Here is a 141663-nt window from a genome sequence, read left to right as displayed (position 1 = left end):
CCTGGGGGTTCCTGTTTCTCTTCAGACCTCATCCCCAGCCTCCTGCCCTTTGTCCTGGTGCCCCCACCTCGCTGGTTTCTGGCTTAACTTCTCCCACCAGGACCCAATGACTGTTCCTTCTGGTTTGCCTGGGTCGCCCCCAGATCCTCCCAGGAGGAACTCCCTGTGGCTGCTGCCTGAGCACCTCGGACTTCCTGTGTACGGTGGTCTGAGTGATAATTGCTTTTGTCAGAGCTGCACACATGTGAGCTCTGGGGCGCAGACTGTCCAGGGTCGGACTCGGTACTTCCTCTGGGGAAACCTCAGGTAATGCTGGTCACACAGGGGCTCCTGTTGTAGCACGCACCTGTTGACCAGATATTGGGGCTTTTCTTGATTGTTAACTTGCATCACTGTCTAGGCATTGGAGACTACCCTGGGTCAGAAGCTGACATTTCGTCTTATCCCCTCTCCAGTGTAGCACAAGAGATGGAACCCCTGGTATCCCCCATCTCTTGGGAGAGCACCCCACCTTTCAGCATGCCCAGAGCCTCTCATTCTCAGGTCCACACCTGAGACAGTCAGGGCCTGCTTCTGGGTTCTGCAGCGCTGCTCAGGTCTCTTTGTCTCTACCCCACGCCCACTGCCTCTCTGTGGTCCACATGGTGGAATCAGCGTGCCCCACCCCTCCAGTGCCTCCTCCCGTGGCACTCCCCAGTCGCTGTGCCTGATACTTGCAGTGCCGTGCGGCTTGTCAGCCACCATATACGGCGCCTTCCTGTCCCTAGTGATGCCCTTTTTGCCCTTTATAGCACCAAACCGTCCATGGCTGCCTGGTTTTCTTTAAAGACACCATCTCCCTTGAAGATCGTGAAGTCTGAGGATGCCTTGAAAGGGCCCCTTCCTTCTGCTGACGCAGCCCTGGGTCCCGATGGCTGCAGGCTATGCTGACTTGAGCTTGTACAGCCACCAGCTATTGCCTGGTGTACTCCCAAGAGCATGTGCTCCTGTGTGTTAGTGGCCAGCTGTTACCCTTTCCCTGCTGGCCCCCAGTTAGTGCTGGCATTCCACCTTGTTGCTCCGTGCAGGGTCAATCTCCTCCTGTGACGCCTTCCTCAACGTCTTCCAGTCCAGAGGTCTGAGGCCAGAGGTCATCTGTCCTTGTGCCAGTTCTCCTGAGGCGCTCACTGTCGCCATCCGCAGGTAACCTCATTCCTTGCTTGTGTCTTGTGAGCACTGAGTTGAGTCTTCCGTGTACAACAGAGTTATTCTGGAGCTGTGCCTGTTAGGATCCAGGCCCATTTGTGCAGCAGCACCTTGGTGCCTGGCCTGCTGCTTTTTGCCAGCTTGGGCTTGCATGGGGAATTGAGTAGCAGCTTCCTGGGCCATATTCTGGATTCTTGCCGAATGCCGGCTTGTGATTTTTCTGAAGTGCTTGCCAAATTAGAAAGGCCTTGTCATCTCGTCTGTAGCCGTAGTAATCATTACAACCTAGGAACTCGTCCTTACTCGGAGGCAGATGCCTGTCAGCCATGGAGTCTGTGGGAACCATTGACCTGCCTGGAGACGCGCCCAGCCTGGTGCTTAGCATCCAGCCACCCATCTCCTGGGAGGCCCATGCTACCCTCGTGGCTGTTTTCCTCATGTCACCTCTCTCAGCCTGGAGGGCATGTTGGGCCTACAGACTGTCCTGAGCATCCTTGTGTGTGGGTGCGGGGCTGCTGGCCCTTCCTGTGCTCCTCACCCTGCTCCGGAGGTTTCCTTTCCCCTCCTCTTACCACTCCAACCCCAGTTCCATCCTGGGGGTAGAATGCAGTGTACTCACAGCTGAGGGTGTCTTAGCCTCAGTTGTGGTCTTGTATTATAGTCACATATTCATAAATTGTGTGTGTTTCCATTTATGTAAGTAACCCCAAGTTTCTAAAAGTAACCCTAACTTTTTAAACACTTAACATTAAAAAACACTATTGTCATCTGCAAACTATAAATTGTTCTTCATTCTTTTGTTCTATGATGATTTGTTTTGCGCAACGGTTTAATTTTTTTCTTATTGGAGGAAACACTAACCTTTGTTGCTTAGTGTTCAGTTACTATTGTTGTATCACAAACAACAACAGTCATTTTATTATCTCTCAGGCTTTCTGTGGGCCAGGAGTTTGGGAAAACCTCTGCCAGGTGCTTTTGGCTTGCAGGAGATGGTGTTTGGACAGGAGCCGTGAGGGGCTGAGACCATCTCTGGGCCCCCACCTGGCCTCTCAGAGTGGGCTGCTCTGGGCTTCCTTGCAGCGCAGTGGCCTCAACACAGTCATTCTGTTTGCCTGGCTTCCCAGGGCTCCAGGCGAGTGTCCCAGCACAACCAGGTAGAAGCTGAATTGACATTTATGGCCTGCACTGGAAGTCACATAGCATCACCCCCACTGTAGTCACAGGCCCTTCTCCCACTGAATGGCGTGTCGAGGTCACATTGCAGAGGGACATGTGGTGTGGAGACATTGCAGCATCTTTGGGACATGTTGTGTGGAGACATTGCAGCATCTTTAGAACATGTGTTTCTCACAAGTCTGTAGCATGGAGCAGTGGCTTTGGTGCAGAATCATGCTGCAGGCAAGGTGGGCTCACCTCCCTGGAATTTTATCCCCCTCATCAATTAACTCCATTGTGGTTTTGTTTTCTAGGCCACCTGATCTGGGAGGACCACCTCCAAGAAAAGCGGTTCTGTCGATGAATGGTCTAAGTTACGGTGTTATCAGAGTGGATACTGAAGAAAAATTGTCAGTCCTTACTGTTCAGGACGTTGGTCAGGTGATGCCTGGAGGTAAGGGACTTAACCAGAGTGGGTCTTTGTCCGCGACTGATTGATGTAACAAAAAGGGTTATAAATGTTCCAGGCTTTGTCGTAGTGCTCTAGAAGCAAGCATGCAAGTAAAACGATTCTCAAGAAGGTTTTCAAGGTAAATTGGAATTTTAGTTTGTCAAATATTTGCTCAGTTTTTTCCCTGTCTTTGTGTTAAGTTTAAAGATGAGCTAAAATACAAAGATGTGTATGTGGGCTGTGCAGCTCACTTACAGTTCTCTGATGTTTGGGGAGATGGTGACAATAGCTCACTGCATTCCAGTCACAGGTTTTATACTTCACATGTGTTGAAGCACTTAACCCCACAGCAACCATGTGAAGTGGGCAACTCTGAGGAATATGGTAATGTTTATGAATAACTTGACAATTAGGTTATCTAAATAAGTTGAAGCAACCATGTGTTATGGTTGAAGCCTCATGGAAGCTTCCCAGAAATTCTTATGTGTCAGAAAGGCCTATGTGATCTCTTGTGCAGAAGTCAGCTCTGTGGGCCTGACTGTCATGTTACATGTTGGAGGTTTTTCTTGCCAGCCTGAGGCAGAACCTGGCCTGGGAGGCCCTGGTGACAGCCGAGTAGGGTCACTGTCACATGGTCTGAGGCTGCCCTGCTTGTAGCCACCCCACAGCTACTTCAATTTTCCTGCCTCAGGCTCTTTTGGGGTTCATGGGCAGCTGTCTTGGCCCCTTTTGGTGACTTCTAGAGGCAGGCCCCATCTCTCAGTGCAGTCTCACCCTTTCCTGTGAGGCCCTGACTGTGTTAGGGGTTGCAGGCACCGCGTGCTTCTCAGCATTCTGGCCCTTGTGCCCGCAGCTCTGCCTTCTGCAGGTGGCTGTGCTGCTCAGGTGCAGACCCTGTGGGTGGTGCTGGCAGCTCAGCCATCCCTAACCTGGAGCTCGGGGCCAGGTGGTGCCTGATCCCTGTGTGTACACAGACACTGGGTCCTCACTGAAGACTGGAGGATTTCAGCTTGTGTTTCTAGCTCTACTTTTTATTCATATGAATGACATCCTTTTCTTCCTGTATTTCTACTTGGAAATGGACCTGTCCGTCTTGTACAGTGCTTGAACCTGTGGCCAAAACATTTTCACATACATCAATCATTGGGGTCTCACTTATTTATGTGATGGGGAAAATATAGGTAGCTGTTTAAACTTTACTGGAAAATCATGTTGAGGTCATGATTCTGAATGAATCTAAGGAACATCTGTAGTTGTGCGCATTTTATTTGTAAAATGTGGATTAGGACATGACATGCATGTGTAGTGCTCTCTAGGTGTATGCACAGCGCTCTCCCAGGCGGACCTGTTTCCCATGATGCTTCACAGCCCCCTGGCTATGCCCCTTGTTGTGGGACTGAGCCACATGGTGAATCCGACGGGTGATTTGTCTTCAGCAGTTTTTCAGTCTGCCCTGTGTAAGCCTGCGGTGTTTGTGTTCACTACGGCATCAAGGGTATACGTAGTGCTTTGTGTCTTTTTGTGACCTTGCCCCATCTCTGCATGTGCCTGTGAGTGTTATGTGGCACTGACGGCTGCCTGGAGTGCAGACAAGCACCACCTTCCATATCAGCCAAGCATGGCTGCATTCTCTCTGCTAAGTCTTTTATGATGATGGGGCTGTGGGAGGAGTCACGCTGAGGCCTGCACCATCAGGCTCCGTGAAAAGGAGCATATGTGCAGATTGGGCCCCCAAAGCAGAAAGAGCTGAGAAACTGAAGAAGGAGGCAGACAGATCCAGTTTATCAGTAAAGGGCGATCTATTGGGGAACTTACCGATGAAATCATGATCTTGAATCGCTGCAAGACAGGCAGATCTCTGCGCTGCAACCCTCCAGACCCAGGGCCTATGTCTTGGGGAAAAACATCTGTGCTCTGGAAGGAACGTACACATGGCCGAGGGAGTGCTCTGGGCCTCGTAGCTTATGGCGTTTACAGCAGCATCAAAGGTTGTTTTGGAGGTTAGGCAAAACTTAAGATGAATAGATGTTTCTCCATGAAGACATCTTAGAGGCACTCCTGGACTTAGATTAGTCTGGAGTCACATGGCAGATCAGCATTTAAAATAAAGTTACTAGAAAGGGAGCAGGCATGGGGCAGAGTTCTGTCAGGCTGTGGTGTAGGAGCCAGTGTGGTGGTGATAGTCAGGAGCACCCCACATGGCCCCAAGAGGACAATGGGATAGGAGGCGGCACAGGGTTTGTTTATCATAGAGGACATATTTTGTCAGCCGGGGCTTATTATATGAAGGATGTGTTGTACTTTCTAGTCACCTTACAGTGGTTATAAGAATACTACATATGCAGTGTAAGACTTACAACTGGGTAGCGTGTGTATCATAAAACTCCTTATAAGAAGATGCTGTGTGTATAACATCCTGTTTCCATTACTGCACAAACAGCAGCAAGGAGATCTTTGTGAATGATCCATTTAAACATATCCTTTATTATTTTGAGGTTTTTTTTCTCATTTTAGCTAATGTATGTGTTGTGAAGTTAGAAGGTACCCCTTATCTTTGTAAAACTGATGAAGTGGGAGAAATATGCGTCAATTCCAGCGCAACTGGCACAGCCTACTATGGATTGCTTGGAATCACGAAGAATGTGTTTGAGGTTTGTCCCTTTTCCTGACTTTCCTGTTTAAGTTAAGTTCTGTGACCACTCAGGGGGCCCCAGGTGTGCGGGGTGCTGGGGGATTGCAGTGGTGTTGGGGATGGTCTCCCTCCACACAGGCCCTCCTAGGGCTGTTGGCACATGGCCTACACACCTCTGTGTGTCCTCCCAGAGTGAGGGTGGGGCCGGGACCAGGACCAGACATGCTGTGAGAAGCTGGGAGTCAGTGTGCTTCCCACGGTCCTGCATGGGAGAAGGGCATGTGGGTGCTGCCTGGTGGCCGATAGGAAGGCACTCACTCTGGCCCCAGGGAAACCAGCCCTCTGCCACATTTGCATTGTTGTAATGTGAGTTGTTCAGGACAAGTCTACTGAGGCCAGGGGAGGCCACACATCCAGAGCAGAGGTAAAAGGCATGCTTGTGTCCTGCCTCAGGAGGCCTGCCCAGGAGATGGAGTAGCCAGGCCACGGAAACTGGGCCTATGCAGTACCAGCCTCTTTTTTCCCCTGGTTGGCAGGCGTGGCAGGCATGCACGTGGTACTGAGTCTCCTGCCACCTGCTGGGTCTTTTTGGCCAGTTAGTTGGTTGTCCACAGCCTGATTGTGCCCCTCTCCACTCTGTGCAGACAGTTCCAGTCACTGCAGGAGGGTCACCCGTCTTTGACAGGCCTTTCACCAGGACGGGCCTGCTGGGCTTCATTGGGCCTGTGAGTATGTCCTCCCATATCAGGACTGGCAGTCAGGGAAGGTAGGGGGCGTGGCTAAGGGACACCTTGCTGCAGTCCTGCTCTTGTCCTGGCTGTTCCTGACCTTCCATGTGGCCTTGGTTGGTCACGCTGACCTCCCCGCCCATCACCGCACCTGTGTGCAGGGCCGTCCACACCTCCGAGATCAGTGTGCAGTCCTGCACACAGGCCCGAGTCGGGGGTCCCAGGGATGGATGAGGGTGTTTTGCTTTTTATATGGAGTGGCTGGTCCGTGAATATTCATTATACCACTATGGATGTCTAAACTATTTAAAAATAAATACTTCTATTTGTAACATCTTGACCCAGTGTTTCTCTCAGCTGGGCAGTTTTGCCTCCTCCTTCCCAGGGGAGTTCTGGCAACCTCTTTTTTTTTTTTTTTTTTTTTTGAGTTAGAGTTTTGCTCTTGTTGCCCAGGCTGGAGTGCAGTGGCGCGATCTCGGCTCACGGCAAACTCCGCCTCCTGGGTTCAAGTGATTCTCCTGCCTCAGCCTCCTGAATAGCTGGGATTACAGGTGTGTGCCACCACGCCCAGCTAATTTTGTATTTTTAGTAGAGACGGGGTTTCTCCATGTTGGTCAGGCTGGTCTCGAACTCCTGACTTCAGGTGATCTGCCCGCCATGGCCTCACAAAGTATTGGGATTACAGGCGCGAACCACTGCACCTGGCCTTCTGGCAACTTTTGAAGACATTTTTGCTTGTCACAACTCAGGGTAGGGGAGTGTTCCTGGCATATAGTGAGTACCTAGAGGCCAGGGATGCTGCTTGGTGGCCAGCATTGCCCAGGACAGCACCTGCAACGATATTGTCAACCCAGAAGGTCACTGGTGCCGGGTTTGGGACCCCAACCCTTAGTGCAGCAGTTTTCAGTCCTTCACAGACTCCACCCACAACTTGTTTCCCACTTGTGAGCGTTTCCCATGCTCCCTTCCTAACACTGCCCCACAGGCCTGCTTCCTTCCACACAGCCTGCCCCTTTTCCGAGCCTGGCTTGTCATAGGGCCTGCATTGCACATTGAGTCTGTGGGGCATTGACCCAATTGCGAGGCGCCCGAGGCTCCTGTGCTGTCGGCCCCTTCTTGGGGGGCCTGACCATGGTCCTGGCGCATCCAGCTTCTGCCCATGGGTGGAATCCTGACCCACACCATTTCCCTCAGGACAACCTGGTCTTCATCGTGGGCAAATTGGACGGGCTGATGGTCACTGGAGTTCGCAGACACAATGCGGATGATGTTGTGGCCACTGCACTGGCCGTGGAACCCATGAAGTTTGTCTACAGAGGCAGGTGATGCGCTGCGGACCCCTGTGCCGGGAGTAGATTCCTTCCTTTTACAGCTGGGGAAGTCTGTCCGTAGTAGATGGAAAGCCCAGCAAATTTGAATTCATAAAATCTAAACATTGTTGTACATCAGAAAGCTCCTAAATAAAAAGGAAAATATTTGCAGCAGTGATACCAGAGTTAATATCCTAACTGTCCAAAGAGTTCATTGAATTCCTCAAGAAAATAAGGAATTTGATGTAAAATTTTGGACAAAGGCTCAAGGGGACAAATCAGAGAGGGAAAAATTGAGTAAAGCAAAGGAGAAATGTGTCCAAGTTCCTAATAGCCTTAGAATGTGAATTAAAACAGAAAAGTACCATTTTCTCTGTGAGCCACACAATACCCTACATTGCTTCTGGAATGAAAATCAACTCAACTTTTCTACATGTGTAAAGCAAGGACCTTAGAGATTCTCTTGAGCAAAGAAATAGACGTCTGGGCCTACACCTCTGGGCATAGGGGCCACAGGAAGGGAATTTTGCTCCTTCTTTTTTTTTTTTTTTTTTTTTTTTTTGAGATGGAGTTTCAGTCTTGTTACCCAGGCTGGAGTGCAATGGCACGATCTCGGCTCACCGCAACCTCTGCCTCCTGGGTTCAGGCTATTCTCCTGCCTCAGCCTCCTGAGTAGCTGGGATTACAGGCACGCGCCACCATGCCCAGCTAATGTTTTGTATTTTTAGTAGAGACGGGGTTTCACCATGTTGACCAGGATGGTCTCGATCTCTTGACCTTGTGATCCACCCGCCTCGGCCTCCCAAAGTGCTGGGATTACAGGCTTGAGCCACCGCACCCAGCCTAGAATTTTGCTCCTTCTACTCCCAAGCTCTCTGTCTGGGAGGAAGCTCTCCCCCTAATTGGTCCACTCAGCCACCTTTTTAAATTTTATTTTTCTCAAGTGGGTGCCTTTTTTTTTTCTTTTTTTTTTAAAAGAAAGGGTCTTGCTCTATCGCCCACCCAGGTTGGAGTGCAGTAGCCTGATCATAACTCACTGCAGCCTCAACCTCCTGGGCTTCAAGCGTTCCTCTCACCTCAGCCTCCTGAGTAGCTGGGACTATAGGCATACACCCCACACTTGGCTAATTTTTAAAATTTTTTGTAGAGATAGGGTCTCACTATGTTGCTCAGGATGGTCTTGAACTCTCCTGGGCTCAAGCAGTTCTCCTTCGTTGGCCTCCCAAAGTGCTGGGATTACAGGTGTCAGCCAATGTGCCTGGCCAAGGGCATGCCTTTTGTTACTCAAACTAAGGTACCTGGGTGCCAGGCCAGGCCCTGCCTTTGAGTAGCCCTCAAAGCAATCATGAGGGGATTCTGCAAAGTGATGTGTCGTCATGGTCAGTCTTGAGGAAGAAGCCCAAAAGATGGACAACAGGGAAGGTGGGAGATTGCTCAGGGGGCCTGGCCAAGCAGGCTATGTGTGTGCATGTGCACGAGGAGGGTAACACAGCCAGGGTCATGACCTGCCCCCCACAGCAGAAATGGGGGACACTTTGGGCAGGGGTCCTTAGGGATAACATCAAGGTAGCCCAAACCCTGATTTGAGGTGAAGTGGGGAGACCCCCCACCCAGGGCCACCTATACCTGATTGTACCTGGAGGTGAAAGAAGCCTCCACCTCCCAAGCAGGATCCTGAAGAGGTGAGGCAAGCCTGAGTGAATAATGGGGTCTGGGTAACTGCATCTGCAGGCAGGATAGCCTACCTGGACCCATTAGGAAGAGCTGAGGAATACAGGAACTGGAAATGGAACCCCAACCAATTGAAAGTATGTGTTATTGGAAGAAAAGCAATAGAAGATTTGCAACATGAAATAAGATCGAGAAATGCTAGCAAAGTAATTGTTCAAAGAACACAATAGATGAAATACATAGAATGGATACAGCTAGAGAACAAGTTGAAAAGGTGGAAAGTCAGACTAAGGAACTACTCTGGAAGTAAAATAGGAACTTTAAAGGAACTATTAACAGAGATGGGAGAGAATAAGGGCTGGTGTCCACATAGCAGACTCAGGGAGAAGGGATACATGGAGTGGAGCAGGGATTGTCTGAGGAAGCAGGTGGTTGGAGTTCTCTGGACTGGGAAATGGTCCACAGAGAGCCCTATGGCATGTTGAGTTTATCTGTGTTCTCATAGTGGACCACAAAAAAGCCAAGCAGAACACATCAGACTTCCCCACAGTGCAACTGGCACAAGATAACAGTGCACCCAATTTGCCCAAATTGTCAATTGTGCAGTTGTAGTAAAAAATACTTTTAAGCATGTAAATTTCAGAAGTTTTGACATACAAAGGTCCATATTGAAAACAGTTTTGGTCAACATACTAAGAGAAATAAATTCAGTAAGTGCTATAAGATATGAGAGTAAGGAGAACTCAATATTAGGTAAGGTCTGTTGTATAAAAGTGTGTGTGTGTGTTTGTGTGTACACACACCAGTCAAGTCATAGGAAAGGACAAGAGAAGGTATATCCATAATGTCCCAGAGTCAGAATGGTAGACATCCTAAAATGATGGGTTTGATGGGGAGATCATCATCTTAATTTATAATGATCATCTTCTTATTTTATATTTTATCTCTGTCTTATAAAGACAGAAATATTAACTCAAAATCTGAAAGAAGAAAAAGGCAACACAGAAAAAAGGAGGACATGTTGAAATTCTTAAGATACTAAAAACAGGTCTAACTATACTAATCACAATAAATGTGAATAGATTAACTCTAGTAAAAGAGAGGTGCAATCTGTTGTATTAAAAAACATAATTAATAGAACTTTTAGATAGATTTGTGCACAAGGAAATTAACATCAGATTAAGGAAATTTTTCTTGTAAAAATATGTATCTTTCTGGCTGTTTTGCTTTGCCCTGAAGTCCTCTCTGTTTTTTGTGACTTGAGACACATTTCAATCGTCATTGAGATTAGAATGATGAGTTACTTTACAAATTTGCAGCAGGTAGCACCATTTCATAGACTGCATTTTAAATATAAGGACAGCCTGCCTCTTCCATTATGTGGTGAGAATGCATCTGTGCCTTGTTCGGCCTCTTGCCATGTGGCCATTTCCATGTCTCATCCCTCAGGATCGCTGTGTTCTCTGTGACTGTGCTGCATGATGACCGGATCGTCCTGGTAGCTGAGCAGCGGCCGGATGCCTCGGAGGAGGACAGCTTCCAGTGGATGAGCCGCGTGCTGCAGGTGGGCACCCTGCACAGCCTGTGGTTCGGTGAATCTCCCAAGCTGTCCCCTCCGACTCCACTCTGAGCGCCAAGTGGTTGGTTTGTTCCGCCCTGTCCTCTCTGTCTCCAGCTTGTTTATCTGTATTTTTCATTGCAAATTGACAAATTATAGCTGTCACCTCAATATTTATTTTTTTATGTGAGAACATTTGAAATTCACTCTCATTGTGATTTTGAAATGTACAATACGTTATCTGTGATGTTCACCAGTCTGAATATATCTCAAAGAAAAAACTTTCCTTGTCCTGTCTAATTGAGGCTTTGTGCCCTTTCACCACCATCTCCTCATTGCCCCATCCCTCAGCCTCTGGTCACAGATTTATGGACATGGGTAAACAAATACTGTGTGTGTGTTTCCCCTTTCTGACTTAAATGGTAGAAAACTGTACACACTCCTCTTCATCTTCTTTCCTCATCTAACATAATGTCCAGAGCTCCATTTCCTGGCCTGGAAAAGAGGTCCATGTAGGGGATGTTCCTGTCCCCCACCCAACATCTCCCCAGCCTCAAGTTGGGGGCCTGGGCCAAGCAGGGTCCTTCCCTTTCAGGCCATCGACAGCATCCACCAGGTGGGCGTGTACTGTCTGGCCCTGGTTCCTGCCAACACCTTGCCCAAGGCTCCTCTTGGAGGGATTCACATTTCTGAAACCAAACAGCGCTTTCTGGAAGGGACACTGCACCCGTGTAACGTGCTGATGTGCCCTCACACCTGTGTTACCAACCTCCCCAAACCTCGTCAGAAACAACCAGGTTAGTTGTACCTAACAACAGGATGCTCTCTAGTCAACATTGATAGCAACTGCGCTTGTGGTTAGGGTGCAGCCCAGCTAGACCCTCCAGTGCCAACTGCCCATGTCTTTGAGGCTAGAGTCAAGAGCCAGAGCAAGGGTGCACCCCAGAATGGTGCCACCTTCTGCCTTCCTGGAACTAGCTACGCATGGGGGAACTTAACCACATGCCCTATATGGTGGTTTGCATCTGCCTGTTAGGAACCAGTTGTAATGATAAACTCCAAGATGGTCTCTTAGCTTTGCATGGCTAGGAGATGGCTCCTTAGGGCTAGAAATGATGCCCAGGATCATACTGGAGCTTAAAGTCAAAAGTGCCTCTGTGGCCACGCTGTGCTATGGGGCACGAGCCATACCTGTCCGCAGGAGCCAGCTGCCTGCCTCTGCCCTGGGACCTGCCGCAGACACTGGGTTGATGGGACCTTGGAAATTTCTCAGCAAGTGGTCAGCTTTCCTTCCCTCATTTTACACATTTAAAAGCTAATTTTAAAGACTGGCTTAACCTTAATGCAGTTTTTCATTTCTTTGATCATGTTGATTTTTAGTACGTTGCAAAGTTTTTTTTGTTAATTACTGAACACATAAAATATCACTAAATACATTTCATCAGGAAGATTTAATTTCCTGGTTTATTCATAAAGTACAGTAAAACAAAATATGTTAAGAATTTTGCTGTGACTCAGGCCAAATCATATCCTCTGAGATATGTCATGTAGTAAACTTCTATATTTAAGAGAGAAGTTCTGTTTGTCACTTAGCATAAACATTGTAGCTGGCTTTCTGAATATTTGTATCTCAATAGAAGAGTTAAGTGCCTCATTCAAGTATGTTTTCAAAATAAAAAATATAATGAAAAAAAGTCACATGACTTTTTTCTTCTCATTCTAAATGAGAAGTTACTAGCATCTCATTCAGAATTTCCCTATTTCTAGAGGTTGGACCAGCCTCAATGATCGTGGGGAACCTGGTTGCTGGGAAGAGAATTGCACAGGCTTCTGGGAGAGAGCTCGCCCACCTGGAGGACAGTGACCAGGCACGGAAGGTAACAGGCCAGTTTTTGGGGGAGGGGTGGTGGACAGGTGTCCATACCCCGGAGGCTGCCGGTAACCAAATCACCCTCTCATGCAGTTCCTGTTCCTGGCTGATGTGCTGCAGTGGCGTGCCCACACCACTCCTGACCATCCGCTGTTCTTGCTGCTGAACGCCAAGGTGAGGCGGCGTCGGGGCTGGTAGAGCCCGTTGCTTGTCTAGTTGGTGATGCCAGCGCCCTGGTGGTTTTCCCATGTAGAGAACAGTGTGCCTGTGGGCTCAGCCCCCTTGTCCGGTGTGGTTCTCTCGGCCTGCCCCTTCCTTTGTAGGTTCCTTGTTTTCCACACAATTCACACAATAGTATTTCTACTGATTTTGTGTTTAGCAGGAAAAGTCTTATCAGCTCCAGTTTTTAAAATTAAAAACTGCATACATGTAAATACTTCTAAGTTTGTGAGCTAAAATGAAATGTTTTTTAATAAAAAATTAGGCATTTAGAATTTCTACATTTGTTTACAGCTTTTAAATGACAAATGTTGCTTCTGACCCTGTTCCTGCTGCTCATTTGGAAATTCTCATGTGTTTCAAGTTCCTGTTGTGTGCATTCCAGTATGCTAGGAGCATTCGGGATGCCAAGGAGAAACTATAATCTTCATGTTCAGGTTGTGGGCAGGAATGCAAAATGTGGAAACAAAGTTAAATAATTTAAAAACCCTCCTGCCCCATGCGCCATACAAGCTGTAAGAATTCTTAAGCTTTGGTGTGGTAAAGAGTAGCTCACTGTGGCTTAGAAGATGCTGGTCTAGCTTTTGGTATTGCTCATTCATTCAAAAAATACTTACTGATGCCTGCAATGTACACAGTGTTAAATAAAAAGGACCCCTATTCTTAACAGGTTTGAAATCAGTCTTCCCTGCTAGAAAACAAGTTCTGTAAGAGAGAGATTTTGTTTTTCTGGTTTATTGGAAGCATCTAGAACCATGCCCAGTAAACATTTATTTTATGATTGTTTGAGTTCTAAAGCCTACAGCCAGCCAATGATTTACCATTGACCATGGTAAAATCAGCTTAGGTGAGAACCTCGACATCAGTACAGTGGAGGGATGTGACCTGGAGTGCTGGGGAGGGGGCTTTGGATGGAGCCAGGGTAGCAGGGGCTATGAAGCAGTGATGGACAGTGGCTCAAGGCAGGAGAGGAGGCCAGTGTGGTGGGGGCCAGGTGGAACCATGAAGGGACGCAGATAAGGCTGGGGGTCGCTGGGTTTCCCCCGAGGGTGCGGCGGGATCCAGGGCCTTGGGGGCTTTGAGTCCTGGTCCAGTTCTCAGGTTCAGTCTGACAGGGCCCTGACTTATGTGGACTGGTAAGACTCTCAGGATTTGGACTGTCAGAATCTGCCCAGCCCTTGTGCCTAGGCATGGCACACAAGTGCTTCCACTGGTCTCTCTTTTTCCCTGCTTCCTGTCAGTAGAAGCCACCACTTGAGAAGTAGGGAGTTTTAATGTTACACTGGTCTGCTCTGGAGTTTTATATTTGTTAGACTGAATTGCACTTTTTATCTTCTTAAGGACTAAAAAAGCTGTGAGGCCTCGCATGGGATCAGGGAGGATGAGTTTCCTGAGCAGAGGGGTAGGGTTACAAGGTGTTTCTGTTTGTACTGAACTGGTCACATAGCCCAACACCCATCAGCAGAGAGACAGGGTGAAGGAATGAGCGGGTGCAGTCCGCTGTGGAGGAGGCGCACAGACGCCTCTGAGAATCCAGCTGCAGATGACACAGGCCCAGGCTCAGTAAGGCAGCCTGTGGGCATGCACGGTAATACAATTGAGGGATGCTTGCCCGCCGCTTACTATTTATTTATAATGGTGCTGTATGGAATATTTTATTGAAAAGGCCAGAAAGGTCTTTAGCCATGTGTTTGTGGCTCTGCCCTGGGTGAATGGAGTGGCCGCATCTCCCTTTCAGCTGGGACCATGCAGGAGATGCTTGCGTGCCTGTCCCTTCACTGCTGGCAAGAGTACACAGATGGTGAGAAGAGACACTAGTCGTGGGCCAGGTGCAGTGGCTCATGCCTGTAATCCCAGCACTTTGAGAGGCTGAGGCAGGCAGATCACCTGCGGTCAGGAGATTGAGACCAGCCTGGCCAACATGGTGAAACCCTATCTCTACCAAAAAGAAAAAGACACCAGCGTGGTGAGGACGCATAGGACTGACACAATGTCATGATCACGGATAATCACAAGGCATCGTGTGCAGTGGCGTGCATGCGGTAAACACGCACATCTGCGAACAGCCCATCTGCAGGCACCAGCACGCAATGAGCTCAGTGATCGCTTTCCTAGGGCACCGTCACAAGCACTGCAACCTGTATCCAGCTGCACAAAAGGGCTGAGAGAGTGGCCGCGGCTCTGATGGAGAAGGGAAGACTGAGTGTTGGGGACCATGTGGCTCTGGTCTACCCACCAGGTAGGCTCACTGTGGGGCTGTCCACCTGCAGTTCTTTGTAAGCAGTCACCTGCCCTAAGCAGCCCCCCAGATATTCCCTCCCCGAAGCAGCTTCCAAAACCAAGCTCATCTCCTCCTCTCTGCATCTGTCTGCCTCCTCAGCTCAGCTTCCCCTTTGGAAACCCGAAAGTCACCCCCATCCTCCCTAGCACGGCCTCCCTCCTTTCTTGCAGGAATAGTGGACAGAGGCTGGTGGGAGCCTCTTGTGGCTGTCCTCCTCATGGCTAGTCCTTGTCTCCACAGGGGTGGACCTCATCGCCGCATTCTATGGCTGCCTGTACTGCGGCTGCGTACCTGTCACTGTGCGGCCCCCGCACCCTCAGAACCTAGGCACCACGCTGCCCACCGTCAAGATGATCGTGGAGGTGCTCCCACCTGGCCCTCGGGACAGGGTCTGTGGGTGGGAGGCTGCCAGGCTGCCCTCCGCTGCCCCCCTTTCTGGGCAGCTCGAGTGGCCCCACTCACCCACCCTTGACCCCTCGCCATGCAGGTCAGCAAGTCTGCATGCGTCCTCACCACACAGGCCGTCACACGGCTGCTCAGGTCCAAGGAGGCTGCTGCCGCTGTGGACATCAGGACCTGGCCCACCATCCTAGACACAGGTAAGTGCCCTCACACTGCCCAGGACTAGTCCCTTTTCCCATGTTGTAGGTGTGGCCTGGCTCCCATCCAAAAACATGTGAGGCGAGAGCAGTCCTGGCAGGAGCCTGGCTGACGGCAGGGGTGGCCCCTGGGCCCTGGTGAGGAGTAGGGGTCCCTGTCCCGTGTGCGAATCCGTTCTCCACTGAGCCCATGGCAGCCATAGCCATTTCCAAGTGGTGCAGAGCACAGCCTTGCCCCTCTCACCCACCTCCTGCTGGCATGGGGGCTGGCAGCTCTTTTCTGTGAACCCTTTGGGGACACAGCTCCCACCACATGCCACCACACCAGCATCCCTTTCCCCATCATTGGTGAATGCCACTGTGCCCCCTGAAATGCTGAGGGCCAATGGGGCGGGGGTCTGAAAACCCCCTGGCTCCCGTCTGCTGTGGACCTGTCTCAGCCTGGGCTGGATGGGGCTGGGCCAGGGCAGCTGGTGCAGGGGAGGGCAGGCTCAGAGCAGAACAGCTGGCCAGGGCCCCAGAGCCTCACAGGATTGCCTCAAGGGAAGCAGTGCCTGCCCTGGTGAGCCTGTGCCCAGTTGCACCCAGGCAGGCAGTGGTGTCTGGCTCATGGGGCCATGAGAACTTGATGAAGCATGCAGAACTCAGAGCCTGTCCATGGCTATTCTTGCTGTGGTTGGAACTCTGGGCCCTGCCACAGACTCGGAGACCTTCGGCAAGTCCTCAGTCCTCTAGCCTTTCCTAGTGGTCAGTAATGTGATATCTCTCCTCCTTGCCTGCCTCGTCCCACATCCCCACGGGCTCAGTGTGGTTTTGGTGGGGCTGGGTAGCATTTCCATGAAGAATGAAATACGCTTTTCTGAGCACACACAGCCTGCATCCTCGTGACCTTACACCTGTCCGAGCTCACTCTCTGCAGGACTCCCAAGGACAAATCATGTGTCACCTCTTGCCTGTGAAAGCTCAGAGCACTCAGAATAAATGCAGAAACACACTGATATTGCTGGTGTCTCCTGTTTAACAGATGACATCCCTAAAAAGAAGGTAGCGAGCATTTTCAGGCCCCCCTCCCCCGACGTCCTCGCATACTTGGACTTCAGCGTGTCGACCACTGGTATATTAGCGGGAGTGAAGGTAGGTCCTCTGAAATCCTGTTGGCTTCAGCTCCTAGAAATCAGGGTGGGTGGACAGAAAGGACGTCAGACGAAGGTTTAGGCAGTTCCTTCGTATGCAAAGCACAAAGCAACAATACTGCTGCTTAAGATTTGTGTTAAATACCAGTAATCCCCTAAAATGTGATTAGCCTGAGAGTAATGCATATTTTGATGCTTTGTGGTCATGTCTAAACTTTTTGATTTATGACTGTCCGGCTTCCAGGAACTGGTGGCTTCGATGAATCTGTTTCCTTGCTGGGAGCCAATAGCTCAATTAAAAATTTTCAGTATCCAGGCTGGGCATGGTGGCCCACACCTGTAATCCCAACACTTTGGGAGGCCAAGGCAGGTGGGTCACGAGGTCAGGAGTTCGAGACCAGCCTGACCAACATGGTGAAACCCTGTTTCTACTAAAAATACAAAACTTAGCGGAGCATGGTGGCACACACCTGTAATCCCAGCTACCCAAGAGGCTGAGGCAGGAGAATTGCTTGAACCTGGGAGGCAGAGGTTGCAGTGAGCTGAGATTGCCCCTATTGCACTTCAACCTGGGCGACAGAGCAAGAATCCATCTCAAAAAAAAAAAAAAAGGAAATTCAGTACTTTGAAATTTTGTTTCAAAGATTTTGAGTGTATCGTTTCTTGGGTATTACTTAGGTTATATTGGGGATTTGAACCAACCATCTTTTAAGGAAATAAATATGAGTTTGGAAGTTTGGCGCTATGGTCTAGCCATGTGGAGAGCAGTTGCTGCCATCAACCCTCTCTCCCCCTGCACATCACTGAATTTCATTTCACTTTTTTTTTTAACCTTATTTTACTCCTAAGATGTCGCACGCGGCCACAAGCGCCTTGTGCCGCTCCATAAAGCTGCAGTGTGAGCTGTACCCCTCGCGGCAAATTGCCATCTGCCTCGACCCCTACTGTGGTCTTGGCTTTGCCCTGTGGTGTCTGTGCAGGTGAGTGCAGGGTCCCTACCACCTGCTAGGTGGCAGCAGCTCGTGTGGCTCGTAGGAATCGTGGCCTTCTAAGTAAGGCACCTTTCTGAGGGCTCAGCAAGCTGAGACGTGTGTGAGTGGGTTTGTTTGGGGATGAAGTGGGTTGGAGTCTGAGTCTGAAATTGAGTGAAAATACATTTTTCATTTAATACACTGTCCATTATTAGTACTTGGGAAGAATCTGCTTGATTCCTTCAAACACTGCAAAGTGGTGATCTGTCTCTAGAAGCGAGTGCCTCTGGAACGGTGTCCCTGGATACTCTCCAAGTGTTTGGAGCAGAGATCAGGACCCCGTGCCTGCCACCTCCCCAACCTCTCCCCCTGTGGCATGTTTTCCACCCACACCCCACTTGGCATCAGAGCAGAATTGTGCCCCGTCATGGCGGTAAAAGAAGTGTCCTGAGGAAGGGAAGAGCGGAGTGCCCAGGTGCTGGGTGGGTGGGCGGAACCTCACGAGCCTTCCCTCTCACAGCGTCTACTCGGGACACCAGTCAGTGCTAGTGCCACCACTGGAGCTGGAGAGCAACGTGTCCCTGTGGCTGTCAGCTGTCAGCCAGTACAAGGCCCGCGTCACCTTCTGCTCCTACTCTGTGATGGAGATGTGCACCAAGGGCCTTGGCGCGCAGACAGGTGTCCTCAGGGTGAGTGCCCAGACCTGGGTGTCCGAGTGTGCTGCAGACCACAGCCCTGGGAGGTTTAAAAACAAAACAAAACAAGACTCCCAAGGCCCCTCCCTGCAGTTTATGGAAGTAGAGAAAACCCTTTCCCCCTGCGGGCCCTGTGTACACATTCCTCCTCCCATGGCCCACCTGCCTCTGCAGCTTCACACCCCACAGGAGAGGAAGGTGTGGGGTAGGGCAGCGTCCCTGTGGAATAGCAGGGTAGAGGTCTGGCCATGTGGCAGGGCAGGTGTAGGATGCAGGTCAGATGGGAATCCTCTAGTACATCCACACTTAGGATTCTGTGGGATAGACGCAGCCTTAGGAGAGGAGGTTGGTGTCCAGCTCCACCTTTGTGTACCCACCCAGAGACTTCCCTAGATAGTGCCCAGGGCTGTGGCACCTTGCTGGGCTGTGGCTGTGGCCTGACTGCTCACCCCTCCCGCAGATGAAGGGGGTGAACCTGTCATGTGTGCGCACATGCATGGTGGTTGCCGAGGAGCGGCCCAGGATTGCGCTGACCCAGTCCTTCTCCAAGCTCTTCAAGGACCTGGGCCTGCCGGCCCGCGCCGTCAGCACCACATTCGGGTGCAGGGTCAACGTGGCCATCTGCCTCCAGGTAAGGTGCTTGGGGCCTGCGCTTCTCCAAAGCTGGCTGTTGGCAGTGTGCAGACTGAGAGTTTCTCAGTTAATGTCAGTTTTGTACCTGCCTGGTCTATTTCTCCTTCCCTGAGACTTTGATGTTTCATTTCCATGTAACATTTTAGCTTCAAGGATTTTATTTTTAAAAATATTCTAGTTGAACAAAGGCTTATTTGGGAAAAAATACAAATTGTTTCTTAACAGTGACTAATACCTTACCTGTAAGACTCTCTTAGATATAATACATAGCTAAGTTCTTAAAGCAAGATTGAACTTACTGTTTTAGGAAATCTAGCAATATTAAATTGAAACATTAATAAATGTGGTAATTTGTATTGACCCAAATTCATTTTTGAAGCTATGAAATGTCTTATTAAAAGGAAGCACCAAGTTTCAGGCCGGGAGTGGTGGCTCATGCCTGTAATCCCAGCACTTTGGGAGGCCAAGACAGGCGGATCTTCTGAGGTCAGGAATTCAAGACCAGCCTGGCCAACATGATGAGACCCTGTCTCTACTAAAAATACAAAAATAAGCTGGCTGGTGGTGCACGCCTGTGGTCCTGGCTACTTGGGAGGTTGAGGCACGAGAATTGCTTGCACCTGGGAAGAGGAGGTTACAGTGAGCCAGGATCTCACCACTGTACTCCAGCCTGGGGAATAGAGCAAGACCCTGTCTCAATAAATAAATAAATAAATAAATAATAAACAAACAAACCAAGTTTCAGGGACTGAAGAGTCCACGGCACTGCTGTTCACCACTTCCTCAGATAGCTACAGCTGTTTCCCAGATTTTGTGCTAATATCTCAGTTTCATTTCTTTCTAATAACATTTTAAAGCCAAATAGCTTTTTAGATACCCTACCTATTGAGTGCCCTATTCACCCACATAGTGCAAGAATAGCTGTAAGGAGATGGCATGTGCCCATGCCAGAGCTGTGCTGAGTGCAGGTCTGTCTCTGTTTCCAAAGTGTTTGCTTGGCCTTGTGCCTCCCCCTCGTGGCAGTGCACGCAAGGCAGGGCAGTGGCTCAGCTCATGCCCTCTTCACCATGACAGGACCCCTGGCCACTCGAGCCTCTGCCCCTTGTCACACAGCAGAGGAGGCCGGGTGGGAGTCTTCTGTGAGCTCGCTGCCTGCTGTGGGCTGTGGCTGAGCGTGGGTGCCAGCCTGTGTGTTAGTGGCTCTGCATCTGCAAGCCCCGGCCCTCCTTGCTGGACATCGGAAGGGTGTGGGTACCACACATGATTGCAGAAATGATGTTATGGGATGTTCACTTTTGCTCTTTGAGATACAGAGGTGGGTTTTGCTCTTTCTTTCCCTGTGTTTCTCATGTGGCTGCTGCTTCTGTGTGTGTTTCCTGTGGCTGTCTCCTCCCTGTCTCACTCTGCTGGCCTCCTTGGCCTCTGTCAGCCCAACAGGCTGGGAAAGCTGGCTGAGCAGGTATGACCTTGACCTTGTTGGTGCCTCTTTGCTTCCCCCTCCCATGAGTTCATGTGACTTTCTCGTGAATTCTAGACAGACGTGTTTCTTTTGCTGTCTTACTTTGTTCACAGTGGATATTCCTTGACATATTACAAAAGCTCCCTTGTAACCAAATTTAAAAGTAAAACTGTTTTCAAAAATTGTTAATCCTCGTAACATTACCTTGGGAGGAATGGGTGTGTTTAATTCCAGTGCAGACACAGGTTATGTTGTCTGGATCTTTAAGGGTTTTGTTGATCAGAGTACTCATTTAATTTGATGTTCCTTATCTAATAAAATGACACATAGTGTTCTTTAGTCGGGATTAATGCTAACTGTAAGATTCAGAAGTCAGGAAGGGAGGAGAAAGGTGAAGGCTGCCATCCGTCTCACCTGAGTGAGTCTCGCTGCGAGCCGTGCCCAGTAGAATTAGGCTGGTTGGTGAGAGGCTGGGCCCTGCCTGGCAGCATGGTGGAAATGCCCCTCAGATCCTAATGGTGTTTTCATCACAAGAGACCAGTGGGAATAGAAAGATGTTAGAACTGAAATGTAAAGTGGCATGATTTGGTGTTTTCAGAGTCATTGAGTGGTTCACTCAGTATTAGCAAGCTGTGTGGATGTTTGGATGGAAGGCGTCAGTCTGCCCTGGGGACCTTGAGCCCCTAGGCAGACCGGCTGCAGGGAGCACACGTGCTACCTTCTTGGGTGTCCCCGGGGGCCCGGGAGGAGCTGCCATGCAGCTGTGCCTGTGGAAACAAGATGAAAGTGAGGCCCCCAACAGAAGTTCCTCTGCCACTCTCCTTCCAGGGCACAGCTGGGCCAGACCCCACAACCGTCTACGTGGACATGCGGGCACTGCGCCATGACAGGTAATGTTTTCAGCCTGCCTGGGCCCCATTCATACCCGGTGGCATCCCCGGGGACCCAGGCATAAGAGGACAGATGGGCCAAGTCAGGCCTACCTGGGAACTCGGATAGGCACATGTTCGGACAGCTGGCTGCATTGGGCCATTTGCACCAAGAGGAAGAGGAGAGCTGTGGGCCCCACTCCAGGTGTGCTTCCCAGGGGAGCTCGATGTCCGTCTCTGTGCGCCCATGTCCCCAGGGCTGCAGTGAACATCCCTCTGTCTGCCGCACAAGCAGGAAGAATAAGAGTGACCCATGTGACATTCGGTTTTTTATAGGATAGGGATAGGTAGAAGACAAGTCATCTGCTGGCAAGAGCGTTTCTTACCTGATGCCGTCAGAGAATCTGTTTTCATCTTGATAAACAATGGTGATGCACACAGTGTGTTCTTGCTGGTCTGTGGTCAGATGTGCATCAGGGCCTCTCCCAGCTTTGAAGCTCAGATCCCAGACCTGGATATGTCCACACTGGAGCTTGATGTAAACACTAGGTTTAGCTTACTGGGTGCCAGGGGCCTGCTGGATTCAGGGATGACCTAAAAGAAATGTAGAGTGAGCTTCTGTGAGCACATGGGTTGGGTAGCGAGTACATGCGGGCAGCGGCACTTGGGACCAAGCATTGTTGGGGTGTCCCTGCCGTGGCCTGGAGTCACCACCCAGGTTGCTCATGGCGGGTGTGCTATGGAAAGGCTGACACCCTGACTGTTGTCAACAGACCCTCAGAGTGATCATTTCCAGCCTCATGATCTGCCCTTTTAGACATTACTGCCTGTGCAGCAAATTTTATGCTGAAATCGTTCCCTTATTTTTTAGGGTACGTTTGGTAGAACGGGGTTCTCCGCACAGCCTGCCATTGATGGAGTCTGGAAAGGTAGTGGAAGCCAAGACGCTGCATTCTGAGTCGTGTGAGACCTTTGTCTGAAGCACCGCCCTGTGGGGGCCGCTAGGGGCTACGATTCTGATGAACACGGGTCAACTTCTGGTTGGGGTGGGCTCGGCTGCTACTCCCTCCCTTCTTTGCAGCTGGCATATAGAATTACTTAGTTATGTCTTTAAACACATCTGAGCTCAGCACCAGAAAGGGAGAACTTCAGGTGCAGGAATAAAGAACTCCCATTGGGCAGGTGAGGGGCCTTAGGCCTCTGGGGTCAGGCACGTGGAGCGAGGGGTCTGGCCCACCTACACATGTAGAGTTAAATGGAATGGCCCTGGCCCTAAACTGGAGATGGCAAAATCTTATGCCCTGGTTTAGGGTGTCGGCAGGGAAGAGGCCCTCAGAGCCTTGGGGAATCTGGGGGATCCTGAGACAGCCTGACTCCCAGGAAAAAACTGAGGTTCTGCAAGGGGTCAGCAGATGTAGGCACAGAATAGCATCCTGTGAACCAGGAAAGGTTCAAAGGAAGGAGGAAAAGCCACACAGCCCAGGAAGGCAGCATGAAGAGTAAGCCAAGCTTGGTGTGAGTGGGCGCTGCTGTGCCTCCAGTGGGGGCTGTGGGGGACCTGGTACCTTCACAACACCAGAGGCAAGAGAAGGAGCCTGGTCATCCTTACTCTGTTCACTCACTGCCATGACCACAGCCACCTGTGGGGAGTCAGGGAGGGGCCCAGAGAGGGACTCAGGCAAGCCATAGGATGTCCAGCACACAGACTCCTGCAGGGCAGCAGGGGTGAGTCTGGGGTTAGAAGGCACAGCTGCTGTGAGGGTCTTGAGGTGGGAGCTACAAGGAGGCCAGTGGGACTGGGCTGAGTGGGGAGCAGGAGGAGTGAGTGAGTGAACTCATGCAGGTGCAGGGACTTGAATAGCTCCCTTCCTGCGTGCCCTGTTAAAGTCACTCTAGGAAGTAGACGAGCTGAGAGTGCAGTCAGTGAGTTTAGCGGATAGCACAGCTGTGGGAGCCCTGGGCTGCTGCATATCCTCCTTTCTCTGAGACATTGTGAGCTGCTGTCACACACAGCTCTGCATTGTCCTTGGTGTAAACTCAGCGGGTTTCCCTGGGTCATTGGGCCAGTAGGTAGCTCTTTTCTGTGGCTGCTCCTGCCCTGCCATGTACAGCTGCACTGTAATTGTTTAACTCACCCCCTTTTATTGGACGTTCTTTCCTATTTTGCTGTTAGAATCACTTGGGCCTGATAGGTTTGTGTCTTGGAAAGAGAGCTCTGGTTTTGGGGCTCAGCTGGGACATGCAAGGAGAGGGTGGAGGCTCCAACAGCATCTGGGGAAACAGAAAAGTCCTACCCCACAGGGAAGGGTCTGGTGCTAACCATGGCCCCCACCCCCCTGTAGCCCCTTCTCCCCTCCTCTTGCCCACCCTGAGTCTGCAATGTCATTGCCTCCGTTTCATACGTGAAGAAACTGAGGACACAGAACAAGCAGCCAGGCCTTGTGCATTCAGGTGGTCTGACTTGAGCCCAGTGAGGGACCACTGGGACTGGGTCTGGGGAGACCAGGTAAGAGATGGTGGTCTCTCACCATCCTGAATTGGCACAGAGCCAGTGCTCAGTGGTTGGACTGACTTGGAGTCACAGGCAGGAAAAACTTCCTCATGGTCAGGTTCCTAGCCAAGAACCTGGACACTCGATGAAGTTCACAGGCATGTGCCTCCTGTGGGGCTGGGCACAGCAGGGCCACTGCACCCCTTGGATGGGTCCTCATTAGCGTCACCTGGCCGATTGTCTTCATAGCCTTAGTGACCCTCTGCCCCTCCTGACACCCAAAGATGGGGTTCATTCTTAGGAACTGGAGTAATTTTGCTAAGATTCACAATTTATTTCTGTTAACATCTCTTATTTCTTTCAAAATTCAAAGTCAAATTTGGAGTGGCCTCTAAACTTCCTGACCTGACATAAGCACATCAGTCCTGCAAGCCAGTTTCCAAAGGACGTTATTTTAATTTTATTGTCACTGAATCAAGAGCGTCTTGTGTCATGTTTTCTTTAACAAGGGACATATCTCTTCTCCTTCCAGATCCTCCCTGGCGTGAAGGTCATCATCGCACACACTGAGACCAAAGGGCCCTTGGGAGACTCACACCTGGGAGAGGTGAGTTGAGGGCAGGGGCCGGTGGGAGGGGGTGTGAGCTCTCAAGCCTCACCAGCTTCACTTTCCCTTCCTTTTTGCTTCAGATTTGGGAAATTCTAAACTGTAGGATCACACACGCCTTTGGGAATCTACCAGAAACCATTTGGCCCTTCCCCTGTGTACCTCCCAGACCCAGTTCCTATGTAAGATTTTGGGGTGCTATGGGACAAACTGCCTCATCCCTAGGTTGACCTAACTGAGGAAAACTTAAAGGTTTGAGGCACTGGCAGGTGGGAGGAGCTGCGTGAAGCCAGTGGCAGTGCAGAAAATAGCTACCTTGGGAAGGACCCAGCAGCTGCTACTTAAAAGTGGTCCCTGGCACCCAGCCAAGAGCACAGACCCAGGGAAACTGGCAATAGAGAACTCTGCACCAGAAGAGTTCAGGGCCTCCACCTGCAGCTGGGAAGTTGGGGGGAGCTCAGAGTTCTTGTCCTGAGGATACAGGGTGGATGGTGTGGGTCTCCCTGAGGACACACAGGCTACATAGGAATTCGTTGGGTTGAAATGTCTACATGTATTGCACGTTCGTCTCCCTGTGATTTGGGACAGGCATGACCCATTAATTATAGGCAGTGGTGGCAGGTTGAAGTGCAGTCATGTCCCAAATGTGCAGGTTGATCTGTTATCATGGAAGCTTAGGACTCACGTTCCTAGTCCTACCCTCTTGGGGAATGTGCTGTCAAATTGATGTATTCAAACCAGGTGGGCACAGGCATCATCTGTGGACTCTGCTGTGAAGCCAGACTGGGGCTTCCATCGAGCCATGCCCAGAGGGAAATCACTCAGCCTCAGCCTGCTTCTTCTGACTGGGACAAGGGTGTGAGCATGTGGCCCCTCAGGTAGTCTTACCGTGTCCTGATGGGAAGGTGTCCTGGGCCCCAATCTTGAGTGTGGATGGAGTGAGGGACCCTCCTCTCAACCATCCCATTTCCTGGACAGCCAAACCCAGGTCTGACTGAACAGAGCGAGGGTGGCCACGCTGCTTCTCCTTCCCCAAGAGCTGGAGAGTCTGAGCCAGGAATGGGGACCCACCCCTTGTGGCAGCTGCTCAAGGGAAACGCCCCTACTGGCCACCCCCTCCTCCTCTTTCAGATGCTGCCATGCAGGGGCGCCTTAGAGGCAGTTGAACTGACTGTGGGTTCTAGACGGGCTGTGTGTCTAGAAGGGCCCCATGACGCTTGGTCCTGCAGGCGCAGGCCTCCATGGATGCACACAGATGCTTACATGTGTGTAGATATGTGGGTGCACACCGACACTTGAACAGACAGGTGGACGCACACAGACATGCATGGGGCTGACGTTAACTCTGGGACGTGCTGTTGTCAGAGCCTCTGTCTTAGTGTGAGTCTGAGCAGTCGCACACTCTCCACTCTGTAGGGACCCTCATTCCTTCAGCATGTCCCTGTTGTGGAGTTTAGGTTGCTCCCAGCCCTCTCTTAATTGTTTGACTTGAGGAAGGTGGAATTACCTCTCTCTACTTACGGAGGATAGAGTCCTACAGATATCATTCCTGGGTCAAAGGAGGAAACACATTAAGGAGAGAAAAGTGATGTTTGCTTCCTGTGCCTGTAATTTAACTTAGTTAATAAAATAGGTGACAGTGGGTATTATCCGCTCCCACTAGGTTCAGTGTTTTCTGTAGCATTATTCTTGGCCAGTGGATGTCTTGTGACAGAATCTGAACTCAGTAGCTGGTAATGCGTCACATGCTTGTCCTCTGGGCCCTACCAGATCTGGGTGAGCAGCCCCCACAACGCCACCGGCTACTATACAGTCTACGGTGAGGAGGCGCTTCATGCTGACCACTTCAGTGCCCGGCTGAGTTTTGGAGACACACAGACCATCTGGGCAAGGACTGGCTACCTTGGCTTTCTTCGACGAACAGAGCTCACTGATGCCAGTGGAGGTGAGGGATTGTGGCGAAGTCCCACGTGAGTGCTGTTGGGGAGGACTTGGACTTCCCAAGAGCTTGGTCACCTGCTGGCACACCTCACTTCTTGCTGTGGTCTGGTATTGTTCGGTGTGGGGGAAAAATATTCTGACAGCCATTTTCTCTGAAAATACTGTTTTCCCTCCATGACTGCCCCTCACTGTGCTTGGGCCCTTGGCCTCTGCTGAGGGGATGGGGGACAGTGTTGGTGATAAGACTGCCAGGCTCCTCCCCAAGGCCAGGCCGGCCTCTCAGCCATTGTCGTTACCAGTGGCTTCCCACGCACAACTGCTAAAGATTGTGGCCAATGTCCAGAGGACCCTGCACAGCCACGACAAACTGGCCAGACAAGGCAGAACTTTTGGTAGCTCCTACAGATGCTGTCGCATCCCAGAGATAAAAGTTATTTTTAGTAATATGCTCACACTTGCTGTAACTTTCCTGAGGTGGTTCGGTGCTGCCAGTACCTCCATCACCCTCTCTGCATGTGGTGTGGGACCTCATGATATTTAAGTTGAGACCTCCCTGTGCCCGAGAGTCCTGGTTGTCATCAGAGGACACGCATGTCCAGACTCTGCGTGCCTCGCTTTACAGGCACGTGTAAACATACACTGTTCACAGGACGGCATGATGCACTGTATGTGGTTGGGTCTCTGGATGAAACTCTGGAGCTCCGGGGCATGCGGTACCACCCCATCGACATCGAGACCTCTGTGATCCGAGCACACAGGAGCATCGCTGAATGGTAAGAGCCCAGGCAGAGGGCAGCTCCACATGGTCCATCCAGCCTTCCTCTGGGCATGAGTGCTGTGCATCAGTTGGAGCAGAGCCAAGGACTGCTGGGCCCTGGGCACAGGCCTCCTGCATTGTCACCCTGGGCTGCAGTGGAGCTGGGTGCCACGTAGACGAGCTCTGTCTGCCTTGGGCATTGCCAGAGAGGGCTGAGGACTTCTTGTGTGTTCTCCCCCTGGATGGCCTCTGCAAACATGGTGCCAGAGCACACCTTGCTGCCTTTTGTTTGGGTTTTGCGTGTTTTCTTCTTTTCCTTATAAGTTTCAAGCCAAGAGATTGTCCCCAAATGCACAGGCAAAATGAAAGATTTCCACAGTTCTCATCCTGAAGTGTTTCTACTTTTTTTTTTTTTTTTTTTTTTTGAGATGGAGTCTTGCTCTGTCACCAGGCTGGAGTGCAGTGGCGTGATCTTGATGCACTGCAACCTCCACCTCCCACGTTCAAGCAATTCTCCTGCCTCAGCCTCCCAAGTAGCTGGGATTACAGGTGTGTACCAACGTGCCCAGCTAATTTTTGTATTTTTAGTAGAGACGGGGTTTCACCATGTTGGCCAGGATGGTCTGATCTGACCTCGTGATCCTCCTGCCTCAGCCTCGCAAAGTGCTGGGATTATAGACATGAGCCACTGCGTGTGGCCGTGTTTCCACTTTTAATGTGAGTTTCTCACATGATTGTGATTCATGATTCCTTCACCTGTAGGGAACTCATGTTGGGACAGGTACAGCTTTCAGCATCAGATAATGCTTCTGATAAAAGCTTTAGTTGGAATAGACATTCCTGTAAAATGGATCTGGCTTGATCTTTAGATTGTGAATGGCCTTAACCAGCCATGTGACATTAGTTTTCTTCACTCTTTGTACTACCCTTTCCCAAGCATTTATTGGCCCCTGTGGCCTGTGCCTGTATCCGTTTGACCCAGTCTCTCTTCCCTCTGCAGTGCTGTATTCACCTGGACCAACCTGCTGGTGGTGGTGGTGGAGCTGGATGGGCTAGAGCAGGATGCCCTGGACCTGGTGGCCCTGGTGACCAACGTGGTGCTGGAGGAGCACTACCTGGTCGTGGGCGTGGTGGTCATTGTGGACCCAGGGGTGATCCCTATCAACTCTCGGGGTGAGAAGCAGCGCATGCACCTGCGAGATGGCTTCCTGGCAGACCAGCTGGACCCCATCTATGTGGCCTACAACATGTGAGCACAGTGCACCAGCCCAGGTGCCAGAGATGAATGAGCCCTAGCAGTCCAAGGTGTGATGTGGGAAGACACTGCAGAGCCTACCCACCGGGACTCACCCCTTCCTGTGCTTTTACAGATTCCTCTCAGCAGTTCCCCGCAGCTCATTTTAGAAACTACTTCCTGAATTATTTAAAGAAATATTTTGAATCTGCCAAGTACATTTACAAAAACACGGATGCTGATATTTTAACAGATGGAGTGACAAGGAAAGGAAAGGCCTGGCGTGGGCATCGTGAGGAATCACAGGCACCGCGGTTGTTCTCTGCTGTACTGCAAGTTTGCACTTTCTTTAGGCTAAAAATATAGCTCCTGATTTTTAAAATTCAGTTATTTATTCCCATTTCAAATGACAAGTTCATACATAGAATTTATGCTGGAGAGAAACTTGAGGCCATGAATACAGCTGCCTCACTTCTGTTTCACAAGGATGATGGAAAGGAAGCAAGCCGGACCCATCCTTTGTACTCACAGAGGGCACTGTGGTCACACGCAGTGCTTCCTCTGCCAGTTTCTTTATTGAAACAGACGTGCTGGTTGTCAGCATATCTTGTCACTGACACTCAATAAGTGCCATTTTGGACTGTCAAGTTAGATGCTTTGTTTCAGAAAGATAAGCCAGCATTTAGTTTTAAATCATTTTCCTGGTTTTTAACTTTATGCTGTTAAATTGCTAGTTTTCATAACACTACAATACTAATTCTTCTCGTGGAAGTGTACTGATTTATTGTTTTTATTCCAAGCCATCAGACTTAGAAGCATTGGTGGTAAAGTCTAAGGTTTTCATATCTATCGTACTGTTTGGTGAGTACCGGCAGTACAGTTGAGGGGTCGCAGGAAACACCATTGCCCCATATTGAAGGTGGAGATGGTTACATTCTTTACTGCCTTTCGCATTTTGAGTTGTGTGCCTATAAAATTTGGCCAAATCATTTTATTATTTTGTTCAAACTTGACTAAGCTGAGTGATCTAAAATACAGAACCTAAGTCAAAAGAAGAGAATGTAAAATCCTTCAGTTACTTCTAAGAATTTGAAGTCAAGCACGAATCTAAAACATAGATTATTTTTATATAGCTAATTAAGAGTATGTTATGAAATTGTTGGGTTTTGGGGTATTGAGGGCGGAAAATTTTGTGAATCATGCATGCTTCACAGAAACAACCAGGTTTTTCCAGAATTAGTCTGGATCAGTGCCTAACAAAGCTGTTATTAATTCTCCACACGTGAGTCTGGCTAACTGGCCCAGCCCTCATATTTTACTCCTGTCTGGCTACAAATAGCATTGTGCATAGTAGCCCTGTTTGCCCATGGTGTTGGATTGTGGTAAAGTATGCTGTGACATACTGGAATCCTAATAATCCTCTTGTAATTATGTACAGAATCTATGTAACTTATTGTTGACATATAGAGGTTTGGGCAGTGGTCTAACGGAGGACATTCCTTACAACAGAATGGCTGGGAAGGGAAAGGGAAAAACTACCTAACTCCAATCTTAATGTCGTAGTTTTATAGCAAACAAAAATTGTAAACTTTTTGTATTGAAAGGTCAGTAGTGGTAAGACAAGGTGTCTTGTAAATTAAGATTTTAAGAAGTGCATTAAAATGTTTTAGAATTACTCTGGGAATTCTGTATATCACACTAAAATTTTTATATCATTATGTTAATAAAAGTTATTGACTTTGTAATTCTGCATTTTGAAATGTATGAAAAGGGTTTTAAAGTTACCCTGAACAGGATGTATTTTATTTTGCATTTTTTTCTGACTATAAAAGCAATTATGCTTACAGCATAAAATCTAGAAAGCACATTAAAGTATTAAAAAAATTTAAATTTCTTATAATTCTACCTCCAAGTAAATAGCAGCATTAGTATGTGACATAAACCCTCTCAGGGATTTATTTTTTCCATTTTAAAAATTTTTTACAAAATGAGGATCAAGTGCTTTTTTAAATAATCTGCTTTTGTACTTAATAAATTATATAGACTTTTAAATCTATTACATATATTCTTCTACATGTTTCAATGGTGTATTTTACAAGTGTGCCATGACTAAATGTGGTATTTGCTGTACTGCTGTACATCACTGTTGTGGCGTCCTTTTAGATGCACTTTGACACTGCCATTACAACTGCTGCCTTGGGCTCAGTTACAGGTAGAGAGTATAGGTCAGAGTTCATGCCAGGTGTGAAGCTTTGGGTACCTGCTGCCCTCCAGAAGGGCAGGACGACAGCATGGAAAAGGCCTCTTTGCAGTTGCCAAGCAGTGTTGGCAATGGACATGCTCAAGATTAAAATAAATCTTTGACAATTTGATAGACAGTAAGTGTTGTGTCTGGTCATGTTAAATATGTCCTCATGTATTCATGGCCATTTTTAGTTCTTATCTGGTGTATTTTGTTCAGATTTGGCAGTTATTATGGTCAAGTTTTTTTCTTACTGACTTGTAGGAATCTTTTTCTATTAAGAATTATAACCTCCATATACTTGTTACTTTTTCTGGTGGGTTATTTCTATTTTGATTCTATTTGTTTAAATGTTGTATTTGCTTTATGCAAACTATGGTTATTGTGTTTAATTTCAGATTATGAATATAGCTGATTTATTTCAAAGTGGTTCTTCTGGAATGGTCAGCATAAACCAGTTGGGGGGTACATGGCAGAGAAGTAACTAACCTCCAGTGTTTGCCTGGTTCCTGCCACAGTGCTGGACTTCAGGTCTTCCAAACTGTTCTAAAGAAAGGTCAAGGGACCTGCTGGTGCCACTGTGTCTTTCTGTCAGTAAATATCCTCAGTAAATCATGTGCACGTTATTTGCCATGTAAAAAAAAAGAACAGGAAGAGGAAGCATTCCCTTCCTACCTGAGATCATGTTACATAAATTTTGGGTCTGAAAGGGTTAGGAAAGGCATACTCTGTTTAAATTGGATATAGTAACAGTGTTGTAACACTGTGCATGGCATTCATCCTCTTGTTTGATGTTCAGTTTCAGTAATGGAGAATTAAAAGGAAACTACACGTAAAATTTCAAAATTAATGGTTTTTACATTTTTGCTTATTAGTTAAAAATTTGTGTTGAAGAGGAATGACTTTAAAATGTCTAAGCAGGTGCCTGGACTATCCTCCCTCCTCCCTCTTGCTGGTCTGAAAGCCTGAGTCACCCTAATCCTCACCCAGGTCTTCCTGAATTCTGCTTTGCTTTTCAGGATTTAATGCAAGAACCTTTTCACATGAATCCATGAGATATTTCTGAAGGATCATTGTGGAGTTTGCTGAGGGCAGTACAGATTGAGAGATTGAGAGTTTATTACTTTTAAGTGCCTGCTAAGTGTGGGGTTCATTATTCCCCAGATTCCCAAAGGAACTGAAAAGTCCAGATATGAACATTCATTTCAGATGCCACTTTAAAAAAATCAAAAGCTGAAAAAGGAGCATGAAGGACCAAATGAAGCTTTGAGGGGAAAAGGGAGCACAGAGGCCTTGCCACCGACCATCACTGCTAGGTAGGCATGCCCAGATGCTGCAGGAGGCACCAGAGGGAGGTCAGTGGAGTGAAGGCCATCCACAGGCTTTTATGCTCAAATGGAATGGAAGGTAAGTCAAAGACAAGCATTTTTAGCATTTACGTTATTATTCAATGAAGGGGAAGATTCTGGGAAGACAGCAGAGTACCAACCACCAGGAACATCTTCCGACCTAGACAGTAATTGCACTGGCAGAATCTGATGTGACTATTTAGATCTCTGGAGTCTGCTGATGCCTTGTAACTTCCAGAGCAAGGCTTAGATGGTAAATTAGGTTTAATTTTAGCTCCTGGCATGGTAACAGCTACCCTACCCCCAGCAGGCAAGTGTGCACATGTTCCAGGAGCAGCTTGCACATGGACCCAGATCCTTGATTGCTGTTTCTAATTTTAGAGGGGCAGATGAGTCCAGAGGCCATTGTTGCACCTCTGCCCATTTTTGCAAACCCCTCTCCATCCAGCTTAAATTACTTCCATTGCTGGAATTTAAAGGGCCAGCACCCTTCTCCCCACCCTTCATTTTTCTCATTTTCTCCTTTTGGGAGCCAGACACTAAAGACTAGAACATTCAAAAGTACCTGCATGTATAGGGAGAAGTAGAAAGTGATTGTCCATGCCCAGGGAAAGGTACAGGATCAGAAAAAACCCAAGAAGACCTTAAAATAAGACCTCAGGCTGATCCTTGGCATAGAGACAGCTAAGGATCAATAAAAATAAATAAGGCCAGGCACAGTGGCTCATGCCTGTAATCCCAACACTTGGGAAGGCTGAGGCAGGTGGATCTTGAGGTCAGGAGATTGAGACCATCCTGGCTAACATGATGAAACCCTGTCTATACTAAAAATACAAAAAATTAGCCAGGCATGGTGGCAGGCACCTGTAGTCCCAGCTATTTGGGAGGCTGAAGCAGGAGAATCACTTGAACCTGGGTGCAGTGAGTCAAGATCACACCACTGGACTCCAGCCTGGGTGACAGAGTGAGACTCTGTCTCTAAGTAAATAAGTAAATTAACTAACAAAACCCCCCAGGAGACGATGGGGAAGAAGAATCTGATTTCCAGAGTAGCAACATTATTTGATTTTAATGTCAGTTTTTCAACAAAAAGATCATGAGACACGCAAAGAAAAATATGCTTCATTCCAAAGAAAAGTCAATAGAAACTGTCCCTGAAGAAGACCTGTTGGTAAATCTACTGACAAAGACTTTAAAACAACTGTCTTAAAGATGCTCAGAGAAGTAAAGGAAGATGTGGAGAATGTTAAAAATCAATGTATTGGGAAAATGGAAATATCAATAAAGAGGAAGAGAACCTAAAAAGGAAGACCAGAGCTAAAAAGTACAATAACTAAAATGAAAAATTCCCTAGAAGAATCCAAGGGCAGAAGAAGAATCAATGAGCTTGAAGATAGGACAGTAGAAATTAATAAGTCTGAAGAAAATAAAAAGATTGAAGAAAAATGAACAGTCTAAGGGATCTGTGGGACACCATTAAGCTGACCAACATATGCATATGTTTGCAGTTCCAGAAGCAGGGTGGAGGGAGAAAGAGAATACTTCAAGAAATAATGACTGAAGTCTTCCTAAATTTGATGAAAGACATGAATATAAGCATCCGAGCAGCTCAACAAATTCTAAGATGAATGTAAAGAGACCACACAAATATCAAAATTTCAAAAGCCAAAGCCAAAGAATCTTGAAAGCAACAAGAGAGAAGCTGCTTGTCACATACAAAGGTTCATCAGTAATGGGTTCCCAACCCCTAGGCCACAGATTGTTACCAGTCTGTGGCCTGTTAGGTATTGAGCCACACAGCATGAGGTGAGTGGCGCTGGTGAGTGAGGATGACCACTTGAGCTCTGCCTCCTGTCAGATCAGTGGTGACATTAGGTTTTCATAGGCATACAAGCCCTCTTGTGAGCTAACTGTACACGCCAGGGATCAAGGTTGCACACTCCTTATAAGAATAGAATATTTTAATGTCTCCTTCACTTTTGATGAACCGCTTTGCCAGGTATAGGATTCTTGGTGGACTTTTTTTTTTTTCTCATAGCATTATTACTATATTGGCCCACTATCTTCTGGCATCTAATTTCTAATGAGAAATCTGCTGGTAATCTTATTGAGCAGCAGTTCCCAATCCTTTTGGCACCAGGGATTGGTTTGTGGAAGACAATTATTCCACAGACAGGGAGATGGTTTTGGAATGAAACTGCTCCATCTCATGATACTGGAGCCAGTCAAAGACACTACAAAACAGAAAACTACAGACCAAGATCCCTTCTGAACACTGATGCAAAAAAATTCTCAATAAAATACTAGCAAACTGACTTCAGCAGCATATTGAAAGTACTATACAGCATAACAAAGTGGAGTTTACTTCTGGACTATAAGGATGGTTCAATATATGAAAAGCAATCAATGTAATACACCATATTAACAGAATGGTGGGAGAAAACATGATCATCTCGATGCTGAAAACACATTTGACAAAATTCAGTACGCTTTCATAATTAAAGAAAAAAACAACTAGGAATAAAAGGAAAATAATTTTAACATAATGAATTCCATATATGAAAATCCACAAGAAACATCATACTCAGTAGTGAAAATCTGCAAAAGCTTTTTCTGCTAAGATCAGAAACACAGCAAGGAAGACTGCATCACTTCTATTCAACACAGACCTGGAAGCTCTTAGAGCAATTAGGCAAGAAAAAATAAAAGATACTAAATTGGAAAGAAAGAATTAAAATTATCTCTGCCAATATTATTTTGTATGTAGAAAGCCCTAAAGATTCCACAAAAAAAGGAACATTAATAAATTTAGCAATGTAGCAGGACACAAGGTCAACACACAAAAGTAGGTTGCATTTCCATACACTAACAATGAACAATTTAAAATTAGAAAAACAATTCCATTTGCAACAGTATCAAAAAAATATTTAGGAATTAACCAAGCAGATGAAAGACTTGTAAAATAAAAAATACAAAACATTGCTGAAAGAAATTAAACAAACAAACAATAAATAAATAAATGGAAAGATATCCTATGTTCATGGATTGGAAGTCTTAATATTGTTAAGATGTCAGTACCACTGAACGCCATCTACAGACTCAAGGCAATCCCTATCCAAATCCTAATTATGGTTTTTGCAAAAAGACTAACATCCTAAAATTCATATACAATCTAAAGAAACTCTGAATAAACAAAGCAATCCTGAAAAAAAAGCTAGAAGTTTCTCCAGATAAGATATACAAAAGGTATACACCTTTGAAAAATGAAAGCAAAATAAGGCATTCTTAGATAAGCAAACTTTGTTGCTGGCTGACGTTACCAGAAATACTAAAGAAAGTCCATCAGACTGAAAGCAATTGACCCCTGATAGTAATTTTTAAAATTTGTTAAGTTCTGGGGTACATGTGCAGGATGTGCAGATTTGTTACATAGGTAAAGATGTTCCATGGTGATTTGCTGCACCTATCAACCCATCACCTAGGTATTAAGCCCAGCGTGCATTAGCTATTTTTCCCGATGCTCTCCCTCCCCCCGTGTCCCTCCAACAGGCCCCGGTATGTGTTGTTTCCCTCTGTGTGTCTGTATGTTCACATTGTTCAGCTCCTATTTGTGAGAACATGCAGTGTTTGGTTTTCTGTTCCTGTGTTAGTTTACTGAGGATAATGGCTTTCATCCATTGTCCCTGCAAAGAACATGATCTAATTCCTTTGTATGGTTGAATAGTGTTCCATAGTGTAAATGTACCACATTTTCTTTAGCCTGCCATTGACAGGCACTTGAGTTGATTCCATGTCTTTGCTATTGTGAATAATGCTGCAATGAACATACATGTGCATGTATCTTTATAACAGAATGATTTATATTCTTTTGGGTATATACTCAGTAATGGGATTGCTGGGTCAAATAGTATTTCTGGGTCTAGGTCTTTGAGGAATCACCACACTGTCTTCCACAATGGTTGGACTAATTTGTATTCCATCAATAATGTAAATGCATTCCTTATTTCTCTGCAGCCTTGCCAGCATCTGTTGTTTTTTGACTTTTTAATAGTTGCCACTCTGACTGGTGTGAGATAGTATCTCATTGTGGTTTTGATGTGTTTCTCTAATGATCAGTGATATTGAGCTTTTTTAAAATATATTTGTTGACTGCATAAATGTCTTTGAGAGCCATTTTTTCATGTCCTTTGCCCACTTTTTAATGAGTTTGTTTTTTTCTTGTTAATTTGTTTAAGCTCCTTGTAGATTCTGGATGTTGGCCCTTTGTCAGATGGATAGATTGCAAAAATTTTCTCCCATGCTATAAGTTGTCTGTTCACTCTGATGATAGTTTCTTTCACTATGCTGAAGCTCTTCAGTTTAATTAGATCCCATTTGTCAATTTTTTTTTTTTTTTTTTTTTGCTTTTGTTGCAATTTCTTTTGATGTTTTGGTTATGAAACCTTTGCTCGTGCCTATGTCCTGAATGGTATTGCCTAGATTTTCTTCTAGGGTTTTTACAGTTTTGGGTTCTACATTTAAGTCTTTAATCCATCATGAGTTAATTTTTGCATAAGGTGTAAGGAAGCGGTCCACTTTCAGTTTTCTGCATATGGCTAGCCAGTTCTCCCAGCACCATTTATTAAATAGGGAATCCTTTTTTCATTGCTTGTTTTTTGTCATGTTTGTCAAAGATCAGATGGTTGTAGATGTGTGGTCTTATTTCTGCATTCTCTATCCTATTCCATTGTTCTATGTGTCTGTTTTTGTACCAGTACCATGCTGTTTTAGTTACTGTAGCCTTGTTGTATAGCTTGAAGTCAGGTAGCATGATGCCTCCAACTTTGTTCTTTTTGTTTAGAATTGTCTTGGCTATATGGGATTTTTTTGGCTCCATATCAATTTTAAAATACTTTTTTTTCTGATTTTGTTAATGTCAATGGTAGTCTAATGGTAATAGTACTGAATCTATAAACTACTTTGGGGGAGTATGGCCATTTTCATGATATTGATTCTTCCTATCCATGAGCATGGAATGTTTTTCCATTTGTTTGAGTCCTCTTTGATTTCCTTGAGCAGTGGTTTGTAGTTCTCCTCAAAGAAGTCCTTCACTTCCCTTGTTAGCTGTATTCCTAGGCATTTTATTCTGTTTTTAGCAATTGTGAATGGGAGTTCACTTATGATTTGGCTCCCTACCTTGTCTGTTGGTATACAGGAATTCTTGTAACTTTTACGCATTGGTTTTGTATCCTGAGACTTTGCTGAATTTGCTTATCAGTTTAAGAAACTTTTGGGCTGAGACAATGAGGTTTTCTAGATGTAAGAGCATGTCATCTGCAAAGAGAGACGATTTGACTTCCTTTCTTCCTATTTGAATACCCATTACTTCTTTCTCTTGCCTGATTCCTTGCCCAGAATTTCCAATATTATGTTGAATAGGAGGGGTGAGAGGGGGGATCCTTGTCTTGTGCTGGTTTTCAAGGGGAATGCTTCCAGATTTTGCCCATTTAGTATGATATTGGCCGTGGATCTGTCACAAATGGCTCTTATTATTTTGAGGTATGTTTCTTCAATACCCAGTTTATTGAGAGTTTTAACATGAAGGGATGTTGAATTTTATTGAAGGCCTTTTCTGTGTCTATTGATTTAATCATGTGGTTTTTGTCTTTAGTTATGTTTATGTGATGAATTAAGTTTATTGATTTGCATATGTTGAACGAGCCTTGCATCCCAGCTGACTTGATCATGGTGGATAAGCTTGTTGATGTGCTGCTGGATTTGGTTTGCGAGTCTTCTGTTGAGGATTTTTGCATGAATGTTCATCAGTCATATTGGCCTGAAGTTTTTTTTCTTTTTTTTTTTTTTTTAATCTCTGCCATGTTTTGGTATCAGGATGATGCTAGCCTCATAAAATGAGTTAGGAAGTAGTCCCTCCTTTTCAATTGTTTGGAATAGTTTCAGAAGAAATGGTACCTGCTCCTCTTTGTACCTCTGGTAGAATTCAGCTGTAAATCCTTCTGGTCCTGGGCTTTTGGTTGCTGTTGTTGTTGTTGATAGGCTATTACTGCATCAATATCAGAACTCATTATTGGTTTATTCAGGGATTCAACTGCTTTGTGGTTCAGACTTGGAAGGGTCTATGTATCCAGGAATTTATCAGTTTCTCATAGATTTTCCAGTTTATGTGCATAGAGATGTGTATAGTGTTCTCTGTTGGTTGTTTGTATTTCTTTTTCTTGTTGTTGTTGAGATGGAGTCTCTGTTGCCAGACTGGAGTGCACTGGCGCAGTCTCGGCTCACTGCAACCTCCACCTTCTGGGTTCAAGTGATTCTCCTGCCTCTTGAATAGCTGGGATTACAGGCACTCATCACCATGCCTGGCTAATTTTTGTATTTTTAGTAGAGACAGGGTTTCACCATGTTGACCAGGATTGTTTTGATCTCCTGACCTCATGATCCTCCCGCTTCGGCCTCCCAAAATGCTGTGATTACAGGACTTTGTGAGCCACTGTGCCTGGCCTGCCCTTAACATTTTTTCCTTAATTTTGACCTTGGAGAATATGATGATTATATGTCTTGGGGTTGGTCTCATGAAGTATATTTTGCTGGGGTTCTCTGGATTTCCTTAATTTGAATGTTGGCCTGTCTCGCTAGTTTGGGGAAGTTCTGGATGATACCCTGAACTATGCTTTCCAACTTGGTTCCGTTCTCCCCATCTCTTCCAGGTACCCCAATCAGTTGTAGGTTCAGTCTTTTTACATAATCCCATAGTTCTCAGAAGTTTTGTTCACTCCTTTTCATTTTTTTTTTCTTTAATCTTGTCTGCCTGTCTTATTTCAGCAAGACAGTCTTCAAGCTGTACAATTCTTTCCTCCACTTAGTCTATTTGGCTATTGATATTTGTGGTTGCATTATGAAGTTCTTATGATGTGTTTTTCAGCTCCATCAGATCATTATGTTCTTCTGTAAACTGGTTATTCTTGTTAACAGCTCCTGTAATGTTTTATCATGGTTCTTAGCTTATTTGCACGGGGTTAAAACATAACTCCTTTAGCGTAGCTCAGCAAAGTTCATTATCACCCACCTTCTGAAGCCTACTTCTGTCAGTTCATCCATTTCAGCCTCAGCCCAGTTTTGTGCCCTCACTGGAAACATGCTGCAATCATTTGGAGGAGAAGAGGCTTTTTGAGTTTTCAACGTTTTTGCATTGATTTTTTTCTCATCTTTGTGAGCTTATCTACCTTTGATTTTTGAGGCTGCTGACCTTTGGAGGGGTTTTATGGGGTCTTTTTGTTGATGTTGTTTTCTGTTTTTGACAGCCTCTTCTGTAGGGTTGCTACAGTTTGCTGCGGGTCTACTCCAGACTGTATTCACCTGGGTCCCTCCTGCACCTGGAGGTGTCACCAGTGGAAGTTGTAGAACAGCAAAGATGGCTGCCTGATCCTTCCTCTGGAAACTCCATCCCAAAGGGACACAAACCTGATGCTGGTGGGAACGCTCCTATATAATGTGCCTGGCAACACATGTTGGGGGAAGCTCACCCAGTCAGGAGGCATGAAATCTGGGTCCTGCTTAAAGAAGCGGTTTGGCTGCCTCTTGGTGGTGTGGGTGTGCTGCACTGGGGGGACTCCTCCTTGTTCAGACTGCCCCACCTCTTCAGAACCGGCAAGCAGGAAAGACTAAGTCTGCTGAGTTGTGGAGATCACAGCTGCCCCTCCCACTAGGGACTCCATCCCAGGGAGATCAGAGTTCTGTTCATAAACCTCTTACTGGAGTTGCTGAAATTCCCACAGGGAGGCCCAGCCCAGTGATGGGGAATGGATCTGGGTCCCACCTAAAGCGGCAGTCTGGCAATTCATTAATTGGATCTGCCACAGTTGCTGTGCTGTGCTGTGGGAAATTCCTCCTCGTTCAAACCACCCAGTCTTTCCGGCACCAGCAGGGGAAAACAGCAAAACCAGAGCTGCGGTGATGGTGGCCGCCCCTCCCCCTAAGTACTCGGTTGTGGTTGGCAGTCTCCAGCAAGCTGCCACTGGCTGCAACCTGACCATCTGCACAGCTCTGTGCTTGGGACCAAAGGCCCTGGTGATTTGGGATCACGAAGGGATTTCCTGATCTGTGAGTTGCACAGATCTGTGGAAAAAGCATGGTTTCCCAGGCAGGTAGCACAATCACTCACCGCCTCCTTTCGCTGGGGATGGGAGCTTCCCTTCCCCCGTGGGGCTCCTGGGTGGGCCATTGCTCCACTCTGCTTTTCCTTGCTTTCCATGGGTTGCACCAACCACCCAGTCAGTCTCAATGAGAGAACGTGGGTACCTCAGTGAAGGTGCAGAATTCACTCACCATTTTCATTCTTCTCAGTGGGAGCTATCAATGGGAGCTGCTTCTAGTAGGCCATTTTTCAATTTATCTGGTAATTTCTTTTTTAAGAACCAAGTGAATATGCCAGATGGTAACTTGGATCCACAGAAAAAGCAAAGAGCACCAGTAAAGGTAAAGATAATTATATAATTATAAGACTATAAATGCATTTTCCTTAACTGATTTACAAAACAGTGGTGTAAGAGAGTATGTATATAATATGTTGGTATAATGTAATATTTCTATAACATATAGGAATATAGAGTGTGTTCATTTTGTATTTTTAGTAGAGATGGGGTTTCATCATGTTGGCCAGGCTGGTCTTGAACTCCTGACCTCAGGTGATCCACCCGCCTCAACCTCCCAGGGTGCTGGGATTACTCTGCACTCTGTTGAGTATGTGTTAATAACAACAACACAAGAAAAATGAGTGGGAGCAAAGATGTACTGGACTGCTGTATAGATGCCAAAGTAATGATTACAACAATGTACTATTGGGTTTATAACAGCAAAAGATGCAATATATATAATTAAAAGGAGGGAAATGGAATAGAGATACATGAATTACATTTCTTTATCTCATTGGAATTAATATAGCTCTAGAGTGGACTCTGATAAGTTAAAACATACGATAAGTTGTAGAGCAACCATTAGAAAAAAAAAAGCTAAAAAACATAGAGACTCATTAAAGATCTTTTAAATGCTGAATTAGAAAATATTCGCTTAGCACAATTCCTCGCGCTCTTCCTTTCCACCTCGGACCCGGCAGAATGGCTCCTGCAAAGAAGGGTGGCGAGAAGAAAAAGGGCCGTTCTGCCATCAACATTCACAAGCGCATCCATGGAGTGGGCTTCAAGAAGTGTGCCCCTCGGGCACTCAAAGAGATTCGGAAATTTGCTATGAAGGAGATGGGAACTCCAGATGTGCGCATTGATACCAGGCTCAACAAAGCTGTCTGGGCCAAAGGAATAAGAAATGTCCCATACTGAATCCGTGTGCGGTTGTCCAGAAAACGTAATGAGGATGAAGATTCACCAAATAAGCTCTATACTTTGGTTACCTATGTACCCGTTACCACTTTCAAAAATCTACAGACAGTCAATGTGGATGAGAACTAATCGCTGATCGTCAAATATATCAAATAAACTTAAAAAAATTAATAAAAAAAAAGAATACATTCGCTTAATGTAAAAGAAAGACTAAGACCGAAGAGAGGAATAAAAAGACATGAGACACATAGAAAACAGAAAGTAAATTGGCAGAAGTAAGTCAAACTATATAATAATATTATTAAACATGAATGAATTAAACAATTCATTAAAAAGGCAGAGATTGTCAGAAAAACTGTATAAAAACAAGCAAACAAACAAATAAAAAATAAGACCCAACCATATGCTGTCCACAGGAGACAACCTTTTACTCAAAATTAACAGTAAAAGGATGAGAAAAGGTACACATGCAAACAGCAGCCACAAGAAAGCTGAAGTGGCTATACTAGTCTCATACAAAATAGACTTATAACCAAAAATTGCTAGAGGCATTTTATAACTATGAAAAGGTAAATTTATAAGGAAAACCTAACAATTACAAATATATATTCACCAACAACAAAACATTAAAATATGCAAAGCACAACTGACAGAAAAAAGAGTTGGAAACTTCAATATTTCACTTGCTATAATGAATAGAATAAGCAGAATATCAACCAGTAAATAAAAGATTTAACACTATAAACAGCTAGATCTAACAGACATCTGTAAAACTCCACCCAACAAGAAAGTACACATTCTTCTCAATTGCTCATAGAACATTCTCTAGGATACACCACCATATGCTAGGCTATAAAGCAAACCTCACTAAATTTAAATGGATATAATATATAAATTATTTTCTCCAACACAATAGAATGAAATTACTAATTGATACAGTTTGAATGTTTGTTCACTCCAAAACTCATGCTAAAAGTTAACTGCCATTTTGAAGGTATTGGGAGGTGGGAACTTTAAGAGGTGTTTAGGTCATTTGAGTTGTGTGCTCATTAATGGATTAATGCCATTATAACAGAAATATGTTCATTATCACAGGAGGAGTACTGTTATGAAAGGGCAGGTTTGGCCTCTTGCTCTGTCTTGCCTTTCTACCTCCTACCATGGGATAATGCAGCACAAAAGGGTTCTGCCAGATGCTGTCCCCTTATTCTTTAATTTCCCAGCCCTGGTCTAGACCTATGCTAAATAAATTTCTGTTTGTTATGAAATACCCAGTCTCAAGTATTTTGTTATGGCAGCACAAATTGGACTAAGATGGTAATCAACAGGAAAAAATCTGGAAAACTCACAAGCGTATGGACATTGAGCAGCAAACAACTAAATAACCAATGGATCAAAGAGTAAATCAAAAGGGAAATTAAAAAATACCTTGACATAAATGAAAATGAAGACATATCAAAATTTATGAATAAAGCTGAAGCAGTGTTTAGTGGTAAATGTCTAGCTGCACATGTATATAGTAAGGAAGAAAAATTTCAAATCAATAACCTAGTTTTATGTTAGAAAAAGAGTAAACTAAACCTAAAGAAATCAGAAGAAAATAATAAATATTAGAATGGAAATTAATGAAACAAATATTGAAAAGCACAATAGAAAAGCAATAGAACCAAAAACTAAAAAGATTTTTTAAAATTGACAAAACTGTAGCAAGGCTAGGAAAAAGAGAGAAGACTCAAATTACTAGAATCAGAAATTTAAAAAAAATTAGTAGAGATCTTACAGAAATAACAAAGGATTATAAAGAAATAGTATGAAAAATTGCATGTCAATACATTAGGTAACTTAGATGAAATGGACACATTCCTAGAAAGACACAAACTACCAAACCCCACTTAAGATCAGGCAATCTGAACAGACCTTTAACAAGCAAAGCAAAAATATTAAATAAGCAGTAAAACATCATACGCCCCAGGTGGCTCACTACTAAATTTTACTAAATATTTGAAGAAAAAATAACAAACATCACAAGAAAACTACAGACCAATATCACATGAATATGAACAGACAAATCCAACAAAATATTAAAATGAAATCCAACAACATATAAAAATAATTGGACACTAAGACCAAGTGGAATTTATTCCAGGAATCCAAGATTGGCTTAATATATGAACATTAATATAGTATGCCATATCAATAGAATTTTAAAAACCCACATGATAATCTTGATAGTGGCAGGAGGCAGGTAGAGGCAGGTCCCTGGTGTAACCTGACCTTCAAACCAAAGACAGTTTAAAGCCTGAATGCTGAATTGAGAGGGATCACGGTGGACAGGAGATAAGACTAGACTGCAACTCTGACTCGGACAGACAGAGCAACATGTGGAGGCTTGAATCATGGATTTTTGCTCCAGAACAAATAAAGAAACCTGAGAAGACCCACAAACCCCGTGAAGGAAGCAATTGCTCCTGCAGGACATGGGATACAACCCAAATACTCAGCCGCAGCAAGACCCACCCAAGGAGTCTGAGCTCAGACACGCCTAGTCCCCACCCAATAGTCCTTCCCTACCCACCCTGGTAACTGAAGACAAAGAGCATATACTCTTGGGAGTTCTAGGGCCCCACCCACTGCCTGTTCTTCCCTATACTACCACAGTTGATGCTCACTGGAAACTGCAATCTCTTGGCAGGAGGCTAATCAGCACAAAATAGTGCATTAAGCCACCAAATCTAAGAACCCTCACAGTCCGTTGTCCATTTCACCCTCCTACCACCTCCACCAGAACAGGTGCTGATATACATGGCTAAGAGACCCACAGATGGTTCACATCACAGGACTCTGTGCAGATGAATGCCAATACCAATCCAAAGCCTGACTGACTTGCTGGGTAGCTAGATCCAGAAGAAAGATAATACTACAGCTTGGCTCTCAGGAAGCTACCTCATTAGGAAAAGGGGGAGAGTACTACAACAAGGGAACACCCCATGGGATAAAAGAATCTGAACAGCCTTCAGCCCTAGACATTCCTTCTGACAGAGCCTACCCAAGTAAGAAGGAACCAGAAAAGCAACTCTTAATATGACAAAACAAAGTTCTTTAACACCCCTAAAATCACACTAGCTCACCAGCAATGAATCCAAACTAAGGAAATCCCTGGTTTACCTGAAAAAGAATTCAGGAGGTTAGTTATAAAGCTAATCAGGGAGCCACCCAAGAAAGGCAAAGCCCAATGTAAGGAAATAAAAAAAAAGATACAAGATGTGAAACAGGAAATGTTCAAGGAAATAGATAGCATAATTCAAAATCAAAACTACAGGAAACAATGGACACATTTGTAGAGACACAAAATGCTCTGGAAAGTCTCAGCAATAGAATTGAACAAGTAGAAGAAAGAATTTCAGAGCTCAAAGACAAGGTCTTTGAATTAACACAATCCAACAAAGACAAAAAAGAATAAGAAAATATGAACAAAGCCTCCAAGAAGTGTATGCAGATAATCTCTATGTCTGCTTCCCCTTCACAGGACTCCAGGGTCCATAGGGCTCCATAGCTTGGGGGAAGAGAACCCAGAAGCCTGACATGCTGCCAAAAGGGTAGAAGTTTTTTCCAGTCAGACTTCTGGCTTCTCTCTCTCTGTGAAAACTGGTTATAGAAATGGTAAAACACACTGTATTCTCTGCCAGTCCATGAGTTGAAAAGCCAGATGTATTGGCTATTTGGCATGGCTAATACTGGGTGGTATGCGATTTAAAAGGACATTTTAATATCAGCTTAATTAAAAGTAGATATGCAGGCTACCAGTATATTTAAAAGGTCTTGATGTCTTTTCATGGATCTTGTTTTTCTGGAAAAGGGTACTTTCTTCTCTGCTAAATGATTTTTCTCAATTTTCTCTTGCCACTCTTAGTGCACACATGAGAGGCCCTAAGACAACTTCTGATAGTCTGGGACTCCTTGGGAAAAACAGAGGAGGTGCCACAGACTCGCTTTGGGAAAAAACCTGTTTTCTTGATGGAAGCCCAGGAATTCAGAGCAGATAGATCCGTCTCAAAATCTAAGGCTTTGTTCTGTTTTACGTTGTGTTATCTGACAATTTTGAGTTATAGGAGATAGTTGGAAATTACTTGGAAGACTCCTACGGGAGATGGGCTGACTCCCTCTTTTTGGGATCTAGGATTTGGTATGTAATGGGACCCTTACATTGTGGGATCTGTTTTTGTCTTCCAGCTATGCATGCTTATTAAGCCATAGAAACTGCAGGCTGTCCTAGCTCTGTTTCTTGAAGGGTTCCACCCTGAGGCCAATAATCCAATTAAGAAATTTACAAAGCTCTAATTAATTGGCTTTAAGAAAAATGAGTGCTTAAATATTTTGAAAGAAAAATAACTGTAGTGTATTTAGTTCACATGACTTGAGTCTTTGACAAATAAAAACAGTTTTAAAGATTGTTGATAAAATAAATATGTCTTTGAAATGTAGACATGTGGTCTAAATTATGCAGGTCAGGTATTGGGCTTGCTAAATGCTTTACGGTCATACACTGACTCTTTGGCTTCTAAAAATTGTTTGACTTGCCTGCTTTACAGTTGGGTAAGGCATGGGGACATATGAAGTTAACCAACCACCATGCTGGAAAGAGTCAGACTTTATCTGCACCTAATACATAATTAAAATAGCCAGGTTTTACATCAAAATTAAAAATTGCTAAATATTACCATTATAGCATGTTATTGAAATGACCGAAAATAGATTTACCTGCAAGGTGTGTAAGGAAAGTTAAATGTGTTTTTAACAAAATATTATAAGAAGGCATGGGATTGTAAATTTTTGCCTAGTTTAGAGGGTTAAAGGATTGCTTTAAATTAGATAAGATAAAGCTAAAGGTTTAAACAAGTTGTGGAAGGTTTGCAAAAATTAATCTTGTAAAAGAATTTCTGTGTATGAACATATTGAATAAATTCAAAAGCGTATTTGGTTTTTCCATAAATTGAATAAAAGCGTAATAAGGTTTTCTTAAAGCAATGATCTGCTCTTCAACAAAAATTTGCAAGGGGTCTATAAAAATCTCACCTCACAGTCAAATTGATTAAAACTGGACAGATTTGTTTATAATGTTTCATTTTTTAAATTGGGGTTGACATTAATAGTAGACTAATGCAGGGGTGAAACTTGGCTTTCTCTCTCTTGAACAAGATTTTTATTTAACAGAAATAATGAAAGACTTTTGTCTGCCTTGGGAATGTACTACTGGAAAAAAAAAGGAAAGGACAAGAGACAGATTGGGAAGCTAAGTGTTTCCTCTTACTGAGTAAAAATTTTTGAGTCATCATTTTGGCTAAATAATTGACTATGGTAACCTGGAATTTGATTTCATAATATCAAGTGCGTTGAAGCTTTATCATATTTGATACACTTCCCAAAATCAAATTTCAGCTTCAAAACTGTCTTTTCTAACCCTAACTTTTGGACACTACAGAGGGCCCCTGGAGCATTCAAAAGAGAGAGCTAACCAGGATTATTTGACATGTTTATTTACATGGGATTGTCAGAATAAAAATGTCTAATCTTCTTCAGGTTAAATTTTAGTGAATATTATTTTCCAAAATTGTATGGAATTTCTAAAATTCTAATGTCTGAGTATATGGTATCAATCATAATTAGGGTTATTAAGTTATTGTAAACCATAGAAATAACCAAATTTCTTTATGAATCATGTTTTTTTTTTGTTTTTGTTTTTTTTGAGACAGAGTTTTGCTCTTGTTACCCAGGCTGGAGTGCAATGGCGCGATCTCGGCTCACCGCAACCTCCGCCTCCCAGGTTCAAGCAATTCTCCTGCCTCAGCCTCCCAAGTAGCTGGGACTACAGGCATGCGCCACCATGCCCAGCTAATTTTTGTATTTTTAGTAGAGACGGGGTTTCACTATGTTGACCAGGATGGTCTCGATCTCTTGACCTCATGATCCACCCGCCTCAGCCTCCCAAAGTGCTGGGATTACAAGCGTGAGCCACCACGCCTGGCCTATGAATCATGTTTTTAACTGTGACTATCCTGAGACATTTTATCATTCATAGACAACTGTTGGCTTGTTTTGATCCTCTTCAAAAGATGATTTATAATCAGCTATAGGACTTTCAAAGGTACTCTCAAATGCAGGTTTCCGATAACTGAAAATTGTGACATTAGAATAGAGGAAAATCATTCAGGACTCATGTATGTCAAGCCGAACAAGAGTTAACTGAGTGGACTGAACTAATAAAAGGCTAAAGTAATCTTTTTTAACTTTTTGCTTAAAACACTGCTGATCTTGCTTTTCAGAGTCAGGAAAACATTTATTTTAAGCTATTTACAGCTTTTAACAACTGAGTAAAGTATACTCCTGTGAACAAAATTTGTGGCATACTTCTCTCTGCTTGGTTTCTCCAGAATTTGGAAACTGTGAGTATTCTTAACTTATAGCAATGTAGTTATTTGCATAAGTGCAGTAAGAATCTATGTTCTTTTGCAACAGGATGCAGTTGGAGAATCTGCTTGTTTTACTAAGGCTTTGAATGGAGGGGTGTGCTTCCCTTTAAGGAATCAAATTTTACCTCTAGAGCCAATAAAATGGCTTTGGGAAAACTGGCCTCATTCCTTGTCACACAACCCTTGTACAGGGGTCCTAACCTATAGTGAGTAAAAAAAAGTCACCTTTTAACAGGCCCAGGAGCCCCAAGATAACTTAGGACCTCAAGAAAAGAGGAATTTACCCAATTCATAGGTATTTGAGGGTATAAACTAATGGCTGGGCTCGTATTTAAAAAATCTTATCTAATATTTCTTATGCAACAGAGTTCCATCAAAACCAATTTAATTGGTGACAACCCATATTAGAAAAAAAAAACAATTTAAAAAGTCTATGTGAAAATAATTATTCTTGCTGCACTTTATGCAAATAATCAGGCCAAATATAAAACTAAAGTTTATTTTGCAAACAACTCAGTCCTATCATGACTTTTTTTTAAACAACAACAAAAAGAAGGGGAGAGAGAAAAGTTATATTTCAAAACTTATCCAGTTGTTATTAAATTCTAGTAGCATTAGTTGTTTTTAAGGTTTTGGACTAACACTGCTTATTCCTGTGAACCAACTAGTGATCTCTGGCTACAGCTCAGAAGAAACAAAAGGGATGGGTAATATAAAAATCTGGATCAGTATTCTAATTCTGGGCAATTATCCCACAAATCCTGGCAGCTGATGGAAGTAAATGGAGTGCCCATAACTCAAAAGATTTATTTTTTGGGAAAATAAGACCAAGGGAGCTAATCCAAGATCAGTGCACCCAAGTCTTAGCAGGCATAACTATGGCCACCAGTTATCTGGGCATTTCAGAAGTCTCAGGATTTTTTAGCTGTCCTTTCCTTCTTGCTTCATTTTTCTTTCCTTTTTTTTTTTTTTTTTGAGACAGAGTCTCGCTCTGTTGACCAGGCCGAAGTACAGTGGTGTGATCTCAGCTCACTGCAACCTCTGACTCTTGGGTTCAAGCAATTCTGCCTCAGTCTCCCGAGTAGCTGGGATTACAGGCTTGCACCACTATGCCCAGCTAATTTTTTGTATTTTCAGTAGAGACAGGGTTTTTGCCACGTTGGCCAGGCTGACCTCAAGCGATGTGTACACCTCAGCCTCCCAAAGAGGCCCCTTGCTTCATTTTGATCCATGTCTTCTAATAAATTGGTTTGCCTCTTCTCACCTTCAGCCCATCAAATTCTACATGGTCACGCAAATGGAGCCTTGGACCATGGCTCCCTTTTACTGGGGACCCTTAGATAGGCCTCTGGGAAAGATATGACTGCCATTTTTCCAAAACAGCACCCCTGTCAGCATAAAGCAGTTAAGAGCAGTCATTGTCCCTATTTTTTAAATTTATTTTTATTGTATTTATTTCTGATACAGAGTTTCACTTTTGTCACCCAGGCTGGAGTGCAATGGTGTGATATCAGCTTACTGTAACTTCTGCCTCCTGGGTTCAAGTGATTCTCCTGCCTCAGCCTCCCAAGTAGCTGGGATTATAGGCACCCACCACCATGCCCGGCTAATTTTTGTTTTTCTGTAGAGACAGGGTTTTACCATGTTGGCCAGGCTGGTTTCGAACTCCTGACCCCAGGTGATCCACCCACCTTGGCCTCCCAAAGTGTTGGAATTACAGGTGTAAGCCACCGCACCTGGCCTGTTGTCCTTATTCTAACGGCAGTTAGATGTACCTCTCTGGATGGGAGAACTCATAGTGGCAGGAGGCAGACAAATCCCTAGGCAGATAAGGGAAGCTCCCTGGTGAAACATAACCTTCAAAGCAAAGGCAGTTTTAAGCCTGAAAGCCAAGCTACAAGTGTCGAATAAGTCTATGGACCAGACTGAGTACCTCTCTCCCCATTTGGCATGCTTTCCTCTCATTGATCCCCACTCTTCACCTATTTTACATATACCTACCTTTCTCTAATTGTTTTTTTTTTTTTTTGAGACGGAGTTTCACTCATGTTACCCAGGCTGGAGTGCAATGGCGCGATCTCGGCTCACCACAACCTCCGCCTCCTGGGTTCAGGCAATTCTCCTGCCTCAGCCTCCTGAGTAGCTGGGATTACAGGCACGCGCCACCATGCCCAGCTAATTTTTTGTAGTTTTTAGTAGAGACGGGGTTTCACCGTGTTGACCAGGATGGTCTCGATCTGTTGACCTCGTGATCCACCCGCCTCGGCCTCCCAAAGTGCTGGGATTACAGGCGTGAGCCACCGCGCCCGGCCCCCTAATTGTTTTTTAACATTGTTGTGTTCCACCTTTGAGTGGTGCCTTTGTTTTAGCCTTTTTTTTTTTTTTTTAACATATGTTCAAACTAATCAGCATGCACTCCCCCATTCTGAGCCCATAAAAGCCCCAGATTCAGCCACACTTGGGGGACTGCCTGCTTTCAGGCAGGGGACAACTACCTGACTGGGTAAGGGTAGTGTACCCAACTCCTGTCCCCCTCTCTGCTGAGAGCTGTTTTGTCACTCAATAAAACTCTCTGCCCTGCTCACTCTCTGGTTATCTGCATAACCTCATTCTTCTTGGATGTGGGACAAGAACTGGGACCCACTGAACAGTGGGTACAAAAGAAGCTGTAATACTGGCCCTTTCCTCGTGCCAGGTGGCCCACATGATGGGAAGTGTTGGTGGGGCCAGGCAAGCTGGGAGCCATGGGCCAGAGTGGATAGGAACAAATGAGCAGAGATCCTGCTGGCCAAAGAAGCATCCAGCTGGTAAAGCAGCAAGAAAAAAAATCCTGTATCATCCTCAATAAACACAGAAAAAAGCTTTTAAAAAAATCCAAAACCCTATGAATATAAGGGAAATTTACCTGATAAATGACATCTACAAAAATCCCACAGTTAACATACTCAATGGATACTTAATGGATGCTTCCCCCAACCAACTGAGATCAGGAATACCCAGGGGATGGAGATTTCACAAGATGTGAAGACTAGGAGGAGAGGGTGGGGTGCACTTTAATGCACTATGTGTATACCACCCAACACTCCTATTTTCTTGAATGAGGAAATTGCAGTCCAGAAGGGCTTGACTGCTGTGGGCCTGGGCAAAGAGAGTGATGTCCCTGCTCAGGGTTCCTCAGGTATTAGAGAAGCTGAGGCCTTTTCCACTCTGTGCCTTGCAGAGTCAACTCTCCAGTGAGGGGCCTGGTACACTGGCAGGGTGGTCACAATTCCTCTTGAGGTATAATCTAGGCAGACAGTGCTATCTTGCTAACCTGGTGTTACTAACTTCTCTGAGGATAAACATCAAACCCATGAGTTCTTGTTTGATCAGTTTCACAGCTAAAAACCCCAGGGAGTCATGGCCCCACTTCAGACCTGGGGGGCCTGGTCCTTGGGATATGTAGTACGATCCCAGCAGAGTGTTGTACAGTGAGCTGTAGGGGGCATTGGGACCCAGTAGGTCCTCTGTAGTGTCCCCCACCCCCTCACAGAATAGGAAAAGTTCAGGAGTGGCCTCTCAAATTCCTGAGATGCACTTCAGGGATCTGTATTTTAATTAGGGGTGCTGGGGCAAGAAGACATCAGAAAAGCTCCATCTAGTCCAGCCAAGTATGGCCTCCTTCCTGCAAGGTTTAGATCCTGGGGGCTTTGGATTATTTTCCTGAGGAGAGTGCCAGCCTCACCCTCAGCTCTCTGCTCAACATCCAGCCCTGTATGAAAGTTCCAGGCTTGCCTCATGCTAACCGGCTTGAATAATGTGTATTTTCTGCACTCCTTCAGAGAGAGGCCTGCCCTTTCCTCCCTAAATGCAGTGAAAGGAGGTTGTGCCAGAGTCTTGCCTACCAGGTTGCGGGTGGACATGGCTGTGAGGGTCATAATTAAGGGTGCCTCAGGATGGAGAGGCCAGGCAGTCCTTGTCCTCGCCTTCATGCTCCCCAAGGCAGCCCAGTTCTTAGCAAAGAAATAGCGCCAGGCAGTATCTGCGCTCTTGCAGGACAAGGCTAGTGGAGCCTACTTGTGTGTCTCCATTGTGGGCAGAAAGTAGTATCTGTGTGTAGAAGGTCCCACTGGATGAAGGGCCAGTGGAACCTTCCTCTGATGCCCAAACACTTCCATCTATCTGCAATTAGAATAATCCGATTTTGTCTGCAAAAGATAAGGGTGAAATCCCTAAATTTGAGAACCCTGGAACAGAAGCAAACAAACCCAGGTGTCTCCCACAACTTCCTAAGAAGAGTTGCCAAACCCTCTTCAGGGTCTTGACTGGGGGCTTGCGGGCTCAAGGGTCCCTGTTTTGCCTTGGAGACCAGGATGGGGCCTCACAGGACAGAGCTGCAGGGAACAGCAATGGGCTCATGGGGCTCACAGGGTGTCATGCTGTGGAGACAAACTGCCCACAGTGGAGATACCTAAGTAGGGCCCCAGCCAGCTTGGGGGAAATTTGATTCCTCTGCTGGTTGCAAAAGGAGCAGGGTCTGGCTGAACAGGCCTGGGGTCCCACAGAGGTGGGGATCTGGAACAATGGGCAAGAGACAGCCAGAGCTTGACAGAGGGCCAGGGGAGCCCAGGATCACCCACTCTTCAATTCCCTCCTCACTGCTCCATTTCCCCAGGCAGAGACATGGGGTCAGGAGGGCACATACCCCAGGGCTTGGGATCCCAATAGCCTTCCTGCTGTCTCTGTCCCTGCTGGTGGGTACAGATGAGGTATGGTCAGATACCGCCTGGGGGCCCAAGGCCTTACCCCCTGCAATCCAGTTATTAGATGATGATTCCTCCTCTTGGTGGCAGGAAAGTCTGGCAATTGTGTTGCTTGTACTTCCGGCAGAGAGAGGAGCACCTGTAGAGGATGGTCCATAGGGTCCAGAGAGGCTGGGTTCTTGCAGCCCGACTTCTCAACAGCACGTTCTCACTGCAAGTCAACAAATGGGGTCTTTGGCTTGGCCCCAGGGTCTCCAACCTTGAGAGACCAACACTGCAGGGACAGATTTGTGAGGTGACTAGCCTAAGTCTTGTGAATTAAAGACAAACTGATCGAGCACAGAAAATTTTCTGTGGCTGAACTGGGCCATGGAAATGGCAGCCTGGGCAACAAGTTATGAAAACAGACTTCTCACACCTGGTCCTGCCCTCCAGGCCTAAGTGACCTCCATGTGTTCCTGTTCAAATCTGGGAGCGGGTTTCCCCCAACCCCTTGCCCGGGACCATCCCCTGTCCACCTGGGGTTGCCGGAAGCAGCCTTTGGGGTAGGCCAGGGCTGTGCTGGCCAGCGGGCTGTGGGGCTACCATCACCCACTCATGGAACTGGAAGGTGCCTCTGGGTGAGGGTGGGCCACACTCAGCTATGGATGGCCAGTGGAAGACCGATGACATTTACAACCTGGAGCTAATGGCAGTTGATTGGAGGAGACCCCCCAGACTCCTTCTGAATGGTGGAGGAGCCCCCATGTGCTCAGAAGCTGCCTGAGGAATGGGGCTGGAGCCTGGCTCCTTGCAGGGCCAATGTTCTCCCTGTCTGGTTTGGAGGCAGAGCAGGCTTCTGGGGACTGAGTCGCCGTGGGATTCTTGGATCAATGTGGGCAGAGGAGGCTCTGGGAGGACTAATAACTTCCTGCCGAGGCGGCGGAGCATCCTTTGGGGAGGAATGCAGGTGGGAGGCGCAGACCTGCGCCAAGGGCAGCACCGCCCCTCCTGCCCCCCAACTCACGGTCGCGCCCTGGGCCTCCCAAGCGTGGCTTCCTGCTCCCCGGCCCGCAGCACGGGCCAGGACCAGCCCCGGAATCTGCAGGGCGCAGTGCAAAATGAAAACATTGCCCCTTGGCCAAAAGGAACCAAAGATTTCCAGATGGTGAGAGCCGAGCAAGAAGCGAGCATGGGGCACTGGGAACCCGCCAGGTGGCCTCACTGGGTTCCCCGCCCCGCTCCCAGGTCCCTCTGACCACCCATCTCTAGGGCGCCACAGCGGCAGTTCCTGCCTCTGCCGCACCCAGCCTCGGTCACTGAGTGCCTCTGGCCTCCCACACTGCCTGGTACAGGCAGGGCTGCGTTCTACCTGCGCCTGTTCAGAAGGCACAGAGGGGCCCTGAGGAACGCAAGGTTTCCAAGATGGAGGCCACAGACCGCCCGGAAAGAGGCTGGTGGCCCAGCGTGCATTGCGGCAGGCATGTGACTGCCCTGGACCACTCGCGGCTGGTGATTGGCTTAGGGAAGAGCACGTGACCCAAGCGGGCCGGAAGTCCGTGGTGGCGTGGCCCCGTGCCCCCGGGGAAGCCTCCGCCTCGTGGGGACTGTGGGGAAGCCGCGTTGGGTGCCCGCGTTCCCTTTTGATGGCGCTGGGGCGCTGCTGCTGCGCTCTTTGATTGAACTCAGGCCGTCGCAGCGGCTCAGGGTCCCCGGTGGTGCCCTCGGAAGCCGTGCGGGCTGTCGGCGCCTTGGAGGCCAGGATCCTGCAGCTGCGACTCGAATCACGTGGGGCGCAGAGGCTGCGCCGGAACCCCCGTAACCGGCCGGCATTCCGAGTTCTGACCGAGTTTCCTTTTCCGAGAGCGCTGGCAGCACCGGGTGTTTGCCCGGGAGGCAGGCTGCGGCCACCACGCCCTTGCAGGGCCACGCTGGCCAAGCACGCGTTAGCTGCACGCAGGAGGACCACACTTAAAGAACAGCAGTGTTTTCAAATGATGTTGGATAAGGCTTTGTTTTTTAAAGGTAGCGGAAGGCTCAAGGGTGCCCCAGAACAATTTTTGTAGTCAGGGTTCCCTCCAGGGTAGGGTCTACACGGCCACGGTGGGGTACACGGTGCGCGCTTTATCACTGCGAACTGACTCCTAAGTGACTGTTAACAAGAGTCCATGGGGCCAGTCAGCTTACACACAGGCCTAATATGGCAGAAAGAATGATGCAGGCTGTTAAAACAGCCTTTGGAAAGAGGTTTTCAATTTTTCATTCACAAAGCAAATCAAGCTTCCTAATTAGCTACAACGCGGCTGGAAAGCTCAGCTCCTAGAGGCTGCAAACCCTTGCTGTCTGCTTTCTTGTGTGACCATCTCTGTTACAGGAACGGCTTGGCTGCTTTCTAATCTCACTCATGTTCAAAGAACTCGTGACAAGCAGTGGTAACCATGGCAACAAAGGCCATAAATTCCTGGAAGTCACATTCGCCGTCTCCATCATTGTCCAGAGTTTCCATAACTTTGTCCACAACCTCCTGCTCTTTGATTTCCTACGAGAGATAAAAGAAGTTGCCAACCTTGTTTTTAAATGGAATTTTGGATCATCAAAACATGATTAAAAGTTGAGTGACTCTGATGTTTTGTGTCCAAAATAACCTAAGAATATGTGATGCAAAATATCAGGAAAGATGTCTCGTGCGACCGGGGGCTGTTGTCCAAGGAGGAGTCTCTGGGGGTCAGTGCCTGGCCCTGGGCTACTGGAAAAGGCTGAATGGAATAGCCAAGAGGTGAAAAACTGAAGATTATCATACTTAAAAAAAAAAAAAAAAAAAAGAAGGCAGTCTAGATCAGCCTGAGCAAATGTCATGAAATAAAAATAAACTTACGGCCCTCCTAAACTTTTCATGTGTTCTGTGTATGGAAAAGGCTTCCAGTAGAATTTAATGTTTTGAAAGTCGTCTTTGTTGCCAAAGTAACTCTTGGGAGCATGTCCTACATTTGTTAATCCTATATTCTTTTTCACACTCGAATTGCTTTCTAGGTGTCATGACACTTTTTCCTGACGGTTCTGCCTGACATTGAATGGTGTGGCTATTAAGTGATGAACAAACCCTCAGAGGAACAACCACAGAGCAGGGCTACAAACGTGGTGGGGAAAATTGGGGCCCTGAACACTGATGATGAGCATAAATGCAGAGTAACAATTCCCCAGGACTGGAGGGCTTGGCCTGAAGAAGTCAGGTGTAATGTACAATGGCTGCCTTGGATATAAAACAAACAGGAGTCAGGTACGGTGGCTCGCACCTATAATCCTAGCACTTTGGGAGGCTGAGGCAGGAGGATCACTTGAGCCCAGGAGTTTGAGACCAGCCTGGGCAGTAAAGGGAGACTCCATCTCTACAAAGAAAAAATAAAACAATTAGCTGGACATGGTCCTTGTGCCCATATTCCCAGCTACTCAGGATTGCTTAAGCCTGGGAGGTTGAGGCTGCAGTGAGCCAAGGTTGCACCACTGCACTCCAGCCTGGGTGATCGAGCAAGACCTTGTCTCAAAAACTAAATAAATAAGAAAAACATACATAAGATTGTAACTCTACAGGGGTAGGGGTGGGGAGGCACCTGTGGATGGGCAGGAGTAGGGCATTAACTTCAATTATATTATAGATCTGCTTCCGAACTGAAATTACCTTGACAAAACCAGGCCAATAAATGTTCTTGGTGTCTTGATATGCTTACCATGAATTATTTATCATTTATAAATTGAAATTCCCACATGCTAAGCTTTTTCTATGTATAAAAATAATGATAGTAGTTATTATTAGTTGAGCTTTCACTATATGTTAAGCACTTAAGCACTATCCATTTCATTCTCATAACAGCCCTTGTTCAGAAGAAGAACCTGGGACTTTTAGATCACGTCAGAAGGCAGGACTGGTGGAACTAGAAAACTGCATGTGTGAGTGGGGCTGCTGTCCCTCTGTGGGCTTGAATGCCTGAGAAAACCAGTCCTGGAATCAGATGTGGGGATGGCCCCTGCAAGCTTGCAGGCCTGTCTCCACCACTCTGACCCATTCGCAGTGGTGCGGTGTTTGGTGGGAGTGCGGACAGGAGAACCAGCCAGCGCCCCCTCCCCTGCCCTGACAACATGATTGCCATGCTGCTGGAACCCAGGGCTTGCTGTCTTGCACTCAGAGGCTCGGACAGCTCAGGAGGGCAGCTCCCGTCCCCATGCAACAAGCCCAACCCTGGTGTTTATCCTGGAATCGGCTTGGTGAGACATTGTTGTGCTGGCTCATCATCTGGTGTTTTCTCCTGTTTGTGATTGCTTCTATCAGTGACCCAGGAAACCCTTTATCACATCTCACATGGTGCACACCTTCGCTCTGGCTCTGTGTGTGCCTTGAGCCAGCCTTGGTGCTAAGAGAGCATCGGGCACCAGGTGGATCACAGTTCACTTCCATGAGGGCACATGAGGTGAGCAGTAAAGACAGGTGGGTCTGATCCAAGGACAGTGGAGATGGTGGCAGGAAAATGAGTCCTTAATGCAAGTGTTCTACCACAAGCCAGAGTGGGAACTGTCTGAAGAACAGGGCTCCCAGGAGCCCTCATGCAGGTTCCTAAAGTAGGGTCCCAACTAAAGACAGTTCCTCACCAATATCCGTCACTCCACGGAGACTTCTGCAAAGCCCCGGGCTTCCAAAGGATGTGTGCAGACTCCTCTCATGCCCTCAGGCAAGTAAGTCCTGATCATCCATCCATATGCCAGGCTGGGTGCCCAAGAGCAGAACCACATCTGTTGTGCCTGCATACCTCACAGTTTTTAATTAGTGCTTCGGCAGTGTTTACTGAGTGAAAGTCTAGCATATCTTATCTCCATAGTAAATAATAAATGTCTAGCTAAAGCCAAAAATATATCCCTTTCCTAAAAACATTCCCAAAGCTTATTTTGAACAATTTCCTTTTATGTTCCCTTTAGCCCATGTAAGTAACGAGTCTAGCATTATTTGGGAACCTTTTGCCTTTGGGACAGCGGATTTCCCTTGATGCACCTGCTGTACACAAGACGGTTGATAAGGAAATGAAAACAAGGGGCCCATCTGAGCCAGCCCCCCCATTGAGGGTTCTGTTACTCAAGCAAGTTTCCAGAAGCAACCCAGGAGTCCTGGAACAGAACTGGAATCAGCTTCAGGGCAGCTGAGAAGATAAAGCCAGTGTACAGTGGCTTTGTAAGAGGAGATGGAGAAAGTGTCAAGTTTAAAAAGCAAGACTCACCTCTAGGAAATGGGAAAGCTCATTGTTGATGAGCTCCTTCAGTTCGGATTTCTTCAGCTTATGCTTGTCTCCCTCCCTTCCGGAATACTGGTGGAAGACATCGATGAGGGCCACCATGGCCTTCTCCAGCTCAGACATTCTAGGGGCTCACAAAGGAAAGATGTCTTCTCATCTATACCTCATCATAAAGCATTTCACGTGTTATCGACACAGACCTCAACCCAGACAAGGGGGATGGGCTGGTCCTGGGGTTCTTTTCAAGCTCAGAGCAGCAGGCACGGCCTGGAAGGGCATTCAGGGAGTTTGCACTTTTATCACAGTCCTCCCACCTGCCTCTTAGACGGATGTGGGCCTGCCTTCTCTGTCCCTCTGAGCCACAGGGATATATTCCCATGACCTCTGGCTTCTGGTTGGGTCGGGCCTATGGGGAAACTTCAGCAAAAATACAGAGGCAGAGCAGCAAGGGAATTCAGGGATTTATTTCTGCTTCCTCCCTGCAGGGTCCCTCTCTGTCCTTGTAAAGCTACAAGACGAGGTGGTAGAGTGCAGGTGAGCAACGCATGAACTGCAAGCTGGTAGAAACAGTCCAAAAGTGAGATGGTGACTAGGAGCAAAATAAGAAGACAAAAATCAATAGCATTCCTCTTTTCTATCAATAAAGAAGTAGAGGCCGGGCGCGGTGGCTCAAGCCTGTAATCCCAGCACTTTGGGAGGCCGAGGCGGGTGGATCACGAGGTCAAGAGATTGAGACCATCCTGGTCGACATGGTGAAACTCCGTCTCTACTAAAAATACAAAACATTAGCTGGGCATGGTGGCGCGTGCCTGTAATCCCAGCTACTCAGGAGGCTGAGGCAGGAGAATTGCCTGAACCCAGGAGGCGGAGGTTGCGGTGAGCCAAGATCGCGCCATTGCACTCCAGCCTGGGTAACATGAGTGAAACTCCGTCTCAAAATAAATAAATAAATAAATAAAGAAGTAGAGAATACAGTGCAAGATGTCATCTTCATATAGCAATAATATGTGCTCTAAGACTAAGTTTAGGAGGAAAAATGCAGGTCCTTCCAAGAGATTCTGAGGAACATAAAATGTAGGAACTTTTTCCTTTAAATTCACATGTAAATTTAAATCATTTTTAACAAAAATATTGGAATTTTTTGGGTGAACAACATGACAAAAACAGCTGTAAAATTCATCAGGAAAAATAAATGTGGTAGAATTGCCACAATCTTTTTGAAGAATAACAATAAAATGTATTTGACCTACCAGGAAAAAAAAAATGTATCCTAAGTTTAACTGATTAAATGGGTGTGGTTCTGTCGCAGGGAAGGAGACTCCAGCAGAAAGCTGAGCTGCTGAGCAAGCATTCCACCTCCCGTGCAGGGAGACAGTGGCTCACTCACTGCGGTAACTGGGACGGGCACAGGAATAGGTGTTTCTCTGCAGCTACCAAAGTAAGAGCCCTTCTACTCCCTCACAGCAAGTACCTTACGTCACAGCCTACAAACCAAGGAAATACCTGGTCAGTCTGGGAATGAGGCGCATTTTACAAAGGATGCCTTGTCAGTTGTTTCACAGAACAGACACGCAGGCAGAGAAATTTACCAGCTTTTGGCCTCGGATTCTAATCATTAAATAAGAACATTTGCACTGTCATAATTAAAAATAAATTAATAAATCAAATATTATTGAAAAATCATTCCTATATTGAATATATCACTTACATCTGAAAAATAATTTGAATCAGATGTTAAAAATTTTATTTATTTCTGATCCTGCAAAGGAAACAGGACTGGAGATTTGTTTATACTGGCCAGATCTTTGCTAAAGCTATTGTATTAATAATCAGTGTACTTTGTTTTGCTCTTAAGTTCCTAAAAATTTGACGCTTTACAAATAGAACAATTAAGATGGATTAAAATTTTTTAGCATTTCATGTTTTCTTATTCTTTGCACTCAAGTGTTCAGTTATTGATGTGTGTGTGTGTTTATTTTTAAAAAACCACACAAAACAAAAGACACTTTTGCATCATTCTGATGCTCCTCAAAGTCGGTGATGATTTAGGGAAAAGGAGGTTAAATTGTTTTTCTATGAATTATGACTAATGGGATTTTTACAAAGGAAAGGCATAAAACATCTGTTCCATATATTAGAACCCTAATAGAAACCACTAGAAAATTTGGTTTTCTTCATAACCACACTACAAATCTATTACAAAAATTTTGTTAAGTTTTTCCCCTTTGACTTAAGAAATAGTTGATGGTTTATAGTTTATCTTGTAAGATAAATGGAAATAAATATCCATTTCTTTCTCACATTCTGTGAATGTTCTACATTAATCTTTTAATATTGAGAACAAGAGAATATTTGAACTTTAACTCCTTAGACACATTAGCTAGTGCGTGAGGATCCCTCTGAAGAAGGGGTTTGACCTCCCTGAGAAACTGTGAGACTGAAGAAAGTTAAAACTCACCAAAACTCCACTTTCTTTGACCCAATTTATTTGCAATTGTTATGTAATTTCTGAGTGGGGGGCTGCGAGGACCCTGGCTTTTTAAACTGAGGGAAACTGGAAAACTGAAGTTACTTACCCAGGGCAGTGGAAGAAGTAAGAAGGAGAAAAGGAAAGCATTTATTTATCATATAGGACTAAACTAGCATTAGGTTCTCTATCATTTTCAGCCCCAGTGGGAAGCAAAAACCTTACTCTTCAAATCGTTACAGAAGAGGCCGTATTTGTAGTATCGCTGGGAATATGTCAACAATCACTTCTGGACCACGAGAGCTGAGGTTTCTCTGATTTATGGCAAAACACAGGCAGACACACCTCTGGCAGTCTAGGGCAGATGCAGTCAGGTGTCCACAAAGCAGCAATAAAGTGGAGATTAAAGCACATCGTGCTACTGACACTTCTGAATTGCTGCCAGTTATCCTAAAGGGGCCTTTTAAGCTAACAGTTAGTTTCTACCCCTCCTCCTCCACCCTGTTCCACCCAAAACAAAAGAACCGTTTCTTCCTGAGCGTCCTCTTGGCCTGGCTCTTTCTCACCTCCTTGTCTCACCCTTCCTTGTGTCCTTGCTGCAGGCCTCGTCTCTGCGGCAGGTCCTGGGCGGCAGGACTGGTGCGCGGGTGCAACCTCTTATTCCCTCTGCCCAGGGAGGACGGATGAACCCAGGTGCAGCCCACTGCAGGCTGTGGCAGCCAATGGGGGCTGAGGGTGGGGGTGGCAGGACTGCCAGGCTGGCACACAGGGCTGCATTGACCAAGCGGCCCAGGGACTTGCCAGGAGCCAGGATTGCACACGGGCTGAGGAAGAAAAAGGGCCTGTGGGGCAGGAAGTGGGGAGTCAGCTTTTTGTGCTATTTATTTGTTCCATGAATATTGATGTTCCGCTAAAGGCAAGGTTGGGGGTGGGGAGAGAGACTTGGGTTAATTGATTCAAACAAAGCAAATGTGCAGCCAAGAACAAGAAGCCTCCAAGGACAGGCTGAGCGTAGGAGAGTAAGTGGCCTGCGATCTGCTTCTAATGGAGAGACCACTAGAGCGTCTCTCCTCTGCCAGCCTCCATGGCTGGCCCCACTGGGCGTGGGCTTCTGCAGACAGTAGTGCTTGTCCATGGTCAGCCCTGGGTTCATCAGGGCTGCCTCAGAGAAGCTGCTGAGCCCTGTGTCTGCAGGGACTAAAACGTGTGGTACTTTGAGGGGAAAGTCCTTGCTTAGCGTGATGTGTGGATTGTATCCCAAGTCCTTACCCTCCACCCCAGGGTGGAAGGTCACAGACTGGCAGAGTTGGACAATGCCTTAGAGATGCCCTATCCGAACGCTGTTTTACAGAGGTGTGCAGATGGTGTGCCCCTTGCCGAAGCCTTGTAGGAGAAATCCAGAAGTCCCCTCAATGTGCCCTACGTGAGTCAGCGCAGGGGCCAGTTTGTGGGTTCTTCACAAGAGGGAAGAAGTGGGTGTTCCTTCTGACAAATTACACAAAAGCATTGGCCCAAACTCTCCACACATGTCCATGGTCCCCAAAGGATGCCTGACCCAGCGTCAGGTCCTCCTCCCAACCCAGTTTCAAAGTGGTTGTGGAAGGGTTTCCCACAAGATACCTGTGTACATGGCTGTTTTGCTGTCACCTGTTTTATCTAGAAAATTCTCCGTCATTCAGCATCCGTAAGTGTGCCCTGGAAATAGCACAGGGCTGAGAGCTGTAGTGTTGCATGGCTGAGCCTGCCCCAGCCTCCTGTGAGGAAGGGCCTGAGCAGTGTGGTTGGGCTGCTCATCAGCTTCACCATTACTGGCTGCGGTCTCTGCTGCAAAATCTGACACAGGCTTGCTCTGTGAAGCACGGAGCTTGCCCAGGCCTGAGGAAGGCACAGCTGTGCTCTGTGCCCCTTCCTTGCTCAGACGTTGGAGGGACCATTCCTGAAAGCCTTGACCACTTCCCCAGAGTGGCAACTTGAACTCTGGATTCACCCTTCAGAATCCATAGGAAAAGCTTTAGCCTGCTCCTGCAGGGATTAAAAATAGTTTGAAATCCACTCATGCAATGACTGTACTCCTGTGCCTAGGGCATTGTGTTCACGGAAAGACCCAGGCAGACCTGCCCTCTGCACACTGCAGCTTCCTGGGAAGGCAAGTGCGGTGCAGTGGGTCCACCCTGCTCCAAGTGCCTTGGTCCACAGAGATTTTGGCCAATTGCTCACAGTGTTCCTCAGCATCAAGAGATGGACAGCTGCTACAGTAGCCTTTAATCCACACAACAGGAAAACCTCTAGGTCTGGTCACTAAAATCTTACCTGAATCACCACAGTGGAGATCATGGGCTCTCTCTAAGTTCCCAGACCTAAGTTGGGTCAGACCTAGAGCATCTTGATAGAAAGGAAAAGCCAAGGCCCTAAGAAAGAATCTGCACTGGCACCAGGAGTATATACCACAAATCCTCCTCCACACCTTTTCTGACGTGTCCTGCAGCCATCAAGTCATGAAAAGGAAATAACCTAGATGTCTCAGGGATTGCCTCAATTGACATGAATTCCTGGGAACCAGAAATGTGGCTCAGCAGCCAAAGTAGGAGCTTGCAATGGTCAGGTCTTCACCTGGTAGAGGCTCTAACTCAAGACCAACTCGCAGGGACCCACTTGGTGCCCTGTTCTCTCTGTGGTTCGTTTTTCAGTTCCTGGTTGTATAATAGAAACAAGCACATGCTGGCTAAGTCCCCTCACTGGCTCTCTCATGTATGAGATGAGGATCATGATGGTAGGAGAAGTTGGGTGACAGTTCTCAGAACCACTCCTTCTTATCTGGAAATACTGAATCCCTGAGAGACCTTTGGAGATAAACGCCACTGAAGAGCTGAAATAAGCAGGGGCTGTGACACTTCCTACAAACCCATTAACTGGCCACTTTGGCCCGTGCAAAACTCAAATTGTTACCAGAAAAAGAAGTCTCCATCCAGACCCAAAGAGAGGGTTCTTGGATCTCAGGCAGGAAGGAATTCAAGGTAAGCTGCAGAGTAAAGTGAGAAGAGATAGTTTATTGAACTCTCTTGCATTCCATTACAGAATAGGGCATCCTCAGAAAGCAAGCAGAGGAATGGGCCGTCTTTTAAGTTTTTATTATATAGGGGTTTTGTCTATGTAAAGATTAAACTAAGCTGTGACTATATGCGGGTGAGCAGACAGCATGGCAAAATTTATTATTCTGTTGGTTTAAAGAAAACTGTCCTTAAGATTTTAGTGTGTCCGTACATTAAAGCATAACTCTTATTATCTGGAAAGCATATACTGTTTGGGCATTGGGACATCTGCACTCTGGTGTTGTAGCAGTGAATCCTTGCAGGTATCGTTCAGCTGTTTCCTCAACTATCAACATCTTGGATCTGTGGGTTGCAACTGGCAAGGAATGTGCCTCGTTAGTCTCAAGATGCAGCAGAATTTAAAGTGGATTACTCCGACTCCCCAAGGCTCCTGCTTCCCTAACAATATGGATTATGAAGAATGTGGACTATTGCAAATGTAATCAGCTGGTGACTTCAATCACAGCTGCTATGCCAGATGAGAAATCTCTACCGGAGAAAACGAACATATTCTCTGGCATTTTGTATGCGGCTACTGATCTACTAATGCTTTCTTCTCAAACCAATTTGCAAGGACCACTAGAAGCAGTTTACTTTTACCTGGCAGGGGCAACAGTGTACACTCACAGTGTTGCCTGAAGCACATGTGAGTTCTGCTGTATGCAATACTACTGTCTGCAGAGATCCAGTCACCTTGTCAATTCACGAAACATTACACTAGTCCACTAATGATGTTGTCATGCTTATTCAATCTGATAGAAAGCAGCAAAAGTGGGAGAAAATCCCCACAAAATTTAGGGGCCCTCCACCTCAGTGAAGTTTCTAGCCGGTTCAGAGGTGTGGAATATGTTGAAATATCCCCTCCAAGTGAAAGACAAGTTGATGTATTTTGCAACACCTATTGTGAAAAGGAAGCACAATATTTAGTTGGGCTTTGGGGACTTTAGATACACACATATTATATTTGCATGTGCTACTTTCAGCCTATAACTTTGGCAGTTTTGAATGGGGGTCAGAGAAAGCTTAGGCTGTAATGCAAGCTGCCTTACCACTTTGCCCATAGGAGTCGGTAGATCCAGTGATATTTGAAGTATCTGTGGTACATTGAAATGCAGTGTGGACCCTCTACGAGCACACACAGGCGAACTGCCGCACAGGCATCTGGGATTCTGATTAAGTCTTGTCCTCTTTGGCAGCTAACTGATCCTTTTTGAGAATCAGCATCTGGCTTGCCATTGGGCCATAACCACGGGCTGTCAGGAGACCACGTAGCCTAAGTGCTCTCTGATCCCGCTGGCCGTAACGCTGGGTGTGTGTCACAGCAATATGCCATCACATGGAAATGATGTGTGAAGCTGATCTCAGGCAAGTCTGAAGGTGCAGTAAGTGGCCTGAGTAAGTGACTCAGATTCCTCTGGCACCAACTCCTGTTACATCGCCCCCCCTCTCTCAGTCCATGTCTGTGGTCTCGTGGGGTGCACCGTACAGCAGGTGACCATGGAAGAAAAACGCTTGAGAGTGGTTTACACGTGGGCATGGTATGTTTGTTCCACCCTGGAGTGGACAGCCACAGCCGCGGATGATCTCGAAGGACAGTGGTGAAGGGAAATCCTCTCAGAGGCCAGAACTTTGAGCAGTACAGTCAGTTGCCCACTATGTTTGGAGTGAGAAGTGGTTGAAAGTACGTATCAGTATTTATTCATCGGCAGTTGATAATGGTTTACTTGGTTGGCAATGTCAAAGGAACACGATTGGAAAACTGATGACACGGAAGGCTCCGAGACAGGCAGATGGATGGACCTCCCTGCATGAGCTTCTAGTGGGACACGCTTGGCTTTGTCTTGCTCTACTTCACAGCCCATCAGTGGTGCTTGTGCATGTGCATGTCTGGTGGTGCTCTGTTCCAGCCACATGCACAGAGAGGGCAGTCCTGGGTGACCTTGCAGCCTGGCCCGGGCTTGTAGCTGACACTGCACACTCTAGAACTTCAGCTCCCAAGCTTCTTCTGTATGTCCACCCACCAGCCTCACCTTGCCTGTGCCCTGAAGTGTTGTTTCTTGCTGCACTGTCCAGGCTCACATCCACAGTTGGACCCCGACACCTTTAGTGCACCCAACCACCAGCCTTGGCTCACCTGTGCTCCACAGGGGTGTTTGAAGAACTGCAGATGCTCTGAGATTTTACGCTGCTCACAAGCCAACAATTTAGAACATTATAGATGCTGGCAGAAGACATGAGGTTTGTGGCAAAATGAGTAGCCAGAGTTTCATGTTCATGTTGGTTCCCCGTTGCTCCCATTTTGTCCTTTGTCCCCCCACTGTGATGCAGATGAGCCTAGATAAAGGCGTGTCCGTGCCGTGAGTTGTGCAGCAGTGGGCAACACTGAGCTTAGGGATTTGTGGATTTCATAGAGTGGTGATGAGACTTCTCTTTGTCCTCATTTCTTGATATTTCTCATCTGACTGCAAAAAGGATTTACTATCATTTATTCATTCGCTGGTACTCTTCCTTTCTTCATTTAGACCTTAGTTTCTTTTTAAAAAAATAAGTTTAAATTCACAGGTATACGTAAAGGTTTATTATATAGGTAAACTTGTGTCATGGGGGTTTGCTGTACAGATTATTTTATCACCCAGGTATTAAGCCTAGTAACCATTCATTATTTTTCTTGATTCTCTCCCTCCTTTCAACTTCCACCCTCCGGTAGACCCAGTGTCTGTTGTTCTCTATGTGTACATGTGTTCTCATCATTTAGCCCCCACTTGTAAGTGAGAATATGTGGTATTTGGTTTTCTGTTCCTGCATTAGTTTGCTTAAGATAGTTTGCCTATGTTCCTGCAAAGGACATGATCTTGTTCTTTTTCATGCTTGCATGATATTTCATGGTGTATACGTACCACATTTTCTTTATCCTGTCTACCACTGATGGGCATTTAGGTTGACTCCATGCCTCTGCTATTATGAATAGTGCTGCAATGAACATACATATGCATGTATCATTATGATAGAATGATATATATTCATTTGGGTATATACCCAGTGACAGGATTGCTGGGTCGAATGGCAATTCTGTTTTTATGTCTTTAAGGAATCACTACACTGTTTTCCACAATGGTTGAACTAATTTACATTCCCACCAACAGCGTACAAGCATTCCTTTTCCTCTGCAAACTTGGCAGCACCTGTTATTTTTAAACTATTTTTTGTTGGTGTTTTTTTGAGAGGGAGTCTCATCTGTTGCCCAGGCTGGAGTGCAGTGACTTGATCTCAGCTCACTGCAACCTCCACCTCTCAGGTTCAAGCAATTCTCCTGCCTCAGCCTCCTGAGTAGCTGGGATTACAGGCATGTGCCACCACAGCTGGCTAATTTTTTATTTGTTTAGTAGAGATCAAGTTTCATTATGTTGGCCAGGCTGGTCTTGATCTAACCTCAGGTGATCCACCCACCTTGGTCTCCTAAAGTGCTGGGATTACAGGTGTAAGCCACTGCGCCTGGCCATTTTTTGGCTTTTTAATATTAGCCATTCTGAGTATGGGAGAAGATATCTCACTGTGGTTTTGATTTGCATTTCTCCAACAATCAATGATGTTGAGGTTTTTTTTATATGCTTGTTGGCCACATGTATGTCTTCTTTTGAAACATGTCTGTTCTTCATGTCCTTTGCCCACTTCTTAATGGGATTGGTTTTTTGGGTTTTTTTGTTTGTTTTTTTGTGCGGTTTTTTTTTGTAGATTTAAGTTCCTTATAGATGCTGGATATTAGATATTTGTCAGACGCATGGTTTGCCAAAATTTTGTCCCATTTTGTCTGTTTACTTTGTTGATAGTTCCTTTTTCTGTGTAGAAGCTCTTTAATTAAATAGATCACATTTGTCAAGTTTTGCTTTTGTTGCAATTGCTTCTGGTGTCTTTATTATGAAATATTTGCCCAGTCCTATGTCCTGAATGATATTACTTAGGTTATCTTCCAGGGCTTTTATAGTTTTGGGTTTTACATTTGCGTATTTGACCCATCTTGAGTAGATTTTTGTACACGGTGTAAGGAAGGGGTCCAGTTTCAATCTTCTGCCTATGGCTAGCCAGTTATTCCAGCACCATTTATTGAACAGGGAGTCCTTTCCCTATTGCTTGTTTTTATCAGCCTTGTTGAAGATCAGATGGTTTTAAGTGTGTGGCCTTATTTCTGGTTTCTCTGTTCTGCATTGCTGTGTCTGTTTTTGTACGAGTACCATGCTGGTATGGTTATAGTAGCCCAGTAGCACAGTTTGAGTTGGGCAGCATGATGCCTCCAGCTTTGTTCTTTTCACTTAGGATTCTTTTGGCTATTTAGGCTCTTTTTTGATTCCATATAAATTTTAAAATAGTTTTTTCTAGTTCTGTGATGAATGTCATTGATAATTTGATAGAAATAGTACTGAATCCATAAATTGCTTTGGGCAGTATGGTCATTTTAATGATATTGATTCTTCCTATCCATGAACATGGAATGTTTTCCCATTTGTTTTTGTCATCTCTGATTTCTTTGAGCAGTGTTTTGTAGTTCTCTTTGCAGAGATCTTTTACCTCCTTGGTTAGCTGTTTCCTAAATATTTTATTCTTTTTGTGGCAATTATGAATGGGATTGCCTTCCTCATTTGGCTTTTAGCTTGATGGTTGTTGATGTATAAGAACACTAGTGATTTTTGTGTGTTGATTTTGTATCTTGAGGCTTTGCTGAAGTTGTTTATCAGCTTAAGGAGATTTTAGGCCAAGACTATGGGGTTTTCTAGATATAGAATCATGTTGTTCACAAACAGGGTTAATCTGATTTCTTCTCTTTCTATTTAGATGGCTTTTCTTTCTTTTGCCTGATTGCTCTGGTCAGGACTTCCAATGCTATTTTGAATAGGAGTGGTGAAAAAGGGCATTCTTGTCTTGTGCCAGTTTTTGAGAGTGCTTCCAGCTTTTGCCCATTTAGTATGTTGGCTGTGATTTTGTCATAAATGTCTTTTATTATTTTGAGATATGTTCCTTCAATACCTAGTTTATTGAGATTCCTGGTTTGATAATTTCAACAACCTGCCACATCTGACACTGCTCCTGATGCTTTTTTAGTCTCTTCAAACTAGTTTTTGTCTTTTGGCATGCCTTTTAATTTTTTCTTTGAAGGCTGGAAATAAAGTATGGTGAGAAGGAACTGCTGTAAAAAGGCCTTTAGTGATGTGGTGGCTGGTGCAGGGGAGGGAAAGCATTTGACAATCCTTTGAACAGGTCTAGGCCTGTGGTGACCCTGCACCCCTAAATTGTGACCTTCACAAGTGCTCCCCCATCCTGTGGGTGGGACAGGATGGCTGTAGGGGGCTGGAATTGTGTATTTCCCTTCACCTGCATGGAAGTCCAGAGCCACATGGAGTTGGTAGGTCACACTCTGATGTAACCCAGCCCGTTTGGTTGGGATAAAACAGACTCCTGAGGACAGGCATTGTTAAGAACAGAATGGCCTATTTCACGATGGTTCCTTTTTTCTTCTCCCTGCTGAAGCACAAGGGGATTTTCCTCCAGTATTCACTGTGAGGACCTGGTTGAGCTCCTGGAGGTAAAACTCACAGAAGTGCTGGGACCCCCAGAACTGGGGTCCCCCTGGAGTTACTGTCCCTCAGACTCTGCTGCACTGAGCCTCCAGCAATTTTTCAGTGACAGTTCTGGTGCTCCTACCCTGGCACTGGAGGTATCTGCTGGAGGTAAGTTGTGACTCCTTCCTATCCTGGCCCTGGAGGTATCTGCTGGAGGTAAGTTGTGACTCTTTCTCCCACCTGTCTGTTTCTCCAATGTTGGGTGCAATGGTTTGTCCTGTGACCTCCCTTCTCTACTGGATCTGGGAAGGGCTGTTAATTTTTCAGTTCATTCAGCTTTTTACTTGTTGTTTGGAGGGAGCAAAGACTTCTTAGTTCCTTACATGCTGAACTGGAAACCAAAAATGAGTAGTTACTTTCTGAAGATAAAAAATCCCCCACTAATATAAGAAGACATCACAAATGCCACTAGTCTGCCTGTAAAAAAATTATGTACCACCTGTTCCTCCCAATAATAAAAAAGCTTAAGGAGACAATAAGGGTGCCAACAGGCAGCTGGCTGCTGGATAGCGATCACCACGGTGTTTTTCAGGAGAGTGAGACCTCGTACTCTTTAGCTTGGGAAGAAAGGTGCCATTGTGAGCAACGCTGCCATGACTCTGTGGCCAAGAGCCATTGCTTGACTAGTGGCCGTGGCCTTGTGGAGAGCTGCGTGGCATTGCAGCCTGTGACACTTCAGAGATGATGGGAGGGGTGATGGCACCTCAAGGCCCATGGTGTCTAGTCTACTGCACCTCGAAAGCCAAAGGCACCCATGTGGTTCACCCTCTGTCTACTCTGCAAATGGAGGGAAATGAGTTGATGTGGCTCCAGGCTCCCAGACGATGACCTGCCATGACAGGAAGGGGCTCTCCTTCCCAAGCAACAGTGCCACCTGCCCAGGCAGGGCACGAAGGAGCTGGAGGGTCCACGGGGGGCTCTACTTGGATGTGTAAATCTTCTGTTAAGATCTTCTTCAGGCCGGGCACGGTGACTCAAGCCTGTAATCCCAGCACTTTGGGAGGCCGAGGCGGGTGGATCACGAGGTCAAGATATCGAGACATCCTGGTCAACATGGTGAAACCCCGTCTCTACTAAAAATATAAAAAATTAGCTGCGCATGGTGGTGCGTGCCTGTAATCCCAGCTACTCAGGAGGCTGAGGCAGGAGAATTGCCTGAACCCAGGAGGTGGAGGTTGCGGTGAGCCGAGATCGCGCCATTGCACTCCAGCCTGGGTAACGTGAGTGAAACTCCGTCTCAAAAAAAAAAAAAAAAAAAAAAAAAGATCTTCAAGATCTTCTTCAGTCGCTTGGATGTCCCTTCTCTCTTCATCCATTCAGCAAACTCTTGGCTCCAATCAACCAGGCAGCCAGCCCCAGGCCTTGCTGGGGCTGGTCAGGGGGCAGGAAGAGGTCATTTCAGAAAGGCCTGGGCAGCAACATTGTTTTCTCCCACAAAGGATGGTGCCATCCGCCACCAAGCCACTCACGAGGCTGGTTCCAGTGACCGACGGCCACGGGGAGAAAGGAGGTTTGTGTTCTAAAGGAATGTGAAGAACAGACAAAGAGCTTCTGTTGTAGCAAATGCAAGTGTGAACGCAATGAGAACTCACTGCCTTTCCTGTTCTGGGAAATGCCACTCCCAGCCAGCAGGCAGCCATGGGGCCAGGGCTTGGGTGCTGGAGCCTTGGAGCTGAGTTCAGATCTGACCTCTGAACGCACTTTCTCCAATGACAACCTTTCTCATCCTGCAAAAAACAGGGAAAAAGCTGCACCCTGAGAGGGCTGTCAGAGGAGTGAAGGAAACTGGCATGCACACACATGTGCACACGTACAGATCCACGTGAAGCGCCCAGTGCACTCACTTGGGAGTCACTATTATTATCACAAACACTGCTGTTCTTGTCTGTGGAACCTGGGGCTGTCAGCACTCCTGGGGCAGGAGTCAGACCAGGCAAAGCAAAGAACAGCAAATAGCAGAGGGACAGAGATTTCTTTCTGAGCCAGATTTATTAGGGTCCAAAAGGGCAGAGCGAACCTACTGGCTGCTTTAGAATACTCTGAATCCAGGACGCCCCCAGTCTGGCAAATTAAGACAGAATATCAGCATTTCATGAGTATCACATTTTATTATTTTTGAACCATGTCGAATTCCATGAATTCATTTGGGTTCTAACCAGTCATTCCAAAGTCCATGAAGTGCAGGCCCAGTGTGAGCCGATCTGGGGCAGAGCAGGAGCTGTTTGCCCTGGGTCCATGGCAACGCCAGAGCCCAGCTCAACACAGCAGGGCTTTTGTTTTTATTTTTCAGCTTTTTTTCAAAGCTTTGAGAAGGAACTGGAGATTGGAGTGTGAAGAGCTTACCCCATACAAAGCCGCTTTTCATGGCACTTGCTGTGCCTGTGGTTTCTTGCTCAGGAATTGAGTGTTGGTGAAATATGACAGGAAGTGTTTGAACTGGGGCTGGGGAAAGATCTCAAAAGGAAAATTGAGTTTCATCTTTTGTAGAACTCTTCCACAGATGTTTATTTTGATTATACTTTTTATAACTTTTAAGGATTCTTGGAAATTTGCAATAAAATCATGTCAGGTTTAAAATTTTTAAAAAGCACAGGATTAGCCTATTTGTTTTTTCACCCAACAGGAGTGTTTGTCATTTGACGACTCCAGAGGATCCCACGTCTTACGGCCGTTGCCTTCCCATAGGGCGCTGTGGGCCAGGACATCACAGTACTTGACCACACGTGCAAATGAGCAGCCAGAAAAGTCTAATCAATTGATTGTTCAAACTACTTAACTCACATCTGTAATCCCAGCACTTCGGAAGGCTGAGGTGGGCGGATCACCTGAGGTCAAGAGTTTGAGACCAGGCTGGCCAACATGATGAAACCCCGTCGTCTCTACTAACAATACAAAAAAGCCTGGCATGGTGGTGGGCAACTGTCATCCCAGCTGCCTGTGAGGCTGAGGCAGGGAAATCACTTAAATTCAGGAGGCAGAAGTTGCAGTGAGTGGAGACCACACCATTGCACTCCAGCCTGGGCAACAGGAACGAAACTCCGTCTCAAAAAAGTAAATAAATAAAAATAAATAAAATGCAAAAATCTGGAAGCTCAATCCCTAGCAGGTTTGCTACTGTAGAACAATAACCTCTTTTGCTTTTGAAAAACAAACTTTAAGTTAAACACACTGTGAAGAGCCTGGCACTATAAATTTTTAGTGTAACTGGAATACATCCACAGGTATATTTAGTATCTAGCAGTTCTATTGAGTGCTAATGTAAATTTAAATCATAGGAGGAATAAACTAATTTTGGAATTAAAACATAAGGCAGGCTCCGTAATGAAACTGAATAATTTGATGTAATTCCTGTGACATACATATTAACATTTATTTCAACATTTAAGATTAATTACCTGTTATTGTGTATTAATTTAGAAAATCACTTGCTATCTTCTGAACTCTTCTTTCTGGGCTCCCTGGGACCAGGCCCAGGGGCTGTGTGTTTGCCTGAGTTGCATGTGGGCACCTCCCTTCCCCAGGCGAGGCTCAGTGGCTGTGCCCAGGATGAGAGCGCGCACAGCCCATGCTGACGCCCCACCCCGACCTTGCTGCTGCTGCGATGATGACCACAGAAGGACGCCTGTTCCTGGAGCCCTGGCTTAGATTGCTCTGTCCTCAGCCTGTGCAGCTGGCCAGGTCCCTTGGCCATAAGAAGGCTCCAGAGGCCTCTCTGAGTAGGAGAGTGCGGGTGATGGGTCAATTGCTCAGCACACCAAGGAGCCAGGCCTCCCAAGGACTCTTTTAGGAACAGATTTTGCAACTCAAGTGACAACCTCTCCTGTCCCTGGAGTGGTGATGTGTGTGCTCCAGTACCTCCCGACACGTCTGTCAGGCGTTCTGCCAGGTCCTGTGTGTTCTACGCGCTCCGGTCTCTAGGAGGCAGGTAAGACGCTGAGTTCTGAACTCCGGTGGTGGAAGGGGGCTGATCAAGCACAGCCCTGCCCCCATCCTGGTCACAGGGGTGTGATCCCCAAGGGCAGGGCTCCAGAGCACTGTGTGGCAAGTCACACACAAAGGAAACCTGGGCAATGGCAGAAACGAGGACCTCCCTTAGCAGAAGGAGCTTGGTGGCTTAGGAGCCTCGGCCTGCATGGGAAACACGTGTTTCTTCATCATCAAGGGGAAAACTGAGGCTCAGAGAAGTAGTTCACCCAGGTGGTGTCACTCAGCATCAAAGCCAGGACTTGAACCTGGGCATGCCTCGAGTCCAAGGCTCAACCATGTGCAATGCTGCTGCCGTGCCTCGGAGCACGAGGAAACGCCTTACTCTGCAGAGAAACTAGGAGAGAGCTTTTTTCTGTATTTTTGGGGAGACAGTTCTTTTTGCAAGTTTTTTCTTTAGTAAATGTTTTAGAAAGGTATGAATACAAGTGAAAGGAAGGTGGGCCTATATTTGATTCCTCAATCTTTATTTTTCTAAGAACATTTCTAAAATCAATGTAACCGGAAGAGTTTTGTATGCATAATCATCTAACTTTTGTCAGATTTCTTATAAATAAAAATCTCCATTTAAAAAGTTTCATGTGTTTCTGCTCACAACTGCCAAAGGTGATGAAAAGGTTTTATGAAGAAGCGGTCTGGCTGGGTGAAGTGGCTCCTGCCTATAATCCCAACACTTTGGGAGGCCAAGGTGGGAGTCCAGTCAGACGGCTGCAGGGGGCCCTCCGAATTTTTGTTCTGTTTTACCGGCATTAGTGCCGCCCATTTCTCATTAGCCCCAAACTTCCCTCAGCAAAACAGAAACGTCCTCGTTCTGCTTCCATTTGGGCAGGAGAAAGGCAGAGGGCGCACCCTGCGCAGCGCGGATGGGAAAGCTAATCGAATGGAGAGAAAACAGGCTGTGGAGCGGGTCCTCCACGGACGCCTCAGCCATTTTGTGGCTCGCAGGGGTTGCGCTTCCCCGGCCGTGAGGTGCCCAGCTCCGCCCCCCGCCCCGGGTCGGACTCCCGCCCGCGCCCCGCATCCTGCGTCGGACCCAGAGCCGAGCGACGGCGCTGGGCGGTTGGGGACAAGCTGCACCCACGGGGGCGCTCGGCCTCGGGTCCGCACGACCGCAGCGGCGCAGACATGAAGTGCGCCTGCGTAGGACGCAGTGCTAGCTGCAGACGGTCTGAGCGCAGTGCGCCTGGCGAGCCGAGGGCGGCAGCCCGGCTTCCCGAGAGGGCGGGGCGTCTGGCTGTGGGCGGGGCTTTCTCGGAGGCCGGCCTGCGCGCACTGCGCTTGCGCGGGTTGAGGGCGGTGGCTCAGGCTCCTGGAAAGGACCCTCCGGCCTTCCGCACTAGCGGAGCGAACGCGGAACTCGGCGGAGAAACGCGGCTGAGGTAGGTTTCCTGATGGGCAGCTCAGGCGGCTGGACTGCACGGAAGGCATGACGGGCCAGGTGAGGCGCCCTCGCACTGCCTGTGCGCCGCTGGCAGACATAGGCCTCCGCTCCCTTTTGGGACCTCCGGGCGCCCTCGCGGTCTCTGTTTCCTGCCCTGGCGTCCAAACGGGAGCTCGTCCCCCGCCACACCCTTCCCAACGCACCGTTCCCCTTCCCAGCCACGCCCACCAGCCGGCGCCTGCTCCGACCACGCCCTCGGCGGTCACGCCCACCTCACCACCTGCCTGGCCACGCCCTCCGCGGTCACGCCCACCTCACCACCGGGCCTGCCGCGCCCTCGGCGGTCACGCCCACCTCACCACCGGCCCTGCCACGCCCTCGGCGGTCACGCCCACCTCACCACCGGCCCTGCCGCCCCTTCCGCGGTCACGCCCACCTCACCACCGGCTCTGCCACGCCCTCGGCGGTCACGCCCACCTCACCACCGGCCCTGCCACGCCCTCGGCGGTCACGCCCTCCTCACCACCAGCCTGGCCACGCCCTTCGCGGCCACGCCCTTCACGGTCACGCTCCGCCGACCCGCCGTTCTCTTCCCTGATCAGCTTGCGGCGCGCTCCCAGCCTGACCCTGTCTTGCTCCTGCGTCCACGCGCGGCCCCTTCGCTTCTTGCCCGCTTCCTGCCCCGTTCTCACCCGCCTTCATTGGCCAGCTGTTCCCACCCCCATGATCCTGTTCCTCCCAAGGGCATCTTAGGTGGGCCCGGATCCAGCGCGCACCCCAGCACCCACTCCGACCCATCCCAATTTGGACGTAGGTTTTCCAATGAAAATATAATTCTGTAAATCAGTAAGTATTTGTAACTATGAGCATCACAAAAATAAGCATCAAGTCTGAATTTAGCAGTGAAGCTTCCATTTTAAACAAATAATTGCTATGCAATTGAAAAAACACTTTGATCTCAGAGCAGAGTGTGGATTACACTGTTACTGGAAAAATAAGAATTGAGAAGGAAAAGACTGGAAGATGCACACCTTCGTTCCTGTTAGTGGAAACACTGTAAAGTCCCAGATAGGGACTTTTAATTGGAATTAAAGCTATCGCAGTTCTAAGAAAAGAATGGATACTGATTTACATTGCCTTAAGTCGATATTCGATCTTACAGAAACTAACAGGCTTCAGCAAATGAGTAAGATTAACACCTTGCAGACTAGTGAAGAAAACACACTGTTTGAAGTTTATGATTTTTAAATGCTTTTGTCTTTGTGAAGAATTGTGATTGTAATTTTCATTTCTATACCGTTCTTCACACATACACATTTTATTTCTATTTGTTAGAGGACCTTTGTCATGGACCTTACAAGTTAAGTGAACTTAATTATTAATGTGGCAAGTACTCTGTGTCTCCTTCTCTTTTTAAAAGTAGAAATGGGGAAGAAAATGAAATAAAGCAGGAGTTATGAGGCAGAGCTGAAGAGAACTATGGCAACATCAGGTGACTGTCCCAGAAGTGAATCACAGGTAATTTCGGTTCCAATTCCTAAAAATCTGTTTTTAATGAATGCGAACATTACAGAGAGTTAAGTGTCAGCTCACAGATGTGATGAACTTGACTTGTGCCTTGGAAGGTGGCCACACAGTAGAATGCTTAAATGTGAAGATTGTGAGGCAGAGGAGATGCAGTGTCTGTAGGATGACATCCTGCACTGGGCACCATAAACCCTTCTAAGGAAATACTTAGCCCCAAAACATCAGCATCATTTCGGCTTCCATTTTTGGTACGTGAACTGGCAAAGCAAGCATATTTTCTGAGCTGTTCAATAAAATTTCATGCATAATACCAGCAATATATTGAGGGCCAGTTGGATACATTAGAAAAGATCCATGTATTCATACTGTTTCTGCCTGGGTTACTCATGTAGTTTTGTTCAAGTTAGCAGTAAAAAAGCCTCAAATTTTAAGGAATGTTGATTATGTTTCTTTGATTATTCATAAAATGTTTTAATTCCACAGACATCTTATTTTTCTTCTGAGAAATTTAACAAATATTAGGATATTTCCAGGATGATATTGTAAACAAGTACATTAAGCAATGTACATTAAGTGCTCTCTCTCTATATATAAAGTAAAAATACTCTCGGGTGTATTTCAGTCTGTAGTTCAGCTACTCAAGAGGCTGAAGCGGGAGGATCATTTGGGGCCAGAAGTTTGAGGGTGTAGTGTGTTATGATCGTGCCTGTAAACAGCCACTGCACTCCAGCCTGGCCAATAAAGTGAGACTTCATCTCTTAAAAAACAAAAAGCAACAAGTTTGCTTCCCAATCTCAGTCCTGTTTCTCCTCTTTTCTCTCTAGAGGCAAACACAACTGTGAATCATGAATCTGTTGTGTGCCGCTGCACTGTTTTTATATCTTTATGCCTTATGTAGATATCCTTGAACGATATATAATATGGTCTGTGTGTGCTTTTTAGAGTTTCCATAATGGTGTCATACTCTCAGTGTCACCTGTAGCTTGCCTCTTCACTTAACTGTACCTTTGGGGAATTTGTCCTTGTTGATATGTGTGTACTGCTGGTTCAGTCCTGCCACTGTGGGGTATTCCTGTAGTATGTTCCTTCTCTGAAAGTAGAAAGTACCCTATTTGTACATATGTGTATGGGCCTGTTGCAGTCTTGCTGCTATACGGTAGGCATATGCCCCATTTTACTTACTTCCCTTTCCTTGAACACTTGTTTCTAGTTTTCTCTATTTCAAACAGTGCTGTAGTGACCATCCTTCTGTATGCCTCTGTTCTCCAGTAACGACATTGCAGGGTGGAAGCGATTCCAAGTTTCAGTTTCACTGGGTAATGATCACTAATTCTGCAGAATGACTTAACCAGTTCACAGGTCTGTCGGTAACCCACAATAGTGCCTGCTAACACTTGACAGCATCAGACTTTTAAGTTTTGGTCAGTCTCCTGGGTTAGAAATGTATCTTGTTATTTTAATTTTGCTGACTACTTGTGGGTCATGGTAGTATTTCAGTAATACTTGTGTTCAACCTGTTAATACCACCCTTCATTATAGAAGAGATATCTGATAATGGTAATTTGTGTTCTATCTCTTTTTTCCGCTTTGATGAGTCTTTTTAGGATTTTATCAAAAAATTTTGAGTCTCTATTATTGCATGTATATATTTAGTATAGATTTTGTTTTCTAGATTAATTGACCTTATTTTTACAAAATACGTCTTTTTACCTGTTTTTAATGTTAAAACCTTTAACATTAAAGGTTTTAATGTTAACAAAACCTTTTTTAATGTTAATAATAGCTGTACCATCTTTTTTTCTTTTTTTTTTTATCATTAGTGCTTCATAGTGTGTGTGTGTCTATGTATATGTGTCTATGTGTATATATTTTTCCTCAACATAAGTCCTTATATTTAAAGTATTTCTCTTATAAAGAACTAGTTGGGTCTAGCTCTTGGGTCTTTTTTTTTTTTTTTTTTTTTTTTTCTTTGTCACTCTGTTAGACACAATTTCTGCCTCTTAATTGGAATATTTAGTCTATTCATATTTAATGTAATGACTAATATGATTAAGTGTAACATCTTGCTGTTTGTTTTATATTTGTCACATTTCTTTTTTGTGCCTGTCTCCATTTCTGCCCTCTTGTGGATTAATAAAGTGTTTTTTATAATTCCCCATTACCTCCTCTATTAGCTTGTTAGCTGTACCTTTTTATATTGTTTTCCCAAGAAATTGCAATATGCATCCTAACTCAATTTCACTCTTTTTTTTAACCACTTCATGACGTAAAGATCTTACAAGCACCTGTATTTACCAGCACCTGTATTTTTGTTTTGTTGTCATAACATTTTAATTTTACGTGTGTTGTAAACCCCACGATAAATTATCATTGTTGCTTTATGCTATCAAGAGTCTTTTTTAATAAAGAGAAATAGTCTTTTATGTTTCTCCACATATTATTTGCCTTTTTTGAGGTCTTTCCCTTTTTTCTGCATTCTGTGTTTTCGTGCAGCATCATTTTCCTTTAACCTGAACAACTTTATTATTACATTTATTAGTGTGAATCTCCTGTGTCAAACTATAAAATGTGTTTTGCCTACATTTTTGAAGAATGTTTTAGCCCGATATGGGATTTTCGGTTTGCAGTTTTAACACTTTATAAAGGTGCCATTTTACTGTCTTCTGGCTTCTGTTTCTGATGAGAAGTCATCAGTATTTTACTGTTGTTCTATTAAATGTAATGTACTCCTTTTTCACATTGGCCGCATTTAAGATTTTTCTCATTTTGGGGGTTTTTAGCAACTTTCTTCTTGTTTTTCCTGCTTAGGGTTAGTTGAGCTTCCTGAATCTGTGGTTTGTTTTTTTCTTTCTGGTGACTGAGTCTCGCTCTGTCACCCAAGCTGGAGTGCGGTGGTGCAGTCTCTGCTCACTGCAGCTTCCACCTCCTGGGTTCCGGTGATTCTCCTGCCTCAGCCTCCCAAGCAGCTGGGATGACAGGCATGAGTCAACATGCCCAGCTAATTTTTTTTGTTATTTTTAGTAGAGACGGGGTTTTGTCATGTTGGCCAGGCTGGTCTTGAACTCCTGACCTCAGGTGATCTGCCTACCTTGGCCTTGATGATTTCTTTTTATTTTAATTTTGGGAAAATCTCCACCATTATCTCTTCATTTATTTTTTCTGTCTCTTTTGATATGTCTCATGCTGTATTCTTATTTTTTTTTTCATTCTTTTTTCTTTTCGTGCTTCAGTTTGGAAAATTTCTGTTGACCTAACTCGTGAGGTTGCTGATCCTAAACAAAATAACTGGGAAAACAATACGTTTGTGAAAACATTTCTTGAGATGTCAAATAGGATCTATGTTATACAAAGAATTCTTTTGATCTGTTAAGTAGAAGACAAATAGCCAGGTAGAATCATGGGCAAAATAAAGACACAGTTTACAGGAGAGCAGATGCATGCTGTCAAAAACCGTGAACACGTGATAGCCAAGGAATTGATAATAACTGTGAGATACACTTTATACCTATGACTGTGGTAAAAATTAAAGACAGTGGTAATGCCTGTTGCTGCTAAGTGTTCAGTGCTATTGAAGTATGAAGTGTTATATGCTTGATGAAAATAATCTTTCATGTTTGAATTTAAAATACCCTGGCTGGATGCAGTGGTTCATGTCTGTAATCACAGCACTTTGGGAGGCTGCTGGGTGGGAGGATCACTTAAGCCCAGGAATTTGAGTGAGCAATGTAGTGAGACCTCATCTCTACAAGAAGTTTAAAAATTGGCTGGGTGCAGCGGTGTGTGCCTGTAGTTCCAGCTATTTGAGAGGTTGAGGTAAGAGGATTGCTTTAGCTTGGGAGGTGGAGGTTGCCGTGAGCCAGGATCATGCCACTGCACTCCAGCCTCGGCAACAGAAGGCGACCTCATCTCAAAACAAAACAAAACAACAACAAAAAACCATATTCTTTAACCCTGGCAGTCTAATCTATCCCACAGAAATAAAATGTCATCACATAAGCTTATTCGTGCACAGACTTCTTTTGCTGCATCATCAGTTATGGTAGAAAACTGGATACGAAGACAAAGCTTATCAATAGAGGATGGCCGAAGAATCAAGCGGAATCCCTTCTATGGAATAGTGTATAGCCATTGAAAATAGTAATTCAGGGTTCTAACAGTTGGAGAGTTTTTCCAGAAGGTATTGTGTGAGTAAGAAAAACAAAGTGCAGCTTGGGTGTGGTGGCTCACGCCTATAATCCCAGCACTTTGGGAGGCCAAGGTGGGCAGATCACTTGAGGCCAGGAGCTTGAGACCAGCCAGGCCAACATGGTGAAACCCCATTTCTACCAAAAAAAAATACAAAAATCAGCTGGGCATTGTGACACACACCTGTAGTCCCAGCTGCTCGGGAGGTTGAGGCATGAGAATTGCTTGAACCAGGGAGGTGGAGGCTGCAGTGAGCTGAGATTGCGTCACTGCACTCCAGCTGGGTGACAGCGACTCCTCAAAAACAAGAAAAAAAAAGCCAAGTGCAAAGAAAGGGCCTGGGGGGTGTATGTGTGTGTATACATGTGTACACAGGGGTTTGTGTATGACATGGGCATGGAGGAGGTGTGGAAGGCCACACAGCAGGGGGTTAGTGAGGGTGGATCAGAGCAAGCAGAAGGCAGTGCTGCCTTAGAGTGAGTCATGCTCCTGGTATAGGGAAAAGCACAAAGGTACAAACAAGCAGTTAGCAAGGTAAAAAGAGATGCCAGCAAGTATTTTAAAAACGTCTAACCACACAAAGAGGCAAATGGAAGTAACAAAAGTGATTGGTATCTATTGAGATAGTGTGGGAAGATGGGCGGCTCCCTCTCGCAGCAAGCAGTCTAAAGAACACCTTTGTGGAGGGCACTGGGCGGTAAAACCAAAAGCCGTAGAGTACACATAGTCTCGGTCCGTCAAGTTCACATTCAGAAATTCGCCCTAAGAAGATTAAGGTACATGCAGAATGATTTATGTTGAAGGAAGTTCGCCTTAACATAATTTAGAATAGTAACAACTGAAAAGTCTAAATGTACAAGACTAGGAAATCGGATAGGTAAGTCATGACAATTCATAGACTGGAATACTATACAGATATTATATAAGTGTTAGAAGTGTATTTAATAATCAAGAAAAATGTTCAGTTTATAAGTGAGAAACAGGCCACAGAATTATTGTGTGAACCCAGTAAATGCTTTGTGTACGTGTTATGTGTCCACTTTTTAAAAAGTCTGAAGGTATAAACAGTGTGCTGCCAGTCACCTGTGATCAGTGAGTGAAGTTACAGGAATTTTCTTCTGTGTACTTTGGTGTTCTCACACATTTTCTAGAGTAAACATGAATTACTTTTATGTTTAGGAAAATGTGTTTAAAATGTGTATGTTGAGACAGGGTTGATTCATTGAACTCGAATGTGTGATTTGAGGTTCTGCCCCCTGCAGTGAAGGCTTCCAGGCAAGTTTATTCTTATATAATAAGTGACCAGCTGGGCATGGTGGCTCATGCCTATAGTCCTAGCACTTTGGGAGGCTGAGGCAGGTGGATTGCCTGAGCTCAGGATTTCGAGGCCAACCTGGGCAACATGGTGAAACCCCATCTCTATTAAAAGTATAAAAAGTTAGCTGGGTGTGGTGGTGCACACCTGTAGTCCCAGCTACTTGGGAGGCCGAGGCATCAGAATCATTTGAACCTGGGAGGTGGCGGAGGTTGCAGTGAGCCAAGATGATGCCACTGCACTCCAGCCTGGGCAATAGAGTGAGACTATGTCTCAAAAAAAAAAAAAATGGATGCGGTGGGGGGAGGCTCCAAGGACCCGTGTGGGTCTGAGCTGGGGCTGCCCAGGGTCTACTGCCTTGTGGCAGTTGTGCCATGCCACCAGCTCTTTCCACAGGCCCTTGGCTGTGCTTGCCTGGGGCACTGGGCCCCTGGCTCTGTCCTCACACTGGTTTCTCTTCATGGAGTTGATGACCGCCTTTAGGAAGCATTGCTGTTAAAGGCCAAGGGTTTGTCACCAAATAGACACTAGCAGTGCCTGTTTCTGTCTTCTTCCTTTAATGTTCTCTTTTAAAATGCAAATCTTTCTTTTTTTTTTTTTTTTAAAGAAATGTAGAGTAAAGGTGATCCATATCGTTTGTATGATAAATTCTTGGACACATGAATCTATATTTGAAATTTAAACCATCCTAATAGCATAGTCAAAAAAAAAACTCTGGCGTCCTCTCCTCACCCTTTCCTTGTCTTTGAGCAGGAAGAAGAGCCTGCTGAGTACACTGAAGTGGGGCTTCTCCAGGAGGGAGTACAGCCGGAGGAGTTTGTGGCCATCGCAGACTACGCTGCCACTGATGAGACACAGGTAGCGACGTGTGGTGGTCAGTGCCTCATGGCTTTCAGCATGTTCAGTGGCACAATGAGATGCGTTTTGCAGAAGTCATACCAAAGTAAAATGAAGAAGTATTCAGATGCTTGGAGCCACATAAGACCTGTGTGTGAGCTTTACCTCCCAGCCTGACCAGTTCTGCTCCAAGCATGATGTGAAGACGCTGGGTATAGAGTGGGGATCCTCAGCCGGGGCAGAAGCACTGTTCTGCTTTCTACTTGGAAACCTCGCTTCAGAACCCACCCAGTTAATGAAAAGTGAAGCTGTCAAATATATCAAGCTATAACTGCTTGGATGTAGCTTTACCTTGTGACAGGAATTTCATAGAGTAAGCCTCCAGTAACTCAGTTGGCCTAGCTGAGTTACAGTGAAGAGGCTGTTGAGAAATTCTCTGCCAAGCAGTTTGAAAATGTTCACTTCTTCTTTTTTTTTGGAGATGGAGTTTCACTCTTGTTGCCCAAGCTGGAGTGCAATGGCACAATCTCAGCTCACCGCAACCTCCACCTCCAGAGAGCAAGTGATTCTCCTGCCTCAGCCTCTGAAGTAGCTGGAATTACAGGCGTGCTCTACCACACCTGGCTAATTTTGTATTTTTTCTTTTTTTTTTTTTTGGGACGGAGTTTTGCTCTTGTTCCGCCGGGAGTGCAAGGGCGCGATCTTGGCTCACCGCAACCTCCGCCTCTTGGGTTCAGGCAATTCTCCTGCCTCAGCCTCCTGAGTAGCTGGGATTACAGGCACGCGCCACCATGCCCAGCTAATTTTTGCATTTTTAGTAGAGACGGGGTTTCACCGTGTTGACCAGGATGGTCTCGATCTCTTGACCTCGTGATCCACCCGCCTCGGCCTCCCCAAAGTGCTGGGATTACAGACTTGAGCCACCGCGCCCGGCCTAATTTTGTATTTTTAGTAGAGACAGGGTTTCTCCATGTTGGTCAGGCTGGTCTTGAACTCCTGACCTCAGCTGATCCACCCACCTTGGCCTCCCAAAGTGCTGGGATTACAGGCATGAGCCACCGTGCCCAGCCCACTCCTTTTAAAAAACATCAGTTAAGCTGTGCCCTTCTTTCAGGTAGATGTTCCACAGGCATTGCTGAGTTGTGGTGTCACTTGCATACATTCTCAGTTGCTGTCATTACCCACTGACTCCTGTTTGAAATCTCTGTGATTTTGTCACCATTGATGGGATTTGTCACTGAGCCACACTTGAAATACTAATGACTGGTTTTCATTTTGAATTTTAACCATTTTTTTTCCAGCTCAGTTTTTTGAGAGGAGAAAAAATTCTTATCCTGAGACAGACCACTGCAGATTGGTGGTGGGCCGAGCGTGCGGGCTGCTGTGGGTACATTCCAGCAAACCATGTGGGGAAGCAAATGGATGAATATGACCCCGAGGACACGTGGCAGGATGAAGAGTACTTTGGCAGCTATGGAACACTGGTACTGCTCTCTCAGTTCCCTGTGGGTGGCCGGGCAGTGGGTTCTCTAGCCTTAGTTCTGACTGTGTCTTTCGGAGCAGGCTCATAGTCTTGGAGGCCAGAGGGTCTCTGTTGCGGCCACTGAGCTCTGACATGGTTGTGTGGAAGCCAAAAGTGTGCATGGTATTTGTGTTCCAGTAAAACTTTATTTATGGACCCTGAAATTTGAATTCTAGGCAGTTTTCATGTGTCACAAATTATTCTTTTGATTTAAAAAAATCATTTAAAGATGTAAAAACCATTGTTTGTTTGGAGGCCATCCAAAAATAGGTGGTGGACTAGATTTGGCCCATGGCGTAGTTTGCCGACCCTTGGCTTAGTGATAGGATTTGGGCAATGAGATTATGAGCATGCTCTCTCAGTATCTAAAAAAAGTAGTAAATTTTACTTTAAAAATGAAATTAGCCTGGGTGTGGTGGCTGACACCTGTAATCCCAACTCTGTGGGAGACTGAGGCAGGAGGATTGCTTGTGGCCAAGTGTTCGAGACCAGCCAGACAACATAGTAAAAAAAAATAAAAAATATAATTTGTCTTACAACAAAATACATATATATAATTAGCTGGGCATGGTGGTGCATGTCTGTAGTCCCAGCTACTTGAGATGCTGAAGTGGGAGGATTGCTCAAGCCTTGGAAGTTGAGGCTGCATGAGCCATGATGGTGCCACTGCTCTTCAGCCTGGGCTACAGAGTGAGAGCCTGTCTCAAAAAAATAAAAAAAATTCTATAAATCTATGAATAATAATACTTCTAGTCAGGTGTGGCAGCTCATGCCTGTAATCACAGCACTTTGGGAAGCTGAGGTCGGAGCATCATTTGAAGCCAGGAGTTCAAGACTGCAGTGAGCACCTGGGTGACTGAACCAGACTCTGTCCCTAAAAAAATAATAAAAGCCCAACTTCTAAACAGTCAGCTTACTGAAAATTTTTCCCCACCATGGAGAAATGCCTATAACCCCATGGTGCAGGCAACAGTCTGGTTAAATTTTAAAACTAGATGAGAACAGTTACCTGCAGGATGAATGTTATAAAAATAATGTTAAGCAAAAGAAGGAATAGGGCAAAGAATCTGTAACGTTTGACTCAATTATATAAAGTTAAGAGGCCACATTAGAAGGTGTTTTTTTTTTTTTTTTAGACAGAGTCTTGCTCTATTACCCAGGCTGGAGTGCTGTGGTAGGATCTCAGTTCACTGCAGCCTCTGCCTCCCAGGTTCAAGCAGTTATCTTGCCTCAGCCTCCTGAGTACCTGGGACCACAGGTGCGTACCACCATGCCTGGCTAATTTTTGGTTTGTTAGTGGAAGGGGTTTCGCCACATTGGTGAGGCTGTTCTCGAACTCCTGGCCTCAAGTGATCCTCCTGTCTCAGTCTCCCAAAATGCTGGGATTACAGGTGTGAGCCATCGTGCCTAGCCAGAAGGCACTGCTTGTGAGTTTGCATGGGTGGTGAGACTGACCGGGCAGGAGTGGCTCCCCTAAGGGTTGAATGGAAATTACGTGCTGGTGGTGGAGGCTCTGGGACCAGCATGGCCGAGTTGGGAGGTTGACATGCTGGCAGTGTTCTGGGGTTGGATTAGAGGTTTTTGGTATATAACTATACTTGATAAACTGTGCAGATACTTTCTAATGCACTTTTTTGTAGGTATACCGTATTTCACAATTAAAAGTGTTAAATTGCCGCCTCTCAGCTCAAAGAACCACTGCCCACTAGATTCCTCTGTACTTATGAAGTCTAAGTGACACCTAATTTATTTCATTTTTTTAGTTTATGGAACAGGCATTGTTCCACACACACAGGTGTTCACCGTGTTCTTTTCACGTAGCTGTGTGATTTTGAAGGTCTCTCATCTTGAACCTACCATTCTTTGTGACAGCTGCAGAGCATTGTGTTACTTTAACAGGATCATGTTGATATTTGGACAGTGGTTATTTGACAACTTTTTGTCATGATAAATAATGCTGTAATGGAGTCCTATATAATCCTGTTAAATGTTTTTTAGAATTTCTATAGGGTAAATTCCTAGTGTGTGTGTTTGTGTGCTTTCCTTAAGTGGATCTTGCCAATTCGCCCTCCAGAACGATTTGCTAGTTATACACTGAGTGCTGCTGTAACAGAATACCTTAGACTGGGTAAATTGTGAAGAACAGAGAGTTATTTCTTGCCGTTCTGGAGGCTGGGGTGGCACTGGCATTGGTGTCCAAGATGGTGTCTCATGGCTGTCCTCACGTGTGAAGGAGGGAGGGCTGGGAGTGCCCCTTCCACCTCAAGCCCTCTAAATGCCACCACATTGGCAGTTAAGTTTCAACACGTGGATTTTGGGGGACATTTCAGACCATGGCACAGATCCACTGATGGTGTGTGAAAGCTCATTTCCCTACCACAAACCAAAGTGAAAAAGGACTTGGATCTTAAACGTTAAATATGGTATCTTTTAATTTTGATTTCCATAAATGAGATTGATCATCTTTAATGTGTTTTTTTGGTGTTTTGTATTTTTTCATTTTCTCTAAACTTTCATATTATTTGTCCATTTCTTTTGATTTTTGTTGATTCATGTGTTAAGTAATTTAGCCTGAATTTGTGAATTTTTTTCCCCCACAGAACCTTTTTCTTTGTATTGTCTAATAGGCTTTTCTTTTCTTTGTGACTTCTTTTTCTTTTCTTTGTGAAAAACCTTCCTCACTATAAGATGATAAATACCCAGTTATTTTTTCAGAACTGTTTTGATTCTGTGTTATTTTATTGTTATCTTTTATGTTTTTTAGAGATGGGGTCACTTTGTTGTTTGACTGGCTGGAGTGGAGTGGTACAGTCATAGCTTACTGTGGCTTCCTGGTTTAGGGGATCCTGTCACCTCAGCTTCCCAAAGTGCTGGGATTACAGGGGTGAGGCACCCCACCTGGCCTTATCCTCTTTTAAACAATGAGATTTTAAGTCAATCTAGATCTTTTTATTTGTTGTAAAAAATATAATGTGAAATTCCACCCTAATTTACGCCCACAAATAACCAGCCGGCTACCCCAGCCTCAGTTACTGGACCATTCCTTCCCACTGATGTGAAATGCTGTGTTTGTCATGCTCTGGATTTCAGGGGTCTGCTTGAGAATTCCTGTTGACTCACTGGTCTGTTTACTTCTCTGCAGTGCCCAGTGCTTCATCATGGCACCTTTGTAGGATCTGCAAGAGCTAGGTCTCCAGCAGCCCCCCCACTTTTTTTTTAAGAGCATTTTCCTCATTAGCCTTGGGTACTTACTGTTTTGAAACTAGTTTTAATATCATTTTATTGTGCTTGCTCCTCCATGCCAAACTGGCTGGCATTTTAGTAGGTACTGCATGGAATGTTGATGTTAATTTTGGGAGAAATTACATCTCTATAACGTTGACTCTCAGTTTCCTGTTACTTAAGCTTTGTTTAATATCTCTTAGCATTTTAAGGTTTTTCCCATACACAGTTGTGCACCTTTCTTGTTAAATTTATTCCTAGATATTTTTTATTATTACTGTTGCAAGGGGTTGGGTGAAGTGTTCTCTAAGTACCAGCGAGATTAACTTGGTTGACAGTGACGTCCAGGCCTTCCACAGTCTTACTGATTTTTCTCTCTATTTCTGTCAGTTACTGAGAGCACAGTGTTGAAATCTCTGACGATAATTGTGAATTTGTCTGTTTCTTCTTGCATCGATATTGGTTTTGCTCTGTGTATTTTGAAGATCTGTTATTAGGTACAGAAGTATTTACAATCATCACGTGCTCCGGGTGAACTGGTCCTGTGTTGATGTGAACCTATGGGTGTCTGTTTTGCTCTGAACTGTGTTCTGTGTGGCGCTGATGTAGCTGCTCCTGCTCTGTCTTCTTGGTGTTGGCACCATAGGGCTTTCCCATCCTTTGCTTCAGGGCAGAATTGGGCCTTGCTTTGTTGTCTATGCCTCCCACCTCCTCCTGCCTGTCCCTTTGTTTTTTATTCTGTGGAGTCTTGGGAGGCTCCATGGTGAGCTCTGAGGACCTCGTACAGGCTCCTGTCTGCTGGCATGGTCTGGGCACTGTCCTCACTCTGCTCCCGCCTGCTACCTGTCTTCTTCCTGGTGATGCTGTTTCTAGGCTGGGCCTCTGTAGCTTGAGAGCGTTGGTGGGAGGGGTGCAGCCTCGCCTGCAGCCTGTGGCTTTGCTGGCTGCCCTGAGCAAGCCTCTCTCTGCCTCCTTGTGGATGGCTGATTCTCATGTGGGTATCCTTGGGTTTCAGGCATTTTCCTCCCTCAGGAAATGGCTGGTCCTCTCACTTATCCCTCAGGACATGAGGGGCAAGCTTGTGTACAGAGGACTTTGAGGGACCCCCTGCCCACCTGCGCCGGCGTCTCTCCCATGGCGAATCCCCAGTTTTCTCTAGTCAGATACCTGGCCCTGGGGAGTCTGGTTGGGTTGTGGTGATCCCTCCTGCCTCAGGTGGGCATGGGTGGCCAGGCGACATTGCACCCCTGTGCGCAGCGTCCCTCCTGCCTCTCTGCTTGCCGGCCATGCTGTGCTGAGCTGAGGGACTCACAGGCCTGTACTTTTTTTGCTCTGTGTTTTGCTTTTGTTTTTAGATAGGGGTGGCCGGGTCAAGGGTCATCAGCTGTGGCTCTGACCCTCATCTCAGTCCAGAACGCGGCATGGCTGTAGGTCAAGGCAGTGATTCTGAATGTGCATTTCTTCCAGAAACTCCACTTGGAAATGTTGGCAGACCAGCCACGCACAACTAAATACCACAGCGTCATCCTGCAGAATAAAGAATCCCTGACGGATAAAGTCATCCTGGACGTCGGCTGTGGGACTGGGATCATCAGTCTTTTCTGTGCACATTATGCACGGCCTAAAGCGGTGAGTGGGGTCTCCAGCTTGTCCCAGGTGCGTGTGTCAAGGCTGGTGATGTCCGAGGTGGCCTCTGAGATGCCAACTTGTGACCCTGTGCTGTTGGGGGCTCACTGATGACTGCGTGGTCTGGGCGAGCGTCCTTGCACGTGGGGCTCAGGGTCAGTAAAACAGCAGGGTTGAGACTCCATGCTAGAGGCTGTGGCGCCCGCGTAAAGAGTCACAAACAGCACGGACAGGAATAGGGCAGAATAGAAAATATCCCATGAATTGCATGGGGCAGGGTATGTTCTGTGAGACGTTCATTTCAGCTGAGTATAGAAACAGGTGCACCCACATGTCTGTGCTTGGCCTTGGGTGTGGATGGTCTCATGGGAATGGGATGAATCCACATGCTGGCCCCCTCCCCACCCCTCTTGGGCCATCTGTGCTAAGCTGAGCCAAGTGGCAGCCTTGGAGGCTCCTGACATGGTGGGTGGGATCTCAGCAGTGTCCACCCAGGTCCACGCTCTGCAGGACCCAGCGCTTGGGCGCTTCCCACCAGACCCTTCCCTGTGAACCTGGGTTTGAAATTGTCTCACAGGCCTCAGATGTGGCACCAACCAGCATTGTCACTTGGGTGCTCAGCACTTGCTGTGCCGGTCATGGATGAAGCTTGCTATGCGTGTGGCAGCCAGCTGGGCATGCGAGGCTTCAGGCCACCTGCAGCCCTGTGTCTGTCTTGTGCAGGAGGTGGGGGCAGTTGGGAGGGTTAGAGGTGGCACCTTTCTAGGTACCCCGCAGGGGCAGGTGTGTCCCAGCCCTCGCTGTCTCCGGCTGTCTGGAATGCTGCTTCCCTGCTGTGTCATTGACCGTTTCTCATGGTGCTGGTGTTGACTCAGGAGGAGAGTGGATGACGGGCCCCACGTGGGCCGGGCATGCACTGATGGTGCTTCTGCCGCAGGTGTATGCGGTGGAGGCCAGCGAGATGGCACAGCACACGGGGCAGCTGGTCCTACAGAATGGCTTTGCCGACATCATCACTGTGTTCCAGCAGAAGGTGGAGGACGTGGTGCTGCCCGAGAAGGTGGATGTGCTGGTGTCCGAGTGGATGGGGACCTGCCTGCTGGTGAGGGCGGGCGTGCGGGCAGTAGGGGGCCGGAGCTCGGGGGGCTTCTGAGCACAGGCTCGGCTGGGCCAACCTCAGGATCTCAAGAGTGGCGCGTGATTCATTTTGATTTTTTCCCTAATGGGAGGTATAATTAATTTCTTATGTGGACATTGGCTCAGTGTCTTGAATTTTCACCTGGTTTAAAACAATGCCTTTATGAGAACGTTAAGTCAAAGTTCATGTAACATTTTCATGAGTGATTTATGTGAACTGTATTCTCCTCGAGATTCTGTAAAAATCCCATGCCTAACAGGTAAGGCTGTTTCTTTAATGCCAGCAGGGCCTTCGTCCCTGGCCGGGGTCTCCTTGCCTTAGACGGGCCCCCGTGATGCTGTGAAGCCACTTGGGCATCTGTGGGACCAGCATGTGCCTGGCCTGTCCGGCCATTCACCCTGTGTTTCACATGTGGGTGGAAGTGGCCTGTTTTCTGGTTGCTTGCCAATACGCCCTGCATAGATGCTATCCACTTGGAGGGAAGTGGCGGGAGTGTGGCCGAATGCTGTCTCCACGGCGTTCTCCTCCTGGGCTCAGTGTCTCGGGTCACAGGACGCTGCAGTGGAGCGTCCCAACCTGAAACAACTTCTCCGTATTGAGACCAAGAAAGACAGGCCTGGGTGCAGGAGTGTGGAGTGTGGCAGGTGCTTCCCCAGGAAACGGTTTCCCGTGGTAACAGATGGCATTGGGCCTTTAGTCTGGTTGAAATTTTGTGGTCAGAAGATGAAATGTAAATAGACTCAGAGTCCATGCTGTGACTCAGCTTATTAATAGGGTCTGTGGACCTCTGAGGGCGCTCGCCTTTGCCCCGGACACCAGTGCTCCTTCAGTACGTGTCTGCTGGCAGCTGGTGCCCGGCCATGGGGACAGAAACAGGGCCAAGGGGGGTGCATGTGGTGCGGCAAGGGGTGTGTGTGGGCACTGATGGGGGGAAGCCTGGCTGCCAGAGGGTCTGGCTGTGCCCTGGGCTGGGTGAAAGCAGGGAGGGACGTGGGGCAGAGGGAGGAGAGAGGAGTAGACACCGTGTTCTCCATGTTGCTGTGTTCCAGAGCTGCCCAGTGGCCGGACTGGCCAGACTGTGTTGCGTCAGGGAGGCAGAGGCCAGACGTGGGGAACTGTGTGTCTGAGGACGTTGTGCCTCATCCTGGACACCGAGGGGGGTGCCAGTGGTGTACGAGTGATGGAGAAAGAGGTGGGCTGTGTTTGGTAGGCCCCTGGGTGTGTGTGGCTGGGAATGGAGGCCAGGGACTGGCTGTGGTCCAGCCCCAGCATGCAGAGGCCTGGAACAGCCTGTGTGAGGGGAGGCCCATCTGTGTGTGAGGTGTACAGACTGCCAGGGATGGACTGTGGGTTTATTGTCAAGACACAGGAGCCAGGGCCTGGCACGGGCAGGTGTGGAGACGCAGAGCGGGGCCAGTGGGCAGGATGTGCCTATGGGGGCCTGGTGTGATGAGGAGGACGGTGCCTCCCAGCCCTGAGCTGCAGGGAGTGGGCCGCCAGGACCGGTTGTGGGCTGGGGTAGGGAGGGCCGTGGGGAGGATGGACATCTGTGTGGCTCTTGAACACAGGGTGCCCATCTGATGTGCAGGGCCAGCTGTGGATTGGGCAGGGGGGACATGGCCTGGGGTCTTGGTGGGTATTGGCCTGGAGGGCCCACCCCGAGCAGGGCGTTTGGAGGAGTGCTCCGGCAGGTTCAGACAGGACCATGTCTTTCTCCAATGCAGGCAGTGGAGGGGGAGGTGAGAGCTTGAGGCAGCTTCAGAGATCAGACTTCAGACTCTCCTGGGGATTGAGGGAGAGTCACCATCATTACTTAGGCCAAGGAGGTGCAGAACAGGGCGACGGGGCTGCAAGAGCTCCTATGGCCATTGTTGTTGGGATACAGGGTTGGCGAGGCTTTGAGGGAGGGAGGCTGTGAATTTGGGAGTCGTCGCGCCGCTGCACCCACCTCCAGTTTTCATCGCCAGGCTGTGCCTCTCCTGAGCTGCTGCACCCTCCCCTGCAACTGTGTGTCTGGCCCTCTTCACGTCCTCCTTGCCTGCCGCCTGCCCGTTCACAGAGCCCCACAGCCCTCAGGCCTTCATCTCTCTCAGCCCAACTTCCTGCTCTGACGCTGACATGTCGTGAAACTCAGAGACAGGGGTGCATGTGCGTTTAGCGTAGCGGAGGGGCAGCTTTCAGTCGGTGCAGCAAGGGCATGTGGTTGTTCAAAGATGCTGCTGAACAATCGATGATTTCTTCACACTGTCTGCTAAAGTAAACCTCAAGCGGCCCAAAGAGTTAAATATTTAAGAAAAGGAGGAAACGTAAAAAATTGTTAAAAGTTTATCTGTTGTTAGGATGGGAAAGGTCTTTCTAAGAACAGAGTTCATAATGAAGCTGTCAGATAAAATATTTGACAGAAAATTCCCCTTCATACATTAACACAGCTAAAAATTATTAAATGGCCAATGAAACTAAAGAATTGTAGCATGTGTGACGTTAAGAGTTGGAATAAGAAAAACATAAGCTAAAGATAGGGTAAATAACCTCATGGAAGGTGAGCAGGGACTGGGAAAGCAGGAGAGCCACAGGCCAGAAGCTTGAACATTGTTTTATGTCTCCAACAATTTAAAAGTAGCTTTAATAGTTTTGACCTGGGAAGTTCGCTGAGCAATCTTCTAATGTCTGATGATCCCCATGCTGAGCTTGTGGGGACATGTCCACCACCATGCACTCTTTTTGGCAGTGTACATGGGTAAAGCCTTTGGAAGGAAAATAGGGCAGAATATGTCAAAAAAGCATTAAAAATTTTTTCTTTTGTTCTTCCATGCTTTATTATTCCAGAAGCCGCAAAGTTCTGAAGGAGATGCAAGTAAAGATACCACAGGTGTCCTAGATTGTCAACAGACCATTTAATCATTTTTAACAAAGCAGATGACAGTGGAGCCTGATCTACGTTATCATTAGTTGTGCAGGATCTTGCTCGTTCTTCTGAGGAACCGTGATTTCCAAGAAGCAGGTTGTACCCTCAGCAGTCTCCCACTGGCCAGTGGCACTGCTGGTACAGGGGCTGCCTCCTGGGTTTCAGGACGCTTTGCAAAGTCACTGAGGGTCTCCATTACACATTTGGTAGAATTAAAAGACTGCCAGACTCAGTCTTACTGTTGTTAGTGTATTACTGCTATCATATGTGATGAGGACATATTATATTCCGTTATTCTGTTTAGCTCAAGGAAGAATAAAGAATTTGGACCAAAATTAAAACCAAATTATGACCAATTTTCTAAGCAAAAGAAACAAAGTAACTGCTGAGGCTAACAAAGATGTACTAATTGTCTTCAGACCGCCTTGTACTGTTTTATGGAGTATATTACCACAAATCCTGAGCTTAACAAGCTCATGAAAACAGGCACATGGCCAATAAGAGTTTAATTTCACACCAATAAAACTTTAGACTTTGGATTTATTTAGGGTCATCTTTACAGAATGCGTAGTTTACTCTAGGAGATGGATGGGACAGCTGCCCCTCAGCAAGACCCTGGCCTAAATGTATGTGCTTTATTTACACAAGAGGATTACAGTAAACAAGGGAGCTTTCAGTTTGTGGCACTGAAGGGCAGTCTGCACAGGGCACCCTGTAGAGGCCACAGCAGAGGCCGCCTGGCTTCCCAGTGGGACAGGCCCATGGGAGGTCTTCTGGATCCTTTGCTTGACATTCATGTTTAATGCCTTGATATTTGTCTTTGGTTGTATTCCCTGGAGCTCATATAGATCATTTTACTTTTCAGAGATGCTAGTTCTGGTGCCCACCTCCTCCCTCACACAAAAACCATCAACTTTTCTGAATTTCTTGGTTTCCAAGCTTGTCTCATACAAAGTAGAGATGTCTTTTTCAGGAAATATTGCCACCACATGCTTGAAGGGCTGCTTATGGCTTCGTCTGCATCTCCAACCAAGGTCTCTTCACCTCCTTCTACAACAATGCGCTTTGTCTGCACTGAGAGAAAAAATGAGAGCCTTTTTTCTTTTCTCGATTTTGTTCTGCTGTGGAGCATTTCCGAACTGTAACTTTAGAAAAAATGCAGCATCGTCCATCAACAGAGGGCACAGACACCTCAGGGGAGGAGGAAGGAGGATGAACTGGTGGGTCCTGAGACTGCAGAGCATCCTAGCTGGACCCAGAGACTGGGCACTGAAAAATATTTGATAAAATTATGCTAAGGAAATAATCAAATTTGTACAGAAATTTATGTTCAAAAATGTTCATGGCAGCACCATTTAAAATGAGGAGAAAACTGGAAACAGAATTGTAGCAATACATATGACCATTAAAAATTAATTCCAGGTATGATGGAGAAGGCACACTCCTCTCATCTCTCCCACTGAATGCAGCTATAAAGCCTGGCCAGCAGACAGGGAGGGACTGTTTGAGGACTCTGGAACAAAGACATAGTAGCAGTTGATTGGTGAAGAAGACAAGAATTTGAAGTACAGTCAAACATCTGTGGGCTCCACATCTGTGGATTCAACCTACTGTGTGTTGAAAATATAAAAATAACAATACAACAATAAAAATCAATATAAGTAACAGACCAATACAGTATAACAGCTGCTTACATAACACTGATATTGTATTAGGTAAAAGCAATGCAGAGATGATTTAAAGTCTGTGGGAGGATGTGTGTAGCTTGTATGTGAAAAACACATTATTTTATATGGGGGAAGCATCCAAGGATTTGAGTATCCACAGGGGTCCTGGAACGAGTCCCCCATAGACACCAGGGAACAACTGTATTCCTGAAACAGTCCTGAGTTGTCATTTTTCTTCTTCTCCCTCTATGTACGTCCATAGAGTGTATGTACATAATCCATGAAATGGACCAATTCTTTTGAAAACTGCAAATTGCCACAGTTTATCTAATATGAAATCGATAACCTGAATGTCCAATAACTAGTCAAGATACTGAATTAGTAGTTAAAAACTCTCTGAAAGATAAACCTCTAGTCTAAATGATTTCACTGGTGAATTCTATCAACATGTTTAATGAAGAAAAAACTCTAAACAACTTCTTTCAGAAAAGAGGAGGAAACACATCCTCACTCATTTTATGAAGTAAGCATTTCCCTAATACCAAAACCAAAGTTAGTACAAAATATGAAAACTATAGACCAATAACCCTGATGAGCATAATTGTAAAAATCCTCAAGAAAACATTAGCAAATTTAAACCAGCAGTATATAAAAGGAATAATAATACACCATAACAAAAAAAGAAACTACCCTTGGAATGCAAGGCTGGTTCAATATTTGAAAATCAGTATGGCAACCTACCATATTAACAGTCTGAAAAAGAAAAATCATGATTATATCAATACAGAAAAAAAATTGACAAAATTTAACATCAGTTCATGGTAAAATTCTCAGCAAACTAGAAATGAAAGGAAATTTAACGTGAAAACACCTACAGAAAATCCTAAGGAACCTATGAGAAAATTTCCTAAAACTAATAACTGAGTTTAACAAGATCACAGAGTGCAAGGTCATCATGCAGAAGTCATTTTTATATCCTAGCAATGTACAATTGGAAATTTAAAAATATCATTATAGTAACTTCAAAAATATGAAAGGCTTAGAAATCTAACAAAACATGTAAGATCTGTACACTGAAAATGATGAGATGATAATGAAAGAAATCCCAGAAAGCCTAAATAAATGGAGAGATAAGAAGTTTCATCCTGTAAAGGTATATATTCTCTTTAAATTGATCTGTAGACTTAATAAAATTCCAATCAAAATCCAGGCAGGATTTGTTCTTGTAGATAAGCTCATTATGAAATGTATATGGAATGTAAAGGAACCAGTGCTATGGTCTGTCCCCAGCAAATCTTATGTTGAAATTTGATCCTCAGTGTGGTGGTGTTGGGAGGTAGGGTCTAGTGGGAGGTGTTTGGGTCATGGGCATGGATCTCTTATGAGTAGATGAATGGCCTTCCTCATGGGTAGAAAACTGAGTTCTTGCTGTCTCAGGTCCCAGCAAGTCCTGGTTCTGAAAAAGAACCTGGCACCTCCACGTGCCTGTGCTCTCACCCTGTGGTCTCTGCACATGCCAGCTCCCCTTGGCCTTCCACCATGAGAGGAAGCAGCCTGAAGCCCTCACTATCTAGATTGGGCATCTGCCCAATCCTGAACTTTCCCAACCAGCAGAACCATGAGCCAAATAAACCTTATTTCTTTATAAATTATCCAGCCTCAGATATTCCTTTATAGCAACACAAAAATGGACTAAGATAACTAGAGTAGCTGATTCAATTTTTAAAAAGAAGAATAAAGTTGGAGGAACTATGCTACTTGATTTTAAAGCTACAGTAATCAGGACAATGTGGTATTGGTGAAGGGACAGACATGTAAGTCAGTGGAATGGAGAAGAGAAATAGATTTCTACAAATAGGTACAAAAATCAGTTTAATGGAGAAAAGGCAGTCTTTTCAGCTAATGATACTAGAATAGTTGTCATCTGTATCTAAAAAATAAAACCTCAGCCTCACGCCTCATACACCTGAACTTAAAATTGATTGTAGATCTAAGTGTGTAAAATATAAAGCTGTAAAGCTTCTTGAAGAAATCATAGGAGAAAATCTTCATCACCTGGACTTAGGCAAAGAATTTTTAGGAATGACTATGAAAGCATGATCCATAACAGAAAATGTTGATAAACTGAATTTTGTCAAAACTAAAAACGACTGCTCTGCAAAGGATGGTGTTAAGAGAATAAAAAGACAAGCTAAGAGTAGGAGACAATATTGTAAATAATATATCCAGTGAATGTTCTGAATATACAAAGAACTCTCAAAACTCAACAGGAAGAAAACAAGCTAATTGAAAATGGGCAAGAGACTTGAACAAACACTTTACGAGAGTGAATATGCAGATATTACATACACACATGAAAAGACGTTCAACATTGTTAGCCATCAGGGAAATGCACCTTAAAGCCAGAGTGAAATATCACTTACACCTATTGAAAAATGACTAAAAAAAAAAAAAAAAAATCTGGTAGTGATACCAAGTGCCATTGAGGATGAGGAACAGCTGAAAGTTGTGCATTGCTGGTGGCATGCCACTGTGGAAACAAGTTGGCACTTAACAGAGTTGTGTGTGCACTCACCGTGTGCCCTGGAGTCCCTCTCCTGCATATTCATCCCAGAAAAATGCGAGTTGTGTTCGCACAAAAATCTGTGCGTGAATGATTATACTGGCTCTCTTTATAAATGCCTAAAAACCTGGGAACAACTCAAGTGTCCTTCATCAGGATAATCCATAATGGATAAACTGGTGCATCCACACAGCAGAATACCACTGAGCAGTGAAGAGGAGCCAGTTATTTAAACATGTAGTTCGGAGGAACCCCAGAAACTTTGCACTGAGTGAAAGAGACTCACCTTGAAAGGTTATATACTGTTTGGTTCCACTGATACAATACTTTCAAGAAGACACAGACCATGGGGATGGAGACCTGATGAATGGCTTGCAGAGGCTGGGGGTGGGGGAGGGCATGGCCACCAGAGGAAAGTGTGAGGAGTGTTTCAGGGTGGCAGAGCTGTGTGTATGCTGGCTGTGGCTGTGAGGACAAAATCCACACAAGCGCTGAAGTTCGTAGGCTGTACACCAGAAAGTCTCAGTTTGACTATATAACTGAAAAATAAAAATAAATTAGATGTATATATTTTTTATGTGTGTATATAGAAAAATACTTGAAGATAAATTGCAGAGTGGTAACAGTGGTTCCTTCTGGATGCTGGGTTAATATGTGATTTTTATTTTTGTTTGAACTTTTGTAAGTTTTCTACTTTTTTTTTTTTTTTTGAATGGCTGTCGCCAAAATGCTGACAAAAAAAAAAAAAAATGCAATGGCGCGATCTCGGTTCACTGCCACCTCCGCCTCCTGGGTTCAGGCAATTCTCCTGCCTCAGCCTCCTGAGTAGCTGGGATTACAGGCACGCGCCACCATGCCCAGCTGATTTTTTGTATTTTTAGTAGAGACGGGAGTTTCACTATGTTGACCAGGATGGTCTCGATCTCTTGACCTCGTGATCCACTCGCCTCGGCCTCCCAAAGTGCTGGGATTACAGGCGTGAGCCACCGTGCCCGGCCAAGTTTTCTACATTTTCTATACAAAACATGTATTACTTCCATAATAAAACCTGCTTGAGATTGAAGAAAAGTAAAACCCCTCTGTTGCTTCTCATCAACTGCAGGATGAATTGCAAGCTCCCCAGGTGGCTTGCAAGGTCCACCTGCCTCCCTGATGCTTCCTCTACTCTTTTCTGTGTTTGAAGCAAGTTCTGGTTCAGACAGAAAGCCTGATCTTTCAGGGTGTTGGGTCCCCACTTCCGCAGTCATAGATGTGACGTCCTTCCCTTGACTTGGGACCTTCTGAGGGATGCAAGGTAGACCTGGGGACCACGTGAATGGCCAAGGCATGCCTGTGTTGCTTTCGGTTTCTTAAGGAGTGAGTTCAGTCCATTTAAAGGGTTGTGAAAATTCTGAGAATACTGCAGACCAAATATATCTTACGTAACAGTTGGGTCCCTGCAACACTTCAGGGCTCTTTCAAAATCTGGTAGTTACTAGCTCTTCAGTGACTGAGATGGACCAAAGTGAAGATTTGTCCCTGCTTTTAGCTCTGCTTTAGTTCTTAATTCTAATGGGGAATTATGTGACTTAAACTCAGGCTGTGAGATGCATCAATGATCAATACATGTGGGCACAAAATAAACCCTTGAGACATTTTTTTGCATGGTACGCTGGCCTAGGCAGGAATATTCTTGAGGCTAAATCTGTAGAACTCTCGGACTGTAGTGCTCCGAATGTGGTGGTGAGAGGCCTGTGATGTGTCTCCTGTGTGTCTTTCACTCCTATGCAGTTTGAGTTCATGATTGAGTCCATCCTATATGCCCGGGATGCCTGGCTGAAGGAGGACGGGGTCATCTGGCCCACCATGGCCGCGCTGCACCTTGTGCCCTGCAGTGCTGATAAGGACTATCGTAGCAAAGTGCTCTTCTGGGACAACGCGTACGAGTTCAACCTCAGTGCTCTGAAGTAAGTGTCCACAGCTGGGACGGTACTGTCTTGTGCGGCCTCCTGGTCCACGGTCTGCAGGTGAGCCAAGGCCCTGGGAGATCCCACACAACGGTTGGATAAATGAGGGTACCTGTGCACCCAGATAGGACAGTCTGTTGTAGTGCTGGAGTAATTAAAACAGTATGGGGCCGGGCGCGGTGGCTCAAGCCTGTAATCCCAGCACTTTGGGAGGCCGAGGCGGGTGGATCACGAGGTCAAGAGATTGAGACCATCCTGGTCAACATGGTGAAACCTCGTCTTTACTAAAAATACAAAAAAATTAGCTGGGCATGGTGGTGCGTGCCTGTAATCCCAGCTACTCAGGAGGCTGAGGCAGGAGAATTGCCTGAACCCAGGAAGCGGAGGTTGCGGTGAGCCGAGATCGCGCCATTGCACTCCAGTGTGGGTAACAAGAGCGAAACTCCGTCTCAAAAAAAAAAAAATAAATAAAACAGTATGGTGCTATAACAAGAAAAGACAGATGAGCAGAAGAGGGTAGAATGCAGAGAACAAAAATTTTCATACATGGAAAAGATGGCATTACGATTGGGAGGGAGTGAGGGCCAAGTCAGCAAATTATTCAGGAGAAGTTGATTAGCCTTTTCTCTCACACCATACCTGAAAACTTAATTCTGCGTGGAATCAGTGTCAACAACAGACATCTCTGGGGGCCTGTGTGCGCCATCCTGGGTAGAGAAATGAGCAGCAACAATGGCTGAAAGGAACCCTGGGCTAGATAGTATCTGGCAATCTATATGGCAGAAATTAGCAAACACACGATTGTAAAAGCAAACAAGTAATTAGAGAAATTACGTGCTGACAGATCTTGGAATCTTTTAGAGAGAGCTGACTAGCCAAATAGAATTACAGCCCAATCGCCGGGCACAGTGGCCCACGCCTACAATCCCAGCACTTTGGGAGGCCAAGGCAGGTGGATCACCTGAGGTCTGGAGTTTGAGACCAGCCTGACCAACATGGAGAAACCCCGTCTCTACTAAAAATACAAAATTAGCCAGGCATGGTGGCACATGCCTGTAATCCCAGCTACATGGGAGGCTGAGGCAGGAGAATCGCTTGAATCCGGGAGGTGGAGGTTGTAGTGAGCCAAGATCATGCCATTGCACTCCAGCCTGGGCAACTAGAGCAAAACTCTGTCTCAAAAGGAAAAAAAAAAAAAAAAAAAAAGAATTATAGCCCAATCACATAACAAGCAAATCACAAAAAGTAAATAAAATTACCAATAAATATATGAAAAATTATAATGTTGTTAGTAGTTAAAATGCAAATTAAAATAGATGTTTTTAGGCCGGGCGCGGTGGCTCAAGCCTGTAATCCCAGCACTTTGGGAGGCGGAGGCGGGTGGATCACGAGGTCAAAAGATCGAGACCATCCTGGTCAACACGGTCAAACCCCGTCTCTACTAAAACTACAAAAAATTAGCTGGGCATGGTGGCGCATGCCTGTAATCCCAGCTACTCAGGAGGCTGAGGCAGGAGAATTGCCTGAACCCAGGAGGCGGAGGTTGCGGTGAGCCGAGATCGCGCCATTGCACTCCAGCCTGGGTAACAAGAGTGAAACTCCGTCTCAAAAAAAAAAATAAATAAATAAAATAGATGTTTTTTCCCCACCAGAAAAGCAAAGAGTAAATTAAAATAGCAGCCCAGGCTTGCCTGGTGGTGGCAGGGAGGTGTGACTGCCAGGGCCTTAGAGATTGGCATCTGGCTGCCCACGCCAGCCACTGCCAGAGCCTCCTGCCTGAGTGTTCCTCCCAGCACTGGAAGCCAGTGGCCATCCAGAAGAATATGGTTGAATTGCTGTATATCCGTCTGGTGGAGTACTACTGTGTAGCTGTTAAAAAAGAAACCGTAGGGTTTTAGGGATATGTTATAATACTTGGAAAGGGTTTAAGAGACAGTAAAGCTTGGCAGAATAAGTCATTTATACAGAATGGACGTTAGTTTGCATAAATAAATTTATATAAATATGACTGGGGGATACTGCTAAGACAGGGATATGGAGAATTTAAACATTTCTTTATATTTGTCCCTATTCTCCCATTTTTAAATAAATGCACAATTTTTAATCAGAAAAATATTCAGAAATATGTAAATATAGTGGAATCTTAAAAACATTCACTTTTATATGCTATTTCAGAAGTTACTGCTTTGCTTAGTTTTAAAACACTTCTGTGGTAAGTAATAGGTGACTTACTGGTGAGCCCAGTGCAGCCCGTGATGGGGGTTAGCAAACGGTGACACGCAGGGCTCTGGGCGGCATCTGGTGTCCATTTCCGTGTTGAATTTGTGTAGCAACAGAACAAGTATTTCTCCTAAAACCCAGACTCACTTAGGCCACCTCAGCCCTTGAGTTCCTTACGTTTGTTATAGAGTAACCTACAGAAGGAATACCGCTTTTATGAACCGTGAATAGAAGATCCACAAAAGGTATTTTGAAGTCAAATAGATTCTAAAACTAGGCAAGATGCACTGCAGCCCGTCACGTCCTCCAGGTTAGGGGGTGAGTGTTGGTTTCCAAGTGCTCAGATCCCATGAATGAGACCTCACAGGGAAGCGCTCAGTGACTGGCAGGTTCAGGGGTGCTTCCAGGTCAGGCTCAGAAGGGCTCGGATGCCCAGGGATGGTCTGGGCCCTCTGGAGGCCTGAGGGCTGCTCTCGGGGCTCAGGGCCCCAGACTGTATCTTGTACGATGTTTGCAATGACTAAACAGTTGCTTTTACTTTTTCCCCTAGATCTTTAGCAATTAAGGAGTTTTTTTCAAAGCCCAAGTATAACCACATTTTGAAACCAGAAGAGTGTCTCTCTGAGCCGTGCACTATATTGCAGTTGGACATGAGAACCGTGCAAATTTCTGATCTAGAGGTGAGAAAAAGATGAGTTGGTCCTTACGTTTAATAATCAGTGACCACGAAACACTCAGACCAGAGCTTGGCTTCTTATCGCAAACCTTCAGTGAGTGCCAGCGGTATGAGTGTGTAGCTATTTTATTATACAAATCAGTGAATTTGTAAAGCGTTTGGTATGGATTTTTTCCGGTCTTTTTTATGTTCTATTTGGATTCTTCATACTGTACATCATTTTCTTTATAGCTGTCTCTAGCGTCTTCCTTTTAGATTTGTGTTTAATATTCTCAGCATCTTCGAAATCAAATAAATTCTATTCCGTTTCATTATGGTATTTGCATTAAGTTTTTTTCAAGTGTTTTTAGCCGCCCTTGATGACAGTTGTCATTGTTCCTTGCGGTGGCGCTTGGGCTCTGGGCCGTCCCGCGGCCCCGCCCTGCCCGGAGTCCCCCTCGGCGCCGCGTCTGGAGATGGGGCGCAGCTTTGGCTTTCAGTTCGTTCTGCTGGGGAAGGCCCCGCCTGAGCTCTCCAACCCGTAACCTGAAGAGCTGAGCGCAGAAGGGATTCCACAGGAGTTAGGGCAGAAGATGGGGTGCAGGAGGCTCAGATTGCTTGAAACGTTTCTGACTGAAGCCTCTCAACTCACGACGCGGGTTTTGGGGGTGCCTTCCCCAGGGCGGGGGGCTTTTCTGCGGCTCCTGACGCGCCAGCGTCTGCGCGGAGCGCCGGTGCCCACGCGTGCCTTGTCTGCTTGACCCAGACCCTGAGGGGCGAGCTGCGCTTCGACATCAGGAAGGCGGGGACCCTGCACGGCTTCACAGCCTGGTTTAGCGTCCACTTCCAGAGCCTGCAGGAGGGGCAGCCGCCGCAGGTGCTGAGCACCGGGCCCTTCCACCCGTGAGTGTGGGGCGGGGTTCGTGGGGTGCGTGTGGCGGGCCGGGCCGGGCGCGTGGGGCGCAGGGGTGCTGCAGACACTGCAGCCTGTGGGCCCCCTTCGGTCTCGCCCCACTCTGGGTGGGGCTGGGCGTCACCCCAGAACAGCCCCAGTCGGAGGAGCGCCCACAGGTCTTCATGGTCTGACCCCAAGCGCCTCCGCAGGACGTCGGGGTTCACCTGACGCTTTTGGAGCAGGTGGTTTCTGAGGCACAGTTCCCGGCCAGGACCCTGGGCATGCGTGCTGGTGGAGCCGCCTTCGCGGGGGTGGGGGGCCGCAGGCCTTCCGTTTAGGACTGGGGTGGGGTCGGCTGCCTGGCTGTCGCGCCGGCCCCGCGAGGGGAACCCGGCTCCAGGAAGGCCGCAGCCGTGCGGGGTTGATGCCACTGGCCTGGAATGTGGGCTTGAATCACAAGGGTCCTGTGGTGTCCCCTTCAGCACCCTCACCTGGCAGAGGCCACACCCACCCCCGAGTCTGGGGACACGGAGAGGGCAGTGAGCTCAGGCACAGGCGCGGCTGAGGGCTGCGGCTAGAGTCAGGGAGGAACTGGAGACCTGAGGAGCCCCCTTCACTGCTGGGCCCGTGGACAGCGGGGGTTTGAGGGGCAGCAGAACCTGAAGAACTTAGAGACGTTCCATCGCAGCTCTGCAGAATCCTAGCGTTTTACTGTTTCCCCCAAGTGTGACAGTTGTCCTCACGTTGCAGCTGTCACAGAAGCGACTCCTTGGACCCGATTCCGTCTGTGTCCCCACACTTTCAGGGCAGGAGCTCCATCAGCAGCCTCTGCGCTTAGACGGGGCACACAGCAAGCGGGTGGACAGAGTCCTCCTGGCAGGGCCGGGGAGTCAGACACCACTCCGGGACCCTGTGTGCAGCTGTGTGTCCCTGAGCTCCCTCATCCTCTGGGCCACCCAGGGTGAGCCGTCCACACCTCCTGGAATCTGAGTGGTCTCGGGACCAGCCTTCTGTTTGGCATTGGCAGGATCTGTCTCACCAGCATACCTTTGATCCCAGAGTACCCACAGTCTGTTTAGATCACACGGCTCGGGGTGTATCTGTCCCGAGTTGGCCTGAAAAGCCAAGCTTCGTGTCCCAGGCTCTCAGGGTGGACTGCCCGCCGGGTGGCTGCTGCTGGGGGTGAGCCAGTGGGAGCTGAGTCAGCGCCCCGAGGGCCATGTGGAGACTGTGCTGCCTTAGCCTCCAGGTCACACGCACCCCTGTCTTGTAGCACCACACACTGGAAGCAGACGCTGTTTATGATGGACGACCCAGTTCCTGTCCACACAGGAGACGTGGTCACGGGTACAGTTGTATTGCAGAGAAACCCGGTGTGGAGAAGGCACATGTCAGTGGCTCTGAGCTGGGCTGTCACTTCCAGAGAAGACCCCACATCTCAAAAAGTAAGATATTTAGTTGTAAGATTCTGTCTTGTGGGTGCCGGTCCTCAGGGAGACAGGCGTGGGTGGTGCTGGTGATGGTAGATGCTTGCTGACACCGGGGCCCGTGCCTTTTGTGTACGATCGATTTAATCCTCACACAGAAAGCACATGCTGTTATTGGGTTCATTTCCCATCTGACAGCACAGGAAGTGGAGGACTGTGGAAGGGAAGTCATTTCCTCAGGTGACACGGTAAGTGAGGGAGAGCAGAGACCCACCTCAGCCTGAGGCCCCTTGTGCCATGTCCAGAGGTGCCCCCAGGCGGACAGAGGCCTGAGCTGTGCCTTGATGCTCCCTCGACAGAGGCCCCTGTGGCCTCCCAGGCAGCAGTTAATCGAGACGTGTGGTCCGTGATGCATGTTCTGACTGGTGGCCTTCTGGTCCGTGTACGAATTCTTGTGTGGCTCGCCCAGCTTCCTGTCTCAGAGGCTGTTAAAAACGGGATGTTTTTCTTTGGACTCAGGATTAATGTGGCAAAGAAAATAAAAACAAATGGTTTTCCTTTATATTTTATACTTGTTTTGTGTTTTGCTTTGTGATAATTTTTTGCTAAAAGTTTAGATGCCATTTAAAAAAATTCTGCACCTGAATACTATTCTTTTTTGTCCAATATTAAACCATTAGGAAATGTAGTATGTTAATCAAATGATTTATTATGTGATTGACCTGTGGTCATTTATCCTTTTCAGGTTGGAGAAAAAGTCTTTCCAATCTGGAGATGACAGTTGATGCTTTATTTGGAAAGCCGTGTGCACATTTGAGAGGTGATGGACGCAAGCCAACCGAGATGCACCTGGCTGCTGCACACTCCTGCGAAAGTCGGTGAACATTCACTCCACCGTGACCCTCCCCAGCTGGCAGGTGACGTCAGGGTCCTTCACAGACAAACACACTTGGGCTCGGCAGGAGCTGCCATGCCACCTTTGCTGCCCAGTGTCTGCCCTCTAGAAGTAGGCCGTGTTTCCAGGTGTTCGCCCATGGTGCCCACAGTGCTGACCTGTGGCTAGGTTGTAGTTCCACGTCCCCAAGCTCCGTCTAGGTCCACACTCCTAGGACGCACGCCTATCAGCCCGTGTACCCCATGACGTGACTGTCCAGGCCTCCTGTGTTAGTGGTGCCCTTACTGCCATCACTCACCCACTCGTGTGGGATGGAGGATTGCACAGGCCTGTGCCCGTGGCGTGTAAGGACACTGCCCGGGCTAGCACGGGAGCTGAGGTGGCGATGCATGCAAATCAGGTCCTTGGACTCTGCATGGGATAGTACAGTTGTGTAGATGTCTTCCAAATAAATTTCGTGTTGGTGCATCACACATGCTCAATAAATATTTTTAAATGAATGAATATCATTATGTATCCTGTTTTTAAGGCATATATGTTGTCTTTTATAACCACAGGATCATACTATATGGATTGCTTTGCATGCGTTTCTCAGTATTTTGAAAAAACTTCCACATCAGGAGATACGTGTCTAAATTTTTTGTTTTTTTGTATTGTTTTGATTTTTATTGAATTTTACTGAAATATAGGCTGGGTGCAGTGGCTTATGTCTGTAATCCCAGCACTTTGGGAGGCTGAGGTGGAATGATTCCCTGGGCTCAGGAGTTCAAGGCCACCCTGGGTAACATAGCGAGATCCTATCGCTACAAAAAATACAAAAATTAGCTGGGCATGGTGGCATGTACCTGTAGTCCCAGCTACTCGGGAGGCTGAGGTGGGAGGATCACTTGAGCCCAGGAGGCTGAGGCTGCAGTGAGCTAGGATTGCACTGCCGCACTCCAGCCTGGGTCACTGAGCAAGACCCTGTCTCAAAAACAACAACGACAAAAACAAGATATAAAGCATATACTGAAACCAGTGCTCGTCGTGGGTACATACATGACGGCATTTTACAAAGTAGACACACATGTAACCAGCATCAGGCCAGGACATGCTACAGACTCCCCGATTCCCCTTCTACTCAGTGCCCACCCTTTCGAGGGTGGTATCCTGACTTACAACTGTCGATTACTCTTGCGTGGCTTTGAACATTATATGAATGGAATTACACACGTGTTGTTTTGTGAGTGCCTTAATTAAACATGTTTGTGAGACTCATCTGTGAGTTGCAGACAGTGTGGTTGTGGCTTACTTTTTCACTGTGGGATAGCATTCAGCTGCATGAATAGACGATAGTTTATGAATCTTACTTCACACGGTGTCCTTTTGTTTGTTAACAGGGTTTAGCTATTATGATTACTGAGACTGTGGACATTTCTGCATATGTCTTTTGGTGCAGGTGTGTACACATTTCTGTTGGGTGTACACGGTACTCCAGGCTTTCAAGTCAAGGAATCTAATGTCCCTGCCAGCTGTGCATGAGAGTTGGCATCCTTGTCAACACCAGTGTTGTGTTTTGCATATCTGCTCTGGCAGGCGTGTGGATTTCGTATACATTTCATTTCATTGATGACTAATCCAATTTCATAGATTTGCTGCTCATTTGGATATCCTGTTTTTGAGGTGCTTGTTTAAGTCTTTGGCCCATTTTGCTGTTAAGGCTGTTTGTTTCTAATTGAGATTCCATTGTTCCTGATATAATCTGGCTGAGTCCTGTATCACATATATTTTTGTGAATATCTTTTCCCTTTCTTTGGCTTTTTTATTTTTATATTTTTGAGATGGAATCTTGCTCTGTCACCCAGGCTGGAGTGCAATGGCATAATCTCAGCTCACTGTAACCTCTGCCTCCCAGGTTCAAGTGATTCTCCTTGCCTCAACCTCCTGAGTAGCTGGGATTACAGGTGCCTGCCACCATGCCCAGCTAAGGTTTGTATTTTTAGTAGAAATGGGGTTTTACCATGTTGATCAGGCTGGTCTCGAACTCCTGACCTCAGGTGATCCACCCCCCTCAGCCTTCCAAAGTGCTGGGATTACAGACATGAGCCACTGCGCCCAGCCTCTGTGGCTTTTCATGCTCTCAAGAAGACTATTTTGATAAACAGAAGTTCTTAAGTGCTGTGTTGTCCAATTTGAAATTATACTGTCTTTGTGGCTTATATTGTTTTCTCTTTTGCACTTAGATCAAATACTCCACCTGGAATTGATTTTTGTCATTATTGTGAGGGGAGGGGCTAAGCTTTATTTTTTTCCCTAGAGATAGAAGCTTAAATCATTGATATCAACCTTTCTTTCTAATACATAGATTAGAACTCTTAATTTTCTTCTAAAATTGCTTTGGATGCAACAGTGAATTTTGATATATTTTCAGTATCACTCAGTTTCAAATGTTTTCTGATTTCTGTTACAGTTTCCTCTTTTGTACTATGGGCTATTTAGAAGTGTGTGTGGCTTAATTTTGAAAGGCAGGATTTTCTAGTTACTTTTTCTTATCGATCTCTGGCTTAATTCCATGGTGGCCAGAAAGCAAATTGAGGAATTCTAATCCCTTGAAATTTGCTGAAGCTTGTTTTATGACTCGGTGCATGTGAGCTATATTCTTGTGCAGTTGAGGAGAATGTGTGTTCTGTGGTTGAGGGCAGGGCTCCACATACATCATTTAGATCCAGTTTGTAAGTTGTGTTGTTCAGCTAGTTGGATATTTACTGATGTTCTTGTCTGCTTATAGAGTCTCTGTCTTGGTTCAGGGTGCCATAACAAAACACCACAGACTAGGCAGCTGAAACAGAAGGAATTTATTTCTCACAACTCTGGAGGCTGGGACGGCCAGGACCAAGGTGCTGGCCTCAGTTCCTGCTGAAGCTGCTCTTCCTGGCCTGCAGATGGCACCTGCTCCCTGTGCCCTTACGTGGCAGGGAGCGAGAAAGGGAGTGCTTTTGTGTCTCCTCTCATAAGGACACTCACCCTGCTGGATCAGGGCTTCACCCTATGACCTAATTTGACCTTAATTGCTTCTGTACAGGCCACATGTCCAAAAACAGTCACATTGGGGATTAGAGCTTCAGCACAGGAATTTTGGGAGACACATTCAGTCCACAGCATTCTTCTCCTGGCCCCTCAAAATACATATAGAAAATACATTTCACCCCAGCAGTCCCCAGAGTCTTAACTCATCTTTAGATGCTCTGTAGTACAAAATCTCATTTAAATATCATCTAAATCAGCCGTGGGTAAGACTAAGCTATGATTCATCCTGAGGCAAAATTCCCTCTCTAGCCATGAGCCTGTGAAACCGTACATGTGATGTGCATCCAGAATAAAAAGATGGGTCAGGCCTAGGGTAGACATACTCATTTCAAAAGGGAGAAGCACAAGGAAGGGATCGTAGGTCTCAAGCCAGTCCGAAAATTAGCAAGGCAAATCCCATCAGACCCTAGGGCTCGAGAATGGTCCTGTTTGGTAGGTGCTGTGGCCCCAGCCCCCTGGGGGGGCAGTGTCACTGCTGTGACTTGGTGAGGCTGTCCAGCCCTGCTGGCCCTCTGCAAGGGCAGCCCACTCTAGAGGCCTGCGAAGACCAGGGGACAGCCCATCTTTGAAACTGAGGAAGAAATGGCCTTATCCCTTGGGCCTGGGGTGGAAGTGGTGGCTCTGATGTTCTCTGAATCAGGTTAGGGGTCATTCTTTCCCTTCTTTGGAGAGTAGTGCATGTTTGCAGCCCAACAGCCATTTTGGCCAGGCTGGCTTAGAACTCCTGACCTTGTGATCCACCCTCCTTGGTCTCCCAAAGTGCTGGGTTTATTGACGTGAGACACTGCGCCTGGCCTGTGTCAGGATTTTCTATCACGGACAGGGAGGCTAATGGTCTAGGTGTAATTTCATTCATGGTTATTAGAAAAGGCATCTCAGCCAAATGTGGTGGCTCAGGCTTGTAATCCCAGTGCTTCAGGAGGCCAAGGCAGGAGGATCACTTGAGTCTAAGAATTTGAGACCAACCTGGGCAACATGACAAGACTTGCCCACAAAGCAGAGGCACCAGAAGTAGAAGTGCCAGTCTTCTGTTGTCACTTCCATCACATCCACCATGTCCTGCAGGTCGCTGAGATTCAGGGGAGGGAGGAATGGCGAGGTCTTGCTTGGGGAAGACCTGCTGGGAAGAAGACAGTGCTGCAGCTGGACCCAGGCAGGGCGTGACTACTGGAGGCTGCTTCCCCCACAAGGCTCAGAGGGCCAGGCAGGGGCAGTCACAGGCCTGCATTCCTGGACTCTCCCCTATTACTTTTCAGGCTGTGAATTGTCCAACACCTCTTGAAAAGTGGAGAAATCATTCTGAAGCCTTGAAACAATTTTCTTTCTCATCGTTCACTGGTGACTTGGGCTGAATAAGGAATTAGCCTGTTTTCGAACCAAGACACTTGAATTCTTTTCTGCTGGCTAAGAAGCAGCAACCAATAAGGAATCTTGTTCAAAACTACGCTCTGAAGTCAGTGTTTGTCTGACGCCCCCTTTGGGTTTTGCAGTGCTATAACCCACTTCCGGAGGCTGTTTCATGGGTGAAACACCTAGGAGCAGACCCACTTGGTTAGGAACCCAAATTGACTTCCTTCCTCAGACATCACCTCCAAGAGAAACCCTGCCTGACTGTCCAGGGGCTGTACCTGTAAACACACCGCTTTATATTTCTCTGCCCTGAGCCCTACTGTGCATCAGGTTGTTCTTGAGAAAAGTGCAAGATGTTTAAAAATGTTTTCTGCTGAGTTTCATAAATACACCTTCAGAAACACAACACTGTTTAACAACAATTTAATGTGAATCACATGTAATCTTCTACCAGCAGTCTTAATATATGATTATACTCTATTATCCACTTGGTAAAATGTGTGGACTCTAAAAGAAATTCTTAAATACAGAACTAATGCCATATTCAGTCATTCATTGCTGAAGAGGTATATTTGTTCCCCACCAACCTATGTCAGATGGAAACTTTATCCAAATTTATGAAATGTGCTATCTAGAGTACTTTCTGAAAATTATGCAAAATTATGAAATGTGCAATCTAGAGTACTTTCTGGGGAAAAAAATCAGTCATTCCACAAACGAGTATGTTCCAGTCACTGTCAGGTGCTGAAATATACAATTGAACAAACAGATATTTTACCCTCATGAAATTTATGTCTTAGTAGAGAAATGAGGACATGAAGAGAACAGCTGGGTTTATTCATGTAAGAAAATAGTATGTGGCTTTAATTCTTGGATAAAAAGAAAGGAGCAATTGAATAATTGCTGAAAGAATTTCAACAAATAGAATTATACTAATATATTCAAATTGTCATATAAGATTTTTATAAGGAAAATCAGTATATTTTAATAGATATATCAATATCCATTTATATATAAATATGCAAATTTTAACATTTAATATAATTACTAATTTTGTACTTTTATTGATGAAAATTTCCAAACATACACAAAAGTAGAAATTGCAGTGAACCCAATATACAACACCCAAGTTCAACAATCAAAAATATTCTGCCATATTTATTTTACAGATTCTAATCTTTCTTTTTGCTGGAGTAATTTTAAAGTAGATTTCAAACATTTTGCCCTTTCACCAATAAAAATATCAGTTGCATCTCAAATTTTAAGAAGACATTTTCTTATATAACCACAATGCCATTTTCACACCTATGAAAAACCATAATTTTTAAATGTCAGTTTTACCTGGTTCATAGTCGAACTCACATTGTCTAAAAAAGAAAATATTTTCACAGTTCAATGTTTTATTCCCATCAGAGTTCAAACAAGGTTCACACATTGTGTTTTGTTCCTGTGTCTCTTACACCTCTTACTATCACAGACGCCTCCCAGCCCGCTTCCACCTTTTGTGTGGTGTGGATTTGTCCTGCTATTGACGTGCGGAGGAGGCGGAGTCAGTCATCCCACAGAACGCCTGCATTCAGACGTGACGGACATTTCATCGCTGTTTAGCCCTTCTAACCCCTGCGTTTCCTGCAGAGTAGAATTTAGCTCTAAATACTTGAGTAGATGCCAGTTCTGTTTTTAAAGAATCTTCAAATCACTAAATGTGATTTATTCAAGTTAAATGAAAGGTATTTGTGATGGTTAATGTTATGTGTTAACTTGAGTAAAACACACTTCCCAGATATTCAGTCAAATGTTATTCAAGATGTTTCTGTAAAGGTATTTTTAAAGATATGATTAACATTTAAATCAAAAGACCTTGAGTAAAGCAGATGATCTTCCATAATGTGGCTGCACCGCATCCAGTCAAAGGCCCCAATAGAAAAAACACTGACCTCCCCTAAAGAGCAGGGAATTCTGCCAGCAGACTCGGACTCCAGCCTGCTGACTTATCTCGCAGATTCTGGACTTCCTAGTCTCCACAACTGCATGAGCCAATTCCTTAAATATCTCTCTATAGATATAGAGATATAAATATAGATATAGATGCGCGCGCGCACACACGCACACGCACACACACACACACACACACACGTGCGTGCGCGCTATTTCTCTGGAAAATCCTAACAAATACAGCACTTTTCAGAGGAATTTTAGTGAGGAATATTTAAATAAATGTATCCCTCCAAAATATGAAAAGGGTAGCATAGAACATTAAACTACCAAAAATAGTGTTTAAAAAGTTGAACTTATGTTTTGCACCCCCTGCCAACCTTTGTGTCTTTTGTATTCAGACTTAACTTAGAGTTAGGGGTGAACTTTTGTACTTGGATGGAAAGAGAGTAAATTGTTGAGGGCTATGGCGGAATTTTCATCTGCATTTATTTTAACAGAAATCATTTTATATTAATCTTGTTCTAGTACATAAAAAACAAATTTATGCATTCCTGTTAGGGCTTTTCTCATTCTCTACTTTTAAGTATATTTTCATGTGTTACCCATTTCTTCATCTGTAAAATTGTCAGCAATAGTCTCTGCTTTAAGACGGACCATACACCAGCCTGGGTAACGTGGCAAAACCTCATCTCTACAAAAAATACAAAAATTAGCTGGGCATGGTTGTGCATGCCTATAGTCCCAGCTCCTCAGGAGGCTGAGTTGGGAGGATCGCCTGAGCCCGTGGAGGTCGAGGCTGCAAGTGAACTGTGATGGCACCACTCCATTCCAGTCTGATGGCCCATACAGAGTCTGACCCAAAGTAGCAATAAGTGGTAGTGATCATCAATATCATTATCAGCATCATTCTCACAGTCATCACCACCACCATTCTCATCATCCTCGTATCATCATCATCACCATAGTCACCATCACCACCCCCATCATCACCTTCATCACCACCACCTTCATCACCATCATCACCATCACCACCCCCATCATCTTCATCACCATCATCACCATCACCACCCCATCATCTTCATCACCATCATCACCATCACCACCCCCATCATCACCTTCATCACCATCACCACCACCTTCATCACCATCATCACCATCATTACCTCCATCATCATCTTCATCACCATCATCACCATCACCACCACCTTCATCACCATCATCATCATCACTACCACCTTCACCATCATCACCATCACTACCACCTTCATCACCATCATCACCATCACCACCACCTTCATCACCATCACCATCACCACCACCTTCATCACCATCATCACCTTCATCACCATCACCATCATGACCCCCATCATCACCTTCATCACCATCATCATCACCATCACCACCAATAGCAGCAGCAGCAGCTTCCCATCATCTTCATCTCACCATCACCACCAACACCACAGCATTACCATCACCACAACTCAATTTACTTTGCTCTGCATCTGTGTGCAGAGCTCCTCATGTGGCAGAGGATGCACTCACTTTCAGAGTGCGTTAATAAAATTTCATTTAAATTTTTTAACTAGACTCATTGTGAGTCCACACTTACAATACCCCCAGCTGATGTGGCCAGCCTACCCTGAAAGACGATTCCTTGCTCTCCCCAGGGCCTGGCTCCTCCAGCATTACTCACGGCCCCCTGGGCCTTGTGCAGTAGAGCAGAACAGTTCGAGTGAGGTCTGTGCATCAGGGGGAAGGCAAGCACGGCAGAGGTGATGGAGACGCCAGTGCCTGCTCATCCCACTCCTTTTCCATCCCACGGGGACCTGCTCTTAACATCCCCGAAATCACCGTCCATCACTCCAGTGCCTGTCACAACACATGGTCAGTCTGGTGCCTGCCTGGCAGCTGGGTGACCTTGGGGAAGCCTCTCAACCTCTTCAAGCTCCATTTATTAATCTGTAAATGAGGACTAATGTGGCTTTCAGGGCTCTGTGGGCATCCCTAAGTGGGAATGGGCCTGCCCCGAACACAGGGATAAAGAGAGTTCAAGAGAGGTTTGGGAGATGGATGGACGGATTGATAGGTGATGGGCTGGAGCGTGTCTCTTGTTGTGCAGTTTCCTCAGCACTTCCATATGCTTCATCCTTACCACGTCCCTGAGAGCCAAAAGGGCAGAAACAGTCCCCCCGCAAAGAAAAAAACCTTCCCAAGATCCCGGTGAGGGGGACCGACTTCACAGCGAAGGGCAGCATGTCCTGATTAGCACCCACTGCACTGCATGGGTCCCGGGTCACGCAAGGCCAGTGCTTCTTATATGAATAATGTATGGACAATTTCTAAAGAAAAAAAAAAATCTCATAACCCACTAATGCCAAACTAAGTTGTTTTTAATCATACAACAATTATATACTGATATAAACTCAATGTAAACTCAAATCAAATAGCCAAATTAGATGCTGCTAAGCCCGCCATGCCTATGACATCAGCCAACAGTGAGCACCCATGGGAGAGCCCTGACGTTGCTGCGGGCCTCTGGGCCGCCCATCTTTCCTCAGGGGCAGTCTGTGGGCCTCCCCCGATAAACACCCACCTGCTCCTGGGGATGGGGCTCCCCCGGCCTCAGACTCTTAGGGGTGAGCTTGCTCCTTGCTTGTGGCAGGGTGACAGGTGCAGGCCCTCCCCAGGCACTGGCCACTGATGGCTTCTACGAAAAACCCAAAGCCTCCCTGTAGGGGTGCAAGTGCTGGGGTGGGCAGAGGGCTGCCCACTCACCCGGGCTGATGGAGCTGCTAAATGCCTCTGGCCTGTCCAGGGGTGACCAAGCAGGATGTTCCCCGTTGGCCTCCAGAACCCCCCTCAGCCCCTCTGCGTCCTGTGTGCTGCCTGCAGGGGCGGTTCCAGCAGCCTCCCTGGACGCAGTTTTGGTTGGTTTTGTCCAATGAGAGCAAGAAGCCAGAGGCAACTGCCTCGTCCTGTCCTCCTAGTGGCCCTGCAGGTTCTCATGATAAGCTCTCCACAGGCCCCGGTTGGCAGGGGCCATAGTGTTCCTCTGGGGACCCAGCATGTGATACAATTATGGGAGGGAGAGAGGGATCTTTGGTCACACATGGGGGTCAGTCTCCTTCTTAAGCTGGCAGTGGGACCCCCCCTTGTTTGGCCACAGAGCGTGATGGTGTCCCCGACACCCGTGGAACATCCAGACAGACTGTGAGACAGGCCAACAACTAGGAGGTGTAGGTTGGGGAGGGACGTTGATCCATAGCCAGGGTGTAACCTGATCAGCCTCTGACCTCCAGTTCATCTCCAGGCTGGGCCACCATCCAGTTCACTAAGGCAACCTCCAGGAGCCTCCCAGTTAAAGGAAAACCGCCCTGAACACATTCGTGAGGCCAAGAACCCACTCACTCCCTGACTTTTTACAAAGTTTCAGGAGGGCCAGACATGGTGGCTCACTCCTGTACTCCCAGCACTTTGGGAGGCCAAGGCAGGAGCATCACTTGAGACCAGGAGTTTGAGACCAGCCTGGGTAACAACGAGATCTTGTCTCTGCAACAAATAAAAATAATTACTTTTAAAAGTTGCAGGAGCCAGGTGTCTGTGGTTCCAGCTACTCGGGAGGCTGAGGCTGGGAGGTCAAGGGTGCAGTGAGCTATGATCATGCCACTGCACTCCAGCCTGGGCCACAGGGTGAGACCCTGTCTCTAAAAACATGGGCTGTGCAGTGGAGCTGACAACCTTTGTACTAAGGGAGGCTGTGGGCTGGGCATCCTTTGGTGACGGACCAAACCTCAAGGTCAACAGAGACACCTGGCTGCACTCAGCCTCGTGTGTCCTGTTCACACTGACACCTGTGCTGTGCCCACGTCCTTGGTGCCAGCTGTGGAATTCTAGCGTAGAGGACTCAGTGCCCCAGGACTAAAAACAAGGCCTCAGCCTTGGCTTACTGGGTCCCCCACTCAGGACTGCACACAGGCAAGTGATGTGCGAGGCTGGTGAGTCGCCCAGGCCAAGCCCACCACACTCAAGGAACCCAGGGTGAGGGGACTGACCACAGTGAGGGCAGCACCCAAGAGGCTGGACATGCCTGGCCTTCCAGTGCCCTCACCGAGGTCTGCCCGAGCTGGAGTGGAGCTGGGTTCTCCAACATGGAGAACCTGCGGCTGAAAACCCTTCGGGTAATTTCTCACAGTTACTCTGCAGAGAGATTGTGGTGGCTGGAGGTTCCCGGCTGTCTGGGGTTTTATGCACGTTCATTTGGCTGCACACACATTAGCAAACTCCCTGCTGTGCGAAAAGGCTGCTGATGCAGTTGACAGCTGAATTCCAGAGAAAGAGGCCTCAAGTGCACCGTCTGGACCCCTTGGGGCACGGCAAGGCATGTGTCTGCCTGTGTGTGGAGAAGCGTTTTTTCTAAAGATGCAGTCAAGTGTGTCTGGGATGAGGCCTTCCTGTCACAATATTGAGGTTGCTTTGTGGCCTCTGGGTCAGATGCTCCATCTGTCAGCTTGCAAACATGAAGGACTCAGTGGCACAGAAACCTCACCACCTTTACCCAGCGCTGGCCAGGACCCACAAGCTGCCGGGAGCCAGTGGGGGCTGCACCGCCAGTGTCTTCCCCTGGGCTCCATTGCGACTGGAGCTTGTTTATCCCGTGTTCCCGGGTTTGAGTCTGAGACGTTCACTGCAGATTTGATTTTTAAAGACGTCCACAAAAAAAGAATATAAAAAATGCACCACAGGCCAGGTGCAGTGGCTCACGCCTGTAATCCCAGAAATTTGGGAGGCCAAGGCAGGCAGATCACCTGAGGTCAAGAGTTCAAGACCCGCCTGGCCAAAATGGTGAAACACCGTTTCTGCTAAAAATACAAAAATTAGCCAGGCATGGTGGCTCACATCTGTAATCCCAGCACTTTGGGAGGCCAAGGCAGGTGGATTACCTGAAGTCAGGAGTTCAAGACCAGCCTGACCAACATGGTGAAACACCAGGAACCTGCAGCCACCACAATCTCTTTGTAGAGTAACCGTGAGAAATTACCTGGAATAGTTTTCAGCAGCAGGTTCTCCATGTTGGAGAACCCAGCTCCACTCCAGCTCAGGCAGACCTTGGTGGGGGCACTGGAAGGCCAACATGGTGCAAAAATTAGCCAGGCATGGTGGCATGTGCCTATAGTCCCAGCTACTCAGGAGGCTGAGGCAAGAGAATTGTTTGAACCCTGGGGGCGGAAGTTGCAGTGAGCTGAGATTACACCACTGCACTCCAGCATGGGCGAGAGTGAGAAAAAAGCATCACCACAAACACCATACTTTGTGAACTAAAGTCTGGTTGCCAGGGTCTTGCCAGAGCTGAGGATATCCAAGGGGTTGTGTCCTGCACCCCAGGCCAGAGTCACCACTCCTGTGTATGTGCACATACACACCCCATCATGCTAACATTCCCATGTTCTCATCACACACACATCAACCCTCCAGCCTGACACAGCCCACCACAGCATAAGCAGAGGCATTCATTGACTAACAACTGTCCTGGTCAAAATCTATCCAGAGAAACTGCACACCTGCAATTCCTGAAACAACATCTCCAACGTACCAGGATGGGAGGCAGGAGGCCCAAAGCAGGAGTGCACAGCCCCACCAGGTGCACAGACCCACCAGGCGCACAGAGCCCTGGCCACCAGGCACATTGCTCACCTGCATCAGGGCTTTTAGGCCCAGCTGCCAACAAAGTTAGAATCCAGGTGAGCATCTGGGTGTATTCTTCTATGAGTCTTAGAATTTTAGGTTTTACTTTTAGGTCGTTAGTTCAGTTAGTTTTTATATATGGTCTTATGTAAGGATCCAACTTCACTTTTTTGCATGTTGACATCCAGCTTTCCTAGCATCATTTTTGAAAGATTGTCTTTCCTCCATTAAATGGTATTGACACCCTTGTCAAAAATCATTTGACCATATATGTGAGAGTTTATTTCTGGGCTTTATTCTATTTCATTGGTCTATATATCTGTCTTTATGCCAATACCACACTGTTTTAATTACTGTAGCTTTGTAGTTAATTTTGACAACAGAAAGTGTGAGTCCTTTAGCTTTGTTCTTTTTCAGGTTTGTTTTGGCTATTTGGAGTTCCCTGAGATTCTATATAAATTTTAGAATGGGTTTCAAAAAAACATCATTGGAATTTTGACAGGAGTTGCACTGAATCTTTAGGTAGTATTGACATCTAAATAATATTAAGACTTTCAATCCACGAACATGGTATGTCTTTCCATTTATTTATGTCTTCTTTCTTTCAGAAATATTTTATAGGTTTCATTGTAGAAGGCTTTCACTTTCTTGGTTAAGTTAATTTATAAGTATTTTGTTCTTTTTTATGCTATTGTAAATGAAATTGTTTTCTTACTTTTCAGATTGTTCATTATTGGTGTAAAGAAATGCAACTGATTTTTGAGTGCTGACTTTGTAACTTGCAACTTTTCTAAATTCATTTATTAGTTCTACCAGTTTTTATGTATATGTGAAATATCAAGGGTTTTCTACATTCACAATTATATCACCTGCAGACAGATAACTTTATTGTTTCTTTCCTATTTGCATACATTTTATTCCATTTTGTTGCCTAATTGCTCTAGCTAGAACTTTCAGTATTATGTTGAATAAAAGTAGCAAAAGTAGGCATTCTTAACTTTCTCCTGATTTTAGAGTAAAAGCTTTCAGTATTTTATTGTTGCATATGTAAATGTAAGAACTAAGACTATAAAACACTTAGAAGAGTTTATAGGAGTAAATTTTCAACCTTGAATTCAGCAGTGTTTTCTTAGACATGATGTCAAAAAGCACAAGCAAAATAATAAATTGGGTGTCATCAAAATTAAAAAAAAAGTTATACTCTAAAGTGAAACAATAACCCACAGAATGGAGGAAATATTTGCAAATCACATATTTGATAAGGGACTTTTATCCAGAAAACATGAATAACTGACAATTAAATAAAAAGATAAATATATGGGCAAAGCATCTACACAGGTGTTTTAAAAGATATAAAAATGGTGAATAAGCACATGAAAAGATGGTAAACATCTTTAGTCATTAAGAAAATGCAAATAGAAATCGCAATGAGATACCTCTTCATACCTCCTAGGATGGGTACAATAATTTTATTTTGAGATAGAGTTTCACTCTTGTTGCCCAGGTTGGAGTACAATGGCGTGATCTTGGCTCACCGCAACCTCTGCCTCCCGGGTTCAAGTTATTCTCCCACCTCCAGGCTTCTGAGTAGCTGGGATTACAGGCACGCGCCACCACGCCTGGTTAATTTTGCATTTTTTTTTTTTTTTTTTTTTTTTTAGCAGAGACAGGGTTTCTCCATGTTGTTCAGGTTGGTCTTGAACTCCCGGGTTCAGGTGATCCTCCTGCCTTGGCCTCCCAAAGTCCCGGGACTACAGGCATGAGATAATAGGCCAGGCATGGTGGCTCATGCGTGTAATCCCAGCACTTTGGGAGGCCAAGGAATGAGAATTACCTAAGGTCAGAAGCTCAAGATCAGCCTTGCCAGCAGAGTGAAACCCCGTCTCTACTAAAAATACAAAAAAAAAAAAATTAGCCGGGTGTGGGGGCAGTCACCTGTAATCCCAGCTATTCGGGAAGCGAAGGCAGAGGTTGCGGTGATCTGAGATCACACCATTACACTCCAGGCTGGGCAACAAGAGTGAAACTTCGTCTGTGGGCAGGGGGGTGGGGACGATTGGCTAACAACTTAAAACTTTTCTAAACAGGTAAGAGGCATAGGCTGTGAGCTGGGACATGCCTATAAGCACGTGCAGCACAGATATCTTGGTTAAAGTACAAGGACATAGAATGTACTAGTGCCTGTAAGCCTGGCGTGTCCAACAGGTAGGATAGGGCTTACCAAAGAGTTATTAGCACACTTATGATTTATTTCTTAACAAGGAAGGAAACTTTAAAGAGGAACTCTTTTACTGCACACGATTTCCTTTTTTACTTTATAATTTTTCTTTTTAAACCTTTTTAGCATGTTTTGGCTTAGTTGTTTTGCCTGAATCTTTAAAAGTGTTTCTTTTTTTTGTTTTTTTTTTTTTCTTTGGGTTTTTTAATTCTTTTCTCTCTCTCTCTCTTTTACACGTACTTTTTTTTCTTTTTCAATCTTTCGACATGCTTTTAACTTTCCTACCTTTTCGACAATTCGCTGGCTGGAGCCGGGCTTGCCTTGGGCCGCTGCTGGTCTCAAGCCCGCGAGGGGCCGGGGCGGGGCGGGAGGGAGGCGCTGGCCTGTCTGCCCCTCAGTCTTGCGGCTGCGGCTGCGGCTTGACCAGGCTGTTCTGGCGCCCCGCCTCTGCCGGCCGCTGGCCACGGCCCGAAACCTCCGCCGTGGGCAGCCCCCCAGGGCTTCACGGGTGCGCCACCCCGGGCGCTGCCACTCAGCAGCCTGGTCCCATGTGCCCACACTTCGCCTCCCGGGCGCCGCCCCCAGGGGCAGCTGCTTGAGCCGCAGGCCCCGGCAGGGACTCCTTGGACTGCAGAAGGGTGCTCTTGCTAGCCCTTTTGCCACGAGAGTAGAATGAACAAAGGAAAGCAGACATATTATCCCTGACGCATTTGGGTTGCCCTTACTGCTGGGTACAGTAAGGACAGTTGTCCTTCCTTACTGGGGCTCCTCTGGAGCCGTCTTGGCTACCTCTGCCTTTCTTTTCCAGGGGAGGATTTCAACTCTCTCCCCTTCTCCCTTCTGGAGGCTTCTCACTCATCTTTACTTTCGCTCTGCTCTCTCCCGCCTTTAGGCCTATGAATAGTGAGAGAAACTGCTCACACTGAACTTACACACGCACCCGAACACTTAACCTTTAGAATGTTGCCCAAAGCTTGAAGCCTTTCCTCCCCACTTGTTGCTGAGAGACCAGGTTGATTTATTCCTCACACCAGGTGGGTCTCGGCTAGAGACCACCCCGGAGGGAAATGGGTCCCATCTGGGTCACCGAATTCCTTGGAAACAGATGCTCAGTGCACAAAGAAAAATCAGCACTGACACAAAGGATCTCTCAGCACAGCAATTTTTACTTTCTGGACTGCAGAAAGTGTAACCCGAGGCAACATGGCTAGCGAGAGGACCCTTCCTGCAGCCCAGGAAGTAAAAATTGCTTTGCTGAGAGATCCTTTGTCTCAGTGCTGATTTCTTTCTGCGGCACCGAGCATCTGTTTCCAATAAGCAGTTGGGAAAAACCTGTGTGGAGACCAAGAGTCCTGTGGGCAAGCAGCAGCAAAGGCTCCTGTGGGATGTAACATTTGGGGGTCTAAATAATGCCCTTGTTGTGCTCTCACGTATATAGTTTGGCCGTGTGTACAATTTGGGGTTCACAATCACATGGCCTGTGAAAACCTTGGTGTTGGCCTGGTTCTAATTTTTATGTCTTCATAGGTAACTCTCAACCTCCTTTCCCTTGCTCCTGGATGCTTTTAGGGACTTCTGATTGCCGTTGGTCTTCCAAAATTTTATGAACACTTGTCTGCTGTGTTTTCCCCTCAATTTTCCCACAGAGCAAGACTTTGCCTTGTGAAAACACTTGTTTAATAATTTCCTTAGTAATTAGAAACAACCCTTTCCCACTTCTTTGTTTCTCATCAGTAAACTCATAAACCAAGATTTAAAGAATAAAATTAAAGAAGAAAATTAGTCTCATACAGGCAAGATAAGGAAGTAGGAAACACCTTTCTCAACCACAGTTATTTATGTACATATGTGTGTATTTTTTCCTAAACAAATATCACACAAATGTGATTGTTTTGAGACACAAAATGTATTTGGCAGCAGGTAGCTGCCTGGTCATACAAGAGGTGGTTTTCTAGATTGGATCATATTAATACCAAAGAGTTTTTGTCCTGTGTATGAGCTCGTAGAATTCTCCCCAGAACCACGTGTTGGCTGCATTCCCAAATCTGTGCATCTGTGTGGGCTGTGTGTGTATGTATGAAATGATATGAGTATGGGGTGTGTGTGGTGTGATGTATGGTAAGAGTGTATGTGTGGTGTGGGGTTTGTGTGTGAGTGTGGTGAGTGTGTGTGTGCTGTGACGAGTATGGTGTGGAATGTGTGTGACCCTGACCCTGGGTCCCACCCATGCCACTACCCTAACCCTCCAGGCCTAGAGTTGCGTGGTGCTGCAGCCCCTCAGAGTTTCGTGGACACTGGTGAGTCTGCCCTGTCTTCTGCTGAGAGCCGTGCTGAAATCTCTGCCTGTGAGTCCTCCCCTCCAGGGAATGGCCGCCTTCAATGTCCCACATCAAGCCTCTTCCCCAGCCCTGGCAAACCCTTTGTGTGAATTGCCCAAACATACTTTGAACATGAAAGTGATATTATATCGTCGAGTGAGGTAAGTTTTAGGATCTGAACAAAACGTGACTTTATGCTACATGGCTGAAAGTGATTTTTCTACTGAAACCCAGGCACTCCGGCGTCTGCCTATCGGTGCTTGGCTTTCCTATTTCCTCTGAACATTGCCTTTTCATGCCTTACTCTCTGCCACTGTTCCCATCTGTGTTTGGAACACAGGCCCATGTCCCTGATTTCTTAAAACACAAGGCATCTGTGTGTGCATTGGGCATTCCTGCAGACTCGGGTCAGCAGAGATAGCTGTCAGAGCAGCCCTGCCACCACTGCCAAGTTTGCAGAAACCTCCACGTGCTCTTAGTGGGGCCTCACCTCTGTTCCTGCCCCTAGCTTCTTTCATTCCAAGATCATGTATATTTCTCAAAGTCATTTGCTTCTGTTTCTCTGATTCCTTCCAACCCTTTGGAGCCATATCTTTCCCATCCAGCATAGATTATCAAATGTTTTTATGGATTTTTTTTTAAATAGGAGCAGACTAAGAAGACTGCCACCTCCATGGCAGTCACATGTCAAATATTCTTCTTTCTATAGACACACATGGTTAAAAATAAATATCTGAGGGCCAGGTGCAGTGGCTCATACCTGTAATTCCAGTGCTTTGGGAGGCTGAGGCAGGAGGATCACTTGAGGCCAAGAGTTTGAGGCCTGCCTGGGCAACTTAGACCCTGCATCTAAAAAAATGTATGCAATTAACCAGTCATGGTGGTGTGCACCTGTAGTCCCAGCTACTCAGGAGGCTGAGGCAGGAGTTCGAGACTGCACGATGAGCTGTGATTGCACCACTGCACTCCGGCCTGGACAACAGAGAAATACTCTGTTTTTCTTAAAAAGAATCAATATCTGAGGCTATATCTTCACAAATGTTCGGTAATATACACAAAGTTATTAATTGGCACATTATTTCACAATAGCAGAATGTTGGAGTAAGCTCGATGACCAGCTGCAGGAGAATGGCTGAACTAACTGGTTCATCTCCACAATGGAGCACCATACAGCAAAAAGAAGCAGGAACACTGCCATAACCTGAGATGGCATGATTCCCAGGATACAGTGTTAGGTGAAAACAGCTCAGTGCAATAGAGTATAAAAGCATCCTACTTTTCATCTAAGAGGAGAACATATAAATAAACATAGACATGGATTTTTTTAATCTTTCAAAAGAAGCACATGAAGGATGCACCAGAAACTAATGAAAATGGTCATCTGCGGTGTGGGGACAGGGTGCCCCTTGGAGCTCTGTGCCTGTGGCTCCTGAGGATGATGCAAATGTGAGGGCCGATGAGGCAGACGTCACGGCACTGCCTGCGCCGAATGGGCTGCTGGTTGACAGCAAAAAGGTATACAGGTGACCTATAGCGTCCAGCCCTACAGGGTCCTGTGAGCCCCTCTCTCCTGGTGGAGACGAGAAACTGTAGAAATAAAAGACACAGACACAGAGACAGAGAAAAGAGAGTTTGGGCTTGGGGTCCCCTGCCAACCAAAGAGCAGAGCCCGGCAGTGGCCCCGAGTGCCTGGACACTCTGACTTTTATTGAGTACAGAGCTGGGGGCAGGGCAGGTAGGGTGTGGCCTTGGTGGTCGGTGAGAGGGTGAAGTACATCATGTGTCATACAGGTAGGGGCCCAGGACTTTCAGGTAGCTGAGATGAGGTAAAGAGCATAATGGATCAGCACTTTTACCGTACTTGTCAAGAAAGAACAAAGACATTAAGATTTATGATACTTTTATTGATTATCTTTTCTAAGAAAAAAGGAACCAGGTGCAGAGGCAGAACATGAGAGTAGACATGGAATGTGACCGCTGAAGCACAGCATCACAGAGAGAAAGTTAAACCCCCGGATGTCCGCGGGCCTCCTGACAGCCCTCAGGCCGACTGCAAGAGCCTGGAGGAGCGGAGTTTTATCCTAACTCCTCTGCGGAAGGAGACGTCGGCCATCGTGGACGTCTCCTTCCCAGCTGGCTAAACAGCGGGCGCTTTCCCAGCGCTGGTGCTGCCGCACAGCTGAGGCGCCCTCCAGCAACCCTTAGACGGGTGGGTGGGGCGTCACAGAGGGCTTAGAGCATCTTGCCTTAGGTCATTCCTTTCACAATGTGCCCCAGGTTCACACTTCCACTTGAGAGGCATTAGTAAAAGAATTAAGATCACCTATGAATAACTAAAGTTACTTTTTTCTTCATTGTTTATATTAAAATAGGCTGAGGCTTCTGGCTCCTGCCTTGGCTTTTATGGGGTCTCCCCCCTACGGTGACCCAAATTAATAAATTTGCATCTTTAAAGACATTATTCTAAGTACGCAAGCAAACCTGTGCGTACAAGAAACAGAAAACCTGGGAGTGCTCTTTTAAATTTTAAAAGGCATGTCTCATACACAAACATGTTTGATAGCTGGCTACCTTCTCAAAGCAGCTTCCTCAGGTCGCCTGTTGAGTGACAAGAGTCACTTTATGTACAGGCAGAGGGAGGTGGGTCTCCCAGGACATACAACAACTACGCCATAGGGCTTGCTGACCTCCAGAAACCCCACCAAGGGCGACATGCAGATGTTCCTCTGGCTCTTCTTGATCTTTACGCCGCAGAGCACAAGTAGATAAATGAGAGCCTTGGAGTGATTCTGGGAAGGGCAGGGCCATGTAGGAAGCTGGGTTAGAGTCAATGTCTTCTGCCTCACAAGACAGACTTCCCAGCCCCTGTGTTTTAGGAAGTGCTCTAAGGAGAGTGTGAAAGGAAAATATCTCAGCCCCCAAAATCATTAAGTTAAGGGAAAAGTCAAGCTGGGAACTGCTTAGGGCAAATCTGCCTCCCAACCTATTCAAAGTCACCCCTCTGCTCACTGAGATAAATGCATATATGATTACCTCCTTTGGAGAGGCTGATCAGAAACCCAAAAGAATGCACCCATGTGCCCCTTATCCACCTATGACCTGGAAGCCGCCTCCCCACTTTGAGGTGTCCTGCCTTTCCAGCCTGAACCAATGTTCATCCTGCATGTGTTGATTGATGTCTCATGTCTCCCTAAAATGTATAAAACCAAACTGTGCTCTCACCACCTTGGGCACATGTCATCAGGATCTCCTGAGGCTGTGTCTCAGGTGGGTGTCTTCAACCTTTGGAAAATAAACTTTCTAAATTAACTGAGACCTGTCTCAGATTTTGGGGGTTCACAAGGTTGGTGAGTCAACGAACACCCTCTTAAAAATGTAAGGCTTCAAGAAGGGCTGAGGGCACGCCGGGCTTTGTGCCTTTCATTCAGTTAAGTGCTCACCTACTGTCTTCTCTCCTGATTTCTCAGCTGATGTAAGGGAGGGAGTGAAGGCGTGGACAGGCTGTGGTCATGGCTGGGCAGCAGGAGGGACCCGGTGTTCCAAAGAAAGGGAGAAGGAGAGGAGACAGGAGGTGCACAGGGAGGGCCCCACACCTCAGCTAAGCCCAAGTGAAGTTCCTCCTGAGGACCACACTGTGTCTGGAGATAAGATGGAACTTCTCTCCCCACCCTCGCCTGTTCTATGAGTCCCTGTCTCTAACGGTTAGCCCTGCCACAGCATGAGTTATGTGGACTCCTGTAGGCTGGTTCCCAAAGCTCACATTCAGATGGCTGTGATGGGCGCCACTCACCTGGTAACTTGGAGACTGCTGTGTGGCTAGTGAGTGAAGGCTGTTAGGGGTCCACATCAAGCCCACCTCCCGGTACTTATGACCCTGTGCACTGCCCTGTACTCTGAGTCAGGGCTTAGCCCCGTGACTTGGCTTGGCCAATGGGGGTCAGCACATCTGCCCAAACAGAGGCCTGATAAGTTCAAATACACTGGGCCTGCCTTCTTGGAACGTGCTGCAGATAAGACATCCTGGATCTCCATCTGGAGATGCCACAGGTAAGATAACCAAGGCGCCCCGGCTGACACCCGGCAAACTGCTAAACGTGATTAGGGCCATTTTAGACCCTGTAGCCCCAGCTGAGGTGCCAAATGACCACAGTCACATGATGACCTTGGTGAGTCCAGCAGAACCACCAGCTGAGCCCAGCTCATATTGCATCATGATGAGCAAACAGATGACCAAGGCTTTAATACAGCAAGTTCTGGGTGTGATTTGTACTCAGAAATATGAAACAGCAGATACATTCACATAAGCTGTGTGTTGACCCTCAATGTTGTATTACAGTCCATAGCAGTAACCAAACAACACAGAGAAATGAGATGTACATATTAACTGTTACATACATGTAATGAATCTGCACTTCACATGGAAAGCTTTTGAGCACTCTCATAAAGCTCATGCCTTTATGAGAGTTAAAGCCACGTTAAAAATACCGTAAGACAGCTTTTCACATTAAGACTGAATTCTCAGTGTTCAAGCACATGCACTGCTGTGATTGAACTGATTTCTTTGACAGAGAGCAGGGCAGAGGAGAGAATAAACAGCAGTCCAGTCACACCTCGGCCTGTTAGGGCACAAAGCTGGCCACATTCAGATTCTACGTGAGATTAGAGATGCAGCCTTACCTCACAGTGGGACACCACGTTTTTTCATTTGAGAGAGAAGGTTAGAGCATTTATTGAAGTGCTGGTGAATATTTTGGCGTTTATTTTCACTCCTCTGTGTCGAGCTGCAGGGCTTTAATTGATGCCTCAGTGTTTTTGGCCTAAGAGTCCAAGATAACAGACTTCCTGTCATAAAACAGCCTCATCAACACCTGGGAATGCACAACTCTGTTGAAAACTGGGCAAGAATGGCTTCCCTCTTCCTTCCCCTGCTGTGTGCAGCTCAACAATCTAATGAGCAGTGGTGAACTCAGAAGGCAGGGGAAGGGTCCTCACCTAGGCTGTGCACTGGGAGAGTCCCTGGGCCTCCTAGTGCCTTCTTTCTGTGGTTTCTTTGTCCACTCATCCATTCATTCCCTCATTCATTTGTTCATCTACAGAACAAAAATTAACTAAGCACCTACTGTGTGTCTGGCTTGGGGTGACAGTAGTGAGCAGGACAAATGGGCCTGGGCCATGGGGTTGTGCCTATGGACACATGTAAATGAAGGAGGTCGCACTGGTGATATCCAGGTTCATTTCAGTTCCTGAACAATGACCTCTATGGTGCTAAGACACAGGAGTAAATGCAAGTGCTACAGTACGCCTTTGCGGCTCTGAACGCTTTATGCAGGAGAAGGCAGTGACTATCTGAGCGTCGCCAGGCTCTTCTTTCACTCTGCTGTGGGACTGTGGCCCCACACTCCTGCATCTCAAGGTGTCCTGCTGCCTGAATGTTTCAACCAACAGCATCCCTGCACCTCCCTTCAGACCGGACGCCATCTTCCTGCACAGACTCTGCAGACCACCCACTTACCGTGGGTCCAGATCGTGTGAATCATGAGCCCCTCAGGTGTCCAGGCCAAAGGGTCACTCTTGCCTTCTCTACCTGCGGCCGTCAGTGCCCTACAGTGATCGAAGAACTGGGCATTCAGTGGCCTCTACCTGGGCACCTGGGATGGCCATGATTGCAAACAGGAGGCCACTTGGCCCCTCACTCATCCGATGCTGAGCCTCAGCCCGCAGCCTGGAAACATGGTCCCCAAACACCATGGCTGTGGGGCCCCTTCCAGATGAACGTCTGGGCACGTCTGCTGGTGCATGCTCCTTGTATCCCTTTCCTTTGAACATTTTTATGGGTTCAGAAATAACTTTCTAAGCAAAGAGAATTCTGTATGCATTTCCTTTAGTATAAAGTGCACTGAATTAAATGAAGTTGAAAAGTATATCTTTGGGATCCAGAGATTAAGCTTTCAGGTATGTGTAATTATACCCACAGAAAAAAGTTAAACATTCACCCAGTAATCTGAGAGCTTAAGAAACTTAAATTTCAGGGAACATGTCAGCAGTTAAGGCCCCAAATCACCTTGGTAGACATGCAGAGCACGACACTGCCTTCCTATGTCAGACTTGGGGAAACGTGTTTCCTTTTGGGCCTGGAATCCCCAGTACCATGTTGTGGTGACCTTTGTTTTGGGAACACGCTGTTAGGAAAACAGGAAACTGAGTAAGAACAGATTTGTTGAAAAAAGAAGAGGGTTAGTTCGAGGAGTCTAAAATTGATACTTGTTTATTTAGGCGTTGATTAGGAATCTGTTTATTTTGGTTTCAGGTAAGTGTATCAAATCTTGTCTTCAGATTTTCTAACCTATAACAGATGAAAACAAAACAATGGGAAGAAAGGTGAGCAGGGACCCTAGACATGGGCAGCCTGAGAGCCCGGAAAGCAGAAGTGAGGGGTTGCAGTGTCCAATGAGAAGGGACAGAAAACCCAGCAAAGTCGGGGGAGGACTCAAGATGGGGCTATTTGGGGCCATTTAGTGTTCAGGGAAACAGGTACACACCTCTGCTTAGTCCTGAAGGCATTGCCCAGAAACCAAGACAGAAGGTGAGGGAAGCAGGTACACTCTCCTGTGATTTCCAACCAAAGCTGTGTTTCTGGGGGAAAGTTAGTTACATGAAGACTTCAAGCCTGCAGAGGGCCTCCAGCAGCACCAGCCAAAGGAGGAGTGCTGGTCTCTGCATGGGATGTTGGAAGTGGTGCACGCAGGGGGTTGCAAGAGGACCACATTCAGATATCTGTGACTGAGTCAAGTTCTTGTGGTCCAAAGCTGGGCTAAATTACGGGGAGCACCCAGGCAGCTCAGCGATAGCCCAGAAGACACCAGGCGGGGCCCTCCTGTGGGCTGCTGCCGCCACCACCACTGGCTTCACGTGACCCACAATGGCAGTAACCTGCTACCTTTGCAAAATCTCTCTGTGTCCCCACTCTGGACCCCACAGCAACCCAAGCCGAGGCTGGGCCAGCTCCACCACCCCTCCTTATACTGTCTGTCTGGGCTAAGGCCTTGTCATGTCCACATTTGCCAGCAGCTCTGTGACTGACCAGTGTGGTGGGGTGCCCTTCCCTGCCGCTCCTGGCTTTCTGAGACCCTGTGTGCCAACACCTACCTGGAGCCTAATGTCATAGCTGCCCTGCATGGACGTGGGAGGCCAGGCCAGGTCAGGGGGGCAGATAGGCTGGGCCAGGCAAGGCGGCACCTGTGGTCTATCTTTGGCCTGTCTCATGAGCTCTGCTGGGCTGCTGTAGTGGTTGCCACCTGCATGTGGGGAGTGCTGGTAGAGTCAGGGGAGGGGAAGGGGTTCTGCTGAGGAGCCTGGGGAATGGTGTCTCTCGGGTGGCCAGCCTGGTGATAGACACTTGGTGCCCCTTCTCTCACTGGCTCGCAGTGCTCCTTGCTTTGCAGCCCCACCTGCACCCACTGCAGCTGCTTGGTGGCCCGGTCGGGGTCTGCAGTGTAAGAGCCCCGCATGGCCGAGGGTCTATGCAGAAGTACTTGGGAAGGACAGGCTGGACTCCTGGAAAGCTGGCCTGGCCCCAGAGAGTGGGGTGGATGCTCTCCAACTCCAGATGTTTCCTCTGGTGTCCCAGGTGCCCCCTGCACAGATGGGGGCTGACCCCTGCACAAGCTGGGACTGGGCGGCCCTGTCCATGGAAGGCAGTGGTCAACCACCCATGGGCGGCTGAAGGGGTCAGGCTGGGCCTGCCCTACTTTCTGCCCTGCCGCCACCTCCATGGGGACTGCAAGTGAGTGGCCCTGGATGGGGGAATCCCAAATGCTGCCTAAATGGTGGGTACCACATGGGTTGACACAGAAAGCAGGATCTGAGGGGATCAAGGACCCCTGATCCTGACCACTGTGTGTGGAGGTCCAGGGCATAGATTCTTTGCAAAAATCCAGAACACCAGGGCCTGGTGGAGCCAGGTGTCCAGGAACATTTTCTCCTACAGAGAGAAAAGGTGTGTGGCTTGGCTGAAAACCCTGAGCAGGGTGGCTTGGGCTGGAGGCTGGGGGCAGTGCGCTGAGGTCAAAGGCTGGCTTCTGGCACATCTCAAAGTTCAAAGGCACCGCCTGGCTGTGCTGAGGCCACCATTGTCGGGGGCCTCGGAGGAGGTTCTGGAGTGTGGAGCCAGGGATAGAGGGGCCAGTGATGAGACAATGCCAGGGATGTGCTTGAGGGTAGCTGGGCCCCAAGACCATGTTTGGAGGTGGAGCTACTTCCGTGACTAGCTGGCCTGAGGCCCGAGAAGATGGTGGCTTCGGGGTCTGCAGAGAAGTCATTCTGGCTGGTGGGGACAAGTCCACGTTCCCACTGTCATAAGAGTGGGTCTCCTTCTCCCTGTGGAGTCCTCTTCCTCGGCTGGGTGGTGGCAGGTGGCAGCTCTGAGGTCCTGCAGGGCCCAAGTCAGCTCCTTGAAGCTTCTCTTAGCACAGATGCTGGCTGAGATTGGTGACACCCAGGTGCTGGAGGGTGGAGCAAAGGTTGGGCTGTTCTTCCTTGTCCTTCTCCAGCAGGGTCTCAATGAGGGCCAGGAGGGAGCTGCCTTCCTCCTCCTCTTTCCTTTCCCTGTCCTTACATCTGTTGTCAGACCCCTGCCTCTCCAAGAGTGAGACCTGGAGGGTGGGGCTAATGCAGGACAAGTACATGGATTCATCTTGCTGCACCATGGCTCCAAAGAGAGAGCCTGGGCATGAAGGGTCCTGGCCAGCTGGAAGAGCCTTCCTAGCCCTGGTCCTCTTCCTGGCCGGGAGCGCAGTCAGGGCGCTCGGGAGGCTGCTCTCATACAGGATGGCCTCCCCGGTAGTGAAAGTGAACGGCAGCTGCAGGTCCCGCTTGCGCAGGTGCTCCTCACCCTCCACATTCCTGTGGTTAAGGAAACACAAATGCACATCCAGGAACGGGTATGTGAATGAGGAAGGGGCAGGACAGCATCTTTTCTGTCTTTTCCAGCCAAGGAAAAAAGAAGAGCCACAATAGCAAGTTCACCTGCTCTTCTCTTGCATTTTCTGGAGTACAATATTCTGCATAAATACTCTCTATCTTGCATTATGAAATAGTCTCAGATAAAACTGCTTACATGTGGGATGAGCATTCCAAAATTCAATGTAGGAATTCCCTAAACTTCAAGTTTACTTTGAAAATAAATCATTACACAAAAATGACATATGGACTATTTGTCACTGGGTAGAATGATTTCTCCCTTCCTTCCTCCCTTCCAACAGACTCATGGGACATGGCTATTATCAGGCTGCCCTGACAGTCACTAACACTGTGACTGTACCATACCCAGCAAGGTTTGGAACCTTCCTTCGGTGATCTGTCCATGCTTGGAACTGCAAATTCTGTTTGAAGTCCCACAGAGAACTAGCTGAATTAAAATGTAGTGTCTGGCAGAAGCTGACCAGCATGATATGGACACAGGACACTCTATCACTGGATGAACTTTTCAAGAAGCTGAAGCCCACTTCATACCTTTTGTTACACCCTTGTCTTTAAATTTGCGTTGTCTCATGTTAGTGTGGCTACTCTGGTGTTCCTGTGTTCACTGTTTATATCTTATGCTTCTTTACATCTAAGTACTTTCAGTGTGCCAGTGTCATTATTTAAAAGTGTTATAAGCAACAGAAAATGGACTAAGACAGTCATCATTACATTTCCCATTCTGACCATCCATTTCATACAGACATGCCACAGAGCCATATGGGGGCTGGGCCATGCAGGTTCACAGGATGGAAAAGAACATTTTGTGGTCTGATATCCTGGCAATGTAAAAAGAAACAACAATGAAATGCTTTCTGCTAGTATGCACATCATAGTCTACACAGTAGGCTATAGGCTGACAAGATTTCAACATGAAATCTTGGTCTTCTGAAAGTTAATGGCAGACACTCTGCATCACCCAGGAAGTGTCATAGGAGCTGCTATTAGTCTGCCCTGCCCTGAGATGAGCCTACAGAGTGACAGCTTTTATTCCTTTCCTCTTAGAAGACCACATGGCACAGAATTACAGCAGAAGTGAGGAAAGTAGGCTGAAGAAATGCCATTTCTGAGGAGGCACATTGCTAGTGTAAACCAAAAAGTATATGAGACAGGTCTCAATAAATTTAGAAGTTTATTTTGCCAAGGTTAAGGACATGCACCTTGGAGACAAGTCTGTTCTCCAAAGATGATTTTGAGGGCATCAGTATTTAAAGGAGAAGAGCAGGCTGGAGGGGAGAGGGTGGCCTAGTCATATTCCTGAATCTACATGTTGCAAGAGAAAGGGAGCAAGTCAGGGAATAGTCAATCATGTATTTGTCTCTTGCTCAGTAAGATAAGGTGAACTTGGAGTAGGTACTCACGGAGATATTTAACTTTTTATCTGTAACTATCGACTTAAGAACAAAAGGAAATACAGCTTCTTGCATGACTCAGCTTTCAGCTTAATTTTTCCTTGGGCAAAGTGAATTGGGATCCCAAGTTTTTATTTTCCTTTCACGTTTCATTTCTGCAGCATGCAATGGAAGACAGCAACTTCCACTGAATATGGTTGATGGAAGATTCTAGGTTAAGAATTTAAATTCTAGGCAAATGGAGTCTTGAATTCTCTGCAGTTAGTATTCAGGGCTTCAATACTTGTAGCCATTTTGGTAGAGGCCTCAGAATTTGGCATATTAGCGTAATCACATAATTCAGCTTCAAAATACACTAAAAATGTTTTTTTTTTTTCTCTGTTTTCCCCCCAGTTTCAAGGTGTAACCTTGAAGCAAACCGCAAAAGCCTTTTCCTTAGTCTTGAAATATGGCCCTGAAGTGCACTTTAAAACTCTACCCCTTCCCTTTTCCATTATGCACATTTATCTAATGAATGCTTGTTAAACTCACACCATGCACACTTAACTAACTATATGCTTGTTAAGAAGTACCAGAGGCTAATTTAAAAAGAAACAAGCATAAATCCCTAGCTGTTGTGTTCTCTTCCTCTTAAAGACTGTCTCAAGATGGACAGACTACCACCCAGCCACTGTCAAGATGGCATCAGCCTGAAACTCCAGGTCAATCTTAACTGAAGACAGGCACTGGGGCGAAACACGGGTCCTTTGAATCCTGCATAATGCCTGCATGCCTCCCATATCAAGCTTCCCTTTTTAAAATCGCTGACCTTAGCCCAAACTTTTGAAGCGGTTTCTAGAGTCATAAGCTAGCTGCTTCCCGACTGCTAGCTTTGGAAAATAAAGTCGCTTTCCTTTCACTGCACTTGGCCCTTGTCATTGGCTTTGCAAGCAGTGAGCAGCTGCGCCTGTGGTACAGGAGGAAGGGAATCAGTGAACCCGGAGAATGAAGAGCTTCCCATTCAGGAACCAGAGTGATTCCATCATGAGTGAGGGATAGGAAAATTGAGGCTGGGACTTGCTGGGCTGTATTCCCAGGAGGTTAGAAGCACTAGGATGAAAATCAGGGGACTTTTCTCCGTGCTGTTTTGTTTCATTTGAACACTAAAAAAACGTTCTTTTCTTGGATTTGGGCAAATCAGCTTTGCTTGTCCAACCCACGCTGCCACTAATTGCCCAGAGCCTGATTGCTCTGGTCACCCCCATCTAAGTTCTCTTCATTTCCTTTGCTTATTTGACATTTCTTTTGTCAGATTCCACGTTGTGGTTTATCCAAGATTCACGGCTCAGCTCATTTATATTATTCAGATAGTGTGAATAAGAGAATTTGATTTTCAGCAGGGATCCCCTCATTAATGCACCTGGCCTTAAAAACCTCTCTTAGCCTTTTTAGTGGAACTTGGCCAGTGACAATACAATCTCGCAGGTTTGGAACTTTTCTTTCAACATCACCTGCCTCCTTCATGGGAACCACGACACTGATCCCAAAGGACTCACTCTTAGGACGTACTGTTGAACATTGGGACCAGTTTAAACTAAATGGGCTTAAGAAGAGACAGTTGATGTTTCTATGTAATACGTTTTGGCCTCAGTATTAGCTGGAAAAGCAAGAGAAATGCCCCCCTACTGGAACTATGGCCTTTAATATTATACTTTCACTTGATTTGTAAGAGAGAGGAAAATGAGGTGAAAAACCATATGCTCAAGGATTTTTGCTGTTCAGTCACAACAAAACCCTGTGACAGGCATGTGCATGTTTGATGGAGGAAAGGAAGAAAAAGGACTAGACATACTAGATGCTACGTAATCCCTTGACGCAAGAACCACAGTTCAATGTCAAAGAATTGGACAAGAGGGGCCCGGGGCCGCCGGCTCAGGCCTGGAGGATACGAAGGCACTCTGGGGTGGCGGCCTCGTGGGGTAGGGACACCGTACTCGCCGCCATCAGCCCGCCTTCTGCTTGGCTCTCATTTCCGCCCCTCACGACAGGGTCGGGACCAGCAGCGTGGCCTGCGGGGCTTCACTTCCGTCTCGCCTTGATGACGCAGACGCCGGAACCTCACTTACCACCGGCCCGACAGGGCCGGGACCAGCAGCGTGGCCTGGAGGGGTGCGGGGGGGGGGGGGCTTCACTTCCGTCTCGCCTTGATGATGCAGACGCCGGACCCTCACTTACGACCGGTCCCAGGGATTCGCACGTACTACATGGCCGTGGGACCTCAGTCGAGACCCGGCCCTCGCAAGGCCACCCCCGGGGCCTCCATTTCTGTCAGGCTGCGCCCCTAAGACGCGGCCCCCGCCTCTGCCGGGGCGCCCGGACCATTTACGTGAGGGCCCTCTGTCTGGCGACGATGCACGCGGGCCGGCCGCCGCGGAACACCAGGCGCGCGTTGGACTGCACCCACAGCCAGCCGGCCTGCTTGGTGAGCAGCCGGAACACCGTGAGCCCGCTCTCGCCCGTCCTCATCACTGCAGAAGACAGAGGAGAGACGGGCCGTCCCGAGGCCGCCCGCCAACCCTTCTCGGAGCCGTCAGCAGCCGCCCCGCGGGAGGAGCCCCGGGCGGGGTGCGAGGGTCTAGCCCGCCTCCCTCCCAGGGCAGCCTGAGGCCCCCGGGGCGCCTCTGGAACTCACTTCGCACGTGGTTCTCGGCGCAGTACATCATGTCTGCGGCGTGGATGAACTGGTAGCCGGATCCCCTCCTGCAGAGCTCGCTGTCGGTGTAGCCCAGAATCACCTTCCCTCTGTAGAGGAGACACTGCGCGTCCTTATATTTCAGCGCGGAAGCGGAATGCCGGGAGGAATGAAGACTCACTGCCCTACCCCACGCCTGGAAAACCAAGTCTGGGAGGGCACCTCTCCCATCAGCAGGGCTGGGGCGAGACCTTTAAGGGGCAGCCACAGTGAAAAGATAGTGGTGACCTCTTAGACACTTCTGCCACACATGCAGTTTCATAATTCTGCTTTAAGCCTGTTCTTATTGGCCTGTGGTGTAGAGCAAGCGTTCCTGTCCTGGAGTAAAGAGAATCTCAAACTGTACACAAAATTGTGCTTGAGGGAGAACACGTGGTGTTTTTAAGTATTCCACGGCTTTCATCAAATGGGTCACCATTATCTTAGCAGAAAAGATGAACCCTGCAAGTCATACTACTACATACTACTTACTCTTAAGCCAGTGTTTTCTAGACTCCATTCTAAGAAACACTGGTATTGCATGTTGGTATTTGCCCAAGAAGGCTTCCATTGTTAAGTAAGTGAAAAAAATGGACCAAACTAATTAGATTTCTTCCTAGTGGGACTTCTTGGGGCTTCACTATGATCTGTTAATGGGAGTCTCCAAGAAGGAGATAAGTATTTCCCAAGATTTACTCTCCGTATCACACCTCACTCAAATGCTCTATCTTACATGGAAGATTTGGTACATTGTCTGTAAACACAGCGTATTTTCTACTGACTCATTTCGCAGAACCCATTTGGACAGGATTGGCTAATTATTCGTGCCTTGCCTTTGGTTCTAGGCTCAGGATTTTGCCGTAACTAGTCTTGGAGCACTGCTCCTAGGAGTCATGATTTCCAGTCAGAGGAGTATACCTGGAATCACAGGCTATAGGTGTGAAATCCAGTTTGTATTTTGTTTGGAAAAGAAATGTTTTGTTTTGGAGCTCTAGGATGGTGAGAGGCTGACGAGGTGTTGCAGTGGCCAACAGGGTTAGCTGAGGAGACAAGAAGGTGCTGTCTTCTGACTTAGTGTTCTGCCCAGGGAGGAATTTGAGATGGCCCTGGAAATTCAATTCCTGGAAAAAGAAAACCACAAACATAATGATCACAGAATACAAGAGGATGTTAAGTAGCTAAAACTGTATAAACTTTTCCCCTTATGGAATTCAGAGGAGCCCAGTACCCTGCTGGGAGCCAAACAGGCAGAGCTCCCCTTGAAACCCCCACATAGCACACGTGTGTGCAGGCCTGGAACCGCATTCTTCTGGCCTGCCCAGCAGGTGCTCATTTTTCATGGCTCCTCAGCCCCTCCCTCAGGGCCCTGACCCATGCAGCTCTTTTCCCAAAGCTGCAGAGTGTAGTGTTAAGCTGTGAGGGGATATACAATTCCAGGTGATAGTGAAGGAGATGGATGTTAACATCCTGAATTAACTGGGCAGTCCCCAATGTAGGGTTGTACCAGAGTGTATTTGAATTTTAAGTAAATATATCCCAAGTCTTAACTAGGCAGAGGAAGTTTCAAAAGACAACTCAGTCTTCAACAGGTGTGACACTCTGAAATGTTAGTGAGCTGAAGCTCTGAGGACCATTTCTGGGGTAGTGAGGAGGCTTGGTCCAAGCCTTGGGCAGTGCTCCACCTGAGCAGACTTAAATGCTGGTTTTGCAAGTCCTGACCCTGTAAAGACACTATAATTACCAGAAACACAGAAGAATTGTCCAGCAGGCAGCGGAACCGACAGACAAAGCTTCTTTCCAGGTAGGAAGGGTCTTCCAAGGGCAGATGCTGTAGGCTGGCAGGAGGGGTGCCACTAAGTGGGAGGAAACTTTCTCCAGGCAGTGCTGGAAAGACAGACACGCTGAGGAGACTCCACCAGTGCAGCCATTGTCACAGAGGTGAAATACTATAGGAAGCAGCTGGTGGGTAGAGAAAATGGGTCACAAGCCCTGAGGCCAAGTGAACTGTGGCCTTCACTTGGCAGGATGACTTGGATCAGCCACTCAGGCTGGCTTTCTCACACGTGATGGTAGCAGTCCCTCCTGCCTGCCTGCCTTTGCCATCTCATGAGGACGAAGATAAAAACGGGATGATGCACTGTAATATGTCTATCCATCCACTGCTTATCCTGTTGGCTCCACTGTTGAGCTATAGCTACAGCCAACCAGTTGTCATCACCTTCACCTCTACTGTGCTGATCAGTTTCCTTATTATGAGCTGAACATTACGGTGAACCTGGACCCAGACTGGAGCCTCACTTGTTTTGTGACTCTGATTAGGTTATTTAACCTCGCTATGGGCCTTGGTTTTCTCATCTGACTTAATAAGATTGCTAGGAGAATTAGACAAGTTTACATCTTATCTAATAGTGCCCGGTGCACTATAACCTCTGTAAGACTTTGCTGTTACTATCATTTTTTTTTCTCGCCTTAACCTTGCCATAGCCTTCTAAGTGGTATCCTGCTTCCACCCTTGCACCTTACCATTTGTCCTTCACTCAGCTGACATAGTGACATTAAAATATGTCACATCGGCCGGGCGCGGTGGCTCAAGCCTGTAATCCCAGCACTTTGGGAGGCCGAGGTGGGTGGATCACAAGGTCAAGAGATCAAGTCCATCCTGGTCAACATGGTGAAACCCCGTCTCTACTAAAAATACAAAAAATTAGCTGGGCATGGTGGTGCGTGCCTGTAGTCCCAGCTACTCAGGAGGCTGAGGCAGGAGAATTGCTTGAACCCAGGAGGCGGAGGTTGCGGTGAGCTGAGATCGCGCCATTGCACTCCAGCCTGGGTAACATGAGTGAAACTCCGTCTCAAAAAAAGATCTCGAAAAAAAAAAAAAAGTCACATCATGTCATTTCTCCACTTAGAACTCTCCAGTTACTTTCCATCTGAGAGTCTTCATAGTGGCCTGAGAGGCTCACCTAATATGCACCTCCCAACCCTGCAATCCCTTACCAGTCTTCCCTTCACTCTGTGACCTTGCTTCACTCCTTGCTATTCCACAGCTAGTCCAGACAAGTCGGATTATATTTACACCTGCCTTAAGGCCTTTGCACTCTTGCTGTTCCTCCCACCTGCATTGCTCTCCCCTCGTTTATCCATACCTCTTTATTTTTCATTGATGAGTAAAATATGTATATATTTATGGTGTATAACATTTTGATATATGTATACATTGTAGAATGGCTAAATCAAGCTATTTAACATATGCAATACCTCACATACTTATTTTTGTGGTTATCCATACCTCTTCAAACGATAGTGTGCCCAGCCTCTCTCCTTAATTTAGTTTCTTCTTGGCCCCTCCCCACCGGAAATATTATTTATTCATGTCTTTATTTTTGGCCCCCTTACCCCACTGAAATTTAAGATCCATTGGAATAGGAACTTGTTCTATTTTTCTCTCTACTGTGTGCCTAGAACATAGCATGGCACATAATAGATGCTCAGTAAACATGAAATGGAAGACTGAACCAAGTGTGGTAGAAGTGATAATTTTCTCATTCTCGTTTTCTAGAGTGAATGTCAGTTACTGCCACTGCAGCAGGAAAAGAAAACATTAGGCATAGAAAAGTGACTGTATATTCTCTATTACCAGGAAAAAACACTTGTGTGGAGAATGCTACTTTGATCTTTTTTGGAGTGCTGATTCAGCCTTCTCTGTTTCCCATCCTAGGAGTTTGTAGGGAAGTCCTCTCAAGAGAGTAACAAGAGGAACATCAAATTCTTGGGGTTAAAAATAAAAGTCTCATCTATGCCTCATTAGAAAGTCAAGGTTGCAAAACCCAAATCTATGGTTTTGACCTAATTCTAAGCCTGACAAGTTGATTATATTTACACCTATGGGTCTCTCTGTGTCACATAAACATTTAATTTATCTAGAGTCAAGTTTTGTGGAAGAATAAGATGAAAGCAAGCTTATAGTAGATTAGCAATCCTAAATGTTTTCATGGGAGGAATGAAGGGAAGGACTTACTCAGTGTCTGATAAGTTTTATTACTGTTTCTGATTAATCTGATTTAATAAGGGTGCTAGCACAGCGCCTGGTATATGGTAGACGCTCAGTAAATGTTGGAACATATAATATACACATGTGCATAAAGTGTACGTCAACTTGAATTTGGGTTAGAAGGAGTGGTCCTTAGATGTTTTCTGGCATATTTATAGCACTGTGGTTAAGGTTTTACTTGTATTTCGAGGACTTGTCATGCACACATAAACATGGAGTTAGACTACTGCATAGTTTCTGCTACTGTGGCAGTATAAGGGTATAAAAGGAATTTAAAATGTGGAATTATACGTAAAATTTCAGAGTATTCACTTTTAAAGATGCAGTTCAAACTTGGTGGTGTCAGGATGTGCACAAAGTCCTGCACATGCACATTGTGATGTTCACAAATATACTTTGACTATGATTTAAAATCCAGGAAACTCTTCTTAAATGGGGATGAAAATTCCAATCAATATTTAGGGGTGGAAAAAAGAATGGACGATTCCAGGGAAGTGAAATCAAGAATTATAATGGTACATTGTAAATTTACCTCAGAGCTTGCTGCCTCAAAGTATGTTATATGCATATCTTACATATAAAATGAGGCATAAATAAAAGTGACAGTATTTCATACTTGACTTCAAAGCACTAGGAATGAAGTGAGATAATTCAGAGTATTGTTGACCTCACTACTTTTTGAAAAAATGCCAGAACTGTAGGGCATAGCTATTCAATTTATTCAACAAAAACCCTGTTGAGTTATTACTAACAATGTTTAAAGTTTTATCAGATATTTAAGATTTATGTATGGAAATATAGTTGGTACACAAAGTTACTAGTTTCTTTGAGAAAGAAATGAATAAATATAAGAAACCACTGAGTTAGACACAGCAACAATGTAGGACCTAGTGAGAGGTGAGGCTACTGGACTGTTGGTGTTGTATCTTGGTCTTAGACTACTTGGATGGCAAAGATCCCACTCTACTCCGATGCTCTGTTTCTAGAGCTCTGACAGAGGAGTTGGAGTGGGTGCCCTCTCTACTCCCACAGCCCAGGCTGAACTTCAGATGTCTGTTCCTGCCCCTCTGACCCCTGGCCAGTCAATGTGGACACGGTGGGGCAAAGAAAGAATCATCACACAGAGGTGCAAAGCTCAATGCTGAGGATAAGGATCCTGACTGACTTCAGGAGCTGAAAATCTGATGAGGGGTGGCGAGGAAGAAAGTAAAGATCTATTTTGTGATAAGTAAGCACCCAGCTGACCTTAGGCTGGTTGAGACAGCCTTGTGTGGAACGTCTAGAGAGGAAGCAGCTTTGGAGAAAGATGGATTAAAGTTTTCACAGTAGCCAAAGTGGATCTGAATTAAAGGCAAGTCTCCAAAGTCACACAACTATACTTTATAGTGAGCCTTTAAGTTTATTTTTGTTTAATATTTTAGACTCCCTACCATGAAAAGGATATTATTAGTGTGCAAATATGGGCCTATGGCTTCATTATTTTTCTTGGTCAAACCTCCAGGTTTGAGTATTCTTTTCTGATCATCATTCACAACAAAACAGTGAAGAGCCTTTCCTTCCATCCTGTGTGGGTGTATAAAATGCACTCTAAATCCCTGGAGAAGGGACCTGTGTCTGGGCATACAAAATGGCATTTACCTGTAAATGACAATATTGCTTATTGGTGAGTGTCTATGGTTTCCCACCAGCCAACAGAGTAACATGCATCTAGGCCATAATGGCCCACCCATCTATGTGCTCATCAGATGCACAGTTGTGAGCCTCTTGGCCACCTGAACATGGTTTAGGGATGCAGGACATTTCCTCCAGTGTGAGTTCTGCCAGATGGACCCATATGGACAGCGTCAGTCTCCTCATCTGCACATTGATTTATTCAAGCAACTAATATTTACTGAGTGCTCACTGTGTGTCAGGTACTTTTCTAGGCACTGAGGATAAACCAGTAAACAAGACAGTCAAAAATCCCTTCCTGCATCTTATTGGTAGTAAAAACAACAGAAATTCATGCCACAGGTATGTTTTCCAGTTATTAGAGGATCAGATGAGTTCAGAGATGTGAGAGGGTTCTAAAAGCTGCAGAGTCCTGTGTCAGCACATGCTACTTCGTTCCTGGTACACCTCGTCATCAAGTACATAGAACTGAACCAGTGCTCTGTTATGCTTTCTGAAACTGAGAAGTCCAGCTCCCTAGTCTAATTTCCTTCTCACGGACTTCACGGGTGGAAACACAGGTACAGGGTTGATTTTATGTCCCACCACTTTGTCCTCTGAGCTGTGACTTACGGCTGGTGTCCGGATCTGCCTCTCTGCTGACTGGCGCTGTGTCTGGAGGCCAGCGTAACTGGCTCTGGAACATGACCCTGTCCTCCTTGTGGATCAGTTCGAACACACTCTGATAGATGACATCTGACTACAAAGATGAAGGGGCAGAGTCACACTCCCAAAGTTTTCTGTCTTCCCAAGGCCAGCATGTGACCCATTTACTTCAAATATCCCTGAGTCTATCCAGCTCCTCTGAAACCCTCCCCCAAAACTGCATCCTTGTCCCCCCAGTCCTCAGGGCCAGCTGATGCACTCTGCTCCTGCTTCCCTCTTCTGATCTTGTACAGCCCATCTTCTCAGGCTGCTGCTCTCCCAGACCCAGAACACAATATATGAGGCAGGCACCCTATGGTTTTTGGAAGTCATGCCTGTACTTTGTGGTGAAAAGGATGGCAGTTCTTGGGAGCAGTGGAAGGACCTGCCCCCCAGGAACTTCATGACTGCCCAGGAGATAAGTAACAAAGAAGTAGCCAGGACATGCCTGAGATGGGGACACCCATTGGAAGGGACTGAAATAGCCCTTGAAATTTGGCTTGAAGTTCTATGGAAGAAAAATGTGGAGTTTCGATGGAAGTCAGTCATCAGCTTTTCTGGGTAGCTGATATGGTTTGGCTCTGTGTAACACGGTGCTACTTGTCTATTTTTGTTTTTGTTGCCTGTACTTTTGGGTCTTAGCCATAAAAACTTTGCTTAGATCAGTGTCCTAAAGCACTTCCCCTGTGTTTTT

The 141663-nt window shown here is 46.4% G+C and overlaps 3 protein-coding genes, 2 long non-coding RNA genes and 1 pseudogene across 17 annotated transcripts in view; 3 read left to right on the top strand and 3 right to left on the bottom strand.

Annotated features, from left to right (window-relative positions):
• DIP2A (disco interacting protein 2 homolog A) overlaps positions 1-31538 on the top strand; it is a 120574-nt gene extending 89036 nt beyond the window's left edge. For 3 of the 6 annotated variants that reach the window (XM_032276506.1, XM_032276510.1, XM_032276505.1), the window contains 23 exons: positions 1068-1182; positions 2655-2794; positions 5306-5442; positions 6068-6148; positions 7346-7473; positions 10582-10696; positions 11286-11487; positions 12458-12567; positions 12654-12734; positions 14895-15018; positions 15301-15422; positions 15548-15659; positions 16684-16793; positions 17642-17772; positions 18284-18452; positions 18919-19089; positions 20521-20550; positions 21379-21440; positions 22291-22348; positions 24443-24517; positions 26288-26462; positions 27108-27231; positions 28216-31538. In XM_032276506.1, coding sequence (XP_032132397.1) covers positions 1068-1182; positions 2655-2794; positions 5306-5442; positions 6068-6148; positions 7346-7473; positions 10582-10696; positions 11286-11487; positions 12458-12567; positions 12654-12734; positions 14895-15018; positions 15301-15422; positions 15548-15659; positions 16684-16793; positions 17642-17772; positions 18284-18452; positions 18919-19089; positions 20521-20550; positions 21379-21440; positions 22291-22348; positions 24443-24517; positions 26288-26462; positions 27108-27231; positions 28216-28468 — 2825 coding nt within the window. In that variant the 3' untranslated portion in view covers positions 28469-31538. The remainder of the gene's footprint in view (positions 1-1067; positions 1183-2654; positions 2795-5305; positions 5443-6067; positions 6149-7345; positions 7474-10581; positions 10697-11285; positions 11488-12457; positions 12568-12653; positions 12735-14894; positions 15019-15300; positions 15423-15547; positions 15660-16683; positions 16794-17641; positions 17773-18283; positions 18453-18918; positions 19090-20520; positions 20551-21378; positions 21441-22290; positions 22349-24442; positions 24518-26287; positions 26463-27107; positions 27232-28215) is intronic. The other 3 variants (XM_032276508.1, XM_032276507.1, XM_032276509.1) reach the window with 2 other exon arrangements.
• LOC116550538 lies at positions 2785-17201 on the bottom strand. The gene is made up of 3 exons (XR_004268482.1): positions 17191-17201; positions 8575-8580; positions 2785-3571 (listed from the first exon to the last, which is right to left on the bottom strand). It is a non-coding gene; the product is annotated as an uncharacterized LOC116550538 (long non-coding RNA).
• Positions 31539-41135: 9597 nt separating the features above from the next.
• On the top strand, positions 41136-41538 carry LOC116550534 (annotated as a pseudogene). The gene has a single exon (XR_004268480.1). The product of XR_004268480.1 is annotated as a 60S ribosomal protein L31 pseudogene (transcript).
• Positions 41539-54544: 13006 nt separating this feature from the next.
• On the bottom strand, positions 54545-61101 carry S100B (S100 calcium binding protein B). Of its 2 annotated transcripts, none has more exons than XM_032276518.1 (3): positions 60866-61101; positions 57819-57959; positions 54545-55096 (listed from the first exon to the last, which is right to left on the bottom strand). In XM_032276518.1, the coding sequence occupies exons 2-3, from the start codon at positions 57954-57956 to the stop codon at positions 54956-54958; spliced, it is 279 nt and encodes a 92-aa protein (XP_032132409.1). In that variant the 5' UTR covers positions 57957-57959; positions 60866-61101; the 3' UTR covers positions 54545-54955. The 2 variants fall into 2 exon arrangements, with proteins under 2 accessions (XP_032132409.1, XP_032132408.1); XM_032276517.1 differs by having other exon boundaries at positions 57819-57968; positions 60868-60954.
• Positions 61102-64215: 3114 nt separating this feature from the next.
• PRMT2 (protein arginine methyltransferase 2) lies at positions 64216-105415 on the top strand. 6 transcript variants are annotated; one of them, XM_032276513.1, is made up of 12 exons: positions 74234-74364; positions 75329-75434; positions 75790-75884; positions 82147-82251; positions 83532-83714; positions 88442-88603; positions 89538-89702; positions 98644-98819; positions 101590-101719; positions 102461-102597; positions 103863-104034; positions 104762-105005. In XM_032276513.1, the coding sequence occupies exons 3-12, from the start codon at positions 75846-75848 to the stop codon at positions 104792-104794; spliced, it is 1302 nt and encodes a 433-aa protein (XP_032132404.1). In that variant the 5' UTR covers positions 74234-74364; positions 75329-75434; positions 75790-75845; the 3' UTR covers positions 104795-105005. The 6 variants fall into 6 exon arrangements, with proteins under 6 accessions (XP_032132405.1, XP_032132402.1, XP_032132406.1 ...); XM_032276514.1 differs by lacking the exons at positions 74234-74364; positions 75329-75434 and adding an exon at positions 64216-64226; XM_032276511.1 differs by lacking the exon at positions 75329-75434 and having other exon boundaries at positions 74212-74364; positions 104762-105415.
• Positions 93230-112916, bottom strand: LOC116550537. The gene is made up of 3 exons (XR_004268481.1): positions 112904-112916; positions 110896-110897; positions 93230-93313 (listed from the first exon to the last, which is right to left on the bottom strand). It is a non-coding gene; the product is annotated as an uncharacterized LOC116550537 (long non-coding RNA).
• Between the last annotated feature and the right edge of the window lie 28747 nt (positions 112917-141663).

Source organism: Sapajus apella, unplaced genomic scaffold (assembly GCF_009761245.1).
Source record: "Sapajus apella isolate SASKATOON/1434 unplaced genomic scaffold, GSC_monkey_1.0 scaffold8, whole genome shotgun sequence".
In the NCBI taxonomy this organism is placed as follows: Eukaryota; Metazoa; Chordata; class Mammalia; order Primates; family Cebidae; genus Sapajus; species Sapajus apella.
The sequence above is the reverse complement of the archived record's forward strand: the minus strand, read 5'-3'. Positions and strand labels throughout refer to the sequence as shown.

Coding starts and splice junctions, on each gene's coding strand:
- S100B (XM_032276518.1), bottom strand. CDS start 57,956: ATGTCTGAGCTGGAGAAGGCCATGGTGGCCCTCATCGATGTCTTCCAC. Junction 55,097..57,818: donor AGCTTTCCCATTTCCTAGAG/GTGAGTCTTGCT, acceptor TATCTCTCGTAG/GAAATCAAAGAGCAGGAGGT.
- PRMT2 (XM_032276511.1), top strand. CDS start 75,846: ATGGCAACATCAGGTGACTGTCCCAGAAGTGAATCACAG. Junction 82,252..83,531: donor CTGCCACTGATGAGACACAG/GTAGCGACGTGT, acceptor TTTTTTTTCCAG/CTCAGTTTTTTGAGAGGAGA. Junction 88,604..89,537: donor ATTATGCACGGCCTAAAGCG/GTGAGTGGGGTC, acceptor CTTCTGCCGCAG/GTGTATGCGGTGGAGGCCAG.